Source organism: Ammospiza caudacuta, chromosome 1 (assembly GCF_027887145.1).
Source record: "Ammospiza caudacuta isolate bAmmCau1 chromosome 1, bAmmCau1.pri, whole genome shotgun sequence".
Taxonomy (NCBI): domain Eukaryota; kingdom Metazoa; phylum Chordata; class Aves; order Passeriformes; family Passerellidae; genus Ammospiza; species Ammospiza caudacuta.
Genome location: NC_080593.1, coordinates 84,998,413 through 85,142,591, shown reverse-complemented (window position 1 = coordinate 85,142,591; position 144,179 = coordinate 84,998,413). Strand labels below are relative to the sequence as shown.

The following is a 144,179-nucleotide window of genomic DNA, read 5'->3' as shown; positions in this document are numbered from 1 at the left end:
CATCCTAGATCACTACAGATAACAAGAAAGCAGAATCTAAAGCACAAAATCATAAAGAAGAGAGGAGAAACAAAGAGTTACTAAGCTATTAGGGAGAAAGGCTAAGTTTGCCAGCATCTGAAGCTTTTCAGGCTAACAAAAGGAAAAGGATTTTTCAGCAATTTTGAAGTGTCCAGATCTTTTGAAATCAACAAGTTAGACATCTAAATACTTATACTGGCCCACAGGTTTAACCAGCCTTTTATGGAAGAGCAAGTGAGAATTAAGATTAATAATTCACTCAATGGGGCAGCCACGGTAGTGATGGGGAGCTGTGATGATTTCACAATCACAGGGTCCCAGGCCATGTCAGTGTGGTAGCAAGGTATGACTTTGCTTCTCACTACCTTGTAAGCGAACCCACCCATTTTTAACAACCATTTTTTCATAGCAAATACCTGTTTCTTAAGTCTGCCAAGATCAATTGAGAAACTCCATACAGTTTTCTTTTGGGAACTGATAACTTTTATGCTCATGGGCCTCTTTGAAAAAAAAAAAAAAAAAAGACATTAATTAAAAAAAAAGACTTTTTGAAAAAAACAAAGACATTTATTAAAAAAATAAGTCATCTTCCCAACACATAACAATACAATGCTCCAGAAAAATTCTAAAACCTCAAAAGGACTTCAGATTATCATGACAATAATGTAGTGGGATCCAACCCTAACTGTTTCTGTATTTTAAAGTCAATAGAATATAATGTGTAACATTTAATTGTTCTTTAACTACATAAATGCAATTATGATTTTCCCAGTAATTTTTCCGAACAAGCTGAAAAATATACCTTATACCTACCCATGCATTCCTGCAATTACTGATGGGGCTGTTGATGGAAGATTAGAATTTGCTGGGTGAGTTGCTGACCAATGAACCCTGCCAGAATATCCAAGAATATCTGGAGTGCTAAAGGAAATAGTTAAAAGGGGAATGGGATAGAGAAAGGGTAAATTAAATGACTATAGGCTTGACATGTGACTTATAGATGAGTTCTAAAATGGATAAGGTTTATCAAAGATGGATGGGGTAAAATCTCTTAATAATAAAATGAGAAGTGCTTAGAATGAATAAACTGTCATAGCTTCTTTAAAGTCAGGGAAACAACTTTATAATGATCTTGCTGATGATCTGGGCTCAAATCTCTGGTTAGACATTATAAAGTTGAGCTCTTTAAAGAATTCTTTTTTCTTCAATCTTTAGGTTTAGTATCTGTATAATATTCATGATTAGAAGCAACATTTAATCACAAAGAAGAAATGAAATCACAGAGTTGGCATAGACCACAAAAAGCAAGGACATATTCTTTTAAAATGTGATACAGATTTAGCTCATATTTAGTTTCCAGCTTCAAATATTAAATTTACATAACAGATTTCAAGTCAACAGGTGTGATTTCTCATGGGCTAAAACATAAATGATTTCCCAAATTATTCTAAGGTTCTCTAAATTTTCCTTAAGAATTTATTAAGGTGCAGTAGTAACAACACTGCTTAGATACCAACTTAAATTCTAGTGTGAGTGAACCACTGAACTGAGACAATATGCACCACATCTTGGAAAATGAAAGCCTTTGTTAATTCTGATGCTGTTTTAATGTGTGGAGTAAAAAAACTCTACTTATCTGAAGCAGTACAAAGAAATTTTGATAACAGTTGTTGCAAGATGAAGCAGAGATGCACAAAATTAAAGAAAAAATAGGTAATATGAATTCAGATAAACCATGAGTATTAGAAATAAAACAATATAAAGCCTCAATATAGTACCTTTCTTTGCAACTCAAAGTTTTTCAGAGAGTATAATTGATATTGTTCTGTATTGACATCTCAAAGTAGGACATTGTTGGACTATACAATTAAACATAGGACACACATATGCATATACATCCAGACTGCCCATACCCATGGAAGTAAAGGCTTACAACAAGCTATTTCATCAGCTGACTCAACTAAATATTTGGGATTATACACCTCACCTCTGTTAGTCATTTGTGGGTCTTCACACTATGTAGCACTGATAGCAGTGCTTCCTTTCAAATAATTTCTCAAGTATTCTTCATCTTCCCTGAAATCTGTGTAAAAACAAACAATTTCTTTAATTATTAAGTGCATAGAGTTACTAGTATCATGCATGTATTACTAGTATCATGCAGTTGATGAGTTCCTTCTCTACAAATATGTTCAGCACAGGATGCAAAAATGGACACATGTGAGAGATACAGTTTATCAGACTTTGTTTATCTCTGATTTTCGCAGTGGGAAACCTAGCTCTGAAATTCCTCACCAGAACAGCAGAGGTAATGACAAAAAACTGTATCTACCTACCAGGGTTATAACACAGTACTCTGTATTTGGCATGGGAGCATTGGGGGTATCTGTTGTACTCCTTGCACCCCTAGTTAGCAGAAGGACCACCTAATTATCTATTTCAGTTTGGAGTAACCTTGCACTAGCCCATATCTTCATATGCTGCTACACTCCCTGTGCCATGCTCCAGTCTATGATTCACCAGAGAGGATGGCTTTGTAGAAGCAGTACAGAGGTTGTGGAGCACTTGGGAAGCTGTTGCCTATAGGGAATCACTGAATAGTTGGCTGGGCAAGGAACAAATTTGCTCTCTGTCTTGACAGCAGCTGTGCAGGGGCAACAAGTGGCTTGAAAACGTCTTACAGTAGTAGAACATGTTTTCAGAATTGGCCAAAATGGGTTGCATTCAAATTTGCTTTTTCATGTCAAAGTAGACAACTGTTAGTTTAAATGCACATTACGTGACTGTAGAAAATTTTTTCTGTATATCAGGATCCCACCAAGGGACACAATGGATATTGGGTTGTTGTGACTGTAAGCACACAAATTCATCCAAAACTGAAAATCTATCTGAAGGAATATGTACCACTCTGAAGGAATCAGTCAAACTATGAACCCAGTTTTATTACCGTGGTAATAGGCTATGTAGCAAGATATGTCTGCCACATGTCATGAAATTCCAGTGATTTCCTTGGAAGTGTATGGGGGTCACAAAGAGAAGTAGATGACAACAAGAAGTCCTGTAGTAGCTTCCAGCATTTTATGAGCCTGTTTGAAGTTAAATAATATAATATAATAATTATACTGTTATATTATCATAATTTTACATATTATATTAACTATATACTTTAATATTATATAAAATACTTTTTATATTTTATATGCTAATATTTCCATATTAATATATTAATTGCATTATTATGCAGTTATATTATTATAATTATAATAATATAATTGTAACTATATAACTGTGAGGAATCTGATTGATAAAATCTTCTCACCTTTGAAACTTGCAAAAGTAAAAGATAAAAGCATCATAAATGGGCAAATGTGACCCAAAAGTCAATCTGAGAAATGACCCAAGGTGAAGACTTGTTCTAGACTGTCTGTTAGAAACAACTGACAGAAGCTGGTACATTCATAATATGTGGGATGAATGTGGATCTGTAAAAGAAGAGAGCTGAACAGAGAGAGGCTAAAGGTAGCAGGAAAGTAAGCAAGGTTACACTACAGCAAAGCAGCTGCTCTCCTGGGAACCTGCAGAGAAGATGCAAAACTGTGCTGCGGTTATGTAGGTGATAAAGCAGAAGAAACTGAGGTTAAAAAAGTACCCCTTTGTGTTTTTGTTTTTTTGGATCATGCCGTCTAGCTCTTGTGCACTTTCTCTGATGAGCTGCTAACCTATTGCTGCTGCTGAAGAAAACAACTAAGTGCCAGCCTACCACTGGGCAACACACAAAACTCCTCTGTGGTTGTGCTGCCGTCATCAAGCTTTCTTTCTGTAACCATGACATCTTTCTTGTTCATAACTTCCTTGTTATCATCCTAGCAGCTCTTAGTCAACGGTAACAAATATATAGTGCTGACAGTTGAATATGTGCAGGCATTAAGATTTTTCAAGTGAATTGTAGTGATTCTGGCGGCCTCTGCGTTGGTGTGCTTCTGCTTTTTATGTCCATAGAATCATGGAATCACTAAGGTTGGAAAGGACCTCTAAGATCATCAAGTTCACTGTTAACTCAGGACTGCCAAGCCCACCCTAAACCATGTCCCCAAGTGCCACATCTACATATGTTTCAAATGTCTTCAGGGATGATGGCTCCTTCACTTCCCTGGGCAGCCATATTTTCTTGTCCTGTTGCTGGTTACCTGGGAGAAGATACTGACCCCCTACCTGGCTTTTGGGTAGTTGTAGAGAGGGATAAGGTTCCCCCTGAGCCTCCTTTTCTCCAGGTTAAACAAACCCGGCTCCCTCAGCTGCTTCTCATAAGACTTGGTGTTCCAGAGCCTTCACCAGCTCCATTGCCCTTCTCTGGACATGCTGCAGCACCTCAGTGTCCTCATTTAGTGAAGGGCCCAGAAATGGACAGTGGATTTGAAGTGCAGCTTTACCATCTTGGGATGTCTTTGTAGATTTTTATTTCCTGGCAATGATCAGGAAGATCAAGATGGATTTGATTTAGTAGGCCCTCCATACTGATATTTTAGAGCTATTTGATACCCCTTAAGGTCTCTGAGATAATTTTCTGTAACACAGGACTCACAGGGGATACATATTGTTCAGAAGCAGCAGCTGGAAGTGATGGTCTATAGAGCCTCCAGGGTATTGGATGCCCAGGTTTGCCATGTAAATTCCACATCACCTGTTTGTATGCGAGTAAAATATAGATTTTCCCCAAATAATCTGTAATTCCTGAAAACCTTGGATCTAGCACTTCAGTTTGAGCAATGGAGGTATCCCAGCTCTTTGTGGAAAAATTCTACCTAGTGGGATACCCAGCAGATTCTTACCTTAACACTTACAAGCAAAGAGTTCCTAACATCCTTCTTTTCCTTATAAACACCCCTGTAAAAATGCAATAGAACTAAATCATCATATGAAGTCATTATACTTCTTTTGGTTTTTGCTACTATAGAATAGGCCTCTCAAATCTCACTCACAGTATATAAAGCTGTATAACAATTGGTTTCCACCTCAAATTCTCTTCCAAATGTAACACATTTGTGCCCTTCTACATCCTTTTTGCCTCTGTGATATTATTTGCCAAACAGAACAACCTGTGGTAAAAATGTCTCAGGCATGATCCTGTGTCAGGAAATTCATACACTCCTTTGTGTTGTGAAAGAACATATCTAAGATTACTTGTGAAGACAAAACAAAGTGCTTTAATGCAGAGCAGAGAATAGGACTGACAGCATTCTGGGTTTCATTTCACACTCATCTCCCTCAGCCATCAAAGCACGATAGGGAATGGGTACTTAAAAATGGGTTTGGGGCTCCTGAAAAGATAAAAACATCAAATGGCAACTCCCCCAAATATTTTGAATCATGTTGGACTGGAAAACTTTGTTCCTACAATTTCAAACAATTTTATTCTGATTTCAAAATTTTCAGTCCCCCTTTGTAGTATGGGGCAATATTTTTCAGACACAACAAAGCATTTCAAGGCAGCAATAAAACCTCATTTGGAAAAGGCCAAAGTAGGATATTTCAACACACACTTGCCTCCACAGTCCCCTGAATGAGTCAAACTGGAGAACTACTAAAGAGGCATGTATGGTAGACAAGCTGTCAGTTTCTGAAGAAAGAATACTTTGTGAGAAAGCTCCACAGCAGCCCTTGGAAATGACTGTGCAAGGTGCAGGACAGCAGAGGGTCCTGTTCCCAGCTAATTGAGGCCTGTGGGGTTTCTGATAACTTTAATTTCCAAGGGATACATGCACATAGACAGTTGGAAAATGACTACACTGAAGAAATATGCAAAGTCACTACAGATGTACTGATGTGATAGTAGCATTTTGCTCAATGTGCTTGAGAAACCATGAATAAAGCGTAGTTTCAGAGAATATCTTTGTGCAAGAACTGCAGGATTGAAACACTTAGGACTTTGTCTTCCTAGCAACTGCATGTTTCCCATTTCAATCAAATGCTTTTGATCAGATCCTGTTGTCTTCCTCACACACACAACGCCTCTGGCACTGGACAGGTCACTTCAGCCTTGTCAATCTGTACCTGTCAAAAACCATTATCGTAACCTCTTTTACCAGCGTTCTAGCAATGCATTAGCTGATGTTTCAAAAGCACTGCTGTGTAACTAACCCTTGGTGAGAATGCACATGCATTGTGTAAGCACTGCCCTCTACCGTGGATTAGGAGAGCTGAGGAATGAGTAGAAAGTTTTGAAAAGATGATGACTGCCCCATTTTTTACTTAATTGAGGAGGCAGAGGCTTGTACTGTGGAACAAGAAAACATTATCACTGTCCGACATGCTTCTGTCAAATGCCAAGAGCAGATTCCAGTAGGCACAGCAGTGAATCAGGAAGTTGTTGTAACACCAAAGACACACTAAAGAGAGAAGCACAAGTCAGATACAGGAAATAAACCTGGATTGATATGAACTGTTGCTGTGCATGCTGGAACGCACTAAATGTGCTACACTATTACTACATTAAGTTCTGCCAGCTCACTGAAGGGTAAGGGAGCTCTAACAATACCAGGGAGAAGAGTTATCTGTGCCTGTCAGGCCAGAGCCCAGCCCCTGAATGCTGCAGAGGAAATCCCCATCACCAAAGCGTGGGAGGCTTTTTTCCATTGACCCTTAAAACACCTGCAGAATCTAAAATACCACATAGAGCATAACCTTGTTTCAGTAGCTGACTGGGGAAGAAGTCGACGAAGGAAAAATGCTGGTGGCCAGGGGTGAAGTAGAATTATACAAAATAAAATATGCATATAAATATTTTTAAGAAGAAAAGAACAGCAGATGATTATGTTGGAAACCCACATGATCCAATAAAAGCAGTTTATCTACAATTTTCAAAATTGTTGAGTTCAAAATGCACTTCTAAATAAGAAAGACAGTATTTCAAAGTAGTTGTTTATAAAAAGAAACAATTATTTGGGTCATTAGTTATTTTCACTTTTCAATAACATGGCACCTCTGAAAAGTGCTTAGAGAATTTATCAGTCTGAGCCTTCCTGGAAGTCACTGTAGCTCTGCTGCAAAATTTCCTCTGAAAACACAATGTTTTTCCAGTATTTGGGCTGTCCTCCTCTTCCTTGGTGCCTATGTGGGTTGGAGCAGCAGTTAGACACAGGAGATCAGATTGTGGTGTTTGTGGCCAGATTTTCGCAGGAGCTTAGTGATCAACGTGCACCCAGAATGTGAGCTCTATCAGAATTCTGGTTTTCATGTGTGGTTGCTGAACTATTTTTGAAAGCCTGGCTAGCTGCACAAAACATACCCATTTAGCACTCAGTTGCTTACCTAGCTAATATATGGGTAGTTATGTGACATATAATGCCAAATGCTGTATTCATCTTGCACAAATAAATTAATATTATAAGGGAATTATTAACAATCAAACTACTAAGAAACAAAGCAAAAATAACCAAGGAAAACAGACAGAATTAATTCAGAGTTTAATGTTTTGTAAAAGAAATTCTAGAGGCCTCAGCTCTGCAAAATATGTGAACAGATTTTCAATCCTATCCCTGTTCAAGAAATCTTGTTAAGCAGATACCTTTAATTCACTGATTCCAATGGAACTTACACTTCGTGGGTTTGAAAAAACAAGAATGCAAATACAAGAGAGTTTACAGTTGGCAGACAAGTAGAGAGGGTAAGGAAAAAATGAAGAAAAAGAAAGCATGCATTAAAAAAATGGTGCATTTCAAAGTACCACAAAAGCCACTTGAGCCACCGGGAAACTGTTATCTAGTATACCTAAAAAATCACATAAGCAACATACATTGAAAATAGAAAAATATCAATGTATTCAGCTTGAAACCTCATTAATTGTTGGGATAAAAAGATAAAGTTTCAAGCCTACACCACATGTGTTCTGACAACATAGCCTACTCAAGCGCTGGGTTGTACAATAGGCTTATAAATTTTATAAAAAATTTTATGAGGCCTCTTGGTGAAAGAGGACTCCATCAGAGAGAGATTTTCAGAATGCTCTCCCACAACAGCTTCCTAATTTTTTGACTGTCACTTTCAAAAAAATAACCTATTTCTATGTTACCCTTGACAAAGATATGGTAGAAGATTCCAGTTTTCAGGCATACATTGCAGCATATCTGGGGATGAAAAAGAGCAACAAGTTCATTTCAAAGCAAATTCAGGACTGCATATACAAACCATGAATATTAAGAATGATGCTACATTCCAGGGCTGAAACAGACATCAAGAGACTATGCCATTCATGATTTCCCCCAAAGACAGGTTTTAATAAAGCCTGGAAAAGAAACAGAAGAACTGCATTATGATCCAGGATTTTTGGTCACATGCAAAGATGAAGAGTCTGACCCAAAGAGCACATCCATAACTCTCTCTGGGCCATTTTCACTGATTATTTTAGACTGCCACCAGATTACCCACACACTTATTAATAAGTTCATATTCATAAATTTAGCAGTTGTAGATGAATTACAACATTTATGACATGGCTTTTTACACGTGCTGCAAGCTCCCACAGTTATTCCATATCTGAACAACTGAGAAAAGCTGGATGACACATGATTATGATTCCTGAATTTTCATTTTTATTTCAGCCTAATTTTTAAGAAGTATGACCATCACTTTGTCCTAATTAATATTATATGAAACCAAGTTTGAGCAAAGAAATATTTTAAAAGCCTAAATATGAGAGTTCAGTTTAAAAAACAGTATGTTTGGGCTCAGGATATGTGAAGCCTTTTTCCTAACTGTGCTACAGATTCCCAATGGGAACTTGGTGAATGACCTTATCACATTGCACCTGGATTTACATCTGTAAGACTTCCAAGTTGCATGGTAAGGACTTTACAATATAATCTAGAGTGCTGGATATATGCACAGCAGCTCTTCACAACACTGATCTTGTATTAGGGGCTTTTAGGCTCAACTACAGCTCAGGTTAAGACTTTTATCTTTTTTCTAATTCCTTAAGAAAAAAGAAAAACAGAAGATGGTTTCCTGTTCTGCCAAAAGGAAGAGAGGGTGGGTGCAAGGCTACCAGAAAAAACATGCCCAGGTTCACCACTCTTCCTGTTTGTCTCTGCAGCTACATGACAGATGCCTCTTAGTGACTTTCAGCTTTGCTTATAATTTGAATGGCAACCACTTTCTTGCATGGTTTGGGGAAGAACAGTGTCTCACTCTGGAGTAATGCCCGGGCACTGATGCTGTTGCCCAACTGCTGCAAGCAGGAAGTGCTGCTGCTACTCTGTGAGAGTGAAAGTGACTATTTACCAAGAGAGCTTTACACTTTGTATTTACGAGTCATATTTAGACTTCTCAATTCAAAGTATATATCTGACTTTTCAAGGATTTTGGTTGAGTTTAACAGCCCCTACACAGGTTTCCAAAATTACTGGTGAACACATGAAGTGAGAAAAACAAATTATAGGCAAAGTTTATGCCTTCTGACTTCCTTCTTTCTTCTGCTCAAAATCATAGCAATCTTTATGTCTAACAGTCATGGATGGATAACAAGTGTGAAAAACTTCCATTTTCCAGATGGAATTGAGTTTATTATGACTGGGTTTTTTTGAGCTTTGAGATGTCACAATCCTTTAAATCTCAGAGATCTTGGGCTCCCTGTTGCCAGAAATCAATGAAAACAGAAAAATGAGATGCAAGATTCCAGAGAAGGCAATATAGAATCACTTGCTCAGACTTACAAATCCTCCATGTGATGCAAATAGTCCCAGATAGGATGTCTGCCTGCAACAGAGTGCACACATCTGCTTCTCTTCTTCAAAGTTCCACCATAACAGCAGTACAACCTAGCAGAACTGAAGGTTAACAACTCTATAACATCACCACAACCCAGACAGCACTATGCTGTATTTTGAATGTGCTGTATTTTAAAAGCACAGCCATTTCTCAATAACCATTTTAAACTGCTTTTGTCATAATTCAAGCAGAAAAGTTAGATGTAGGCTGTGAGAAACCAGATGACTTGTGCAGAAGGTGAGATAAAATAACCAGAATGGTGCATTATGTCATAAAAACTTGGGATTAATAGTCTTGTTTGCAGTAATATGGATCAAATGTTACCTTATAATCTTACAATAATTAGCACCTCATTTTACCTGTGAATCTGCTGCTGTATGAAGAATGATGTGCTGTTCCCCACACAGGTAACAGCATGTGATGCACTGCAAAAGGATATACATTCACCCTGAAACAGATGTAAGAAACAATAAATGAACAGATCCAAGCTGTAGCTCAAAAATTCCAGCTACTCACAGGGCAGCTCCCAAGAAGTAGGAGTGTTTAGCACATGGCCTGATGTGAGTAATACCCAGCATCAAGTCTTTCCTTCAGAACACGGAGGGCAATATTTCTACAGCTTCTGACCCTCTGCTTTACCCAGTGAAGTATCTTTTCTGTACTTTCCTCACAAATGTGAGCTGGGGAAGACCATTTTAAGGACACATAGGAAAGGCTGATGCAAAGAGAAATCCTGTTTAAATTAAAAAAAAAAAAAGTCTAGTTTCTCTTTTGTTTTATTATTTTAATTCTTATCATTAAGCTGCTATTTTGCCATATCTCAAAAGTTTGCAAATAAGCACTTAATATCAGCTCAAGCTACTAAAGACAGGTTTAGGAATGGCTTAAAGTGAAAACCTTCAAAGTTAATGATCTAGCTAAAAATATAGTTTTCCAATAGCACTCAGGGAGCTTTTGAACACTCAAAGACCATCTAGTGACTAAAGTTAACAATCACACACTTTTGACATGGCAATATTCAAATCATATTACTCATCAAACATGCAACAGACCATTATACTAAAGAATTTTGGAGACATTTGAAGTATGAAAGTATGGCACAGTTTCTAAATAAATATGTTTCCATTTTTTTCACCCAAGATCAGATTTTTACCAGTTTTTCCCTTTTCCCAAATAACAAGAATGCAAGAGGCAATGTCAAAATCATGCTAAGAAGTGAAACACAGTGTGCAGTGCTTGTGTAGTGAGGTTTGGAAGTTTGAACATGGTTAAGTAGGACTAAGTCTACATCAGCATTGCCTTCAAAATTTACTGCAGCAATACAGCAGATAGAAAGTAAATCAAAGGCATGTACATTATTCATAAGACAGCTGTTGGAGGCAGCTGAACCATACGCTGCATGCTCCAAAATTCTAGTTATTTATTAAAATGGTCCACAAGAAAAGAACACAGAGATGAATGGCCCTGTGTGCTTGGCATATCCCAAGATGAAAGCAATCATCTGCTGAACTTGCAGCACATAAAGACTGACAGCTCTAATGCATATGTTCAGAGAGGCTTGGGGGAAAATGGAAATAAGATAGAAATGTGTGATCTCTTGTCTTTTTGGCTATTCCTATCATCAGACTGGGCTACTCTTACAAAGTGGACATACAGATTCTGAGTTCTAGTTTATAGGTAAAAAGTTGGAGATACCCACAAGCAAAGGAGACTCAGCATACACTCTCCTCTGCCACCAGAAAATGCCTTAAGTTCAAATAACATAGTCCAGCTACAATTCTTGTGTCAGAAAACGAGAGAGGGACTGCTTGGGCTTAATCAAAAATGGCAAAAGTTGAAACAACCCAGGGACACTGCACTTACATATACAAAGGGATTTGACAGGTTTAAGAGCTTTGGCTTTCACTTTTAAATACAAAATGGATCAATCACTTTTTTTTTTCACCAGACAGAACATTCTGATGGAATATTTATGAGGTCCCAAAAGACAGGTGGTGACAAGTCAAAGTTTTGCTCTTGAAATAATACAGTGCTCATTTGAATTTGGTAAAAGACTGTGGCAAATATTTAGTTTGGCATATATGCTAAATGAACCAGATCAGCAGGAAGAATCTTATCTTTTAACCTCTGCTGATATTAGGGCTTCAGTAAATTTCATAGGACAGTATAAGCAAGTTGTCTTTAAAATTTAACTACTTCCCTTCTAGCAACACTTATTTCACTGAGTTCTTGAGAACACAGGACAATTTAACATCAGGTCTGAATTTCTTTCTTGGTCTGTCCCTGCAACCAACTCTCACCATCCACAACTATATTCCCTTGAAAGAGCATCATTCAAGAAACCATGATAGCATTATTTATCTATCATCTATCTATCTATCTGTCTATCTATCTATCTATCTATCTATCTATCTATCTATCTATCTATGCTTTTATTCCATCCTGCTGAGGTACCTGTCTTTCCCACTGTATGCCTGACTCTGCCCAGAAACTCACCTATCCATTGAGTTTGCCTGAGCAAACCTTCTGGCTCATAGTCTGGAAGGGAGACATATTCTTATTTTTCTATCATAGTTTGACCAACTTTTCTTTATTTGTCTCAACTTAGCTCTTATTTGACCCCTTTTAAGACTTCTGTGACCTTTTCTTGGACTCATCTAAAATGCTTCAGTCTAAGATAGATTTGAATAGATGAAATACAGAGTAAATAAAAGACACCAATGTAGAAGTGATAGTTTTGGACAGACAGCAAAAACTCCCTTGAGTTAGTGCGTGGGTATGATTACCATGGTGTTTTCATAGATGTCATCTCTTAATGCAAACATCAGATGTAGGAAATCATTACAATCATTCCCTTTACATGTTTCTTCTGTTCTGCTTTTTATATTTAACTCTCTCACAGGAGAAGCATGCAGAAAATATTTTTTGATACAGTCATTAACTGAATATCTAATTTCTCTAGTTGCAGAATGCTGCTGAATTTAGTCTGCTGAGATAATTAACTGTCCACAGACTTCGTAAAAGGACTGTTCAGACAACTCCAAGATTCACAAAACCTGAAATTTACAAACCACCAGATATCTGTGGAGAGGTAAAAGATCTTGTTTGGAATCTGTCCCAGAAGCCTCCGACAACCTAAAATCATAATTACGTGCTTCTTGTATGCAACATTAGCAAATTAATCTGACTTAACAGTTTCTTCAGGCGGCAATCAGAATCAATTTTAAGTATGAATTTTAGTTTTATTAAAAGTAATAATTGTTACAGTTAATAATCACACATAAACCAACTTAATGTGAGATTTGTTAAGGTAGATAATTCGTATCAACCAATTTTTCATCAATATCCTTGTACTCTGTTTTGACATTCTGCATGCATGTCTTCTGTATCAATTTACAGGGAGGGCAGGGAAAAAATATGAAACATGAAATAATGTGAGGCAGTTACTGGCATGTAGTGGTGACCATTGTGTGCACTTGGGATTATTTCTACATGAAAATATTTTTGTGGGTTTATGTGTATGTCCTACACAAAATTTAGGCTCCCTTTCATTAGCACACCTAAACAAAGTTACAAAGAAATTGTTCACTGACTTGGCTTATTTTACGTTTGGGATTGTATCTTCTTTTTGTGAAATACTGGGAAACAGGATCATCCAACGTCTGCCCTGTTGATTTTGGAGGCTGTATTTTGGAAGAAAACATATTATCCCAAGGAACTCCTTTGTAAGCCCTAGATCAACAAATTTTTTAAAAAGTAGAGAAGAAGTTCCCATATAATCATTAATGAATGACACTGGTAGATAGATATAAGGACTGTGTGATGTAGATGTAGAAAGTAACAAAAGTATAGACTTCTTTTTCAATGGGAAGTGAAAAGCTGGGGATTATATGCTGCTTGCTAGGGAACAAGTAGTTACTGCACAGGATTTTTCATTGGATTGTCATCTTCAAAATAGTGTCACTCCCTAAGTGAAAGAGGTAGCATCTCCTCCAATAAGCTTACAGTGGTGAAGGGATTTATTTTTCTGAACTTGAATAATCAGTAAAGGGAGAGGAGACATAAGTAGAGACTGGATACCAGGCACATCGTGCTCCTGACAGGTGCTGAAGACAGATGTACAGCATGCCCTTTTGGAAACTACAGTTTCTCTTCACTGTCTACAGGGGAAGTGGAGATAAAAGGCAAAGACTGGATACAAACTTCTAGATAACTAAAGTTCATAGATGAATCCTATGCTAAATGCCATTAAACAACAGAAATTCTGATTGCTAGAAAATTTTTTATAGTCTTGTATATTCTGCTACCTAAAAGTGCTTAGTAGCACCTTATAAGATAAAAAAATGAAGTAAAAACAAAATCAAAAACTGTTTTAAAAAGAAAGAGTAGTATTTGACTTGTAGACACTGTGCATTGTTTTTGACCCTTGTATTTTAAAATTAGGAATATTAACTTTAGTAGGCTCAGCAACAGTTAATGCCAAATAAAAGACTTTCAAATTACTTTTCCAGATTCTTTCATTTGATTCTTTGGTAGATTATTCTATTTCTCTTTATATACAAATACTAAAGATATTACCATTACTTCTTGTCTCTCTTTTAGTCTTTTGAAAGAAGAGGCTACAAATGACTCCCTGAAAACTACTTGTAACTAAGCATAAACCTCACCAGTTTATATTGGAGAGAACATGTGTGGCAAAATAAGCAACAGAAAAAATCCTAAGTTGTTTAATTAACAACAAATTATTCTGCTATTGGGCAAGGAAGAACAAATGCAAAGTGAAATATATGAACTGTAAGCATGATAAATAATCTAACCCTTAGTGAAACAACAATTGTTTTATTCAATGGCACTCAGCCTTAAAAAGATTATTTCAAGTTTTTTACATTATTTCCAAATGACCTATTAACTTATTAGGCAGTATGATATTACACATTTTCATTGTTTTATGGGTATTTAATAGCACAGATATTTTTGAATATGCTGTAGGACATTTTTCACAGAATCAAAAAATAAACTGACTTGGAAGGGACCCTCAAGGATCATCAAGTCCAATTCCTGGCCCTGTACAGGACCATACCCAAGAGTCACACCATATGCCTGAGAGCATTGTCCAAATACTTCTTGAAGTCCCTAAGGCTGGTGCTGTGACCACTGTCCTGGGGCCTGTTCCAGTGCCCCAACACCCTCTGGGAGAAAAACCTTTGTCTAATATCCAACCTAATATCCCCTGACTCAGCTTTAGGCCATTGCCTCAGATCCTGTCACTGCTCACCACAGAGAAGAGAGCAGTGTCTTCCCCTCCTCTTCCCCTTATGAGGAAGCTGTAACTGCAATGAGATCTCCCCTCAGTCTCCTCCAGGCTGAACAGACCAAGTGACCTCAGCTGCTCTGCACAAGGCTTCCCCTCCAGACCCTTCACCATCTTTGCTGCCCTCCTTTGGATACTCTCTAACAGTTTCATTTCTTTTTTATATTGTGGCTCCCAAAACCCCCAGCACTCAAGGGGAGGTCACCACTGTGCAGAGCAGAGCAGAGCTGAGTGGGACAATCCCCTCCCTTGCCTGGCTGTGATGCTGTCCCTGATGCCCCCCAGGACACACCTGGCCCTCCTGGCTGCCAGGGCACTGCTGGCTCATGTTCAGCCTGCCATCAACCAGGACCGCCAGTTTCCTTTCCATGGCACTGCTTTCCAGCGTCTCATTCCCCAGTCTGTTCATACAACCAGAGTGCAGATTCCATCACTTCCCCTTGTTGAACTTAATTTGGCTGGTCATTGTCTGGACATCTCATTTGTCAAGGTCTGAAAGTTTGTAAATAGTTCACTTGTTGTTTTTCAAGTTGCACATTTCTTTTCACTTTACTTTGCAATTTTTTTGTTTCTGATTAGACTTTCTTCTTTCTATTTCTACAGGCAGTCAGAACTTTTAACTTACTAAGTACCTAAATACTGCCTAAAGTAATTTTCTATCAATATTTGAAATGGAAAAGAGGCTAGAATCCTGCCTTGAGATACCTCTCAGTCAATGTGATGATTACTTCTCTAGAGTAATGATTACTGTGGAGAAAATGCTTACTGCTTCAGCAGAGGAACTACTGAGTTCCCTATACAAAGGCCACAGGGAAATTAATATAATGTGACCACAAATATTTCAGTAAGTTCTGCATTAAATTCTCCAACTGAGCCTCTTAAAGATACAGTAGAAGAAAAATAATATTTTCTCATGGATAAATAATTGGTTAGAAGATCACAAATAGAAGGAAAGGATAAATAATCAGTTTTCTAGGTGGGGAGAGATCACTGGTAGAGAGACCTCAAGATAACCCATCTGGGCCTATAACATTTTTGCCTAACATATTCACAAATTAGCTGTAAGTAGGGAGCTGGAATGTAAGTGATGTGCTCAAAAAACAAATGTATATATTCATGAAGACAAATCTTTGAATCCATGACTATTAACTAAAACACACAATCTCCTGGTCGTCAATCCCTGCTCAACAAATCATCTCATGATAGCAAAACATTTGGAGGAAGGATGATGACTTTATCAAATATCCACAGTCTTGGATAAAATGCTGGACTACATGGGCTTTTGGAGAAATCAAAAAATCTAGTTGCAGCATGAGTAAACTACTTATATCTTTTAAAAATGGTTACTACCAAGTCTATAAGTTAACTATAGTATTTCCTATTTCTCATTTCCCAGCTTTGAAGAAAACTGTGTCTTCAGATGCATTAGCTTCCAGCAGGGGCAAGAAATCATCTCTGCTCTTTACCAGACTTGTCAGATAACCTGGTTCATTCTGCAATCCCCATAACCTCTGTGTTAAGGCCTACAAATAGAACAATATCTACAAACTGGGCGGGGGGAATTAATCACCAGGTCTTCAGTACAAATACACCTGCATGGCTAAATTCTGAGGTCATCCTCCTCCTAACCACTGCAAAGAAAAATTGAGACCACAGAGAAAAGGGTAGAAAATTCTGTTGTCGTATGAGTGAGAGAAGGGGACTCCACAGGCAACCACTATTAAGGCCTGGTCTTTTGGCACAGAGCACCTCCCCTGCATGGAATACATGGAGAATAGCTCCTCAGCTGTTGTCCTTTCTCTGATTCTTCAGTCTTAGAGCAACCTTCTTCTCACACTTGCTTTGCTATTACAGAACTTCACAGAGTTTGCTTTGCTCAGCAGATGCAGAAGTCTGCTGGAGAAGTTCAAAGTTGTGGACTGCCAAAGCCACAGTGCTACATCTTCTCTCAATAGAGAACTGTCTGCTGCAGATGTTTTATATACCACAGCTCATCTGTCTCAAAGGCTGCTTCTCTCTCTTTTTTTTATGTTCATCCCAGACACAGTGGAGAAAGTGACTGTAGAATTTGCTTACAAAATGCCTGACTGAACTCTCTTTCAGCACAACTTCCCCAAATGACTTAGCTGTGGAATGTCTTGGGACTGGTATCTAGAAGGGTAAGCAACGTACATCACATGCCTGAGGGCTGGTAGTTGGGGTCTGAATCATACAGCTAAAATCTGGAATTTGTTTATGCAGTCACATTAAAAATAGTACCTAAAACCCCATCTACTTTTTATATTAATATTTACACATTTGAAGTTAATATCTCAGCATCACAAAAAAAACTTGTAAATGCATATTAGGTTTGGAAGAGCACTTACACCATTTCCTTAAGAAATTTATGCTGCACTATATCTGTTTCAAGGTTTGTCCCTGAGTTGTTTGACTTTTCCTGACGACTTCAGCAGGGTCAGCATTTTAGTCTAACAGTGACCTTTCCTGAACAAAATAACATCAGAAAGCCACCAGTTTCTATCTGCTTCCTGGAACTACTGTCCATTTCAGAGCACTTTCTCGACTGTAACCCAGATTACTGACTTGATGTCACTCAGTTTCAGGTTTGTCTGTGTTCATTTCAGGTGTGTCTCTATGGGCCAGAGTATGTCTCTCTCTGCCTGCTTTTCTTTGCACTGGAAAAATTATTGGGCAGATAAATTGCTTATCTCAAATCTTCCTTCCTCTTCACTTTTCCAGAGGCTTGCAGAGAAAAACAGCTGAACATTTTTGACTGATTTCTGTGGTCTAATTTTCATATGTAAATGAAGAAAACAGTAAATGAAAAATAAGAGTGAAAATTACATGGTATGGGAAAAAAAAGAAAGGAAAATTATGTAGTTTATTTTTTATCCCTTGTGGTTTCTTAGGTTCCTTACAGTTCTTTTATATGGCTGTATTAAGCAAAGTTTGTACAGAAACTGGGAACCAAAACCACTGCCAGAATTTATGGTACTTGGAGACTTTTTGATTGCAATAATGTGCATAAAGTATTGTTAACTGTGCAGTAACTGCACTATTTTCTAGCAAAATGGAACTAGGAGTTTATTTACATTTTGCCACCATGTTCTAAGAAATGCCTCTCCTCATCTATGAGCATGTAGCATGGCATACCATAAAATTTTGTTCTAGCCTTAATGAGCATTTCTCTATGAAAGTCCCTGAAATTAGCTTCAAACATATTGCTTATTGTTAATTATGTCCATCCTTACAAGTCCTGGGCTGGTATTTCTGCTTTCTACTATTTTTGTCAAAAAATTCTGAAACCATCAAGCCAATTTTATTTTATGTTATAAGGAGTGAATTTCCATTTTGGTGCTACAGTCACTACAAAATAATCAGACTCAAATTTATCTCTAAGACAATGATATAAAACAAGAGGGTGATGTGGTACTTTGACCAATATGTAATGGTAGTCTTTAAAAACTACTGTTCTCTGATCAGCCAGACACTGGAACAGATCTCTAAATGTGCTGCACTGCAACTTGTCAGGAAATACTAAAATACACAGAAATATCCAGGGGATTTCCTAACTTTGGAGTCATTTGAGTTTCTTAGTTTGCATTAAAGTGGGTGTTCATTAGAACTGTGATAAATAATTTCACATTTTACATAAATAGATTTTTAAAAAAAACAGTAATTACCCTTGAAGTTGTTTTGTTTTTGTTTTTTTTTTTTTAGCATTAGAATTCTCATTATAATTTGCTGACTGGTACCTCTTGGCTACAGCAGGAATAATGAATCATAAAAACACTTTACTGCAATTGTTACATTCAGTTTCACAATGTAAGAATGCTCCTTTAGTATTGTTCCTTAAACATAAGATTGTTCCTTTAGGACACTGGGGAATGGAGTTCTGAAACTCATTTTATTTATTTGTTAAGCACCACCAGTTTCTTCAGTGATTAAAAAAACAGTTTACCTCTGAGTCATACCCTGGACTTCCCCCTTCTGTGCTGGCTGGTTTCCTCCAGGAGGTCTCCATGGTCAGGCTGGGCTCTCTCACCTGTGCTGGGGACACTGGGGAGGTTCCCTATCACTGTAGTTTGCCAGGGATTCGAATGCTCTTCCAACACTGGGCTGCTGTTCAGCATCTGCTGCTGGACTCACAAAACCTGAGCGGGGATCTGCTAAAGGCACAACATCCTGGTGTGGAAATAAAGGGTATTTGCCCCTACTGGAGGGGTGCATAGATAGAATTTAAGGAAATAAGTACTGTTCTCTCTTCAGAGATGGCAAAACTGCGATTGCTCTCAAGATCCCTCATAACAGACATACACATCTCCTTCAACTTGGTTACCCTTGGTGATCATCTTGTGAACTGGTTCAACTGGCAAGGAAGTTGAGGACTTTCCAAAGGCACTTTTCTGCCATTCAGGTCCATCAGACAACAGTCATTCTCTTCTGTTTTCCTAGTGTGCAGTAAACTTAAAAGATGCAACTTGCTCCTGTCTCTCCAAGATTCTGAAGTCCCAGCCAATAAATCACAGTAAAAGCAGAGGCCATTATCCAGAAAAAACAGTGTATAGAAGAGCATGGCAGTGTTCAAGTACTGGATTCTTTACTGAATTCTCTGAAAAGAGATTTATCAAGTATGGTACAGAAAGAACTGGGCCATTGAGTGCTTAGCTTTTTTTCTGTTGCTTGGTAATGATGGAAATCACCTCTTAGTGAAATTTCTCCTGGTGTGAAACTTGGTTCATGCCTACCACTGTAATGCAGTCCTTCAAGGGGACACACATAACAAATTGTAGTGACAGCAGAGAATGTTTTATATGCAGTGTGGGCACTGTAAGCCAACACACTGAAAACACAGAATTCTGTCTGATACATCCCATGTCCACTTTCCATCATAATTCTACATTTACCTGAGTGAAAAAAAAACTTCCAAAATTTGACTTCTACCAGTAACAAGCCTTTAAATGCCATACTGGTGTCTATATTTACTGACTCTTAGCAATTTCCATATCAAATATTATTAGTTTCACACTAAAAATTACATTCAGTGGTACAGATTGATTTTATCCTCCCCATCTTCTTACTTCCTCCTGGAAAGCTTTAGAAAGAGACAGCTTTCTAAAGCTTTCTAAAGAGAAAGCTTTAGAAAGAGAAGAGGTAAAGACATCGGACCTAGGTAAGGCACAGAATGGTAGACATCACAAGGATGGCTCTTGTTTTGTTGCATTCATCTTGTAGAATGAAATGCAATTTAAGCTGTCTTGGATTTTATTGACAGGGATTCTATCCTATTTATCCTGGTAAGGGAATTTGCCAAGGAAGGCTGAATTACCTCTATTGTCAACACTGTGAAGTGATCCATGCCTAAAGAAGCACGTGGATGAACTGGTTTTGTGTCCAAACTAGTCCTCTCTGCTACATCTGCCTTTTACTTTGCTTCAGGATTCCTGTGGATTATTCTTGATTCTTTGATATAAAGAACTGCTTTCATTCTCTGGAAAAGTAACAATACACCAAATCTTCCACTAAAATGACATTTTTCTGTCAGACATTATTTGCTCCCCACAGAATTCCTTGTGTCTCTCCCCTCTTTTCCTTGCCTCCATCTTTCAGAAAATTCCTTCTCTCCTGCAGCACAGATTCTAAATACTAAAATGCCACCGGAGAATGCAAATGCCCTTGGATTCCAGACAATTTGTCTTTTTGTAGCAGTGCAATGAAGACAGAGCAGTAGAGCTATGGATGCCCACAACAATGTTTACTTTAGCACTCTAGTTCTTTAGCTCTGCAGCCAGGACTTCCCTGTGTCCTAGGGTGACGCTTGGTGCTTATATCCCCTTTCGTGTGTTCTGTTTATGCTGGATATTATGTTCTGTGCCTTCAAGACTGGCTCTGAAGAGTGAATGGTTTGGTTTGGTTTTGCTATCAGCTGCTCCCCCACAGCTGACAGGGCACAGACAGGGCAGTACACAGTGCTGCTTTTGCTTTTTGCTTTGCTCTTGCTCTTGCTTCTGCTTTGCTTCTGGTCATTAGTTAGTTTAGCTAAGCAGTCCAAATTTTTCCTGGACTGTTTCTCCTTTCCCTTTTTTTGGACCTACTCGAACCTGCTCGGGACTGGGACTGGGAACACCGAGGGTTTGCACCCTGTGGCTGCAGCAGCTGCCCCAGCGCTGGAGGGACTGAGAATAGAGTGACCACCCCCAAGAGAGACTTTCTGAATTTGTAATCTTTTTCAGAGCAGTGAAAGAGTGATGTCATCTGGTATTGTTCATTTTGTGTGCTGGGGGGTGCTGTGCCTGTTAAATAAACAGGTCCTTTCCACTTCTCTCCAAGGAATCCTTCCCGAACCGGTTGGGGGGAGGGGCCGTGTGGGTTTGCTTTCTGAAGGGGCCCTCTTTTGGAGGTTTTCTCCCAAATTTGCCCTAAACCAGGACACCCTGGTTTATATTATTTTAAGAAAGAGCTGCCGGGAGCGCAGTTCCCTGTGCCCCTGGCCGGGAGCAGCCCGCGCCGCCGCAATCCTGGCTGCTCCAGAGGAGCTGTCCCTGGAGCGGGGACGGCTTGGGACAAGTTAACCAAACCCAGCTGCGGAACGATTTCGGATGGCACCGCGGCAGCAGCAGCAGCAGATGTTTCCCTGGGCTTTGAGGATGTGAAAGCCTCTGCTCCGCTCCCCTCCCTTCCCTGCTTTCGCCAGAGGTGAGGGCGGAGCTCGCGCTGCGGCCGGGAAAGCCGCACGGCCGCCCCCGCCCGGCGCTGCAGGGTAGGGAAGGACGGTGGGCCTGGCCTGAGGGGCCGGCCGGGGCGCGGGGCCGCCTCCGGCCCACCCCTGCTCCTTCACCTCCTCCTCCTCTTCCTCCTGCCCACCCTCCTGCCGGCAACCCACGCAACCTGTTCCAGCACCTGACAGCCCTTTCAGTGAAGGCATTTTTCCTGTCATCCCATCTGAACCTCCTCTGGTGCAGCTTGAGGCCATTTCCTCTGGTCCTGTCGCTGTTCCTTGGGAGCACCCCTCGGTAGCCTTGCAGTTTAAAGGCTTTACCCATCTACGCTCACGCAGGAGTTTTGAACTTCCTTTTCCTGTATGAATTTGCAGATGGATGCAGGTGTAGCCGTGATATTTTCTGAAAAATCCTTTCCTTAGGATTTTTTTCTCCTGAGAAGCTGGAGGCCTCAGGAACAAAATGTAAACAATGGTTATCTGCTGCTGTGGGATGCAACAGGTGCATCTGTGATTGGTCTCATAGAGTTGTTTCTAATTAATGGCCAATCACAGTCAGCTGGCTCGGACTCTCTGCCCAAGACACAAGCCTTTGTTATTCATTCTTTCTTTTTCTATTCTTAGCTAGCCTTCTGATGAAATCCTTGCTTCTATTCTTTTAGTATAGTTTTAGTATAATATATATAATAAAATAATAAATCAAGCCTTCTGAAACATGGAGTCAGATCCGCATCTCTTCCCTCATCCTCGGACCCCTGTGAACACTGTCATGTGCAGGAAAGCTAAAGGATTATTTAATTTGATTCCTTTCCCCTGCAAAAATGAGCAGAGTGCTGGAGAGAGGGGTATTTCACCTTCCCATGTGCCAAAGAAGTTGCATGCCCGGGTGGGGGTAACAGTCTCTGCTTCCTAGTGAGGTTTGGAAATTCAAACACAGTAAATTGCTTAAGCTTTCTGGTAGTATTAAACTAGGTTATTTAATTGGTGTACATATGTGCTGGATCTTATTCTATAGTCTGGTTGTGATCAAAGATGAAATTCAATGTTCTACTTTCTGAAAATAAAGGGAAACCCACAAACAGCATTTTAGTACATAGTCACTAAAACATCAGAGTATTTATACTGTCTTCGGTTTGAGTAGGCATGAATGACATTGACTGCTCCAGAAAAGACATTTCCATATTATTGCACCAAAGTGTTATTAGTACAATCTGAGTTTCAGACTAATGTAAAGAACATGAGACTTTTAACTTTAGTTTGTTTATTTGTTGGGGTTTTTGTTTGATTTTTTTGTTTGTTTTGTTTTGTTTTCCCCTATGGTTTTTTGTTTGTTTGTTTTGGTTTTTTTGTTTTGGTTTTTTTTGGGGGGGGGGGGGGGTTGGGTTTTATTTAACTTACTAATGTTGACAGTTTTGGCATTATATTTTACCCTAACAGAATAATTAAACTTCTTGAGGACAATGTAGAGTGTGTTTCTTCAAGTGTATTAATTACATTTGAGTTTTCTGAGACATCTAAAGGAAGTTTTGGTTTTACTGGACAGATTCTGCATTTTTAACTTTGGCATGCTATATGATAAAGAAGTTTCTTTTTGAACTTAGGAAACACATGAGTGGTGTATTTGTCAAAAAGAAAATATAGAGATCCACTTGCAAAATATAAAACAGCTTATATCTTGTAGGCTTTTTGTCTAAAGGGTTACACTTAGATGAGACCGATTAGAAACTGAAATTATTTCTCCTGTATGAGTTTAAAATGACAAGTAATAGTAATGGTAATATTTCTGCACAGCACTTAGCATGAATAGGCAATTTAGAAATGCCAGCTGTCATTAAAATACTTGGATCTAGAAAACCAATCTTGACTATTAGCATGATTGAGAAAAAGAATTTAAGTAAATAGAATTGCTATTAATACAATCTTTTGAGACAGAGATCTCTTTACTAAAACTATCTCAAAATATAATTACTTTAAAAAAAAACTTTTGGCAGTTACCATGACTTAAATATTTTTCTATTACTTTATAGAATGTTAATTTCTGAATACATGAATTAAAACAATGCCAATTGAACACTATAATATAATAATACATCAATTTATTAATCAATAAATTGACTGTTTATTTAAGGCTCATTCTAAACTGTTTCCTGCCAATGAAGGTTCAGATTAAATTTAATTTTCTGATAAATTATTGTGAATATACTTGATTTTGCAACTCTAATGCTGATTTTAAGGTGGAAAGATTCAGAAAACATATTTTATGAAATATTAGGCATAGGAATAATGTTAATTTGGTCTAATATATCCTGGTTCCTCCTTTGGACAAGAATTGGGAAGAGAGCCTTGTTTACCTGAAGCTGTTGTAATTTATTCCTCAGGGTGGAGCAGGAAGGTTTGTTTTCCTGTGTGGGAACAATCCACATACTGTTTCTCATCTTGGATTGAGACTCCTCCAACATGCAAAACCCCTTAGAAATACAAGAGCTCAATTTCTCTGTTTCAGTAGTGTCTGTACTGCTGCCCAAGTAGATTTAAAATGCATTGAACAGGATGTTAGCATTTTTCACTTGAATTTAACTCACTGCAGGCTCTTTTGGCCTGTTTCCATGTCATAAATTGGTAGCAAAGCTGTTGAATTAAGTCAGTCTGATTTTAAAGTTGAGCAAGGAATCCTCAAACAACAGGTACTTTATATGTCAAAAGTACCTTTTGAGGGCATGGTCATATAAATCTGGGAGGTTTGAACTGCCCTGGACTTGGGGTGAATTGCCCCAAACTTCTATGTGTCTGATCACTATGTAAACTGTGTTTCTTCATATATGTTCTTCTGCAAAAGGAACTGCTGTTCATACTTTTTATAATGCCTGTAAAAAGCACAAGCCATTGAGGAATCAGACCCTATATATTTCTAGTGTATTTGGCTGATTAAGACACTTAATTAAGGAGTTAATTCAGAAATTCATTTATTTTTTTTTCTCAGAGAGTACTGAAACAGAAGATTTTTCCTGCTGCTTGCTAAGGATGGGTTCAGACAGAAGAGATGGAATAATATATTTAATTACTTTAAAATGGGGTTAAAGCAGTTCCCTTGTGCTTCATTTTCTGTGGCTCTTTCTGTGGGACTTAATGAGTTCTTGATACTTTATTTTTTCCCTATGGAATGGGAGTCTTTAACCTGGGCACATTCACTCTTTAAACAGAGAGAAGGAATGGGAAAATAATTTGTACTAGACACTGCTGCAGCAAGTGCCATTTCAATTCCAAAGGAATTCCAGTAAGAAATCTAAATAAAAGTTTAAAAAAAAAAATTTGAAAGACTGTCTCAAATGTGAGGAAAGGAGTGTTTGAGAGTTGGAATTCATTTGTGGACAGGAAGATTTGCAGAGTGAAATGGCTGCTATGCGAGTGAAATGTGTGTGCACATGAAAGAGAATTTAAGCTGATTTTCTCACAATATAGCATGCAATGCCATTGGAGATGCAATCCAGAAGTTCTACAGTGTCTTCCTTGGGTAACTACATTGCTTTCACTTTTTCTGGTCCTTTTAAAATAAACAGTTCAAGAGCTCCATCTCTGGGTTTAAGGTGTTACTGTAAAAAAAGATTTCTTTTTGTATTAATTACTACCTAAACCTCCTACAAGTTATGTAATATACATCTTCACATATCTTGTCAGTTTGCAGTGCTTAACATTTCTAGATACATTTATTCCATTGCAATTTGATCAACTTTGAACACTCTCTTTTTAATATTATTGTTTTCAGTTTTTCTTTCATTAACTCACTTGCTTTTGGTGGATTATTTTTTCAATTATGATACATAAATCAATTTGACATTTCATAAAATATTTATGGACCATGACAGAAAATAGTGGCAGATGGAATTTTAAAACAGGCTGTTTTTCAGGTAGGCTTTGTTATTTGTTAGGAATTAGTATGCTTTTATTAAAATGAGAACATATGCTGATTTTTGTCAATGAGGAATATGTTCAAGTTCTTTTGGGAGCAGAATTTTAATGAAACAATAATTTTGTTTCTGCCAGTGCAGCAGGGTTCTAAAAGACTTAAATATTACAGTGAAAAAAAATTTAATCAATTTTATTTTTCAATAAAAAGCCTCTAATATTCCATGAGGTCTTTGGGGAAAATAAAATTATTAGAAAATTAGAATTTTGCTCCTCAAACAAAGTTGTGAGACTGGTACATAACAAAAACATATTGTGAAGTAAATTAAACTGTTAATCACAGAAATCCACCACCTGTGAGATACTCTTATCAGTATCTTCTGTCTGGTTTTTTTTCCCTCTCAAGTGAAGTTTTATTTCTTCCTACTTTCTAGCTATCTTCAGTGGCATACTTTGCTGACATTCTGACATGACAACTACAGGTAGTTCTTTTAACTTACCCTGTTTGTTTCATCCTTAGAGCCAGAGAATTTGCCTTGCTTCTGTTTTCCATAACAACACTGTAGAGAAGTACAATTGCAATTTTTGTAATAGAAGGGGTGACTTGATGGTTACCCATTATTGCTTAAATTATTGTTTAAATCAAGATAAATCAAACCCAAGTTGTGATTTGACCTCATATTTCTTCTTGTCCCCAGCAAATATCTCAATCTGTAACCAGTTCATGTGACTATTTATTGTTGCTATTAGTTTTTGACTACTGAATCTAAGTTAACAACAAGCACCAATCTGGTGTCACATAACTATTTACCTGCCTTCTTAAAATAATGGCAAATATGTTCAGTATTTTATTGTTGCCTTTTATTTTTGAGAGGTTCTCCTCCATTGTTATTTATTTTCTTTTCCAGATTTTTCCAAATGCATTAAAAATCACAATGCCTTAACTCCCTGTCACTGACATTTTTTCCAAGCAGAAGGTGGAGACAAAGAACACAAAATGCTGAGAGGCTGAAAGCTGTCCTTATCTTCCTGCTGGCTCCAGTTCTGTCCCTCAGAAAACTCAGTCAGAGAACCTCAGATCTGACCTGTACTGAAATGCCGCCTGAACAAAATGTCAGTTTTCTTCCAGAAACCTTGAGCATCGTGCAAATCCCTGCAATCTTTATGAACATTTTTAATTATATTTAAAATAAATGCAAATTACAGCAGAAATAAAATACCTTATGTTTCATCTCCTGAAGAAATTAAGAAGGTCACAGTCATGACAGAACCCAAGTTGATTGCTTCATTGAGGGGTGGTGTATAAATGGATTGACTTGCTGCCTGAGGGTATTGGAACAAGGCAGCTGAATTTTATCCATGTTTTGGACAGTGCTTTTTCCCCTTTTCCTCATTATGAACAGTCTTCATTTAAAATGTGACAGGTCTTTCTTAAAACATGAATATATTTAAAACAAAATTTAATCTTAAGTGTTATTTAGAATAAGGGTGATTTTTTGATATTAGGCCTTTGGCATTGTTTTTTGTTGCTGCAATGAGTCATGGTTGCAAAGATACTAAGCAGACATTAACTGAATTGAAGAAAACAACTATTAAAAAGTTTAGATTAACCTAAAATATGCTGATCATTTTTTCTTATAAATTAGGTAGTTATATTATTGTCATTGTTCTCTCTTCCAAGTTCAACTCTTAAAGAGTTTCTAAGTGTGGCACCAAGACAAAACAGCTTAAAAATAGTGGGATAGGTTTTATTTCCACTGTTTTTCTTTAAATATAAAGTAACAAATTCAGTAAGAATATTTTTAAAAGAAAAGGCTCTTGTTTATCAAATCCCTTTTTACTGAGTGGTTTTAAATTATTTTAAGTGTTTTGATTAATTGCAATTCTGAACTGACTGATGTATGCTTATTAGGTCATCCAACAGAATATAACTATTTTTTAAATATTCCTTTGGATTCATGCTCATAATTTTAATGAAACCAAGATAATTATTTTCTGTGATTGTTGTAACACTAACAACCTTCTCTCCACTCTTCCACTTGTCTGTAGGACTGCTTCAAAATACTGCTTTTTTCCTACAGTAGGTATTCTGACTTCATCTAACTTGTGATGTTCACAGAACCTGAAGCCTGAAGTTTATGTTATATTCTAAAATAAAAAAAAGGAAGAGTTAAGAATGTATTGCTTTCTAAGTTGCATGTATCTAACTTCAGAATACAAAGTTACCACTTTATTTTTTCATTAAACAAAAGTTACTGGAAAATCTGACAGTTAATTTTTTCTTTAAACAAAACAATTACTGGAAAATCTGACAGTTAATTTTTTCTTTAAAGGTGAAACAATTCTGGGAAATAACTTAAAGATTTCTTTTATTAATTTGTGATATTATTTAATGTTCAATAATGACTCTTAGTGGTGTAAAGGTTTGCCCTATTAGTGTATTTTTTGTCTCTTCTGACTTTAATACCTGTAAACATGACTACTACTTGAATGGCTCAGTGAAATTTGGAAGTTAAAAGGTAAGATGTAAATGTTTTATACCAACTCTGTTTCTAAACAATTTAATATTAAGAAAGAATATTTTCACTATATCTGGAATGGACCATTGTGAGTATTATAGGCTTGGCTCCAGTGTTCTTTTGAGATCCAGGGCAGCATCTTTATTTTACAGTGTTTTTTTCTTTTTCCCCCAAAAAATTTGGTTAAATACAATCCTGTGCTTTTTAAGTCCTCTAATTTAAAAATACCTGACATCAATGGTTTTTGTTTGGAACACTGTCTAATCTAAGATAAATATTTTTATGATGGAGAATATATGAACAAGTAAGAAAAATAGAAAAGAACTTTTAATTAAAGAGTAAGACTTTATTTTGAAAGGAAAAATAAAAGGTTGCAGTTATTTCTTTCAGCCTTCATTTTCTATCAGATGCCCTTCTGTATCCTATGATACATGCTTTCAAAACTGTCTTGGAAATTTACAGTGATGATAATGACATGATAATTTTGTTACTTATGGATATGTAGGGCTTTTTTCCCATTGCTCCAAGAGAGAACAAAGTGACTTTGAGGAAATAAAAAAAATGTGAAGAGGGAAACGTGCAACATATAAAATTTTGCCCCAATAAACTAATAATAAACCTGCTGGTTGGTAAACTTTGAGAAAAAGTATTAATGATTTTTGCATTGGAAAATGACTAATCAGATTGGCAAATGCATTAACATGTGGAATTCCTAGTAGTTTTCATGCCTCAAGGTTAAAAATGGACATCTGTAAATGGCAGTTTTTTTCCATGATAAGGTATTGCACAGTTGGAAATGTATAGTATGCTGTTTTCTGCATTATAAGGAACAGTAAAAAATCTGAGTATTAGCTAGAATGGCCTCCTGATCTTAAGAATATCAAAATTCTTTTTCAGAAAGATGCCTCTAATGATGTCATTGAATAATCTAGTATGGCATGACAACACCATGTCATTCTTTCTACATGGAATATGTTGGGTTACTTGAATATTTGTGGTATTTCTCAAAAAATAAGGAGATTGCTTAGAGATCATCACTGGCTCATCAACAATATCTTTTGAAGTCTGAGCAGGGAACCCAAGTTCTGCTTTTTTTTTTTCCTTCTATGCATGTCTCAATTACCCTTTAGTGTAATTTCATTTCTTACAAAGAATAAGAAGAATGTTATGATTAAATTATAAGCCTGTTTAATCTCTTATTAATTTTACAATTTAGAATGTGAACCATTAATCCTTTTACAAGGCAAATCCTATCCTATTTGCTTTCCTCTTAGTCTATACTAGCATCTATCAGAACTCTGTCCTTGGTCTGATATTTTCCTATTACACAATCTGAAAAAACATCTATATCATAGTTGTTATTCATTCTTAATCCTCTACATGATGACCTGCATGGTAGAGCATCTCTCATTTATGTAATTTTTATCTAATACTGCCCTGTGTTTTTGCTCTCAATCTGATGATGGACTTTGTCTTCTGAATTTTTAGCATTCTTTCCTCAAAATGGTTTTGTTTATATTTAAGGCTGTGGGCAATGTCCTTGTAGTTGAAGCTGCCAATCTCCCTTTGGATGCACACACTCTGGTTTTCTGAGTGCCCTGCACTGTGACTGAGATATTTTGATGCCCAGTCTGCGATGCATGACAGACACAGCCAGGAGTGTTGTCATGTGTCTAAGTACTGAACCTTATCTGATCTGACAGAAGAAAACCTCTGATTCACAATTAACAAAAATTGCCCATTTCACTCCTCTGCCTTCTGTTTACTCAAACTGAAGTTTCATCTGGGTAGAACAGAAAACCATGGAGACCTCAGACTTCTTCCAGTTGACAGGGTTAAATCCCTTAGGGCAGATTGCTTGAGTAGTATCCCAAGTTGCTATGCCAACCTTGTTTCAGCAGCAAAAAAACCCCTATGGTGGCAGGGATTCTTGGCTTTGTGGCAACTTCAGGTGTACTGCAGTCAGCAGCAGGAGGGCAAAAACCACTTCAGTAAGAGAAGAAAACTTATGATTCCCTGATTTAACTTTGCATGGGGATGAGTTAGGTTTGGGAAAAAGTATTTGTTAAAAATGCTAATCAAAGGACTTCAGCTTCAGCCACCACAGCTTGGTAAATACCATGGAGACACTCCTTACTTTAGAGCTTTGATAGATTTTTTTTTTAACTATTTAAAGAAAATATAAACAGACAAAAATCTATTTAAACTTTCTAGCTCATTAAATGTTTGCTATGTAAAAAGAAGAATTTGATCATTTGGCCTCCTTTAACAATGGGTGTAATCCTCTACATAGTAAAAAGTATCTGGGTTTTTGTGTGACTGCTGAGACTTCTAATACCTGTCATAGCAAGTCTCCATTACAGTAAGAAATTAGGATTCATAAACTTTGCTTGATACATAATTTTATTTTCAGTGTGGTTGTAGGAAAGGAAAAATGGAAATGATGAATTATGAATCAAGTTTTAGGAAAGAGTAATAAAATACCTCTTCTTGGGATGCTTTAAAATAAATAAATGCAATTGTTTAAGCATAACATCAGCAGGAAGAGAGCCTATCCTTCATTGCACTGTCAGAGTTAGAAAAATCAGCTTCTCTTTCACACACATTAGCTCTTGAAACATACACTCCCTAAGAAGGTGTGTTTTGCCCTAAAAGGTGTGTTCTGTCCAGCTACATGCATTCTAACATCATGACTACAATAAAAGCCCACAAAGTGCAATAAACACTTTCCTTTCAGTAGCATTAAAAGCCAGTTGTTTTTTGAACAAGCAGCTTTGTTCACATATTGTTCCAATCCTTGTATAGAGTTATGAAAAATTAAATACTGCACGAAATTTAATTTAAAATCACTAAAACTTTAAAATTAGCAAACCATTTATCTTCAGCTGGCATAGTGGCTCTTTTGTACTGAGATCTGGAAATTGTACTTTGAAGTTTTTGAGCAGCTGTTGGGCTTGCTGAGAATAAGAGGTTTTTAAAATATACTTTGAATGGAGGGAAAAAACTCTTCAAAATAATTGCTTCTTAAGTTCAGGATCTTAGAGTTTTACTGTATTAACCAGAATTTTTGATCTTCTAAGTAGCCCAAATAGAACAAAGAAAAAGATAATGTTTCAATTTTTATTTCCAAATGCAAACATTGGAATGGGCCTGTTCCAGTTGGGTGAAAATGAACATAGGAATTTAGATTTACAGGAAAGCGACTGCTTTTCATACACATCACCCCCTAATATATGCATGGAAGGAATATATGTGTGGCAAGATTGTGAATGTCCTTTCACACTGAAAAAAAGAGCATCCTAGTATTTTTTTAAAACAAAGCAAATGAATAACTGAGAAATCAAACTCCTGCAGTCAGCCTCTCAAGTACAAGCTAAACCCCAGACATTCCAAAACCTTCTATTGCTAAACAAAACAGTTCTTCTGTAGATAGGATACAAAAGAGAATTAAAAAAAAAAAAATGAAACAGTTTACAGAAGATGGGTCTATCCTAATAAATTGTACATGAGTTATTTCCTGATAAGACTGTAAGAGTCCTACCAATCAGAGTGTATTTCATCCCTAAGAAGCTTTTCAGTTAACTCAAGTTTATTATATATGTACATAAGTACATATATATATATATATATATACACACATATAAGTTTTATATATACATGTGTTACTATATATGCTACCTTTTGTTTCTGTACATGAATGATTAATCACTGAATTTGGACATCTTTATATATTATTTAAATTTGAGCATGCACAATAGTTTAATCTGAATTTATGGTTTGGATTGATAGCTGTTTCTAAATGTCTAAAAATTCTAATTCTGAAAAGCCCATCAGCGTGATTCTGTTGTCATTTAATTTTGTTCTTATTGTATAATTTCAAAATACAAAAGTTGATCTACCATAAAACTTGTCTGAATAAGAGATGGGGTGAATGGATGGGGAGTAACTTCATTTTTTATCTGAAAGAACTGGAAGAAGAATCATTCTGTTGGCTTTAAATTGAGTAAACACATAAACTAAAAATAGGAACATTTTCTTCAAATAAAATTATACACATAAACCTTGCTTGATACATCATTCATACTTGTTCAGTGGGATTTAGAATACATAACAGAGTTCTCACAGAAGCAGCTCTGCTTTGCATCCTTCTAATTCCAGAGGGTCCTGGGAAATGGTCTAGCTCCCGCTCTATCATTAATTTAAAAAAGAATTTCAGTTTTAAAACATGCCAATTTCCACCAGCTCCAGGGAATCTCTGAATTTTCATTTGGTCCATGGTGCATGTGAAAAGTGTCCTGTGTAGTACAGACATATTCACAGAATCACAGGGTCACAGAATAACCTCAGCTGGAAGGAAGCCACGAGGATCACCGAGTCCAGCTTCTGGCCCTGCACAGCACCATTCCCAGGAATGACACCATGTGCCTGAGAGCACTGTCCAAATATTTCTCGAGCTCTGTCATGCCTGATGCTGTGACCACTTCCCTGGGGAGCCTGTTCCAGTGCCTGACCATTCTCCAGGTAAAGAGCCTTTTCCTGACATCTACAGCAAATGAGAGGCTACATGTAATCCCAAAATCTGCAAGACAGGTTTACCTAAGAGAACTGCCAGAGGTCCATTTCTAGTTCTGTTTTTCTGTCTCTTACAGTGGCATATAAAGGATTGCTAGGGGGAAATGTAACAACAGACCAAAAATGAAATAAAATTTTCATAGTGTTGACTCTTGCTCTTGGCAGTCTGCAGTTTAGAGATACCCTGAACCAAAGTCAGTGACATTAGTTTCTGACATTACTTTTATAATTTTTAACTGCTTTTAAAACAAAACTCTAACAAAAACAAAAACAAAAACCAACCAAACAAATCAACCTAATTATATAATAATAATAAAAAAAGAAACCAACAAAAGAAACTCCCTCACCATTCGAGTATGTATAATATTAAAAATCAGTGGGTTTGGTTTGCTTTAAACTTATTTTCAATGGGTACCCCTCTTTTCTATAGCACAACAAGTGCTGAAAAAATGTTTCCTTTACTCCCTTCCTCATTTAGTTTTACAGTTAACAGCATCACAGAATGAACTCGGTTGGAACTAACCCTCAAGAGTCACCAAGTGCAACTCCTGGTTCTGCACAGCACCATCTCCAAGAGTCATGCCATGTTCCCAAGAGCGTTGCCAAATGCTTCTTGAACTCTCTCAGGCTGGGGCTGTGACCACTTCCCAACAGGGGAGCCTGTTCCAGTGCCCAACTATCCTCTGGGAGAAGAACTTTTCTCCAATATCCAATCTAAACTTCCCCAGACTCAACCTCAGAACATTCCCTCAGGTCCTGTCACTGGTCACCACAATGCACTGCTGACTCATGTTCAACTTTAAATCAAACATATTGATCAATATTTAATCAATTTTCACATCACAAACCTGCTCACTTGTCCTACTGAACCTACTGCAGAGAAATAACATGAAAAAAATGCTAAATTTTAGGGAAGGGTGGATACCTTAGTCACTTTAAAAAATTTGCTTTAAAAATAACTGAATGTGAACACAAATTCAGCAGAGTAGGCAGTATTCATTTAGATAATCCCATGGAATAAGGCATTTTAGATCTGGTTTCCTTTATAGAACTAGAGGGAAAAAACCACATAAATCAACAATATAACAGGCTCATAATTACATGATACGAAAGGAGATCCCTTACACTCAGACATACCATTAAAATAATTAACGGTTCCCATGCAGAAATTCTGGTTTTTTCTGGTATATGAAGCACTCACTGTTCTAGGTAGGATAAAAATTCTACAATAAAGTCAGGGATTCAGTCCATCAGAAGAATAATTTACTTTTACATTGCTGCTGATGTGCATTGAAAAAATATTTCTGATTTCTTCACTGGATTTCTAAGCTTTGTCTTTTGCAGACTTCTTGCCATTTTTGCAGTTCAGTAACATGTTATAAATATAGCAAATCTGTCCTTGATACATCTTAAAGGTGTTCCAGCTATCAGTCAACTAACAGTATTCTTGCTTTTGGCCCACACAGGACAGTTGTGTATGTCAAAGATCAGAACTACATGTAGTTCTTAAATCTGTGCAGTTTTTCTGACAATGTGAATCTATCTCAGCTGTTGCAGCACACAAGAGAAAATGATGTCTAGCTCACAGGCTAAAAACCAAATCAGCATCCAAAAAATGAAGGACACTGCACCATTATTGTAAGAGCCTAGGCAAATGTGGAATCCCAAACCATTCTTGCCAAATAACTTGCATTTTCTTTTTAATAGTGCTCCTTTTTACTAGCACTTCAATTTTTTTTTAAAACACAGTCATATATATAAAAAAATAATTAAAAGCTTAGTTTCTTCTGGAACAAAATTGTTGTATATCCTCCTGCAAAGTACTTGAAGAGATGCATTCAATTGTGTTATTTTTATTCCTCAATATCTTTCTTAAAATCACAAACCAAGAGAACCAGCAGGTGTCTACATGTTGTTTTGAATAGGAGTGTGACTTTGAAGTGAATTGCTTGATTGTACCCACTTACCACATTTTGTTTGGATCATTGTCTGGTTTCTTGAGTGCACAAACTGGAATCATTTTGGATGAAGCTTATTGAAAAGGTTTGCTTCAAAAATATGTGGTCAGCCTGTAAAACCAGATTAGGACTGGTCTGAAGTAAAAGCCCTAAGATATGTGTGATACAGATATTTAATTGATTCTTTTTTTCTCAGTCTAAAAATACACAGCTTTTGCACCATGCTAACTGTCTGAGCTTATGTTGTCTACATAAAAGGTCTGAATTATTTAGATTGTTAAAACTCTTGGGAGGAGTTTGGTCTGAATATGGAAACAAAATATTTTTTTCTCAAAATATTTTATGAAAGTGATAATTTTACCTTGAAATCTATTACAACTGAGTCCAATAAAATCTAATATAAGCTTTTTCAACAGCAAGATGGGCCACATATCATTATTATTATACCTTTGTTACTGCCTGAAGACTTTTGAGGAAAGGATGCAACAAGTGTCATCAAGTGACCCACATGCATGGTCAGTGCTCAACCCAGACCTTTAACAGTGCTTCTCTTTCAAATTAAAAACTCAGTTAAGGAGCCATGCTCATGATCTGTCCTTTGAAGAAGAGCCTGCTTCCTCTCTGCCTTGAGCTAGGGAGATGTGTTAAGACTTTGGCCTCCATGACAATGAATAGCTTTCCATTCAGAAGGATTATTTTACAATATTAAACACATTTCTTATTTTGGCATAGAAATACAATTTTTGAAAGTCCATTGTGCAGTACTTGCTTAACATAAACTTCCTGTCTTCCTCACTTTGAGGTTTACTGCATGTTAAACACCAGCAGCTAGCTTGTAAAGCAGTTCTGAACACTGAAAGGTTGCTAGTCTGTTTTACTTTATACTACAGATGTATAAAGAGACTATTTACACACTTTGTCCTTTATTCCAGTAATTTTTTTGAGTAGAGTCTGCATTTTTCCCATTATTTATAAACAGCAGTGAAACCTGATAGAACCCTCATAATAAACTACATGGCTTATATTGTGTTGTCAGTCTAGGTAAGTGGGATTGTCTTGCCTTGAAGAAGTTTTACTTTTTAAAATATGTCTTGCTAATTTAAAATAAATGGGCTTATTCAGAATTTAATATGCAGAGATAGGAACATTCTGTTTCTCTGGGAAATAGTTTTTAATATTAGTCACTACCAGGCAGTTCATTTAATGCCATTTACACAGCCTTAAGTGAAGCTCAGTGGCTGAGAAACTTATGATACAGCTCTTGACTAAAAAAAGAAAAAAACCCCATTAAATGTAACAAACTGAATAGGCAGTAATCCTTAATAACATTAAAATACCATAATTTTAAATAGTTACTCTTTAGAAGATTAATTTTAGCACAGCCACATGAATTCATTTCACACATGTTAATGCCTTGATTATTATCTGATTGTGTTTTTAAAGAACATATAATTTAATGATGTAATACTTGTAGCTTTTTTTTCCTGCTCTGATTAAATTTTCTTCTGTGGGCAGGTAAAAAAGTCTCTTATAAAATGAAATACTGTAAAGGCAACATTCTTTATTAATCACTAGCTCTTATTTTCTTCTTTAAAGGATATTGTATTCCTGGGGAGAGGTAGGGAAGAGCTCGTGTTGCCCTCAGCAGGAACTACATCTGTTCTTTAATTCACAATGCATACCAGTGCTCATTTAGAAACACAGTACAGCCCAATAACTTCAGTTAACCTCTGAGGAAGTTTAAAATTTGGTCATGTAGCCTTCTTTCAGAATAATCATGATTTTAGCATCTTGACAGAACAGGATAGGAAAAGGTTTATTTGAAGCAGTTTTGACAGAAATGTTACAGTTTACATATATACAAAAAAATCTGAAATATGCAGCAGCATACTTCAAAGAGGGGTTCTAATAAGCTGCCTTAATTTGGTATTATGTTTTAGTGTTCTGTTTCTCCTTTTAGCTGATTTGTTTTCTATTCCTTTTTTCTTCCTTTACACCCCTTTTTATTTTTGTGACTGTATCCACACATGGTACCTCTTCTTCATTTCCTTATTTCCTTATTTCTATTTAGCAATGTGTTGGTCTTCAGCTTTGGATAAGTAGAATTATAATGAAATAACTAGAAAAATGTACATGGTACATTGGATTATTTGTGAAAGATGCTCAGTATGCATTTAGCTTCACAGTAAATGTGAAATAGCCAATCAATCCATAAAAGCAAATTTCTTACCTATACAGAAACAGTTTCAGTTGCTCACAGAGAAGGAATTCCTGTTCATTTCTTAGTTCATCTAGTAGTTAATCTTCTTGCTCTCTGGGAAAGAGGATTCAGTTTTTGCACCTCTGAAAGTACTTTTGTGATAGTTGACTAAAAACATGTACTAAAACTGGCCAAAATATGTGAGATGAAATATTGTGCCACATACTAAAGTTTATTTTGCATGTTTCTTAACCTTAGAGTTCATATTCCTTATTCTCTTACTGTAATCTTCTGTTAGTTTAAAAACCATAAAAGAAAAATAACAATATTAAAGAGTAAGACTTACTTATGGATGTAAACAAGAATGTTGAATTGTAAAAATCTCTTTAGCATTTCCAACTGGCCCAGCATATGCTATTTTATAATTTAAAATTCTGTATGTATTCAAAATAAGTTTAGTTTATACATTGAGGATTTAAACTGGAAATTTTATTTTCAAATATACAAATACTTGTCTTTTTTTGATTTTATATTTGTTCCTCATCATCTTCCACATTTTTTCTTGAAGCTTATTCTGACTCTAAAATTTACCATGAGTTCATAGCCTGGTATCAAACAGCCCTCTGCAGCAGTTCCCATAACACTTCTGAGGAAGTATTGCTTCTGATACTAAAGAAAGTAGTTTCTGAACGTTGTGAGTGGCCATTAATTAAAGTCAACTTGCCATCATATAAAAATGCAGAGAGCAGGTCTACAGCACCTTACATATTCAAGTCAAAATCTGCCTTACTTTAAAAACATGATTAGAATTATTAACAGTATTTACTGCTTACATGCAGAAAATACTATGAAGATTTAATAATAAAGATTTAACAAAAAAGTTTCTCAATTGTAAAAGTATATCCAGGTATTGAATGTGAAATTCATGTCAATTGCAAAAGGATAGTTGATCTAATCAAAAGTGCATATTTGACATTATTTCAAATAGCTTTAGAACTTCTTATAGCTGTGGATAGATGAAGATGTTTCTAATTTTGTATCATAGACCATTATAATGTCCCTTGTAACACAGGAAGGAAAGTGATACAGTGCATTCTTTAACTGCCCTGAGAGCCTTCATCCAGCCATGTACAGCAGGTGCATAAATCACTCCATGGATGCACCTTGGTCTTTATAAACAGCTTCCCAATGATAGACTAAGGCTGCATGTCTGATTTTCAAGAATTTAGTTGAATTAAATGAACCTAAATAGTTTCCCCTCTTGAAGTGGCACCGGTCAAAGAGAGAGATGTTATAATTTTACATTTCTTTAAAACAAAAGGAGCTTAAAGAAGACTTGGATAAAACTGAGTTGTCAGAAATATTGAGTTGGCTTGATTTATGGCAAGTGATTAAGTGTCCTGGGAATATGTCACCAAATTTCAGGATATTTAAGGATTCTTAATGAGTGTGATTGTGTATTCTAATAATTATAAAACTTTATATTTGATATCCGGGTATTTAGATGTTTGAGTTTATACATAAATGAAAACACTTCAGTGTCTTAGTTATTAATTCGCCTTTGATAGTATTGTTAAAAATACATTTTTGCTTCAACATGAATTTGCTTTTATAAAATACTTTCATTAACAGATTTTCACCGAAGGCTTTAAGTGTAGAAGTCAGAAATCTCAGTGCCATGTCAATCCAAAAGAGATTTTTTTCCCTGAGATTTTTTCTAAAACCCTTCATTCTAAACACTGAAGCCACATGAAAAAAAAGAAAAAAGAAATTTCATTTATGCTTTTAGTTCTGAAGGAACCTGTAACAGAGTTCCAATGTAAAATCAGTTCATTGAAGTGTTTGTTAGTAAAAGAGATATCTAACCCCCAAGGAGGTGCTACTTAAAATTGTTGAACTGAATGTACATTAGAACATCTGCAGTATTTTCTTGGACTTACTGTTTCTAATTATTTTGGTTCTAAAAAGGCCATTGTTTCCCTATATTGCATAAGATTAGTCACTATGTATCAAGGTTTGCAATTTGAAAAGATCTCTTTCTGAACAAAGTGCACCAATTATGCTTCACTTTTTTTTCATTAAAGCATTGAAATCTTTAGTCTGTTGTGTTTCTCTGAAAACTGTATTTGTAGTGATGTACTTGAAAAATCTGCTTCCTCTCATAGGTAGTTAGTTAATTCTAAGGCTTTTGAGACTACATAAATAAGATCTGGCCAATGTGTAGGCTTTACAGAATATTGGAATGTTAGTAGGAGAAAGTCTTCAGTGAGAGACTTTGATGAATGTAAACTTTGATATGAGCCAGTCATAAACCACATGGCCAGCTTCAAGTCTTAGGAAGCATTTCTTGATTTCTATTTAGCATTTGGTATTTCAGAATAACTTCTGTGACAGAGATAGGTAAAGCTTATAATACAGAGTTAAATTCAAATGCTAACAGTTTATCTCATTCTTAATATGGCAGCTTACTCTAATATCGGTCCTGGAGAGCAGTCCAGCAGCTTAGTTAATAATTCCCCAGGTCTTGACCACAACATGTTGGTACTAGCCAGCTGATAAGGAGTGTGGGGCCACGAAATGGATTACTAAAATGTAATTATGCTTCTTCTTCAGTCTGTTCTTGAAATCTCCCTTTGTTCCTATGTGTCAGCGACATTCCAGGGAGAATATAAAGGGTTGAGTGCAGGAGGCTCAAGAACTGATATGTTTGTGTAGGGGGCTGGAGCAGTGAAAGTCTTTAAAAGCTCTAGATATTAACCTGATTGATTGCTCTTGAGGGAAAACTCGAGTCCATAACAGAAACAGCCAGGAGCTGGAACTGTTATGGTTCCTGTATGACTGCCTTATAGAGCTGAATCTTCATAGAACCACAACAGCAGGGAAGCTGAGAGGGAATAGTTTATTTTTTAAATCAATTCTGATTATATAAATCTGGGCAGAGGTCAAAATTATACAGTCCCTTGCCATTAGAATTTGCAAAAAAATGACAGTTCCCCTGAAATACTTAAGTATACTGAAAATTAGGTGTGGATGTGTGATATTTATTAGAGGGGTAGATTTCCTAAATACTTGCATCAAAGCTGACTAGAATCTTAAACAAGTAAATAAAAAAAATTATTTCATTGACTTGGTTCTTCTATAATCAGATTATGTTTTGTTACAGTTGCCTCCTTAGACAGCGAAAAGAAATCAGCCTGTGTCAGCAGAGTGCTTGTGATGCACCTCAGAGACTAAGCAAGGTATTGTAGATGGAAGCATAAAACAGCACCTAACATAATAAGCCACTCTCACAATAAAGAAAAACAGCACTAAAAAAGTGGAACTGCCTTTGTTTAGTAAATTAATAAATCGATAGAAAAGTCCTAGTGGATACAGAATTTTATCAGTTACAATTGCTAATATTCTATTGCCATTATGGGTAAGGCACATCACACTATCAATCTATATTAGGAGCATAAAAAGTGGCAAGCCAACCAGGAAACTTTGAAAGTGGGCTACCTTATAAATAACCAACATGCTGTTCTGCAGTGGGAGTGTCTTTCCATCACTTCAAAGTGATTTTGTTATTGATTGGGCAGAATTTTAGCTGCTTGAGGGCATTTGGCTGTTACACTGAAGAAGCAGAAGCCAGAGTCCTGCTTACCAAGTTAAGTGATAATTCAAAGGTTCTTAAGAGGGGAAAGTACAAAGGGGAAGGGAAGTATGGGGGAATAGCAAGAAAGAAGTATACTTTTGTATACATATTGTGCTTTGGGATTCCAACAGAGGGGTGAGGGAGTCTAAAATATCATTGTAGGCATTAAGCAGCTTCCACCTTGCCCACTGAAAAAAGTCTAAAAAAATCTGTAGGGAAAGCTTGCGACCAAAGTGAAACTTTTCAACAAAAAGGGATGAAGTTAAGATAGCATGAATAAATTTGTGTTTGCCAATTTGTGTGTGTACTGAGCCTTGTAAGCATTAAAAAGCCTTTTTTTTGCTTTTTCCTTTTAGCTTTTTCTCTACATAACTAGACACTTTATACAAACAAAGCACTGTGTGGATTTGCAGCACCAACAAGTTTTAATGTCACTTTTTGTCATATTGCTTTTTTTTTGTTCTGTATTCCATGTATTTTAGCCAGTTGGAAGTCATATCTTCAAATTTAACTGCTATGACTTCAAACCTTTAATATTCAAATGTAAAATAGTGTATAAAAATAGTCCAAAATTCATAAGAAAATAAAGCAATTTTAAAAACAAACATTGTTTTTGGCTAGGGAGATGGAATAGATGTGATGGAATAGAGCTCCTTTGCATTCTAACATTTATGTGATTCTGTGCTGCAGACCCTACTCTGGTTGAAATGAATGTTTTTCATATCTAGGATTGTATTTGTACAAATATTTTTTAATAAGAGCATTAGTCTTCCATGATTATATTTGATTAATTAATCATCATCATCATCAACATCATCACCATCATCATCTTAATTTAACTTGGCTTCAAGAGACTTCTGTCATTTTTCTTTATTGAAAGAAATGGCTAATAAAGATGGAAAGTATTTCTGAAATATAAGTGGACATAAACAGTAGTATTTATGCAGATGGAAAGCTCCAAGTCTACCGAGGGTGGGCTGCAGCTCTCTAATGTAGGCATGGTTGCCTCAGATGAGCTTTGAAAGTTCTATTTGTATAATTCTGAACACTTTCAAAGACATTGAACTACTTGATCAAGGTTATCTAAATTAAACCAAACATATCCAAGAATATTACTTGTCCTGTTTCCATTTAGCCACAGCCCAAAGATTCAGTGGTACATCCTTTACATCTTAATTCTAACTCTTACCTAGATGGTTTTGTCTTTTCTTGTAAAGAAAATCAAAGATTTTAAAAAAGCAGTTTGCTTCAATTTAGGCAAAACACTGTACAGGGATGTTTTCATTATGGAACTGCCTGAAGTCAGAAGGGAAATTCCTGATTTATTCCCTCCAATACACCACACTGAAGCTACCCTACAAATGGCAGGAGTTGATTGCTACCCTCCCAGGAGTACCCAGGGGATATCCATTGAATGAATGTTTTAATACATCCATACTGTTGTCTTAAGTGCCAAATTAATTTATCATTGGAAGTACTAAATGGTACAATGTTTTTTTTTTCCTCTGATTGGACTCAGTACTTTGATACTTAACTTCATAAGATTATTATGCCAGACTGTTTTGGGACAAGCCTGTCAAGGTAACAAGCACTAGATCAGGTTAGAACTTAGCTAGAACTTTAATAAGACCTTGTTGATTTAGATTTCATGCCAGACCCTAAATTTCTATGTCCTGATTCTAATTAAAAGCAATCAGATTGAGTTCAGACCTCTAAGTAGCAATGATATTTTTTTTGTAATTAGGATATAAAATCTGTAATCTGAAAAGGTATGTTTCAAGGTCTCTTGTACAATGAGACAAGCAAGATAATTATTTTTGTTCTTGAATTTATAAAGGGGATCATGGTAATGCAATGCTTTCATCTAATTACAAATTCAAATGCCCCATCCCACATCTAAGTATAATAAGGATAATAGGTACCATAATTGCTCTGTATAAATTTGCAAAATAAATCTAAATTTGAAAATCAAGCTTAGAAAAGCAGGGTTTTTTTAGGATCACTTGCTTTGCATGGACTGCACTTTTGTTTTGGGCTTTCCCTCAGAATATTTTACTCGAGACTAAGCTAATTTGCATTCTTTTTTTCTTCAAAACACAACTTTCATATTAGCTCTGGTGGCTGTTTAACATAAGTAGCAAAAAATAACACTGTTTTCTTAGCTTCCATGCTCCATTACCTCCTGCACCAGACAGAAACATCACACAGCCCTACCCCAGCATCACCCCAAGGAGCTGATTCCTGTTCAGCAGGGATTGCAGCAGACACATCTTTGGCAGAGGCTTTGGCAAGCTTTCAGATTTGAAGAACCCTAGAATCTGAAACTGCCAGTCCTGAAACCCGAGTGCTGCTACTTCCCGTGGCTGAGGATGTCCCATAGTCTGAGTGTCAGCATGCTCAAAAATACACCAGTTCCTAGGCTGACGTCTTGGTAAAATCAGGAATTTCCTTCCCCAGAATCCAAATCACATTGCTTATCATCCTCTGCTTATCATTCTACCTCAAGACAAGATATGAGCTTCAGTTATATCTGAGAGATGTATCCTCCATAAGCTTTAAAAACCTCAGTAGGCTACACAGATTCCTAAGGAAATAAAACTCTGTACTGCACATCCTCACCACTGGAAAGCAAACCTGTATCCTGCATGTCATGTTTGGTTTTAATATCCTCACACAGGGATCACTAGATTGTAACATGGTGTTTCATATGAGCTCTTACCAGTGCCTTTTACATCATTAGTTTTTTTCTCTTGGTCTACGTGTCCCAGCACACACTTCCCCTTTCCACTGTGATGGTTTGTGCCCACAGTCCTCTTTAATCAAACAAATATACAGGCCACTCTCATTCTTCTGTTTCTTCCTGCCTATTTACACACTGTCTTTATTCATGGCTTCTCACACTTTTTTTGTCAGGACTGTCCATTGGGATTTTTTCTGATAATCATGTTAGTGGAAATATTTAGTAAGCCTCTCTAAATGCAAGCTCCTGAGTAACCCGTTTAGCAATTTCTCTCTCTCATTTCCCTTTTAGGATCATTCATTTTTTAAATTTCATTCAAACATTGTCTTTTTTTGGTTAATTACATTTGCATGTGATGCCATATCAGGCGCCTTCAAATTAATTACACGTTTATCTTAATTTAAAAACCACATCAGATTGTATTTGCTTTACACTTACCTGCATGGTTTTCAGCAGTCATTCGTGAAGTCTTTACATATTACATAGGTCTGATCAGCTGGTGTGTGATTTTGTATTTTCTTATTTTTCCCTATAATGAAACTTTTATAGTACATTTCTTATCAGTCATAGGCTATCACCACAGACACACTGAAAACCTCATATTATCATCTGTGGGTCAGTCCTACTTTGGAACATGCAAACAGATGTCACTCAAGAATTTCTGAAGTATCCTAAAGTTTGAGTAGAGCATCTTTTTCTAGTCTCCATGTCTTGATAAGGACCTGAGAGAAGGAAAGAGGTTATGGAGTAGGCCCAAGAGCATGGAAAAATTAAAAAACCTATCCATAGTCTCTGCAGGTTTCATAACCAAGGGGGTTCTATTTTTACTTCTTAATACAGCAAAATGGCTTCATGTTCAGTTACACCTGTTCTCTTTCCTCTATTATTTTTAGAATATCTCTTTCCACGTGTTGTTTCAGTAGTTCTGCTCCTGCATACTGTTCTGCAGTGCTCTGTTGTGCAATGCATCATTTATTTCACACTGCATCACACAGTCTGTGCACTAAGCATGAACCCCTTTCACTTACTGCATCATCTGCCAATCCAAGTCTTTTATCAGAACTTGCATTCATCTTCTTCTCCATGCATCAGCCTTGTGTTCCTCAGTATCAAACGATATCCTGATTTGTTTTTTCACCTCTACTTTTCTACTAACATGGCAGGAAACACTGAACTATTGTCTCAACTTCTGTTTTGTATTTTAAATCTCTTTCTGAATCAGTTAAATGTGTTAGCCTGGTTAGCCATTGTGTGCTGTACCTATCCATCGAGAAATCTTTTTGGCAGAAAACAGAGGTGGTAAAACATATCAAAGTTCTGTCCATCCAGTACTAGATAAGCCTCAGGCCAAGCTTTTACTGAACAGTTTTGTAGATGCAAAGTCTTAAAGACATAGAGTTGATGATGATTAGTAATTCCATTTAGTGTTCTGCTTCTGTAAAGCAGTCTTGAATAAACAGAATTGATAAGCACAAGCATCTGAGAAATTATTTAATATAATTTTGTATTAATTTTAATGTTTTTCTACTTTTAAAATCCTGTTTTATGTTAAATAAAGAATGTTATTTTAGAAAAAAGTTAATTAAATATTTTGGCAACGTGTTTGATCCACCATTAAATTTTACATAAGATAAGCAATGGAGTCACCTTTCATGTCATCAAAACTTTTAAATATAATTTGTATGCTTTATAAATATATATTATATATATAAAAATCATGTGCAGCTGTGAGATTAATACAGTACAAAATGTCATATGTTTCTTAGGTCTTCTCTAAGGAGAAAATTTTATCTGAGATGCCATAGTAACTTAATGAAATATTTTTATTCTGCAGAGCTTGATTTCTGTGTTATTTTTAGTAGACCAGATACTGAATAGTCAGTTCTAATTTGGTTTTCTTCAGCTCTTGCTCACAGTATGGTGATTATTTTTATTGCAGACATATACTTTCCTTTTGAAAGTTCAAAAGGAAAAGCATTATTCAAAGAACATTGAAACAGTCCTAAAAATCAGAAGAAAGTGCAAAATACTATTTAGCTTATAGGATACAAGAACAGATTAGGACATGTCCATTTTGGTTTGTGATGTGGCAAGTATGTAAAATATCCTGTAAAAAGTATTTTGTTAAGATTTTTTATGCTTTCAAAGTAAATATAGAGAAACAGGGGTTTTCCATTACTGAAAAGATTGACTCAATTTAACAGTTAGAGAAAGTTTCCAGTTGCTGGGTAAGCATGCTACTGGTTCTTACTTCTGATTCCTTTCTGTTTTTCATGTTTTCTGATAGATGACAAGCAGATGACACTTCTAAGAAATAAAGTTTTTTTCCCACTCTAGGAAAAGCCCACCTTCCTACATTTAAAGAAGTTGAAAATTCTGAAGGATTTGCTAGATATGTGCCTATAATCTTCAATAAAAAGACAAGAATTATTCCTCTGGTGCACATGATGGATTTTCCAGACAGAAAGGTTGGAAAATATCTTTAGTTACCTGCAAAGCTTTCTCTTTCATGAAGCCATCTCGGTCTGTCTGTACTAATGTACAGCAATGTTCTGACATCACCTGAAGAGGACTCCTTCTCTCTCACTTTCCATAACCTCTAAAACCCCTTCCATCAACAGCAGTGGCAAAAAGTGCTTGGTGAGTTGGTAACAGCCCCTGGGGATCCAGGGAATCCTGCCAGCCTCAACAAACAAAGATAAAGTAAACCAAATACTGAAAATCCAGCTGGAGGTTTGTGCAGCAGTGACTGTGATGCCAACACTGAGGCAGAATGCAGTAACAAGGGAAATGCCAACACTGCAAAAGGGAAGAAGGCCCTAATTTTCTTTGCATACTGAATGCAAATGCTGTTAGTTAAAGGTCCATCCCAAACAAAGGCTTCCATTGCCAAATCAAGGTATGAATCAGGACAGTCATAACCAAGTAGTTCAAATCCTGCTTTTTTCTGCCAAGAGCACAATGCTGAGTTATTCTTCTGCAGTGAAGTAATTCTGTAGGTGACTGCACAGACTTTTTCAAATGGCATAACATGAGCCAAGAGAAGAAGATTTCATTCAGAACACTTGTTCTGCATCATGCATTGATTTCTAATTTGATGTATTATTTTTGCACTACTTCTTAATAACTACCAGTGTAAATTTCAGCTTTTTTTTGTCTTGTAGTACTTATACAAGGAGCTATAGAAGTGTATTTAAAATATTACTGCATATAGGCCATGTTAAAATGCAATTGATGGGCATATACCCCATAGGTAAATGGAGTAAAAAGTGAAGAAAATTATGGTTTAAGAAATGGATGATGTAGAAAATATATACAATTTTTTCACCATCAACTCAGAATGCTCAAGAAGCCTATTTCAAATAAAGATGGGCTGATGTAAGGAGTCTGTACTGTAGTTTTCAGCTCCCTGCCCATTCAGTGGTTGGTTTAGAGGATTAGAGTCAGCTCATTGTGTACGTGAAAGGTCATGAATGATGCCATGTAGCCTCTGATGCAAAAACGTCCTAAAGTCTTTCTTTCAGGGTTAATTATACCACCACTCCTGACCCATTGGTAACTTCTTCCCAAAGGATGTAACATATCCACTTGGGTCAGTCATCTGTCCAGCTTTAAGAGACCATGTTGAACACAAGGCTTCTGCTCTTACTGGAAGAAAACAGCTACATGAAGTACTGTGTTGCTTTTCCTGACACTCATCTACTTTTGTAAGACTGCTCAGAATTACTAAGTGGTTGACTCAATGCATTCCTTGTCATCATCATTCACTAAGTGCTTGTTTAGGTTGGCATTCACTAGTGGATTCCTGTTTAAAATCCTATTTGTTTTGTATTTGCAAATTGCTTAGTTTTTAATAAGTATTAAAGAGTTTATTATCTTCCTCTTCTTTTCCATGCAATTCATGTATAACAATCAGCTAGATGTGAAGGTCATTTGGGCTGGTTTTGGCTGGGGTAGAATTTATTTTCTTCACAGTGGCTATTATGGGCCTCTGTTTTAGATTTGTGCTGAAGGTTGATTATAAAGAGATGTTATTGCTGAGCAGGGCAGTAACACAGAGCCAGGGACTCTTCTGCTTCTCACACTGCCTGCTGGTGAGAAAGTTGGGGATGCTTGGGAGGGTGGGAGGAGACACAGGCAGGACAGGTGACCCCAGCTGACCAAAGGGATGTTCCAGACCATCTGACATCATGCTCAGTATATAAAGATGGGGGAAAGAAGGAAGAAGTGGGAACATCTGGAGTGAGGGTGTTTGTCATCCCAAGTAGCCTCTATGTGTGATGGGACTCTGCTCTCCTGGAGATGGCTGAACATCTGCCTGGCCATGGGAAGCAGTGAATTAACTCCTTGTTTCACTTTGCTTGTGCATGTGGCTTTTGCTTTCCCTGTTAAACTGTCTTTATCTCAACCCATGTGGTTTCCAGCTTTTACGCTTCCAATTCTCTCCCTGATCCTGCTGGTGGGGCAGTGAGCAAACAGCTGCACAGAGCTTGGTTGCTGGCTGGGCTGAAACCATGACACCATTTTCATCTCTTTGTCATATCTGGAAAAGGAGGTTCGCAGGTATTTGTTTTTTCAAGCACAAACATGGACCACAGAGGTAAATATGAGTCCTCAGAAACTCTACTCTGAAAAAAAGGACTAAAAAGAAATACTGCCCTACATCTAAGAAATAATTTCTCAATATGATGTATTATATCTTAAGATACTATACTATAAGACACCCACTAATATCCTGTTAACATGACAGGACCTGAAGCTCCAATTATATTGTATTTTGATTTGAAGGATGCCAAACTGAAAACAGTACATTTGAAAGTAACTACTGAGACTGAATTACTTGCCTTTTTTGGTTTGAATTAAGTATATATGAAGTTTTTTGTATAAAACCTAGACAGCTAAGGCCCTTGGAAGAAAATGGAAAGAATACATTTTCAGCATTCTATAGAGTTACACTGTTAACTGCTCAAACATTAGTATAAATGGCATAACTAGCAGAATATATAAAACAGCTCTTTTTATTAAATGCCATTTGAAAATAAATACCTGGGAAAGAACATTACAAAATGTTTGGCATTTAGGAAATTGAACTTACAGTCTTTTACTGTAACCCTTGGAATGACTAAAGGCCACCTATTCCTTATTCCTCTTGTGATCACCAGAATTGAACAGACCAGTGAGTTGTTACATTAGGCAGAAGCACTGCATGTCTGTGTTATCTCCATGATTTCTCACTCACAACAGCACCAAAATTAGTTAGAATTCATTTGAATTAGCAGTGGCTAACAAGAGATCATCACATACAGTATTGCTTTTGTGAAAATACAGACTTTGGTTTTGTTAAACGGAACTGTAACAAGTAATACAGCACATGGACCTTACTGAGTTGTGGATAGCAAACCAATTTGAGAATTTTCCTCTGAAATGGATGTAGCTATATAAGGAAATAGCCATCTAGGTTAAGCAGCACCGTGACATTTTTATAATTTGCATTCCTTTTTATCAGAAATGGAAAGCTCTAGTTGGCAGATGTTTTCATCAAATAAAGACATTAATAGATTTGCATCTATACTTTGAGAGAGAAAAATAAAATGCATGTATTTTTCACTGGAGTATTATACACACTGGAATATTGAATTTCTTCTCCATGCACGCATTTATGGATTTTCGCAGAGTATAGAGATAGTGGGAATTGGTCTTCCTGATAGTTGAAATTCACCTTCTTTCACAAGGTTTGCACAACCTTTAGGATTTACTGGAAAAAGCAAAGTAAATGGTTATCAATAAAGGTTTGTCTTTAATTCTGGCTACTATGAACAAAGGCACTTTACACCAGGATTTGTGAATGTTCCCTCTCATTCACCGACTGTAGTCAAGTACAGAGACTTTATTATTTCTACCTGTGGAAGAAATACTTATCTCCGTTTTAACAGTGTTTACCCGGGCGTCTGAAAAACTCTTGTTTTATGCTGATTTAGCTGAGAAAAGAATTTTTTCCTATTGCTGATAATTTAGTATTCTGTATCATTATTTCCACTTCTCTGTAACTACTGAGTGACACAATAGTTTGGAGTTTTCCTGTATTTCTTTTACAGGCATATTAAATAAATAAATAAAATGCTAGATTGTGCTTATTTTTTGCCTGCTATGGAAGGCATTTCAAGAGACTACAATTTTTCATTTTCAGTGTGGCTGAGCCTAAATATATTTTCAAAGGAAAGAGAAATCTGGGAAGGAGTGGCTGTCAAAACTGAACAAGTTATGTACTTTCTAAAGCAGTACTTACCTTAACCAAAAAGTGATGAAAATTTTGAAATCTTGGATAGTGAGGAAAATAGTCTGTGATATTCCATGCTGTCTCCCAAGTTTGAGTTTGGTTATTAATGCAGTAGGAAGTTGTATTTTTGCAAAGAGAAAATCCATGTTAACACAGGCTGTGAAGAAAACTCATTGCCTGATAAGAGGAATAAATGGAGCATTTAATTGGATTACATTAGATTCTTAAATAATGTGTGCCTTTAAAAGCCCTCTATGTATCACTGAGCTATGATAACTTTGGTATTAAAGTTATTGTCAAAAGTAACATCAAATACTTTACAAGCATGACAGTACAGTTCCCCATATGGAAACAGAACAGCTGTTTTCCAAAGTGAGGGAACCTTTCATCTTATCTTTTTCTTTCTTGTATGTATTAAAGACTTTAATTCAATGTGATTTGAAGCTGGTTTTTAATTTTGCACCTCTGGAGAGCATCCCATCCAATACTTGCTGAGTGCAAGTTCAGCCACAGCAGGCTGCTCAGGGCTGTGCCCAGTTGGAATTTGGCCATCCTCGCAGCATCCTCCAGTATTCATTCACCTTTACTGTGTGATTTTTTTTTCATTGCCAAGTAGAATTTTTTGTATTTCAATTTGTGCCCAAATACTTTTCTCATTTACTTTTCTTATCATATTCTTTGAAAATGTATGTTTGTTTTTTTTTTTTTTGTTGTTGGACACTCCTATTGTAATGCCCAGCTCATCTGTCTTTCATACTTTGTCTTTTTTCCCTTTTGCCTTTTAAATCTCACAACATAATATTTGAGTATCAGCTCTTCCATTTTTGGGGCTTAAATGAGTAGAACAGAGAATCCTACTGCACACTAACTGTGCAATTTTATAATTACTTGAAATAATCTAGAATTTAATCTCTTCAGGCACCTGCTTACACAGGTTGGAAGACAAATTCATGTATAATGCACTCCTACAGAAATGGATTGTCTTGATTTCAACTGGGAAATAAGCAGAAGCAAGTGAAGCAGAAGCAGAAATCTCATATTCATGCCAATGCAGCTACACGAGAACATCTGAGAATATTCATTATCCAAGAAACAGACCTTCAAATACAAAATTATTCATGAGTTGTTAGTGTGTCTGGAAATACAGCTTTAATAGACACAACCCACCTGCAAAGCTGAAGAATTCCTCATGTGCAGGATGCATAATCCTGTTTGCACTGAAGCAAAAACCAGCCGAGTACCTAGGCTTCAGTAGGGAAGACAATATTCTCTGGAATTTAGTTCACTGGAAATGATGCAGATGACTTTTCTCTTATTTTTTAAGGTTACACATGAACAGGTAGATTACATAACCAAAGCATAACATTTAGATTAGTACATGTGGCCACCACAGCAGTTCTGGGGTTGTTATTTTATTGCCTTGAGATTAAATTAGTTTAAAGGCAAATGGTTCCCAAATGCATTCCATAATGGCTAACTTTAAATATTTTACTTTTCCTATTTTCATTATCAACTCCAATAACAAGAAAATTTTAAACCTGTCTGTGTGAAGTGACATTATACATCAGGCTGCAAATCTCAGCTCCCTCGCTTGGCTGCCAAAGGCCCACATGCTGCTTGGTGCTGTCACTGGTTGGAGTCTGGATTTCGGGGTCTTTTGGTGTGTTTGCCTCTGTGTCTGTATGGAGTTGCTGGCAGAATCACCACAGGCTGGGATGGAATTACTCTCCCTAACAGGCAATAGGATGCTGTGGTTTAGGCTTGTGACCAAAGCAACACTGAAACACACGAGTGTTTTGGCTATTGCTGAACAGGACATGCACAGTGCCAAGGTCTTCTCTGCTTCTCACTCATCCCCTGTGAGTAGAATGGGGTAGGTTAGGGCTTGGGAGGGCTCAAAACCAGCAGGTGATCTGAACTAAGTAACCAAAGAGATGTTTCATGCCCTATAGTACTCTGATCAGCAGTGAAATGAAGAAGAATGAGGTTGAGGTTATCTTTTGCTCAGGCCACTGGCCTGCCCATGGGAGGTGGAGAGTGATTGCAATTGCCGTGCTTTTTTTGATGCTTTTTTGTTCTCTCTTTTCTCTTTTTATTTAGTTATTTTCACCTTGACCCATGAGTTTTCTTGCTTTTACTCTTCCTTTATTTTCCACCATTCCACATGGGTGGGCAGTTGGGGAGTGAGTGGCCATGTGGTGCTTAGCTCTCTATTGGGGTTCTCCCACACCACACTGTGTGGCAACTGGGCAAGACTAGTGAGATCTGCCTAGAAAGAGTCACTCAGCCCATTTCCCCATCTCAGGAATAACCAAAGAGCCCTCATGTGGTAATACTACAGGCCAAAGCTGGATGTGGCCAGTGATCTAGGCATAAAGAACGTCAAAAACTCAGAATAACTTCTACATCACTCCATAAAAAGAAAAAAAGATCTAAAAATACCTGAAGTTTGCTTCTCTAAAACAAAAAAAAAACATTATATAACTCAAAATATAACCTCTTTAAGCAACAACTCACAGTGCTGGATGTCAAGATAAACATGCCTGGGAAGTTTCACATTGCAATCGAAAGGTCCATCCTATTACTACAGTAAAAATGACATTAATATGTTGGTACCAGGACTGAAAGACAGAAAAATATTTTTGAAAAAATGCACAATAGAAAACATTTATAAAAGCTACACTAGAAACTAAGCCTTTAACTTTATACTCACTACTTCAACAAAGAGAACTGCCTAAAAGAACAGAAATTCCCCTCGGAAATGGTCGAAGGCTTCATAAGAACCTTCAGTAAAGAAGCAAAGCATTACTAGTCTGAAGTGAGAATTCCAAAAATTTACTCATTTTGGTCATACATTGAAAGACATAAACTGTGAGTTTCTCACAGTTCACTGAAAACACATATGTCTCTTAGAGTCACCACTTGGAAAGGCAATCCCACGCTGAGCTGCAAGTTCACCTTCTCTGCTCAAGTTTCATGGCTGCTTCCCAAATGGGTACTTCCACTTGAGAAGTCATTCATGGAAGACCACTGGCACTCATGGCACTCTCTCAGAGCTGTGCTGATATTTGATTTCAGCAAGCAGAAGCCCAATAGCCATGAGGCATGGGTCTGACTGGCTCAGGAGCTAGCTCTCTGTCATATGACTACTGACTCCTATGAAATGGATTGGTTGGTATACTTTATCACAAGTTTTAGACAAAACATACATCCTTTACTCCCAAATAACTCGCAGTGATAGAAATATGCTCAAAATAAGGACATGAGGTGGTAACTAGGATCCACTGAAGTCACTGGCAAAAGTTCCTCAGTGTTCAGAAGCAGCAGGAAGTCATACTTTGTATGGATGCAAAGTGCAACCAGGTTACACCATAGGAGAAATTAGCAAAGAGTAAGTGGGAATTTAAGCAATAATCTTGTGGTTTCAGACATTTATTAATCAAATCTTCCCTCCAGCAAAAGCTTAAAAGTAAAAACATACTTCTTGAGTCACTGCCTTAACAGGTATCCAAAGCAGACATATTGTTGGATTTGGTGACAAACTAAACTAAAACTGAAATGAAATTAAGCAAAGGCTGTTGGTGGCTGAAGCAGGGAGATGTAACTCACCTCCCATGCAGGCAGGGTCAGATTATGTGCTAGAAATCCTCTGGTGGATTCAAAGACAGAGTTTTAAACCTTTCACTTAAATACAGAGTGTGTACAGATTCTGTACATTCTGCCAAACAGAATATTGAACCAGGTTCCAACAAGGTGGCAAGAGCAGGGCTAGGGAATGGTGCAGCTCTCCTGTTTAAACTCAGCAATGTGGAGCCACATCAGTGAAGACTTATGTGGTTGCTGTAGCCCTCCCAAGCTGCACTTCTCCATATCCATTATGCATCACATCAATGATGCTCTGCGATTACTTACCATCACTTCCACCAGCTTGGTGATGCCGTATTATGTCACAGCCATATCTGTCCTACTGATAAATTTTATGTCTGAAATGAATATTAAGAACTGAATTCATCTGAATAAATTTTTAGCAGTAGCTATGAGAGACCAGTTTCACATTACCCACTGCTGCAAGTCATCTTGGCAGTGGATCAGAAGACAGGAGCACAAGTAAAAGTAAGATATGGAGCTGACTCACCTCTACATTACAACCTATTTATGTTCTTAAATGAACACATCTTCTCTGAAAGCCTATTCTTCTCCTCTTTTTTCCAAAATGGAGCATGTCAAGGTTTTCTCATGTGCTATCTCTTGCCTGCCCCAATAAACTCAAAATAAGCAACAGCAAAAAAACCCCAAACCCAAAACAAAACCAAAAAACACACAATAAAATCTTCATATAGCGAAACTGGAACAGAAGTGTATAGTTTTAGCAATGGCGCATGTATACAAGAGGAGAGGCAATGCTACAGTACTTCAATCTGTATTGTCTATATAAAACATTTATTTTTAAGCTCTATAATGGTATTATAGAAATACATAGAATATTTTATAGTGTATTTAAGTGTACTCACTGTGAAAATAACACATTTAAGACAGGTATTCTTATGTCCAAATGCTTTAAATATATGCACTTCTTTGCCTTGCAGTATTATGTTACTTTGAAAAACAAAATATCAGTATTTTATTCCTTGTTCCTCGCCAGAATCTTCTCATATGGATTTCCCTGGGTCATCTCAGGTGCTCACTGCTGTGGGATATTTTATAAAAACCACGAAAAGTCTGTAGATTTGTAGATTTCCTATATTTGCTTGCATTCATGTCTAGTGCACATGGCTTGCCGTTCAATCCTCCACGTGCCTTCTTCGTAAGTACAGTGACATATAGTGCACTCGTCAGTTTTCACCTCCCGGCCTGCTGGAATCACCAGGGTTTCTGCAAAGCAGTTCGGGCCTGAAAGAAGGACAGAGTTCATTATGTGGCACCAACACACACTGCAACCCAGCCCAGCACAGTGCTGGTCCTGGGCACAGAAAGCCTAAAGCAATGTGAGTAAGGCTGGGCACATGACACAAACATGGGCATCGTGCACAGGGCATAGGAGCAGCAAGGAAAACAAGGAGCTGCCTGCACAAGGGGCTGGATGTTTCTGGTATGGACTGTCCCTGCTCCCTGTGCAGGAAGATGCAATAAAACAGCTGTGACAGAGACCTGGGCACACCCTGATGGTGCAGATGAACACAGACTGAAGCTAGAGGAAATGCCAGCTGTTGATAATTCAACAGTGCTACTGTAAGCTATAGAGAGCCATTTATACATTTTATTACTTTTTTCCCACTGGAAGCAAGCATTTTACTTTCTGTAGTAATCATAGTATCACATTAGTTTATCTTCCCTTTCATGAGAAAATAGTTTATTTCCAGCAGAGTGGAATAGCTTCAGCCATTTCTGAATGAGGATACTTTTCATGTACAAAATGAAATATTCCATTTTATGTAAGTCAGTAAGTCTCCAAACACCTCTTTTCATAGTACACTGAAATAACTTCATTTCCAAGGATGAGGCAGGAAAAAAAATCCACCAGCACAAGGTTCAGGAGACCAATCTGGTTCTTTCAAAAAGCAGAAAGCTGTGAGAGCTGGATTATCTATACTTCTGTCAAAAAAGAAGTCTATTTCTGCCTTGAAAATCCACATGCACTTGCAGAGCAGCATTAAACTCTCCAACCATGCATCTATCCACTGTCATGCCCCCAGTGGAACCCGGCCTTTCCATTTAATGAGCACACACAGCAGCAGCTCAGGCACAGCCTGGCCACCTCACAGCACTTTGGCACCACTGTCATCAGGGCAGGATACACTGATCTGATACTGCTGAAATTCTTAAAGGCTATGGATGCACAAATTGTTGACTGCCAGCCTGTTTGTCATACAAATAAATATATCCCAGATGGGCTCAGCCTTCCATTGCTGAGAGTTTACTCCAAGACCTGCACCAAAGAGCAGGTCTTCTTCTTCTACAGAAATGTAGCCCACCTCCTGGGCTGTGCATTTTAAAGCACAAACCAAATACTTCACAAATCAATTTTAACAGTTACCTCATTGAGGCAGGTTATGTCTTTGTGTGCACACAACAGCCTGAGAACTAGATGCCAAATTGGCCATAAAAAAAGCCTCTCCTCATGTAAGAGTTAAATCTAGATGAGACCTGCAAAGCCTCAGAAGTTTGTTTCCCTATGCTGTACTTCTTCTTAATGCCCTTAATATTTAAGCCCCACTTTGTTTCCATAGAATCACAGACTGTAGAACCATTAAGGCTGGAAAAGACCTCTAAGGTCACTGAGTCCAGCTGTTAATCCAGCACCACTGTGTTCCACACCAAACCACATCCCCAGGAGCCACATCCACATACCTTTCCCACACTTTCATGGATAGTGATTCCACCACTTCCCTGGGTAGCCTATCCTAGTTCTGGAACTGACTGCTGACAATTATCTCCAACATGTGGCTTCTTCCACAATTCTGGGTCACTTCCTGCCCATTTGGATGCAGAAAGTGCAGCAAAATACAGCATATCTCATTTAAAATCAGCTGCTTTACTATCCTAATGGTACTATGATACTTTTGTGTTTTCAGTCCCTACATCTGTACATGCAAAGTGTCACTGAGCTGGACACACTGGAAGGAGGACTTTTGGGGTGGAAGCAATGCTCCTGGGTCCCCCTGCACACTGGGAGGTGCCCTGAGTTTCAACCAAGGTAAAGCAGAGTAAACTGTGATGTCCTTGGTGGAACATATTTGAATGCTGATCTGTACAATTCTGTTTCTCTAAAATACAGTGTTCTTCTTGCAATTAATAAAGTTTCATCCCAAAATGAGTTCACCTGCACATTACGTAAAGATACTTAAATGTTTTTCATACTGGACTGTAACAGCCCCATGATTTACAAAGCCATGTGATATAAAGAGTTAAAATATTAAAAACAGAATCTACTTTTCATGGAGAATTTGTATGAAACCTACAAGACCACTTGAAATTTAAACACTACTTAAAAGGCACCATAGGAAAACAGTGATGTCAATCCCCTGTACAGGATTTATTTTATTCTGGAAAAGCAAATGTTATAGGTTATACTTGGTTATAAAACCAACTGGGGAATGAAGTAAAAACAGTGCAACACACCTAATATAATTCACCTGGATTCAGAATGTGAATGCCTCCAGTCACAATTAGCAACACTAATGTCATGTGTGATGAGTCCTTTTTACACCAGAAAGTTATTTAAGTAAAGATTCAACAAGTAAGACCTCAACTCTTAAACTATTTTATATGGGGGTAAGTCATTGCTTTGGTAAATCTACAGAAGAACAGTAATCATTGACCTGAAAAAGGGACCTGAAAAAAATAAATGGCAGCAACAAATGTTGTTTTAGTACCATGGAAGTTTTCCTTAGAAAATTGCCCATTTTCTGCCTCTGCATTTGCACCCATCATTACTGTAAGTGCAAATCTTACATCGTACTTAAGCTGACAACAGTCAGCTGGCACCCTTGCCCTCACCTTTTTCTCTGCAATATCACACACAACATTGTGGGTAATGTTACAGGAAAGGTCATGAATGAACAGGCTGAACTGACTGGATTACTGCAACATCATGCACATAAATGTCAGTGCAATACAGTGCCCAAACAAGGGAAAATAATTCCACAACTCTTATCATTTCACCAAAGTCTCAGACTTCTAGGGAAAATAACTTTGAGCTTCACCCCTACCCTCATTCAATTTTGAAGCTGTATGAGCTTGTCCTGGCTCTTGGCTCCCTTTCCACCAGGCAGGGAATGCTCCTCCCTTTCCTCTTCCTCCAAGGAGCAGACACAGAACACAGAGTTACACGGCTGGACTGATGAGAGCAGCCTGCAGTGATGGGGTGCACATGGACAGCACTGGTGGGACCCTTGGTGAAGGGCTGCTCTGGTACTCCTGTGCCTCCAGCAGCCCTTCCCTGCCCCTGCCTGCCACACAAGCACAGAATATTCTAAATTGGAAGAGACCCACAAGAATCATCAAGTCCAGTTAAAGGGACAGCGATGATGATGCCACTAAGGATTCTCTGCCTGTCTGAAAGGACAGTAGGGAAACTGAGGAACTGAAGATTTTGAACAGACAGTGGGAAGGCCTGGAGGCACAGCAGGCACACAAAGGTTGGTTTTAAAAGTGTAAGAGTGCCTTTTCCTCAGTCTCCCTTTCAAGAGGGAGGTCCTCCTTATTCAGGGAGGACGAGCTGCCACAATGGCAAGGCACTTGCTGAAAGTACTGCTTTACTTAAAACTTAGCAGTTAATATTCATTTAGCAAGATTTTCAAAAGGTTATTTTGGTTTTTTTTTAATTTTTGAGTTTTTAAGTTTCCAAAATTACCTGACTTAGCACACAAAAAGCATTTCCAAGTAAATTGGGGCTGTTCCAATCCCACAGCAGTGGTGGGCTTTCTCACTAAATTCTGCTGCTGCAGGAGCAGTGAATTTGTTCTCCTTGGTTTACAAAGGAGGTTGCCTGCTTTCTGAGCTCCTTTTTGGCTACACCACTACTCTGCACAACTTCAGCACCTGGTACTTGCTCAGTGCAGTGCCGGCTTGTTTGCTCTGCATTGTAAACCCCCTGGCCTCAACCCCAGCTGTGTACACTTATACAGCACTAAGGCAGTCAGTGGTGCTTCACTTCTTCATAGCAGATGAAGATCTTGCTGTATCACTCTTAAATCTGGCAGAAAATTCATTATGACATATTTGTATCAATTCTGAGCGCAGCTTGAAATCTACCGCGACACTGTTTGTTTTCCTGAAGTGTACAAGTGGTGCTGTCAGACTCCTCTCGAGCCATGCCATGCTGGTATCAGCACAGATTTCTTTCCCAGGGCTAAGGCACAGTTGCTGCTACTGCAGCCATGTCTGAAAGCAGCAAGTTCAGTGCAAATCCTCAGTTCCCACACTGAGCACCAGAATGGCACGCAGCTCTTGGCTTCCCTGCCTCTGAAACAGTGAATCCTCCCTTCCAAAAGCAACATTTTTACTGAGATCTAGAAAAATAAAAAGCCAGATCTTGGTGGTTAATTCATTGAGTGATTATAAAGAGATCCTAATCTTGGAAACACTTAAAAACTAAGGAAGTTTCAAAATATTATTGGGGTAAATGCTGCTATTGTAAATTTTTTTAATAATTTCACTGGTCCTGTGGAAAGTTTCCAACTGCTTATATGCTATGCTTCAGTGTTGAAAAAGGCAACAATCTAATTAAAATGCAAATTTTTTTATCTCAGATGGAAACAGCTGATGCCAGTTCTCAGCAGAGAATGCCCAAGCCACTCACCTACAGAAGTACCTGTAACCTTGACAACCTCAGAAGTGCCTCTCTGAAATTACTCCTCCCCTCCTTCCACAAAACCACAGCTGTATGTCACAGAGCTGTTCCTGTTTCCTCTTCCTCCTGTCCTTGCTGTTGCATGGGCACATGTTCCAATCAGTTACAAAATATGAGATACAGCAATTTGGCAAATCATGATTTCATCAACAGTTTCCATCATGCGTTAAACTCCATCATGGACAAAGAAATCTGTTCAACTGCAAGTGAATGTGCTTGCCTGGAGAATAAGTCACAGCAGATTTCTGCCAATTAAAACTACAGTGACAACCTCTCTGTAATACAACACTTCAATGTAAGACTGCCTTGGGCTCTGGTTTGTACTAAACTTCCTCACAGCTGCCTCTCTAATAGCTCCTTGCAGCAGTCAGGCCACTTCCAAGGCACCTGACGGCAGTCCCATCTACCCTGACAGTTCTCTGGCATTCATCACTGGCATCATTCATTCTGGCATCATGCATGTGGTATTAGAGCACTTTGCAAATTACATAACCTCAGTATTTAGCCTACCCCTTCATTTTATTTACTCTTTTTTTTTCATTTTTTCACAGAGACAGTTCCAATGGTTACAATGTGGAAAGGGAAGTCTTACACTTTGCCCTGGAAGTGTTGGGAACCATGACAGTACACAAGAACGAGCAGTGCTGGGTGGGATCAGAGGTCCACCTGCACGAGCAGGAGGCAGAAGGAGATGCATGGGGAAGCATACAGGGACAGAGCAAGCACACATGTCCAGCTTCCAGCACCGTCTGCATTGGATATTTGGTCAATGGCTCCTCCTTACTGAGTTGGTGGAGTTAATGGATGGAGTTAACAGGTTACTTTATGATTAACCTCTCAAACATCCTGCCAAACCAAATTCCGATAAACAGAATTTGGTTGCAAGGAGGTCCACAGCTATGTGCACAGGGTAGAACCATTTTCTTTTCTTATCCATCCACTACCTCAACTCAATATTTCGAAATCCTCATAGTGGAGGAGGTGGTAACAACCACTCCCATTTCTGTCATGCTGTCATGACCTGTATCATGCTTCCTTTCCATCCCATTACCTCACCTAAGGGTTGAAGAGGCCAGCTCTGCACCATCACTGTCCTTCTGACCTCCCCAGACCTCCCCCAGTTCTGCTACCCCTTTGTGGGGCTGTGAGGATCAGACCTGTGTACCATACACAAATTGTACAGACACCATGGATCTGTACAGTAGCACAGTGATATTCCCTGTTCTGTTTTCTGTTTTCCTCCCATTTCCTGACATTTGCCTTTCTGTTGTGACCACTGATTAAAAAGTTGAGCTGACATTTTCATAAAGTTATAAATTTTACATCAGATAGAAATCTTACAGAAACAAGCATGTCATTGCACTCAAGTAAAATCTGCTGCTGCCTGTGTTATGTAAAAGTCTGGCTGTCCAGAAATGCTACTTGACAGTCTTCCATGTACAGCAGAAGTGTTTTTGTTGCTCAGTAGTTTCAGGAACATGCTGGAGAAAGCAAAGCCTCCCTCCCATCTCTCAGATATTTCTGATGTTTTGAGACTTTCTCCATTGCAGATACCAGGGAGACTAATAAAACACTGAGCTGGAAATTGCAGACAACCACCTGCCTGCATTTCAAGCTGTCTCCTGCTGCAGACGACCTGTGATGCCACAATACACAGCCAAGGACGTTTTGGAAGTTACACTGAGGAGCTAGGACAACTGAGGACCAAACCACAGGCAGATGCTGGCTATGCCTGCCTCCCAGGGCACAGGAACACAAAGTCCCTTCTCACCTGCTTAGCTGTTTGAGATGGGCTTTGAAACGTGCTAATGTGGCACGGTGAGACATTTAAATAAGGCTGCTGTGCCACAGAAAGATCTCTGAGACAGGGGCACTATCTCCCTCGTCCCTCTCAAACCTAATCACTTTCCCCAGAGATGGTATCAGTACCTGCTTTGTGTCCTTCCAATCTCTAATCTCTTCTAAGGGGTTTGTATCTCCCTGACTTGATTTTGTTTCCCTCTCACGTGGATGTGTGTGTATATATAATACATCTGTCTCCTGTGAAATGTCAGCTCAGAAGATAAAGCACAAAAAGCAGCTGGCAAAAGGAGTCTGTGACCAGGATTACAGCAGACTCTCATTCTCTCACAAAAATAAGTTCATCACCCCTGCTACTGTCATGGTTCCGACTTCTCCCAGTTCATTGAAATCTTTTTGTGATACTTGCCTCAATATCTCTGGACACAACTGAACTAACCCCAAAAGAGGGTTTTCAACAGAAGAAGGATTCAGATAAACCCAATTTAAAAGCAATTTAAGACCCTGAAAAATCATGTACTATTTCCATAGTTTATCAATGCTTTAAGATAGTGGCAGCCAGAGAACCATGGCAGATATCCTAACAGACTTCCTGTAAATGTGTGTATATATTTATGTATGACAAGGAAAAGCATAATAAAAGTATATCCATTTTGTGATATTTCCTACCTGCTATGGGAAGTAACAAAAAGGCAGTGGGTGCAATATATAACCTCCACAAAAGGATAATTTTTTTCATGCTAGACAGAGCTTTGGTGATTTTAACAATAATAAAATCCTTCCTTCCATTAGGGCCATACTTTGTTAGATGCATAGGGAAATGACAGATTGGAAGAAACAATTTAAAATAACATTTTGCCAACTAATTTAGAAGGATGTGTATAGAAGTATCTGCTGTGATTGGACAGATAGAAGAGAGCCCAAGGAAGCTCTTCTGCAACTAAATAGGGTGACCATGTCATCAGTGGCACTGCTGTGACAAAAGGTACCAAAGCTCTGGCACTTGCTGTAGCCTACGTGTGCCTGTGTGGGTGCATGGGCTTTAATCCAGAAGTTAAAGCAGCTGTAATCTACTTAAGAGTTGGGTTTTAATGTTCTGCTGATGAGACTCACAAGCCCTGTTTATGACCATGTTTCATTGTTTTTCTTTTTCATTTATCACATGTGACAGCACCATTGATGAACGTTTTATGCTGGCTCCAGTTCTAGAAATTGCAGTAGTGTCCAAAAAGATCCACAGAACATGAAACAATGCCACCACAGCCACTGGACTGATCCTTTTGACCACTGCTTCTTCCAGCTCTGATTCTCCATCACCTTGAACTTGTTGGTGATGTTAACATCCCTGGAACGACAATGCCAAATACTACCAAAATCACTGACAATGTCAGTAGTACCACTGCCAAAAAGGGCTGCACAGTTTTGCACAGATAGAAATGGCTTTAGGAAGGGAACAGTCTGCAACCTGCCACTGCTGCTGTCACCTTAGATTTTCAGGTGTATCCAGAGAGCAGCATTTCAGCTTTTTGTGTACTGAATACAAAGAAGCAAACACCACACAATCCAATACCACATGAGCAAAATAGTCCTGAAGCATAAAACGGCCAAATTAAACATGAGGTTTGACTGCCATAAAAATATACTGCATCAAACAACTTCCTTTATCAGAGGAAAATACAGAAAGACTCAAATGGGCTACTTAAAATTATTAAATTTCTTGTATAAAAGGATATTGTATTCCACTGAGGAACAGCACCAATTAGACATGAGCTGAACATTGTGGGTATCTCACAGAAAATTACATAAACACCTAGAAGCCAGCAAGCTGCATATCAATTTTAGGCTCAGCTTTCTTGCAGGTCTGTCATAACCCAGATGATCAGGAAATTAAAAACATCAGGCTTGAATGTATGGAGAAAAATCATGTCAGATACCTGGGATAACAAAAGAATCACAGAAACGCGTATGTTGGAAAAGATCTCTAAGCTCATTTGGTCCATGTGTTAACCAAGCACTGCCAGGTCTACCACTAAACCACATCCCCAAGTGGCACATCCACATGCCTAATGAATACTTTCAGGCATGGTGGCTCCACTCTTTCCTTGGCAGCCTGACCACCTTCTATAAAGAATTTTTTTAATATCCAGTCTAAATCTCCCATGACACAACTTGAGGCCACTTGCTGCTTGGGAGACATGACCTGCACCTGGCTGCAACCTCCTTCCAGGGAGTTTTAGGGAGCAATGAGGTCTCCCCTGAACCTCCTTTTCCACAGGCTAAACAACCCCGGCTCCCTCAGCTGGTCTTCATGGGAAATGCAATCCCTACATCAGCTCCACTGCTCCTCTCTGATGCTCGTAAGCGCTCTCCAGCACCTCCGTGTCCTTGTAGGGAGGGACCCAGAACTGGACACAGGATTCAAGGTGTGGCCCCAGTGCTGAGCCCTGGGAACACCAGTGTGACCAGCTGGATGTAGCTCCATTCACCACCACTTGCTGGGTCTGCTCATCTGCTCATCCAGGTTTTTTTACCAAGTGAACAGTGAAGCAGTGCAAGCCATGAGCAGCCCATTTCTACAGGAGAATGCTGTGGCAGAAACAGGAGCTCTTGGGGGCTGGCACTCCTTACCCTGCTTACCATTGTCCTGCCTGCTGGGCCCAGGCACAGCTGCAGAAAGCTGCCTGCCTGCCTGCACCCCCTTGGCTCCCTCCCTGCTTCCCCCTGCACTCCCACACCGGCCTGTGAGCCAGCCTGGGCTGAAGCCAGCCTGGAAGAGAGGAGGGTGGCTTGGTTTGGGACATGAGCTGTGGTGCAGCGCTCTGCAGAGATGCCCAGGGAGTGTGTGGGAGTAGCACTGGCCACTTGGAAATTGCTTCTGAAGCCCAGAGAGGGCACTCATGTCTAAGAAAACAAATCATTGCTAATTTTTCCCTCTGTTACAGAAACTGCAGAAGCATTTACAGGCACTGCAAGGACTGGCAGCAGTGATGGGGCAGTCTGTGGGCTGCAGTGGAGTCAAATGCCTGCCTGGCCCAGCACTTGTAGCACGGGAATTTAAAAACCCTTCTGTTGAGGTTAACGGGGCTAATCCTTCCCTTTCTTGAGCTGTTTATTCATCCCAGTGACCCTGCTGGGCTTGGCAGGATAACTGAGGGCCTGGTGAAAGATCTGCTCAGGACTAGGACATCTTCTTTGCACTGGGAAGCATCAGCTCTTCAGATTAAGCAAGCCATGTGAAATGTCTTTGTTGAAAGATTCTCAACAGGTTGTCCTAAAAACTGTTATGCAAGTTTAAAATGATTCTCCTTTTCCAAAAGCACATGATACAGGCCTCACAGATTTGCTGCAAACACTGTAACAAAAAGCACATTTTAATTAGCCAAAACACTGCAGCACTGGGGGGCTGTAGTGTCTATCAGTTAGGCTAGTTAGGTCCTGAGAAGTGGTCAGTAACTTAGGCAAAAATGCACATACAGTCAGAATTTTATATGTCCTGAAACACAGGCTAAATGCAGGATACTAATGAAGGATAAGATTTAGAGACGTATTTTGGGAAAACCTCTAAAGTTTGCAACTAAATCAAAAGCTAAAGTGGTACCAAAATATAGTATAATTCTGCTTTAGCAATGAAGCAGAATCTAAATCAGTGTATTTTTCCAGTCAGGCACTATAAATCACTGGGTATTGAGAATACAATATGTGAGGATGGCCACTGGCTACCTGCTACTACAAGGAATCATTCAATTGAACCAACAAAACATCATCAGTCAAGCATCAGCCATTTTTTTCACCACATTTTAGAATAAACACACTGAATACAGTTAAACCAGAGGTTATCTTTCTTACTGAGAATGATTTATATAAAAATCCTAAATGTATTATCATTCAAGTCCTGATAGACGGTCACGGCAGACAGTGACAACTCTCCCAATTACACAGTCCCCTTGCAAGTTTAGGTATTTTATAAAGACTTGGTTTGACTTTTTGTTGTTATTTCGTGTTTAGTACGATCATTACTGATCCTTTGGGTTTTTATTTTTGTTTTAGTTATGAACTTAGGGGCTTGCATACACAGACAGATTTCTAGCCACTCTTCACTAGAGCTGATTTGTTCTGGTTGTAGGTTTACAGATCTCCCTACCATGCCTTTCTCTAGGTAATCTGCTGCTGAACTAACACACACCAATGAGAAAAGTGTTAACACTGAAGGAGCTGCACTTTGGGATCTCAGACACCTGTGTAACCCTCTCATACAGACAAGCTGCGAGCACAGCTGACAGCTGCAGAAAAAGGAAACAGAGGTTAAGGTTCTTAAAAGCAATACAGTTTCTGCAGTAACAGAAATAAGTGGTCTGTCACATCTGAACTGCTCAGCTTTGCACTTGAGGACTTTGGCCCTGCGGCATTTTCTTGATTGTATCTGTGATTTTGTGCTTATTTTATCCATGTCTTTTGAGTTACAAAAAGAAAGTACTTAACCGAGACCAGCACAAATGTTATTTAAAGCATTAAAAAAAATCAAACAGTTCCAAAAAGGATATTCTTCAATATATACTGAAGACTGAACACCTTTTTTCCCTCTTCTACCTTTCTCATTTAGAATGTTTCCAAAAATCTTCCTCCTAAAAACAGAAAAATATTACCCCTTCTTACAGGAATAGAAATGTCAGGGATGTGTGCCAAAGAATGAACTACAACTGTCAGCATGCCATGCATTATTTTAAAATACAATGAATTCTAACAACGTCCTTTGCTGTGCATTGTTAGCTTCACTGACTGAAATAAAAAGCTGTTCTTGTGAAAAACAGGTGTAATGCATGGGAACCAGAAGAGGAAAATGAAGAACCTGTTTAGTCACAATATTAGCATATTAATTCTATAGGTGTGAAAATTTACAAAACGTACACTTGCAATTGCTAATTGTTTTAATGTCATACTATTACTGTGTGAATATACCTGTGAAAAACTGAGTTTTTAAGTTTTCCTAAGGAAAAAATTCCTTATCAGCTAGCTTTAAGATGCACCTAGGTTACTCCACAACTGAGAAAAATCACAGTATTTTAAGGAGCAAAAGAGAGGTTATGCTTTGCCCTCCATGCTACTCAATCAATAATTCCAGTTTTTTATCCCCTTTAACGATTTTCCCCTGGTGGTTATGAAACACAGCCCTGGCACAGCTTGCTTTGGAAAGACTGCATTTTGTACCTGTGGAGGAAGCCGAATTTAAAATCACAGGAAAATGTCTCTGTGAGAGCAGGCTCTTCCTGCCCCTGGTACCCCAGGCAGGGCTCCCTGAGCAGCCCTGCTCCCGTGGCTGGCCAGGATGCAGTCTGGGGCAAGTCTGGCATCAATCCCTGCTCCAGCACACAACTTCTAGCCAGACACAGTTCTGGGCATAGGCACCCAGCTTTGCCACCCAAAAACAAGGGACCTGGTCCAAGCCAGCCACCCACGGACTGCATATACAGAGGGAAAGGAAGAAGCACCTCTGGGGACACGTCCTTGTACATCCTGCAGACAGGTGCTGCCACAGCTGCTCACTAGTCTGGGCTGCAGGCTGAGCCCTGCACCAGCACACAGGCATCCTCCTCACATTTCAGCCCCATTCCTCATATGGGCTCTTGGATCACTCCCTTACCTCATCAAGGGCTTGCACAGAATACTGAGTGAGATGCTAAAAGAACACAATTTGAATGAAAGAAATGCTCAGGATAGAAAGGGGTGCATCAAATACTAGTTATTCTGTTGATCAGAAACTGTCAACAAATCAGAGCTGAAAATCTGAGACACCATGCCTGAGGAGAATTCACACACTCCACTTAGGACCACGTCTAAAGCAAACTTTTAAGAAATACAGCCAGGTATTATGCAAATCTAAAAATATGAAGTTGCAACATGAAAATCCATCACTACCTGAAGTTAATTTCCGCTAACTTCCATTTGCATCACTCTCACACAACTCATGAATCAAAAACTAGCTAACAGGGATGCTTTGGAGTAGGAAGAGTGGGAAACCAGAAGAGGGAAGGGTGATTCATTGCAAATACAAGAGATTAGGAAGCCATTGGTGTTGGAAGAAACCGAATTAGTGTGATTTCAAGCAGGAAGCAAAAAGGAAGAAGGCAGGCAGGGTGACTGGCAAAATTATTTTAAGAAATCACCTTTTTGCTGAGATGGAAGGACGTATGGCTTAAAGTGAGAGACATGAATCAGGAAAGATACGAGAACCATCTTTGTTAAATGCAAGGACTGCCTCTGTGAGTTATACAAACCCTTTCATCCAAGAGAAGTGCAGCAGCACAGAAATTTCCTGTTACTCACAGGGGCACACATAAAAGGATACACACTACCCAAAAAAAATCTTCCACATAACATCGCCCAACTTCTTCACTTTTAGAGTCTTAAACAGCATTTATTTTCCCATTTGCTGCAAAGCCAAGAGCACCATTTGATAGCGCAGTGCTCTTCTCCCATGATGATGTTAGTACAGGCTCTTTTTGTCTATTACACAGGTGTGAGAAATTGGGCAGAGCCCAGCAGAGAGCAAAACCCACTCGGAGCAGACAGATCTCTGTCTTCCTGGACATATGCCAGCTGGGCCAGGGGCCAGTGAAAGAAACACAGAGTGAGGATGACCAGCTCAATGTTCCCTTCAACATTCCTGTGGACTTGCTAAGGGGTATCAATGGATTGAATCTGCATGCTCAGCCACCAACACTAACATCACAGATGTTAGCTATTCTGGCTAGGAAAATTCAATATTTGATCCCAGTCACACAGCAGGATACGGACACCTCCAAAAAACACCAGGGCTCATGTACAGCCCTCTAGTTTTAGCCAATGCAAACTCACAGTCTAAGAAGCCAAAATTCATATAATGGAGACTGCAAAGATGTCTGCTCTTCAAAGGAGAGACAAGATATTCCCACAGTGAGGGGCTGAACTATTTAAATGCCCAACCACTAAGTCAAGGCACTAAGCCCAAGAGGAGGCAAGCACTACCAATATTACTGGGGCTCCTGTTCACAGAAGTAGCCATCAAGCTCCTGCAAAGATGCTCGGGGGAAAGAAAGAAATCAGATCAGGACTTTCATTAAATTAATAGCCCAGAAAACTCTGAAAAAAACTAAATTGGATTCCAGAAATGGCCCCCAAGATGGCCAAGTTGGCACTGGGAAGCTGGGCTGCTTCCTAGAACTTTCTTTTCCTTTTCTTTCCCTAACATGTACGACCTCTAGAGCACTTACTGAGGCAAGAAAATCAGTCTTTGTATATACAGTAATAGAATTACTGTAAACCTATTCTTAAATATTTCCACATATTATATGCTTCTTCTTGTAAAATTACCTCCAAAGGCAATTATTATGGAAATAAAAGTTCTGGAGGAAAACAGCTGGTGCTTTTATGTTTATCTGAAAGCTATGTTTGTTTTTTCCTAGGCAAAACCAAAGCATTATGAAACTGTAAATGATTCCCAAGACATTTTGAACTGATTTTTTTGAAACTCAGATTAGTGCACTAGAAAAAGAGCAATAAAATAATACAAAAGTGGTAAAACTAAAAATTAAATTTTACTTTTCTAATGAAGTTATTACTCCAGAATGTCCTACAACCAACAATTAAACACTTGGTGTATGATTACAGTGATAGCTACTCAGTCTGTCTTGGGGATATTCTTCTACTCTCTGGTGATAAAAATGATCACTGCTCACATCATAAGTGCATACACATCATAAGTGTAAAGAAGACTCGAGAAATTTGTCTGGAGTAGAAGTTATTATTTTCAAGAACCTCCCTAGAAAACAAAGCTAAATTAAAATGAGAAGCTCTTAATTACAGAGTAGATGGGAATGCCGTAAAATGTGAGATTCAGAGGTGCGGAAAGGAGATGTTTCCTGCAGAAGAACTGATGTCCTAGCAAAGGGGGAGATATCAGCCCAAGTGAAAGAAAGCAGCAGATCTTCTAATCTGCTCCCTTTTGCAAGGCAATGCTCCAGGGTTTAATTTGCAATTACTCCCTTTGCGCTTGATACCATACCCATTAATAGCACGATATGTACTTGTAAAGTCTACAACCATTACTGGATTAGTAATTTATTTTCTCATTCTTTATTCCAAGTCTATACGTAATTTATGCATGTGCAATTGAAATCCATGTATTAACATGCATAAAAAATGAATTCTGTAAGGAATCTTTGTGGAACAAAAGCTGTGGATGGGTTTTCAGGAGGGGAGAGAAAATTGGTCAGAACAGGAGGTAAATCAGCAAAGAAATCCAAACCAAAACCAAAATTCTGCAACAGTTTTTAAGGGAAATCTTGACCACAATACTGTGAATAAGACCATATAAATGCTCCAAAATAGACTAAAACACTTGGGAATGGGAACTTTCATACAGACTATGTATCATTCCAGGCACATTACAACAAGGAATAGAATGCATCAAGGAGTCTCCTTCCTCAGGCATGATTGTCATCTGATTTCTGCTGTATTAGGAACACTGCTCCAGGTAAAAACATCTAGCAGCAAGGCAAAATAATACAGCTGCAAACATGAGATTTCATGAGGGAATCACACAAACAGATCTCCTTCAAACATCTCTTCAAAATGCCAGCAATAAAACCCATGGTTAAATACATCTTCATCTTTGGCTAGTGCTGCAAACACCAGAACTGTAAAAGGATTCTGAAACTAAGTCAAAATACCCTTATCATGGTTAAATAATTGGAGTGGTAAATTTATATTTCAGATTTTAAGCCTTCTTGGCACATTAAGTAATTTTTATCCACTGGGCACAATGTCTTATCAAATGAAACACCTGTAGTTATGAGACTGATATTTCAGCAAATTATGGCATATTCATTCTTAATAATAAAAACAAAATAATCATGTTGTCAAGTAATGACTGAATACAGATGTTGACAAGCCAGAAAGGGGAAAACTCTTAAAACAGGATAAAATGGCAGCTATAATGGAAGGCAGGATGATAAACTTTGCTTTTTGGTACTTCCCCTTGTTAGTTTTCACTTCTGTTCAAAGTAGAACTCCTAAAAGCTGCACTCAGTCACTTATTTTTCCCCAATAACTAATCTGTTGTGGGTTCTTCCTGCAGATGGCAGTGCTTTTAAAAGATCATTTCTAACACAGGTTTCTGGTTAAAATACAGATTCCACTCCCAGGCTGTTAAAAGAGAGAAAAAAAGTCTAAAGGAAAGGGCCAGCCTGTGTAGCCATATCTGACCACCTTTGACTCCCATCACAGACAGAACACCTTTGGCTTTGCTCCTCATTCATTTGCTTAGTGTTTAGAGAAAGATTTCAAGAAAAGCTTCAACCCTCACCACATCTATTTTTCCCCCTTAAGGTACAGTCCTGCCCTGTGTTGTTTCCATATGTGAGCTGTGTGAAAGGATTGTAGGAACACTGTACAGGGCATTTAAGCATAAGACTTAGGAGAAGAGAGCACTTGGCCATACTGCAGTAGAGAGTAATAGGGAAGGATAAAAAAAATAGTGGAAAAATAAGAAAGTAAGGAAATGAAATAAACTGCAAGGTTCCCATGCAGAAATGTGCAAGTCTGCATATTAAGGAAACCAGGCCCAAGGCACTAAAAAGATTCCAAAAGAGGTCATGCAATATAAATGAAACTTAAAAGCACTTTCTCTTCCTCCAGCTATCATGGCATGAGAACATCACATCTAAACTAGTTTTCTCAAATGTACCCACTGCCAAGTCTTTATGTGCTGCAGCCCCCAGCATCACCCTTAGCACACTACTTTTCTTGCTACCTAAGGCCCTCACCTGCCATAAACACACAAGTACAGTCTGTAAGCAATTTTCTTACCTTTCAATAAATTTAAAAGTTGATAAAATCAAATTATGGTAAGCAAAGATCTCCAAGTTCTCATTCCATTTATGTTTCTATCTTCACCTCTAGTCTTTTTATTCCCTTCTGCTCCAGTCAGATTTACTTTGCTTCCTTTCTTGCCCTTAACTCCTCCTGATTTCTGAGACAGCTGCAGGACTCCATAATGTGCTGTGCAGCAGCACCTCTTCATGCTGCCTGTTCAAGTACAAACAGCAGACCTGACCAGAAAGGTGCCCAGCATCACATTCCCACAGACAGGCACAAGTATTCCCAGCTGTACATTCACCTCAGGAATTCCACACCCTGGTGAGCGATTTGCTTTCTCCTCATGAATGCTACAGGTTTTATTACAGAGGTGCATGTTGCATGAATTCACCCCTGTATCTCCTGCAGAACATGGATAAAAAAGCTGGTCCTGACATCTTGGCTGTCACTAACATTCTGAGGTATATTCAAGGCTGATCAAAAATACTGCACCACTTTGGTGATTTTGAACAGCTGCTCTAAGTTTACATCTCTCAGAGAAGCTTTTTTTTCCCAGCAGAAATCAAAGAGCCTTATTAAGATCCCAGCAGAAATCTAGAAAAATAATTGCTTCTTTTGTTTTTTTTTTTTTTAATGACAGGTTCAGGTTCTTGAAAATTTCCATGTTTCTGATACAGGCTAGTCATTGACTTAAATTTATAGCACTGGGGTAATACAGAGCTTCTTCATATAATTTCTCTTCAATCAGTAACATTTTCTTTTGAAGATTTTTCCAATATGTAGCACACTGAATACCTTAATAAAGTTTAAATTGTTTTTTTTCCTCCATGCAATATGCTATGTCACTTCACAGTTGTGGGGGGTCCCTTACTGTATGACTTTTTGCCCTGTAGTCATTACATAGATTGAGCTGCTAATTTAGGCATGGAATGTTGCTGACCATCTATATTTTTGCTCATTTTTTCCCTCTGCCTTTTGATAGACATTTCTAAACCATCCAAAACCTAAAGATTCCCTACAGGTTTTAAGAAAAAAAGCATTGCACATGCAACTCCAACCCAAAACTCTGATGTTTTTGGGAAACTGCTGGAAACTGCTGTCTTCATGCACCTGTGCACACACTCATATAAACTATTAACTCCAAAGTAGTTCAGTGACTTGAGGAAGACTCAAATCTCCTTTCACCAAAAGAATGAAACTGTGAGACACAGTGAATAATTATGGGCACTTGAGCACTTATAACCTATGCTTTTAGTATATTATAGATATACTTATTTTGATGTTCCCTAATTCATGCTTCTAGAATAATGGTACTTGCAGAAATCACAGGCCAAGCACACTGCAAAGCAGCACCTTTCAGAGCATTAACAGCAGCCTGTGAACTTTCAAGGAGGGGACAAACAGACACTTGTCATCTTCTAATAGAGATACCTCAAGGCTGTTTTGATACAGATTTAATGCACATAAGAAATCAAAATATATGATCAGTCAGAGCCCCAGGACCACGTGGCTAAAGCAGCCTGTCCCCCTGCAGAGCCGTGGTGCAGCATGGGCAGTGCTGATCATTCCAAGGACCAAACAAGATGCCAGAATTAGAACTAATCTACACATTCAGCCAAATAAGACCCAGGACAAATGGAGGGAAAGTGTTTCTTTTAAAGAGCTTGGGTAGAAGGATAGAACAGAACAAACTGGCTTCCCAAACTCACGGCATGAAAATTTCTGTACTTCACTAAAATGTTATATATGGCTAAGATAGCTTGAAACCTGATCAATTTCAAATAGGAACACACAGTGGTGCTTGTTATGGTAATTTCCTTATGCATTTGAAACTTTAATTTACAAAGAATATATCAAGTCAATAAAATTCTACCAAGGCTTTGTAAAGTAAGAATATATTGGAGTCACAATTAAAAGTGGCACTTTGCAAAAAGACTGCTCTCCTCCCTCCCAACATCTGTTCAATAAATAGATTAGTCTTAGATCATACACATAACTTCTGTTGTTGATTCTGTGTTTGGTTGGCACACACAGAGACACACACACTCAAATTTCTATGAAATTTAGTATTACCTGTCTGTGCAATATGAAAAGAAGCACCTATGCACATACACATAAACAGAGGAGAAGCATGGAAGGCAACTGAAGAGCAAGAACAATTGCTTAAATGAAAATTATGTAGAATAGTAATATTTATTGCTCCAGCAGAGACCTTAATCATGATACAATGCACTACTGTATAATAAAACTTGTTCTGCTATAATTCACATTCAAGCAAGAAAAAACACAGATGAGCCAAGAGAGATTTTCATTCTCATAATTTTAAACATAAGAAAGTTCTAAATTCTTTTTTTCATGGTCATGAGGAAACTCTGTGGCAAAGCAAAGGTTTCTATGAATATGTTTAGTGGTGTTCACAGCATGTGAAAAATGAGCCAGATCCATGGCTGTTATACACCAGATTAGCTCCATGGGCTTGGAAGTGTGAGCTTGAATGATCTGTATTGACAGGGCCCTGCTGACAGGGCAGAGCAGTGCTACTTTGCTGCAAAGTATTTAACTATATGATCATCAATGAGGGGTGAGAATTTAAGCGTTTTCTTTTGAAGGCAAGACATGTTTCAGCATCTAGCCAACACCTTTGCAAATGGAAATGAAGCAGAGCTGTGTCCAGCCTGAGGGAGATAAACCTACTAGGTGCAGTGATGCCTAACTGGTACAGGGAGTGCAGGACAAACACACAGCCTGGCACAGTGGGAAATGCCTCAGTTGTATTAGAAAAAAATTGTTTCTCTTGGGGAGAAACAATTGTTCTCTTGGGGAGAACAACTGGATGAGCCTTTGAAACGGATCAGGGTAAGACACATGGTGGCCATGTCTGTGATTTAAAGCATTTCCGGAACATCTTCTGAAACTGACTCAAACATGAGTCTGCCCCAGACCCAGCTTGCAAGCTCTTCAGAGACCCAGGTGTGCCAGGAATGTCCTCCAGTCCTTCCCAGTGACCAGCACTCCCGAAAGGGGAGAGCCAGAGTGGGACTCATGGCAGGCAAACAGCTGGAGGAATCTGAACTAAAGCAGGGAACCATGCAGGGGCCTCAGAGAGCTCCCTCAGGGCAAAGGGGGCTTGATGACACAGAGACTACACAACAGACCAGCTTCTGCACCCTATCATCTTTCTGCACAGCCCAGAAGAACAGGGCAGGATAAGCACCAAGCCTTCCAAACCACCCTAGTGTTGGGGGAGCATTTGGACAATTTGGAACACCCACAGAAACAAGCATGGCTTGAGGCTGACTGACCTCAGCTCTGTCCCCAGCACCTGCAGACATGATTTTCAGATAATTCTTCTAGCATCTACAGCTGACAATTCTCATCTGAGATTTTTGTCTCACTAGTATATGTTGAATTTTGAATATGTTGAATATTGCTATATGTTTCAAAATAGCAAACCTCCAGTGTCATGGTTTTATTATTAGAATAATTTTCTGCAGACCTCCCCAAACATGTACCATTTGATTTTTAAAGCAACTCCCCCACAAATTATTCCCCTCCCCCCATCAGAGCTTTACACTGCCTGCAGAAATTACATTAATTCTACAAAGACAGACAAAAGTTTAGTGGAAAAGCAGTCATCATTCAGAACTCATCACTGCTAGAGTAGCATTTCCCTCTCAGCTCCTGCTCCCTCGATAGCTGATGCAAAAAGCCACAGACGCCAAATCATTTTAGCGGCTGACTATAAACAAAAAAAAGGCCTTTGAAAATATGTATGTGTGAAGGATTAAAAGAGAAAAGTTATTTTAAGGATTAGAAGACAAATAGTAGGAAGTCTGAAACAGTGTCAAATACCTTAAGCTGCATAAATTCAGGTACTGGCCAGGGACTTTTAAAACTCGTGGGAAATTTTACCCAGCTGGAGGTGTAATTAAATACAGCTGGAGAGCACACTTAAAAAGTGCCTTAAGGACTCCTATTGGATATATGAGCTTTGCCCATCTTGCTCACAACATGGAACTTGTCCAAGCACTTTCAGGAAAACACATCCAGGGATCAGTCTGCTCCTCAGGCCCAGCTGGCACTCTTTGGTCTCACAATGTGCCAGCTTGTAACTCCTCAAATTGCTGCTCTGTGCTGATCACGCTCTCACAACAACAACAGACAAAATGAAGTTCCTTGCAATGGAAAAAACATGTGCTGAGAGCCAGTGTCCTTCAGCCTCATGCTCTTCTACCGATAGCTAGGGACTTGGCCAAAAAAGAAAGATTTTGTGTCATAAAATAAAAAAGAAAAAAAGCTGCTAGAAGTGTGTCACACATTATTGCACAGCTGCATTCTCAACAAGGTTTTCCAAACATGTGGGACACTACATAGTCACATTATAGAAGACCCAAGTTTCAGCTCGTCACAGGACATAAGTTAATGGAATATTCTTAAATAATTTGCACAGATCTGTATTCAAAGTGCAATTTCAGTTTCTGACACTACTTTGAATTAAGGTGAGATACTATTGAATAAGAATGCTGATAGCACTTTGGGAATTTACACAGATATACATACCACAGACTTTTAGCTGTCAACTTGTCAAAGACAGCTGTGGGACATGTACTGAACAATCCCAGGGCACAGATGTATGTTGGCCCTATATTTAATATCTGAGAAGATCTGAGATATTGATTTTCATGACTATTATTATTTCTTCTTATTATTTTATACTTTATTTCAGTTATTAAATTCTTTTAATCTCAACCTATAGGTTTTACCTTGTTTCTGATTCTCCTCCCCATCCCACTGGGGGCAGGGAGGGAAGGAAGTGAGCAGCTGCACGGTACTTACTTACTACCAGCTGGGGTTAAACCACAACAGAAGCAAACAGCTGCAGCTTACAGTAATAGAGGTCAAAAACGATCATCTCATCAACATTTGAAGGCTCATGAACCTGTGGGTCAAGGAAAGTTAGCTCAACTTATCTAACCACACAAAGGAGCTGCAAAACAAGTTTCTCCATGTCTTTGATGAGTTCTTCCAGCTAACCAAGGACAAAAAATCCTTCTCAAAACCCCTCTATATCACAAATTACTTTGTGCTTCACCCTACACCTAGCAGACCCAGTTCAGTCCCCGTATTAGCACATACAGTGCCTGGGCTTTTGGTAATCTAACATGTCCAGAACAGCAGTAATTTGGAACATGCAACACAAATTAACCACAAATTAATCATGTTGCTAATACACAGGCTCAAAATCCTCACAGCACTAACAGATCAAAATGCCTTTTTGGTGTGATAATCAATTAGTACACTTGCAGGCAAAGAAAACTGGGAAATCTACACAGCTGGACAAATATTTATTGGGGAATATACTCCTTTCTGTATTTGTGAGAAGTTCCTGTTCATGAACAGTGCTTCCACTGTTTTCTTGAAGGAACCAGCAATTCATGTGCCACCTCCACATCCCTAAGAGCACAATGCCTGTTACCAGTTAACACTGCTGCAAACTCCCCTGCCTAAAGGAAACCTGATTTACTATCTACTGGACCAGCAGACAGGAGAACGAAGTTGCAGCTGGAGACAGCTCCTACAAGGCAAAAACCTCCTGACAGGACCAACAAAGTACATGGATGGAGCCCAGGGCCTTTGACATTCATTTCCATCCTTTTTTACCAAATCAGTCACAGGAATCATTTAGCTCCCCTGTGGTATTTCAATGCTATCAACAGATACTTATATTAAACTTTTTCCTTTTTCTTACAATTAATTTAAGCAAGCTTGTCTCTAGCAAGCATATATATATGCTCTCTCTCTATATATATATACATATAGATGTAAGCCATCAATAAGAATGTATTTATTACTCCTAGGCTACCACTGAGAGGTAGTCATCAGGGCCAAATCAGAATCTACAAACAGGTGCAATTCAAAAGAAAATCCCAAAATTTATCACACTAGGCTGTAAGAAGCTGAAATTTCTCAGTGAAGCTCAATTACTAAAACAGATTGGGGGAGACACCTGCTCTCTTAGAAGCATGGACTGAATTATATTTTCCATGTATTATGGCAGCCTTTCAGTGGCGTTTTCTGCTCAGGGGAGCTAGGAGAGAGACCAATTAAAGCAATTACAGAATATGTACCAAGGGACATTTACTAATGGGACTAAGCTGTGATCCTGCCATTAACTTATTGTAAGCAGATGATTTTATACACAACTTGCACTCTCTCCTGGTCAATGAGATGCTGTAATTATACCTAAACCCACTACCCCTGCAGAAGTAGGGTTTTCAAGATAAAGAGTATGTCGGTGCACATATACACCTCTGTCTACACATACATATAACTAATATACTGAGTGTATTAAATAGTAAATTATTGTAGAATGTATTGTAGATACAATTATTATATACACCATCTGTATGCATTGTATAAAGTGTAAAAGGAAAGACAGTATTCTACTTAGTATTATAAATCAGGGGAAAAAACCTGCATGTATTTGGTTAAATATTCAAATATAGCTGTAAACACGAGCCTGTCAGTGACAATATTTTCTTCTTTTGTAAGATCTGGATTTCCTGTACCATGCTGCTTTAGAAACAATGAAATTTTATTTCTAACACTAAAGCAGGATACAAGTTGCAGGGATAAACACACTCTAGCTGCCTGCTAACCAGCTCCAGAAGAGGAACACCAAACTCTGTGGGAAGTGTGTTGAGGCCACTGGCTCAGCATCATTCATTTAAAGCTGTTACTGAAGAGAGCTCAGCTCTGCCAGTGCTCACCTGCCCACAGCGCAAGATGAATACTTGATCCTGGGAGTAAACAGCTTTGGTTCATCTGGCATGAAAACTCAGAGCAAAGGAAAGCACAAAAAGAATGACAAAGTCTTTGTTCTGCAAAATGAAATTTGAAACTATAGGCTTAATTGTGAATCATTGTTTTTAAAACCAAGAGTATGCTATCCAAAAAGCATGAAAACAGAGCTCAGCCTCCCTTACCAAATAAAATAAATGAGTGCACAAGCACAGATTTCTTTCTCCACACAGCTAACACACTCTTCTCTCATCCACATTCTGAGAGGTGTCTCTGTTTTGACAGTGCTGTGCTGGAACAAAAAACAACTGCACACAAGAAACAGGAGGAAAATTCAGATGAACTCTTTAAGTCTTTAGTCACTTCTCTTGAATCTTTGCCTAAAGGAGACTGCAACTGCTTTGAGAATCCTGTTCAAGAGAATAACTTAAAGGTTTGACCAAGGCTCAGAACTTGGGCTGTTGTGCCAGGAAGCCAAGGACAGCAGTGGAGTCTGATCCCCACAATGCAGTCAGATGGATTCTCCACAAAGCTCAGAAACAGGGATAAACTACTTCAGAGTATTTTTACTATTAGGCATGTAATTATGGGCAATTATTACAGAGGTGATATCTGTAGTATCACCTGTCCAGAATCACTGTCATCCCCAAAAGATAATTAAAGGAGTCTGTGTTCATCATCCACTAATTATGTTATATCCATTTTAATTCTCTCCTCCACTTTTAAGGAAGTATTTTAAAACTCTAATAATAAAATTAAGGAAAACAAAAAATTGTGCAAGTGTGACAGCATCCTGTATAGGAAAACACCAGTTTGTGGGTCCTCACCTCTGAAAGACTCAAACTATTTACTGCTGTTGGAAACACCTCAACCACAACCTCCATGTGGGGTTTGAACATAATAATGCCATTCCAAGAAAGCAGCAAGTAAAGAAATTATCACTTACAGGATTCTAATTTTGATTTATGTTTGTAATGCACCAGGAATAGGGTATGATTTAAGGGTGCCTTGCTAATGGAATTTCATATGGTGTGCATATTTCTTACAATAGTTTTTACCAAGTTGTAAAACTGAAATAATTATTTTAAACCCTTAAAATATTGACATGATGTATTTACAACCAAGTCTTAAAAATAATTGGATCGTTATCATTAAAAGCTTCTTAACTGTCTGCAACTTGAAAGCACTTGCAATGGTGGAGATATGATGTATAAAATGAGCATGTTTTTAATCTTGTTTTTAATCTCATTTTAATGCTATGTGATCTAAACAACCAAGACATCAAAGACTAGCATTTTCTAATAGTTTTTTGGGTTTTTTTTAGTTAAATGACATCCAGTTTTCCTGCACTTTCCTCTTTGTCTCATGCCTTTCAATTTTCCCATTTATTTAAAATCACATTAGACCTACAGCAAAGAACAGATGTGCAATCCTAAATGCCTGGGTACCTGATTCTCACAGTGGCAACCTCCAGTTGAGAGCAGCCAGCACCACCTCTCTCAGAGGTCACTTGACTTCAAATAAACATCATCTTCACAGCACAGGCAAATGAGCCAACACATCCTCTAATTATCAGTAATCCAAAGATGACTTGAAGAGATAATGAATGACAACTCTGATGCTCCAACTCTCTGCTGCTGCTTTTGTCCTGATTTCCACTGCTTAACAGAGCTGTTCCTGACCTTGTGAGGGCACACCTGACGAGGACACTGCCACATACTAATGTATATCCTTTAAATCACAAGGTGGCTTAGAGATGATTTGCTTCTACCCTGCTCTGTGTGAAAACAGCTTCCTGGTACCACAGAGGCTCCTTGGCAAGCACTGCTGGCTGGCTCAGCTTCCTGAGGCACTGCAGCACTCATTCCTTCAGCTGCAGCCATACGTGCAAACTCCCTGTGCAGTCACATCAGAAAATTTCTTGGTTTCTCCACTGCCAGTTGTTTGATGCTACATGAGCTCCAGAGACTGATGTTCAACCCTGTTTTGCTTGCTGGGACACCTGGAAGCCAGAAGAAGAGGTAGAAGCAATCCACATGTGAAGAGGTGAGGGGGAAGGGGTTCCTGCCCCTTTGTGGGTGAGCAAGAACTTGAAAAATCATTCATAGCCAGAAAATTGCTGGCCAAAGATATGAAAAACAGAGAGGCCTAAATGTCTTGGGGAAAACTAAGCAGCACTGCAGGTAATGGGAAACCTTGATTGCAGGAAGAGTGGAGAGACCTCTCCTCAGCCAAACCTTTCCAAGCCACCCACATCACAGCTTGGGAGACACAGGAATGCTGTGGGCAATCTCCTATGGTTGGACACAGTCCACGTCACCCATTGACAGAGAGCTCAACAGCTCAGGAGAGAGTTACACTCACAGGCTGCAGAGGGGAAAAGAGATGTGGAGAGTTCAGCACCTTGAACACTTTCAGCACTGAGAAGTACTGGGTAACAGAGCATCTTCCCACACCATGACAATGTGTGCACAAACTCACCCTCTTCTTTCTCCCGTTCTCCTTATGCTTGCACAATTATTTATTTAAGATGTGAGCTGTTCAGAAGAAGGACCATCTGCTTTCTCACCTCACATCTGCTCTTCCATTATCAAAAAACATAAAATAACCAAACCCCGTCTTTACTGTGAAGCACATGGAATATAGATACATTGGTCACTTCATGGTGGGTTTTTTCTGTGGTGTTTTTTGTCCTGTGGTGTTTATTACATGTAGCAACAAAATACTTTGTCCTAGATCAGGATCCTGTTGAAGTGCTGCTGTCTTGTTATTTTCTTCTTTGGTTTTTCGGTTTTGTTTATTTGTTTGTTTCCTTTTCTCCAGAAGTAAGGTTAGAGCACAGTGTATCCTAGTTTCTGCCTATTAGGACTGCATAACCACAACTGTGCAACACAGCCAAATCAAACTGGGTAACCCAAAGTGCTCAGCTGCTGTATCTAAATTTCTATAACCAGGACAAGACACTCACTTTGTTGCAGTTCTGCTAAATAAAATCTGTAAAATTGTTGCAATGGCAATCTGACTTCTCCTGTTCTGCGTAACTGCAAACAGCAGAAGCCCATGGGAAACATTTATAAGAGTGCACACAAATCAACACCTGCACTGTCTATTCTGAAAGCACTATAAATAGGTAATGACCTGAATGTTACCTGGCTATGGCCCCAACCAGTCAGTCTGAACGTTGGCAATTAAAACTATATCAACCCAAGAAAACTACCTGAGAAACACTACACCTCCATTCAGATATAAGTCCTTATACAAGAATGACTCTTATACTATTTTTTTTCCAAAGGAACTGGGCAATGTGGCAATATTGATGGCACTAATAAATGCCTGAGTACACATATTCTTAATAAATGGTTTGAACATGGAAGTGGAAAGTTCCCCATGTACACCTTCTTTGTGGTTTAATAAAAACAATTAAAGAAACTGAAGTCAAGGTTAAACAAACAAGTTTATTAAACTGGAACAATCATGTTTACAAGTAATAATTATTTTTAAAGGAGTCCTGAAGATTTTTCGCTTCCTTCACTGGCCAAGCTTCAAGATCAATGATTGACATCATTCTCTATTTTCTCAATACTTTCAAACCTTATGTTGGCACAGGATTATCAGTATAATGTACTGAATTGTTCTGGTCATGAGTAATAAAAACGATTGGATTTTATTCCCTCCATACTTGATATACATCCTTCAGTGCTATCCAAATCCCCTATGTTTTATGGCTATAAAAGATGACATATCAGACTGAGAACACAACCCTGTGCAAAGGATAGGCAATTGATAGTTGAAGTAATGATAAGTGTGGGGAGTATGACATTAGGAACTATATTAATGAAAATAACATACTCCTTATAAGAAACGTGCATTTAGACTGTATACTGGTAAAAGCAGGGATTTTGTTTTTATTCTCCATTCAAATGCTCATGGATTTAGAAACTGTGGTGCTATTGCCAATACAAGCCAACTACAAATATAGTGAAAGTCTCCCCAAGACTAGAAGTGTCTCTGAGCAAGAGACATTTCTGACAGTGTGGTGTGAGGAAGGAGGCATTGAGACGCTGAGATACATTGCTTGATCTGGTAGAGAAATCTGTGCTAGAAATCCTTTCTGAGTTATGCAAGTAAACATAAAACCACCCAAAAGCAGCTGAGAGGGAGTAATTTTATCCACCATTGCCAAAAAAGTCACATGAGCTACAGGTGCCACCAGACATCAGAAATGCTCATTTCAGAACTTCCTGTTTGAAATGGGTGGCACGTCCTTAAAATGAAAAAGGAAGAAAAAGCAAACAATTCCCCAAACCTGAAATAATTTTTTTTAGCCAATGCCAGCTTTGATGGCTACAAACAGAACTGGGCATCGTGGACTCCCCTCAGCCAACATAGCATAGGGATATCATGGACTCATACTGGATGAGATGCCCTTGGGGTCCCATTCTGAGTTTTTCATGTTCAGGATGCTTGCCCAAGACACTGAAAATCTGGGAGTCCTAAAATACCTAACAAAGGATATGATATTGACCTTAGAACAAAGGGATATTTCTCCTCTTTGCCACACTCTCTTTAAAAACCCAAAACAATTTACTTGTAATTTTTTTACTTGCAAAAGATGAAATGCAGCATGGAAACCTGCAGCATGGAAAATCTGCCCACAAAGAAAAGCATCATGTCTGTTCACCCAGAAAAAAACAACTCAGAAGTGAAATCATTCAATCTTTCCTTAAGTTCCTCTGTTGTTCACAATTAGTTTTAAGGTCATGATAAATCTATTATGACCAAAGGCAATAACTAATTAAAAAAATCAAATTACCAACAAAAAAACCCAATCAATTTCTTGAATACCCCAGTGCTTCTATTGACTACAGATCTCTATCACCACATTCCCTTTTTAAAATAAACACTTAGCTGTGCAAATGTCCTGCTATGTTTCATACATAAAAAATAGTAATAATTAAAAAATCTCCTGCCAAAGTAACAGAACTGTGGTTTGATGAAAGCCACGCTGCCAGACTTACAAAATCTCAATAATCTCAACAGTATAATGGCTGCTTAGCTCCTATGATGCTGGGAGGAAAGTTTTAAGATGGTGATGGATGACTTTGTGGAAGATGATTAAAACAATTTAATAAATCTGGGGCTGGTGCAGGAGAGTTTCAGGGAAGACAGAGACACATGCACCACACAGTTTGTGCCCATCTGCCTTGCAGGGTTATGGTCAGCAAGCAGATGCAGGCTGGGTGTGTGTAGAATATATGGCCACCACAGCTCTGCTTTCCATGCCTCCCACTCCCTAATTCTTCACTGGACAAACGTTTTGACCCTAAGTATTTTCTTCTCCTCCAAAGATAACAAGATAAATCAGACTACAATAAAAGCACTTCTTGCCTACCTCACTGTGGGGGATAAAATCTTTTTCTTAAGTGTGTGTCTTTAATTCATCTTCTCCCATCTTCTTCCACTCCTTCTCTCTTTCTTCCTCTTCATCCTTCTCTCTCATTTTTAACTCATTCCCATACCTTCCATCTCCTTTCCTTAAATCACTGAAGTAATATTTGAACTGAGATGCTGGCAGAATTAAAGACCAGCTTAGATGACCAAGAAATATCCACACCAGACAGGTGCACCAGAACAAATTTATCAGGAAAGGAAAAATTACCACTTTGTTTCATATCCCAGGCTTTTTCTGAGCTTTATTCCAAACAAATGAACAAAATGGTTTTTTGTTTAAATATTTCACATTTCAATGATGATATCAGAGAAAGTGCCCACATTTTCACTGCAACACCAGAAGAAAGGAGTTTACTCTCTTTACAACTCTGCATGTGTACAAGGACATAACAAGGGCTAGCACAATCTTGTTTGAAATTGTTCTAGACAGAGGTGGGGAAAAGAAAAAAAAGAAAGCAAGCTTTCCCTTCCTTATTTCATATTTTCAAATCTCCTCATATCAGCATGTTCTCCTCATATCAATGTGGGTTTTTTATCCTTTTCTCATTCCTGTGCACATAATCTTTATCACAGTTTGGCACAGCTTTGCTCTGTGCCTCTGCAAATAGGTATAGCTCATTCCAGTGGGCAAATGGCCAGTGACAGAATTGAAGCTGCAAATCTCATGGCTACAGACCTATCTCAATCCCACCAGCAATCTCTAAGCTGACAGAGAAAATACACAGACTGCACACCGGTTTCTGGTTAAACAAAGAAAATTGGATTTTTATCAGTTTCACTGTCACCTTCTACATAGCACTGTTTTGTCAAGAGCCACTAATGAAAGAGATTAGCAGCAGACGAAGAATACACAGTTTTTACTGAATTCATAGATTTATCTAAAACATTTTCCAGCCAGAATTGTATTACATTCTTTTCAGAGCTAAAATAGGATTATAAAGCATGGAAATGAATGTCTTAAAATATATATCCATATTATTGCCTATGACTGAGAAGCTTCATTAATAAAAATGTCTCTGCAGATTTCAGGTTTGTGCATAGTCTTGGTGAAGGCTTAAATAAAGTGACAGTACATGTCAGCAATCTGTATTCCTTTCAGCTGGCATTTTGAATGGATGCCCCAGGAAAGAACAGAGGGATTTAGTAGCTCATAGGCTAAGACATAACCCAGGAGTTAATATGCAATTTCCTTTTCCATCCATGTCTCATGTGCACATGACCAATGGCGTGGTACTTGGCCCACCAAAATTTTTCTCCAAACTAGTTCTGTGTGTTACAGAGGCACTGTGTGGCTAAACTGCACTGGAGATGGCTGGGGTGACTACATACTGTGCTTGTGGAGGTCTTCACAAACACTCAAAATAGACAATGGTAGCTGTAAGATGATGCAGCTGGAGGACCTGGAGGTCTTCTTGAAACGCCCACCTAATCGCTCAGTGGTACAAGAAGAAAGGAAGAAACTTCTGAAAAACTGAAGAGAAATTCTGAACCAACACACAGCTTTTAACTGAGACCAATAAAAGAATGTGCTAAAAAATATAAATTATGGGATGAAAACACAAATCCCAATAGCAGAGCAGTAGAGCAAACTCTCCCCATAAAACTGGAGAGGGAAACTCTTTTCCACAGTCACATGTAAGGCTACCCCAGGCAAGGCAGCTCCCAGCAGACACCTTCCCGTGCATCCAAGGATTCAGAGCTGACTAAATAACGAGGTAACCACATAATTAACTACATAATTTCTTTGTGCACACAAACTGCAGGAAACTTGTGTGCCTCAAGCGTACTCACCAGATGGGATAATTAGGCTCAGACAGATCACTGACCTTGCTAATAAAAATAACCCAGAAATAGAGATTGACTGAAGAAATCTGTGTCATGTTACCAAACTCCTAAACAGTCCATGGAAAGCCATCTATACTGACTCACCCAGTACCTTGGTGCTCCTACAGGTGCATCTTGTGAGGGCACAAATCACTTGGTTTGGGGCATTCTGAAGTATTCCTTGAATTTTCTTTACGGAAAACAGGCACTGAGATTTCACTACTCAGTTGTCCTTCTATGAAAATGATGTAAGCCCATATATATGCATTTATGCTAAGCTAGTCTCTCTATAATTATCACTGAAGCTGGTTTCTCACACTAAAACAATTTTGGAGAACTGAAGTCTTTCAAACATCACAAAATGCAAATGCCATTTAACCTTCCATAAATGGAAGGCTGGCACCCATTTAAATAACATCATTTTATCTGGAATTAGAAATGTAAATATTATCAAATAATCCGATGTTAGAAAATAAATTCATTATTTTAGAGTTTCAAAGGCCATATGAGACGCCATGCTCTCCCTGAAATCAGGGAGGTTTCCATCCTTTCTGTTTTTCCATCCCTGATGTGTACCACAAGCCATGTTGATGAATAACCACATTCACACAAGGCTACTCTGTTATTTTCCAGGCATTGTCACTTCATGTAATTCTCTTCCATGTCCTAAACCAGAAAGGATTAGACACAGTGCCAATTATTGCTAAGCACAATCTGCTACGAACAAAGCACACACCGCAATCCCAAAGACAAGCAACTCTGCAAGTTCACAGGCAGAAGATAACTGCAATTCCTCAAGAGGCTCCAAACTCCCATGGAGATTAGGCCTGGCTCAGTGAGCTGCAGCAACTGGCAGCATCTTTTCTTGTACATCCATGGCCTGACATTCTCAGGCAGCCAAAAATTTAATGTATCCAGAAGCTTTCTATGAACACAGCCAGGCAGCTCCACTGGGCCAGGCACTGGATGCCCTGGCACAGATGGATCCATATTGCTATTTGAGACTTAGATCTATGTGATTTCCACAAGGAAAAACTAGGCATCAAGGGCTAGTCCTCATTTTATTAAAACACATATATTCCAAAAACCAAACTAACTAAATATTCTAATTCAACTCAGAGCAATACCTGCCTTTTACAAACAGGGCTTCTTTAGGTGGAGTATTCAGAGGAGATTGAAGGAACCTACACTAAAGTTTAGAGGCAGGGCTTTGGTGAGACAGTTTTAGGTCTCTGATTTCACACAAGATGCGCTCATACACATGGACATCACTTCCTATATATACTTCTTTATAGGAGCAACCTGTGTAATGCAAAAAACTGAATCGCAACAGCATTGTAACAGTATCTGTACATTTAACTTCTGATCCCAACCCCTGACTGAAAATTATGTTAACAGCTATTCAATTCAAACTCTGCTAAAAAACTAACCCACACATTTGAAAAGGAACACAGGTATTTAATTATAAAGTAGGCAGGTAAGCAGGGAGAGGAAAAGAGAAGATAGTAAGTCAAATAATCTTGTTACTTACCTCAAAAGCAGCAGTCACTCCATCATAACAAGAGATAACAAGAATGTATGAAATGACTCAACCCAACTCCTTATTTTATTCATTTCATTCAAGTCCCACCTGTGTCACAACCACTCACAGCTCGAATCTACAGACAATTCACTATGTGCTAAGAATAGATTTGATCTTAAAATTAATGCTGACCTCTAGTGACAACTGATGGGAATTTACCTTTCTATGGGCCTGCCCATTTGGGAATACATCTTTGGGCTTCTCTGTAATTACAGAGCTTGCTCCAACTCACAGCTACAGCCACTGCAAGGAATGTGCAGCCAAGGAGAAACCCTGAACTCACATTTATTACAGTCTCAGGTGAATTAAAGGTGATTCACCACAGTCTGTAGAAATGTTATGATTTAATCCAAACCTCTGATTTCACTTATTAAAAAGAGGAAGCGGCAACAAAATACAAACACTAGATTTTGAGCCTCACAACTGTAACAAATGCATTACAGAATCAGCTGCACACAACTAATGACAGACAACTGCCCACATCTTCAGGCAGACAAGCAAAATGTCATCTTTCATCTCTAGGACCATAATAACAAGGCAACCTCTTGTCCTCTAGAACTCTACAGCAAAAGCAGGCCTGCAGCTTAAGCAATACTCCTGCAGCTTTCTCTGCAAAACAAGGGTGTGATGGGCCCCTGGGGCAGGCATTTCCCCTGCACACCCACTGCAACATAGTCCAGATAGATGGGTACTGAGGTTACAAGTCACCAACCTCCTGATCTCATGAAAGCAGGGAGGAAATGACAGCAGCCACTCCAGAATTCAGCCTGGAGTGAATGAATGCTTCCAGTGATGGAGCATCAACAACATCAGCATGATAAAAAATTATTCTTTATATCATGTCTAAATCTATCTTCTAGTTTAAAACAATTACCCCTCGTCCTATGACAAGAGACCTAACCAGAAAGTTTGCCCCAGTGTCTGGGAGGCAAAGTAAAAGGGTGATGCCTGTGCACCACTGTAAGCAATTAGCTTGAGAGGGCTTCCAAAGTGGGAAATGTTTCCATCAAGTATGGTGACTGATGACCCTTGTACCATGTGTTTGTGTGTATATACACATCTGTGTACACACACACACACATAGAAAGAATGTATTTAGCCAGGAGGCTGGAAATCTGCCAGCTGGACCTCAGGCAGTGAGAACCACCTTTGGAGGTGATCCTAGCTTAGGGTAAATTTAAGTGGGTTTTTGTTATCTGAATCTATAATGTTCCCTTTTGCATTGTCCAGATGTTGTAACTCATGTATATACCATTTACATGGACATGACTGGCATCAGGGGGGATTTTCACATTCTGTCAACCGTCCACCCCAGATATTTGTCTCTGGCAGAGTCCTCAAAACCAGAGTAAAGAAATCTTCTGCCATCCTAAAAGCTTGCTTAAAGGACAGTTAAAGTTTCCAGACTGTGCCTGCACTTAGCTGATAACACAGGGATTTTTATGGAAGCAGCTTCTGGTGCACAGCCATGGCCAGGTGACAGCACAGACAGCAGCACAGCCAGGGAGAGAGCCCCAGGGCCCTGAGGAAGCGTGCACCACAACAGAGCGTGGAGCCAAAGACTAATCAGTCATACCTAGGCACAAACCCATGTATATCAAGATAATTGACTTGACTCTTCAGTCACTCTGACTGGAAAGAATCAGCTGTCACAACAAACTTAACTTCAGAAGACTGGAGATTAAACACTCAGCTGATGTGAAATTAAAAAGTCCACTCATACTGACAAATACATCACCTTCTCATAATGAAGACTGCACAATGGTTAAAACATCTCTGCTGAACAAGCTGTGGGCAAGAAAATCCAAGGAAGTGTTTATTTTTCAGCACCACAGGCATATAAACTGTACACTTGACATACACCTGCTTGCCAGCAAGCCAGGCAGCCTTTGCCAGCAAACCTGGATCTTCCTTTCCCCAGCACTTGGACTTGGTGATTCTTCCAATGTCTTAACAGCTTATCTAGTCACAGCAAAACACAACAGTCATGTGGGAAGGAAAGCAAACCTTATTTAAACACACTGAAATCAAACTCCAGCTTGCAAATTTAATGTCTAGGCTACAAAGTAGGTAAATGAAGCTTTCTCATGTATGCCAGTCGCATGTAGGAGTGCTTAAGGATGTACATATATAATTAGACTTAATTATCTAAGAGAGTTGGCAGGGAAGAGTGGAGGGGAGAGAGAAAGAGGGGGCAGGGGCTTAATAATGGATACAGAATTACCTCTAAGTTGTCATAATCATCACCTAGCTTAGACATCAGCACAAAGTGGTCTTAATCCTTCACTCATGTTAGTGGCTGTCAAAGCTCCATCTAATCCATTCATTAACAAAATATCAGGTTAGCAACTGCTGTGGCCAGAAGATAATTAGTTTTCATTGTGGGGTGGCACATTCTGGATCACACTGATATAATAACTTCATAAACTGCTATAATTTATTTGCTTCTGAGCCCATTTTTTCCCATTAGTTCTTCAGCAGATTGTATTAAACACGCAGTAACTATAAATACAGAGTCCTGTGACCAATCTCAAAAGTCTTAGCCTGGACAGCTATTACACAAGCAGTTCATGGGTGAGTTGCCTTTAGGTCATTCAAAGAAAGGCTGATAGAATAGCTGAGAGCAGACCATGCCACAAAGGCATCCTCATTAGGTCCCATCTCCATCAGCTACAAGTACTGAGTAAGGTGCTACTGTGGCCCAGCACACAACACAAGGATTGTTCAATGGTTGGGCAGGAAAAGGACTGCTGCTGTTTTAATTTCTCCTCATTAGCTCTGTGCTCTGCCTTCACAAGGAAGTACCCGTCCAACATGGGGTTGGCTGGGCTAAAGTCAAGATAGCCCAACTCTTTTTCTTCTTTTTCAAAGTAACTTAAAAACAAAAAAAGGCAGTTCAAAAAGAAAATTGTGAGATGTGGACAGTAGAAAACAGTGTTATATTTCTGTTCAAGTGAAAATGAAAAGGTTTCTGGGAGGCTTTACAGCACGCCACCCCAGCCAGTTTTATGGTAGCTAGGTTAAGGTATTTTATTCCTTCTATCAAAGACATGATCTTTATTCTAATTCTAGGAAACTGTGTTTCAGCACTATCTTCTGCAGTGAGTTTATGGGTTAATTACATGGTGCTTGAACGACCTCATGTACAATGTCTTTCTGTTTTCTTGCTTCTCCCTTGACTTGTGAGCACAGGGAAGATTTTCATTGGTACTGTCCCTCTCCCCTGGTACCACACTTTATCACATGATTTTTAATTAATGCGCTATCACTACTAGAGGCCTCATCTGTTCTCACAGGGGAATATACAGGGGAATTTCTTGCTGCTCTTCTCTACTTCTGCAACCTCTTCTTGCTGAGTGCTCAGGAAACATGGAAGATTATACAAAGCAGGTGGGGGGAACCAGTCTTCAAATAATAGTGTACTTCTAATACATGCAAGCTTTCTTAATAAAGCCTGACAGATGCTTACATACAATATTTCCCACTGATATGTAAATAAAACCACTTCGCAGAAATCTTAACAAAAGGTCATCAAAATACTTAAGCAATTTCTCTCATTCCTTAACATAGGGTTTTGCTGAATTTCATTTACCACTGTGCTGCCTTTCTGTTTGGCTTCATGAGGTATTATTAGTGGTCACTACTCCGACTAGTCCTACAGGACTTGTTATTTGTGTATCTCCCCCAAAATTGTCCAGCTAAACCAGTGATCTCCCTTTTGAATTCAGAATGTTTGAGAAGGTATTAGCAGGAAGAAAAGGAATGGGAACCATTTTGGAGCACAACAAGCTACTTTTTCTGGAAAAAGCAATTAACATCACACTTCAAACTACCTCTGAGAAAGGAAAGAACACTACAAGTATTTTAAACACAGGAGGCCCAAATGCAGTTATTTGGATAGGCATCTTCTTTATTCAGTGCTATTCACCAAATAGTATTTTGAATCCTGCTACAATGCAGTGCTTGTTCTCTTCTTCTTGCCACTGTTCCATCTGATCAACTCCACTTGAAAAGAAAAAAAAATTTTAAATTAAATAAAATGTTGGGTAAGCACACAGTGAAGACATCTTTTCCATGGGTAATAAAGAGTGTGTAACTTGCTACTTCCAAGTATTTCAAAGAAAGTTGGTCAGCAACCAATGTGCAATAGTGAGAAGAAATGATGCAGGAGAAAAAGCACTTAATGCCTACAAGACTGTAAGGTAAGTAGAATTTATGCATGCGGTTCTTTAATGGGCCCCTATCCAAGGGCTAGCAGCACAGAAGTAACCAAACAGAGCTGAAGACTCAGCAAAAGAACAGGGCATTTAGGAGAAAGTGATGTTTACCAGTAGGAAGTCATTCCTCTAATGAAAATTTAACAAGCACTAGTGTAGGCAGAAAAAAAAAATTACTGTTTCCCTAAACGAAAATAGCAATCAAAGTTTTTGATTGCTTATCAGCTTTGAAATGCTAATCATTATGGTAAATGTGTTGGTGAAGGTAAGGAATTACTTAAAGTGTGCTATTTTCTTTTTTTATTTTTTTTTTTTAATCACTGCTGCTCTACAGCTGCACATGCTCAAGGAAACAAAACTGTATGGATAATTACCCCTATGGAAGCAATCTAAAGGTTCATGAAGTAAAAGCTCCTTCCACCTTAAAGATCAAGGCTTTAAATTAGAAAAGTACTTAAGTCTCTAGCTGACAAAGGTGTTTGACCTGCTGGGCAAAGGTAATCGCCAGGGCCTTAATTCAGGACTCCCGGAGCACACAACACGGGGGAGATCCCCACTGAAGTACTTTGAAACAGTAAGAGGCTACTTAGAGCAACAAGGAAAACAAGCACTGCAATTTTACAAATATTAATAAAAAATAAGATAAGCTTTTAGCCTTTTCCCTAAGAACTCCTCATTCCTTTTCCTTCAGCACCCTTTTTCAAACACTGGCAGAGGTGTCCCAGTTAGCCCCTGGTCAAGCTCATGTCAGGAAAGGAAACAAGTTTTCCTGTTGATCAGATCTTGACTTCATTTACAAATAGAGTTTCATCAGGATTAGAAGAAAACTTCTGAGACTTCTGTCATGCCATGGTAAGATCTTCAACAAACTCAAAAGAAAGAGGAGTTATGTCGAGTTAAGACAAACCTGGCATTAGCAACCCTGCACTGTGTGGAAAGCTCACAATTGCAAAGCTCAACCACAGAAAAGCAAAGTGGTAAGGAAATAAAATCTAATGAAATCAGATAATTCCCTGTTTCCGTCAACCAGTAAGTCACTTGGATCAATTCACATCTGTCTTAATGCCTAAATCTCAACCTTCTATGAAAAAATAAGCACAGAAAATTACATTGCACTTAGAACTATAGGAGACTTTGATTATATTGTTAATCATCAGAGGGCAAGTGTTATATGAGAGAGATATACCAACATACCACAGCACTTTAATGTAAGCCTCCTTTTCTCCTCAAAGCCAAGCAAACTCTTGGACGCCTCATTGAACATAATGAAATACCAATGAAAAAAATGCAAAAGAACATAAAGCAAAATGTACAACGTGTGTATTTTTCTTCACTGCTCCTTTTGATCGCATCACAAAATACTAATCAGCCCTGTAGACCTATTACTGTAGCACCTGGCTAGGTAATAGCTTCTATTTACGAACAGGATTATCTGCAGGAACACAACTAAGAGCTCACATGGGCAGTACAGTGGCTCAGCTGACCCTGGATAATGAATTAACCTGGGGTAACTCCATCTGGGTTAAGACAAGGTTTCAGAATCTAAGAGCTCACAATTAAATCAAATAGTGTAGTGTTCTATTCATAGGGAATATTACCCCAAGGATGTTGCATACAGCAAGATGCACACAAGTGTTTCAGACCTTGGAGGCCTACATGCCCCCCAAATGTTTGCCACAATTTCAGCTAATGACACATACAAAATAAAAATAGACGTCCAATAGCAGAATGGGGGAGCAAAATTAGCAGTGGGAATATTTTCTCTAATGAAAAGAATATAAAGAAATACTGGATGTAGGAGACAAGGCAACTCCATTAATGTTTGTTTTCTTTGAACAGCAAAGAACTAATGCTGGGGGCAGTGTATGGAGCAACGGGAGCCCACAATGTGAGATCTGGGATCTATTTTCTCTTTTTACACCTTACCTATCTCCAGGTGTGTGGAAATAAAGCTGCAATATAAACTCAGAAAATTCTTACATGAAGAACTTAATAATACAAAACAAACAAGCAAATAAAACCCCAAAGCAATTGATGACTTTATTTTGGGGAGCATGGGCTAGCTGTTCTGCTAGAAACCAAGCAAATGCCCAAATGTGGCTCAATGTACCAGAGAAAGTGTCAGGAAACACAAATCAAGCAGGAGCACACTGTTTACTCCAATGCTCTGATGGGTACTGGCGCAAAGGCACTTTCCTGTCTGAACCCTAACCAGCATCCAGAACTACACAGGATAGCAGATAGTGAAATTGCCATGACAAGCACTGTAAACGACATCAGATACATGAAAATCTCTAGAAAATGTTCTCCTCCCATCCCAGGATTTCAGTGTATGTTCTTTTTCTATCAGCACAGTAAGCACGTGCATTTTTCGGGTCCTGAGGCTGGCACAAAACACACTTTCAGAAGCCAGGCAGCTGTGACACATGGAAGTTCTGAGCACCATGGGGAACTTGCAGCTTGTTTCCCACACTCACGTGGGATCACCACCACTAAACAACAGTTTGGGGCATATTATCATTGGCTTTAGCTTCAACTTACAGTAAAATGACAAGCAGATGTCACAAAAGTGGACTGATACAGCAGAATTTAGCTTTGATATATGACTTAAACCTGCAGTATCAAGTAAGAGGAAAAAAAAACCTGAATGCTTTTCAGGCTCACTGTAACGGCCTGTAAAGAAAAAATATTGCAAAGTGAGTTCTGAAAACTTTATGGGATAGGCTGCTTTTATAGTTTAATAGGCTCTTCTACATCCTTCTACTTAAGTATAAAGTACCACATTAAATACCAAGGTTAGTATAATTTCTGATTGTCCTCATGTATCTGAGCAAAATGATGGGATATTATATACTCAGGGGAGTTACAGCTGCCTCTTGACAGCAGAACTGCCAACTGAGAGCATTCTGGCCTCTGGAAGGGAAAAAAATGCACACAATATTTATTTGCAATAAATACATACAGACTATATAAACCTATTTATCCTTGTAACTGATCTAGGTTCAGTATTTGGATACTTATGCTATATCTTCAGACAGACCCTTTTCATGGTCTGATGGGTTTCTATACTTAGGAAAACTTGTATACCCTGGAAGTCAACACAACTTGTACACTAAATAAACACCCCTGGAGGCAGAAATAACACAGCTACCTGTCCTTAGCCAGCTGAACACAAGCGATGCCAACAATGGATCCTATGTCCACGTGCACATGGATGTGAGGTGGAAACAACAAGGCCTCTGGGGTTTTGGCATAAGGTTTTGCTCAGCCCACTTTGCAGTCCTCATCCACGTGCATTTAAACACGTGCTTTGGATCTAAAATATGGCACAAGAATGAAATTCTGTGATTTCTGCAGGAAGCACACATGGCCTATGCAGCCACCAGCTTTCCCACAGTAGAGAGAGAAAGTGAGTGGAGAGATGAAATTAGTTTAAAGGAATTCCTTGAATTAAGACAACACAGACCAAATCTCCTCCTCTCAACTTCATCAACAGCAGAAACCGAGAATAAAAACTACTGCAACTAGTTTACCAACTTCACCTACCAAATTTGGAAGCCACTTTAAACACCCAATGCAGACTAAAGGAAGCAACACTGTTGTTTTCAATACATGGCTGCCAAAATATCTGCTAGTTTTTCAACCTACCCGCGTAATCTCTAGGCAATTTTAATCAGATACAGCTGTTCATGCAACTTAAATAGTGTTTTTCTCCCTGAAACATTCATTCCCCCAGAACATTAATATTTCTTGGTTAGGAGTCCCATATTATAAATAATTTTGTGAAATATGCTCTATTAAAGTGGACAGTCCATGCAGAAGTTTTTGCTAAGCAATTTATGCATACAGAAACATGGAGCAAATGTAACCCTGCATACACAAGCATTCAAACACATCAAGTTAGAAGGGAACAAATCACATTGGTGCATACTGTCTGGGTAGAACTGGGATTAGTTTAAAATGATTTCTTGTTCATTAGGTTATTACTTTTAACATACATCCCATTTAAAAAAAATACTGTTTCAGTATTATCAACTAGAACTTACAATCACTTTATGGTACCTATATCTTACATCTAGAAGAGGCCACCATAACCACCTGATTTGATCCCACCTTATAATGTAGACTGAAGAAACCACTCTCAGGCGTTAAAACTTCTGGATCTCATTTGCTATATATAAATTAGTTGCCAAAGCATGACTGAAAAAGGTATTTAAAGTGACAATAGAAAAAGGAAGGGAGGACAATCAAAAGCATGGATTACTTAAATTTTACAGCAGTTACATTCCTGATTTTTGCAATAGTCCTGCCTTGACCCCTACTTGGACACCGGCATGATGATACTTTCTTCATTGCTGAGATTAAGGCATGTAGAGTCAAGGTCATATCATATTTTATTTAAACACACTGCAGAAGAACATTAAATTTTACAGGTCAGATTCACCATGGTCCTTGAGCAAAGCTGGGGCTGCAGGGCAGAGCAAACAGCCAGCTCACGTGAGAGCTGCCAAGGTGCAACTTCCCTTCATGGGCCCAGAATAAACATCCTCCCCTTTCCTATGGCAAGCCAGGTCTCTCAGGCCAATGCAGCCTCTCTCCACCTGGATCTCAGAGGGATGACATCAGTACTGCATCAACCAGCACCATTGTTTAACAGACCTGGGTCCTGAGGTGAGACAAAGCCCTGTTTTACCAACAGTAGCAAAAGGAGACAGCAGCTCTGCCAGCTGTTACCAGGATTTTGCTGCCTTGAGAGCTCCTTCTCTCAGATGGAGGTCCCCACTTGCCATTCAGAAGCACTTTTAAGTCACCTTGGGCCTAAACACTGCAATTGTATGGAAAGGTACTAAAGTTTCAGTGAGTCAGCCTCAGCACAGGGATACAAAACCATCACCACACAACCTCCCTGGCCACACTAGCAGCACCTCACTAGCAGCAATCATTTCAACCAAATGATGCATGTATTTCACCCATAACTATGAACACAATCATTTCAACCAAATGATGCATGTATTTCACCCATAACTATGAACACAAAAATCAAATTAGGTCCTGAAATGACCTAAGGCACCTGAAAGGACTGCAATCAGTGAAGCCTCCCTATTGCACAGCCAGTAAGAATAGACATCTCCTGCAAATGTTACAGCCCTGAGAACACACTTGACCCTCCAGGCATCAATGTTTTCATTTTTGACTGTACAGCTATGAGCCTTTGCCAAAAGGAGAAGCTCAGCTCTCCCTGCTGTAGACAGAGAAACAACACTGACACGCAGATAGATGAATGCTAGGAGGGCAACAGGATCCACTTCATTTTATCTGGGGCAATCTTTCAGCCATATAATGAAATAAAAATCTCTTGGGGACCTTAGATCAAAATGTTTTTTGGTCTAGCAACCACGATTCCCCCTCAGGCACCACGTGGGTTATGGGTTTAATCTCATCTTCCTGCAAGCACACCATCAGGAGCAGGGCCACCCTTGACTCCATCAGCTGCTCTTTGGCTGCAGGCTTAGGCCAAGCAGAATTCAGCTGTGCATGTCTACTAGGGCTCTAATGCTGGGAATACAAGTGGAACACACAACCAGGGTAATCTAGAGAAAGATAATTCACCACCAGTACTACCCCCCACCCCACCCCAAATGCATCAGTGACAAGTACTCAGACTTTTCCCAATGGAAGAGTGACTGTATGCCCATTATCTTTACCCTTGACTCTGCACAAACTGTAGAAATTTCTGTACCTGAATCTAAGGTTATTGATATCACTGTGAACAGAGATGTCTTCCACAAAAGTAACCACAATGCTAATACTGTATAGCCGGATGGAGATCTGAACTGGGCACCTGTTACTTAATGTAACTTTCTGAAGTCGGATTTAACTTTCTGGATTTTTTTCTTGTGGCTGGTGCTGATGGTTACGAAAAGCATAAAGCTTAACATGTAATCCACATGAGAAGGAAGCCTCTCCTCCATCCCTCACACTGTCCTCACACTGTTTCCTTTCAGGGAATTTATATAAGATAAACACAAAACAGCTCCCTCAGTTGTAGTGACTTGAGACACAGAAAGCAGGAAAATTCCCCTAATCCAAAGATCTCACTGAGGTGTTATCATTTGTCTCTTCTATATACTACTTTTCAGAGCAAATGTTCTTTTATAGCACTCCCTGTCCCTGCCCACAAAGAAGATACTATCTTCAGCTATGAAAGTATCCAGGTTTCTTTTTGAAAGTCAGGATGTGATATAGAATATTATTAAATACTACACATACAACTACTCTTTAATTCCACAAGTTTTCCATTCACCACTGCTTGCACCCAAAGCAAGTCTGTAGCTCCACATGTGCAGTTGTGTAAGCCCAATGTGCAGTTACACATATGCCTCTCCTCGTAAGGGCTGCCAGCAAATTTGTGAAAATAGAGAAGCCAACTACATGCCTGCCTTCCTACAAGAGAAGGCACAGGGTCTCACACCTGTCAATGTACTGAATTCATTAATTTCTAATAACCACAGGCTTTCACTGGATCTCCTCCACACTTCTAATTGGGCATTTTGGGCATTCTTACCAGTGACAGAGGCAGTCACTCAGCTCTCACTGTTGGGTCACTGCCAGCAATCTTCCACCAGGCAAGCTGGGAAGGTGTTATATGTTAAGAAGTGGCAGGAAAGGCAGGGAAATCAGTTTGACTGTGTGCATTTTCAACACATCAATGCTAGTAAATGTAAAGGATCCAAATGCTAGTAAAGCATATACCAGTGCTAGTAAAGTAGAGAATCCAAACTTCACCTCCCACCCCTTCTTGTTCACTGCACGTCCTGATGGCAGATACCTCACTTGGATGCTTTCTATGGCTCCACCCTTCCCACCATTCAGGTTAAAGGCTGAGCTCCCTGTACATCACCCTGAGCCCTTTTGTGTCACTAACACGATGTCATTGATGTCATCGCTGCAACAATCAACCCTGAAGCACAACACAATGATTGTTTCTCCAACCCACATTCACAGCACATTTGTTCCACCAGGCTTGAAAATGAGAGGATGAGGCAGGCTAGGCTTTCCTGCTCAGTAGGTTTTTGCTCCAGTCTAATTAAAAACATTGAGCAATTCACTGAAGTTCCTAGAGAACTGCACCGGTACCACACTTTAAGCTCGAAAAGCAAGCAGTCCTTTTTTTTTAAATGCACTCCCCCAGTGGAGAGGGTTCCTCAGAAGTTTCTTTGTGATATTATACTGAAACTGCTGATCCAGAAAAGCTGAGCTGCTTCTGAGCTATCTTGGTCTTGTTGTTATTGCTAATGGTTTTCTTCTTCATCTGAAAGCTAACAAGGAAAGCCACTGCTGGTTCTCTGACATGCAGAGAAGTGACAGTACAGCTGACTAGAAACAGGCAGCTGTGGTCACCTTGGTCTGAAACTGGGTCAGAGATGCCAGCTCATAGTTATATGGGAGAAATACTCATGTAATATTGGGGATTCAGATGCTGAGGACAAGATCATCCTTTTCTTGCTGGTAGAACTCAGGTAATACAGCTTTACCAGCTCTGAAAAGGCAGCTTCCTCACAACAAAAGGCATCTTTCATGTATAGTTTCCTCATTTCTGGGAAAAGTGTCAGGGAACCTGTGTGAACAGCCAAGCCAAATCCTGCACTGCTACACTACCTTAATCCAAAAGAGAGCCATCAATGGGAGATTGCCACTACTGTGCATTATGTTGCTGCTTGTGAGAGAATGTGCGCTGATGGAAGGTCAGCCCAGCTCCAAACACTGTTAAGACCACTGGACAAGCTCAATGAGAAAGACTACAGACTCTAAACATACTCTGCTTGTAACTCCATCCCTGATACTGAAAACAGACTTTGTGCCAGCTAAAGTCCCTTTGACCTGGGGAACTGCAGCAGAGCATGTCATGCACAATGTCAGTGACATTCATGCCATCAAACAAGTGCTAAAGGATCCTTCAGACTAGCTGGCTATGACATCACCAGCTTCCAAACTCAGACTTTCTCAGGAACTGTCCCTAAATGCCTTGAAAAATGCCTGTCCTCATCTCCAAAAAGAAGAGTGCCCTTAAGCTCTACAGCCAAGAATAAATTCCTTCAGGGTTGTAACAACCAATTAAGGGATATGAAGCAATTACTTTTATATCCATACAAATGAAACTCCTCCAATGCAATTAACAATCTCTTATCATCTACTGTTGAATTTGTGGAAACCATATGCTGTACACTCTCTCCTCCCCCAACTTTCCCACAATTTTAAGCAGTTTGTTTTAGCAAATGTAATGAAACCTACCTATTCAAGAGAAATAATAGATGTGTGAACATTATCTGAGTATTTTTAAATGTCCTTTTTAATTTTAAATATAATTTCATTTGAGATTTTGCAGCTTTCATTTCTATTAATAAATTATCATTCCTTCTTTATAAGTGATGAGCTAGTATGTCATGTAATTTCTTTCATCTAAATAGACTAAGACTTTGATCTAATACAAGCTCTTGCTGGGAATAGAGAGACTTTCTGTCCAATTTAGTTACAAAAAAATATTCAATTAAACTTGGGAGTTTAATTCATTTAGGTATGAAAATTAGATGAACTCAATAAGGTACGTTTGATTTGCCTTAAGGAAAGAAAAATGGAAAAAAAAGGAGAAGAATATCTGAAAGGGAAACAAATATGAATGGAGAACAAAAGCAGCTATTCCTGCTCATGTTGCAAGGTGGATAATATGAAGAGTCTGAGTTCCATTTTGTGTGCCTAGATAAAACACAACCACAACAAGGTCGTGCAAATTATATACACAAGAGATACACCAACAGCTGGCATTAACATCCATGTAGGTGATAACTGAGTCCACCACAATCAAGGGAGGTCTGATTCCTCACAACAGGATTACACCATCCACACACAACTTCATCTCCATTCAAGGAAAAAGACAAGTATCTGACTCCTTTTTCAAAGGCAGAACAGGGCACCATGGATCTTCTCTGTGGCAGAGGAGCTTTGCAGGCACCACTCACCATTTTTGCAGATGGGGCAGCACTGGTCGGGCTCGTACACGGGATCCACGCACTCGGTCTGGGGACAGGCTGACACCGTGCACAGCACTTCGCCATTGGCCTCACAGCGACACCTCTCGCACGGAGAAACCTGAAACACAAACCCAGGCACCCTCAGCTCTGCCACTTAATGCTCTCCTGGAGTGTGCAGTGCTCCCCTCTCATCTGCAATGTTCTTTCCTTCATGCCTTTCTCCCTCTCCACTCTAAAACAAATGGGTTTTGTGGCCTAAATAATGCAGAGAGCAAGACTGGGCTCCTGCAATGTTATAGAACCACAGCAGGAAAAGGTTCCAAAACAAAACAGGTTCTTGTCTGAACCTACATACAAAATGGGAAAGTCAAGAGGGATGTTGAAAACAACAACAGTCAAGACTTTTAATACAAATTAAAAATTACCTCACCGAACTTCTAATGAAGATGAAGTCTGCCTGAACTATGAAAATGAACTTCATGAAAATTAAGCTCATAATCTCGTTTAGTTCTATTAGAGGTTCAAAAATAATTTGGAGAAAAAAAAATGTATTTTAAGAAGAAAAGTTTTGCTAAATGAAGTTTGAAAATTCTTTTAATGGAAATCCTTACTGTAATTTTTTCAGGTTTGAAAGTATTTTGGTAGCAGAAAGTTAACATTTTATTGAAATTTCTATTTTTCAAAGAGAAGTCAAGAAAAAACCCCATCCTTTTGAATTCAGGTATTTCCCATAGGTTAATTGGTTTTGGACAATTCTTCTAATAATTGTAACTTTCTGAAAGAAAGTTGAAATTCAAAGAAAGGGGTGAAGGAAAATACAGGTAATCCTTTATACCTAGCAAAATGTTACTGAGTTTGAAGAACTCTTACAGAATAGGAATACCCTGAGATAGTTACTTGAAAGACCTACTTCAAAGATTAATTCCCAACAAAAGAGTAGCAAGACTCTCTTTAGTAAAAAATGGACTTTGAAATGTCTGCATCTGCCACATGTACAATTCCAGCTGTCCTCCTCACCATTCCTGACCAGGCACATCTCACCTGCACTGCTGATATCCTCATACCACACAAGATGGAGGGAAGCAAGGATGTGAAGAGCAACAAATGCTATACTGTAAATCTCATTGCTGCACTCCAAAAAACCACATGGGTACCCATGATGATGAAAATGCAGCTGAACGTTATTATTAGTGAGCCTCTAAATCTAAAATCTGTGCAGATTACTGATTTACTTAAGGAGGACATTGTTCTTTTTATGGAATGTTTTTCATTCCAGATTCCAGCTGATGCAGACAATCCCTCATTTCACTTCTCCAATAAGAGAAGAAAAAACGAAAATCTAAAGAAGAAAATAATTATTCACATTGAAGAATCACCCAGATGTCTAACTTGCAGATCATCTGCTTCTTCTCCCTATTTTTCAGGCAGCCTATCACATTTTTTTCCTGAAATCCATTCTCTGCTTGCTTGCCTCTCACATCCTTCTCACTTCCAAAGTTCAAACATGCTGCTGCTTGCAAAGCATCATCTCCAACTAAATGCTCATTCATGCTTTGCTACTTCCCTTCCCACCTGCCAAGGCTGTTATTCGCTTATGCACTCAGATATCTCTCACGCCCTTCCCTCTGCTTAGAAAGCCTAAATAGGGTCTCCTGCTGTGTTGCTTTCTGCTTTTATTATTATTATTTATTTCAGGTTTCCTTTGCTGGCTACTCACTTTGCATTTTCTCTTTGCTTTACACTCTACCAACGACAACACCACACATATGTTTAGGAAATCCCACACGGAGGCTGACAGTCCAGTGCAGAAGATCTTTATTGCAGACTTTGGGACAACTTTGTCCTGTAATTGTTTTTACATTCATTTCCAGAGGTGGAGTGTCAGCACATGAGGAGGTTTCTGATCCAATGCTCAGAGTTGAAAGGCTCAGGTATTTCAAGTAATCACTTGAACCACATGTGAAGTTTTGAGTGTCAGCAAACCCGAGCTCCTAAGTATTAAGTCAATAAGAAGAATCCCTCCTTCTAGAGTTATACCTAGAAACAACACTTACTAAATTATAAAAACATGGCTTTTAAGGAGGATTGATTTTTAAAATATTAGTTTTAATATAAAAATTTTATGCAATATAATAATCCTACAATACAATAATCGTACTTGAAAAAATACCAGCACTCGGTTCCAAAGATCAGGATGAACAAGGCAAATCTACAGCTTTAAATCAAATTTTACACTTTTTGCCATGACTTGGAAAAGATGCAAATTTGCCAGCTATCAAAGCTGAATGAGATCAGTAGTTACTGCAACAGGCATTGATTAGTCCAGGACACTGCTTAGTAGCTGTGTCATTCAATATTGGAAGTGGTATAAAAACTAGAGTATCTGATGACAGTCAGGAAACAAGGCAAGAAGTTATTTGTAAAAACTCTCCTCTGTAAAATTTAAGTATATTCTAATTATATAGGTTTACTAGATTTCCAAATTTGACAAAGGCTGAAATTCTCAGAATAATAAGTCATGTACTATTGGTTGAGAAACAAAACTGATCTAATTCTTATTCTAATAATGATGATTCCTGATACACATTTCTGTCCTATACAGCACACACACATGAAGACTACATCTTTTGTCAACAAAGTGTACTGTTAATGTGATACTGCAGTAATGAAGACACTTCTAGTGTAATAGATCATAGGATTTCAGAGTAATATTTACAATACACCCTTGTTAAGTACTGACATCTGTACAACCCACCAACCTGAGTAATGGCAGCAGGAAGGAGGGTCTCCACGAGGTTATTTCTACAAAGCTCTTTTCAGGCATGCAAGTAAACCACAGTGGCTGCTAAAATGGTATCAGTGTCAGCCATTGTCTGTTCATCCTTGGACTAAACAATAGCACATTGCTTTTTACTGATCATCAGGATACAGCAGGAACTGTAGAAATCCCCCACTTTCTGCACCTTAAAGGCAGCTTAATACTTGGAGACATAATTATCACTAGAGAGAGTGACAATAAGACAGTCTCTGTATGTAACAGCAGCTAAATAAATCAGAATGAAAAGCCACATTTGGTCCTTCATTTCCCCTCTGTACTCATGCAGCACAAGCACATTCCCTGCAGGGCAGTTCCCAGTGGCAGTCATTGCAAGGAGCATCCCTCTTGTTCCTGTGGGGAATGACCAGCCCAGCAGCACTCACACTCACCACTTCTGACATAACCAGGCTGGACTGGAAATAATATCAATCTCTCTCTGATAACTAATGATACCACATCTCCATGGTCTACAGATGAAGCTGTTAACTCTGTAGCAGCAGCAGTTCTACCTATGAAAAAACTGCAGGAAGACAACAAGAGGCAACAGAAGTCTCGTGTATTCACCAGGCAGCCATAAAACCTGCAGAAAATAGACTACAGATGGCAAAAAAACCCTAGCTCTTTAGAATTGTTTAAAGGGAAGTTTATGAGCAGAGGTATAGGAGTTGCAGGCACTGTAAAAGAGCAAATGCACTACTGTGTAAACTGCTTGTAAATTGCTACATTTTCCACTGGTAGGGTGTGAAGAAAGCTGTAGCTTAATAAGGGTAGTAGGTCTATTCAGAAGCTTAAGGTAAATTGTCATAATTAAGAAGTGACAAATCATTTGTAGTCCAAAGTTATTTGAGCTTCCCCTACCAAATGTCCAACTTTATTACAAGCCAAATAGACATCAAAACAAAACCAACATAAAGCTGGATTAATAACAGATATACAATCTACATTTGGTTCCTTAAGCCTTAAAAACACCTAAATTTAAAAAAAAAAGAAAACCAGTCATAATCCCAAATTTCTTATCTTTAGTGCTGGAATTTTTACTAATATTTTCTTGCCACTGACATAACCCAGGAGAACATGAATGGGGTTACACTGACAATAATAAACATACCAGCCATGCTTTTACTCCTCTGTGCCTTCAAAATACCACTGATCTTTCAAAACTTGAGTTTGTTGACTTCCAGATTTCCAAGTAACTTACCCACAAAACAAATACCACTTGTGGTAGCAAGGAAATTGTAAAAGACACAAAGCAACAGGTTTCAAAATTATAGGTCTTTTCCAAAACATTGCACTTCTGAAGACAGTTCCTCATTCTCTTAAGACTTTATACATCAGCCTTCATTTTCAAATTTTACTTGGAAGATTTCATTTTCAAATTTTACTTGAAAATTTGAAATTTACTGGACCACGTGTTTTAGAAATTTTCAGCTTCAGAGCACAACTTTAACAGCCATTACATTTCACCAAATAAAGATTTTGCTACCAGTTCCACTAATATGGATGTTGTGATCACACTGCTATTCTGCCCCACAGTACCCACAGGTGACCAGAGTGGTGCTGATGGAAACATCTTTATGAGACTCCATCCTTTCCCTACACTCAAGCTGTGTGTTGTGCTGACATCCACGTCCTTTTTGAAAACACAAAAATGCATGCATACATGCACACGCAAGCAAAGCCTGAAGGATGGACTGCAAACCAAAGAAGAAACACATGAAACCTCAAATTCCCTGGCACACTCAGCTGCTGGCTCCAGTCAGGGCAATTCTTTGCCATGCCAAACCATATAGGAGTTTTATATAGCAGACTCACAAACTTGCATGCATAATTACACATCTATACATAAATGTTTGTAAGAAAAATGTCACTTAAATGTTAGGAGGTCACCTTTTTCTTCCTTCAGTGATGTCTGGTACTCTTTGCCACAAATAGTAGGAGCAGACGCAGAGAAAAATCACATCACTATCCATTTATAACTCCTTCCCTGACCTTAATCAAGAGATTGCATGGTCAGCTTAAGACCATCAAGTTTAAACTCACAAAATCACCTTTGAAACTGCTGCTTGCATTCTGCAATTGCTTCCACTGAGCAGCAGCAACCTGACTACATCTGTACCTTGTGTTGCCAGACAACTCCACTGATTGCAGTGGCCTGGGCAAACAGCTGCACTTACAGCTTGTGCTCACAATATTGGAGCCAACACTGAATCTCAACTAAAAAACAAGGTTCTCACATAGGAAAATAATCAGGCTGCACTTCCACTGCCTAATTGCATCCATAGCTTTCCTTGCTTGTACTGAGAAGACATCCCTTCTCACTTGTGTTTCCATAGCCAGGTAAAACAAAGCAGAAGTGTTTCTTTAGAGGAAGATATGAAGCCAAGGGCTAAAAGCTGAATCAAATGAAAAAGCTGGAAACCAAATTCTTTTCAGGACATTTCTATAAATGTCTCTGTTCAACACTTTTTTTACCAAGGCTGTCAGTCATATTCAAATGTGCAAGGGAACATTGAGGTTCTACACTTACTACATATTTAACACAGTATTTTAGGCTTGCTTTACAGCCATTACTACCACACCACTACAGAAAAAGGCTAAGAAATGGAACTCTGCAGAAGAGAGTGAATGAAAAGCAGGGAGAAGCCTTTAAAACACAAACCTATGGAGTAGGTGTGGAGAAGCTTCATCTTTTGGCCACTCCTCAAGAATTAAGTTTGTTGGGAAAGAAAGGATCTCAAACGCCCTCTCTGAAAAGCTCACACCAACTAGCTGCTGTTAAGGTAGCTGCTCCCTCTGAAGTAGAAAACTTCATCCTGAAATTGAATGTAACCTTTGAGGATTACATGGAAATAGGGAGGATGTTACAATGTTTTCTGCCATACCTTGCAATTCATCAGTGCTCTGCCCATTATTGCCTAAGGAGAGCAAATGACAATGCTCTTTCTTATTATGGAGAAAGTAACTCTGATCTTTTATTTTCTCTTAAACTGAAGAACATGGAAAGACATTATGAAGCAAAACTAAGTTTTCAGGAATGTGCAAACACCAGAGAGCAAAGGTGACAGCTTACTTTCAGCCTTTAAAAATTCACTTTCTATTTCTCCACCCTGAGAGGGGCTCAGCTTCCAGAACCTTGAATTATATTTCATACTCCCCTCAATACATTCAGCATGAAATTCTCCAGTGTATTCAGAAATGGGTTTTGGAACAGCCCTGTATCTAACAGTCACTCACAGGAAATTTCACAAACCAATCTCAGAGCCTGCTCACAGGTCTCAACCACAATAAAATACTAAATGGAAAAAGACAACGTAAACAACCAGAAAACTGCCCCCAACTCCAAAACTTTGGAGTGCATTGTAACATCCTGCATTTTCAATGATAACAACCTTGCATAATAATGCTAAAAAGACCCCAGTCTGAAAGGATTTCCCTGAACATGAAGCTTTTCAAGTCCTTTCTTTAGGTATCACTGCAATCAAGACTGCAAACTATGCTGTTATTAAAAAGAAGACCTATAGTCATTCACAGAAAGCAAACATTAGGCAATCTTGGCAGCACTGCCTAAATAGTTAATAAGGAAAAAGAAATGACTGTTCAAAAAGAAGGGATCATCACAAACATTACTAGGAATAGAGGTCAGCCCACAAAACCCTGCTTGATCCTGCAAGACAGAAGTTTAACAGTTAATAGTTAAATAAAGAAACAAACATATTGCTGAAAATTTTCACAAAATCCAAAACACCACGGAGCAGCATCCTTCCAAGTAGCATTTTTTACTGTAAATACCAAAGGAATTAATAAAGATCAGCACCTTCACTTAAAAATGTTAGAGTACCATAGAGCAAGAAAGGTCATGTTTAAGGGGAATGTTTTACAGGACTGCAGAAGTAATATTAACACAAAAATGTGAAGAGGACGGGGAGACACAGAACACTCCCTGAGAAAACAGTTAAAGACCATAACACCACTTTGAACAAGAGAAAAACCCACAAAAAGACTTTTGGCTTCGTTCCTTACCATGAACTCCTCTAGGGTCTGGTAGGTTTTCCCTCGGAACTCGCAGTAGTTCTTCCTCTCCTTGCACTGCGGGCAGCACTGCGTGGTGTCCACATGGATGCAGCGAGGGTGGAGCCTGGGGCACTCGGGCTGGATACATAGCGGGCCCTCCTCGGTGCAGAGGCAGGGGCAGGCCGAGGGGCCCGGCGCGAACTTCTCGCCGATGGCGTAGACGAAGCCGCTCTCGTCCACGCAGCCCTTGCCGCGGTAGTCCGGGTACGCGTACTCCTCCGGGGGCTCGGCAGTGGCGCTCGCAACAGAGGCTGGCAGAGAGGAATCTTCAGCCACCTGAGGTTCCTCGGGAGCAGCATCCCTCTGCTCTTGCACTTGAATGCTCGCCGATTTACTGCTTGTCCCCTGGCTGCTCCAAGCCTGCTTTTGCTTAGTCCAAGACTCCTTGTTCGAGTAGTTCCTGTTTCCTTTGCTCTTCCAGTCCCTGCCACCCTCCTCCCTCCCGCTCCTGCCGATCTCATTCATTTTCCCTGGACCCGTCTGGCTGTCCCTTGCAGACGTGTGATCTCTCTTTTCCTGGCTCGTCTTTATCTCCTGTTTATCTTGAGCCTTGGCCAGTTTTTGTACGGGAACGGTGGAGCTACAGAGGGCAACCATGAGGCAGCAGGTTACGAGAAGAGAACTAGAGAAAGCTCCAATTGCCATTGCAGTAGAGCTGGGCATCACCTACTGCATCCCACAGGGGACACTGCATTCACATCGGAGGGAAGCGCTTCGTAAAGCCACAGTCCCTAGGAAAAGAAGGATTAGGAATACTTCAGCTTCTGCACTTCTTCCCCCCCCCGCACCCCGCCTCGCCTCCACCGATGCAACATCTCAAACAATATGCAACCTGCCTCGGTAGTTTATGCAAAAGGCAAACAGCCTGCTGCTGCATCCCTCCTCCTCCTCCCCCGCTCTGCCAACTCTTATAAATAGCAGGGCTCTGGACACGGACCGGGCGTCTTCGGCTCCGAGAGAGCACCGCGCACAACTCCGGGAATCCGCGCTGGCAAAGGCAGGGGCAGGCAAAACTCAGAGCGCTTGGGGGGTTATTTTTAACTTTCAAATGACAACATGTGAAGAGGACGGACGCCCGACGGATTAAATGGAACTCCCCAAAGTCCAGCAGGGTCCGGAATAGAAATTACCTAGCTCAGTGCTATTCACTGTCTGCACACACGATGATTTTTATTAACATCTTATTCAGTCCGAAGTACGCTGGTTTGGGTTCTGTTTAAATACCTACCAGCGAGCACGTTTCTGTAACAGACAACTAAAACCAAGCACACCAAAGCGAGCAAAGACAAACTACCTCCTTTCCGAACTACCCGAACCAGCACACAACACCACCTCTTCCTCGCCCGTGTTCGAAAGACAAGGTAGAACCGCTCCGAGTTTCCGCAGCCAAGGCTCATTTAACCCACATCCTCCAGGAGTTAGGCAGCGCTCCCGGCTCCTCTCCCTGAAACACTGCACGCCAAATCGGGAAAAAAAAACAAAAAAAAAAACAAAAAAAAAAAAAAAACAAAAAAAAAAACAAACCAAAACAAAAAAAAAAAAAAACCAAAAAACCCAAACCAAAATACGTACACTATTCCGGCCACGACAAGCAATGCCGGTGCAGCCTCCCAGCACGACCCCACCTCCGCGGTACCGCTCCCCAAAGCCATTTAGAAGCCTCTCTCTCTCTAGCCGCCCGCCTGGCCGGCCCTCGGCGATGGCATCGTGGGCACCGCGCTCCGCCCGCCCGACACCGCTGCAGGGGAGCCGGGGCTCCGCGCCGCCCGCCCAAACTTTCCGGAGGGCCGGGCAGCGCCGCCCGACCCCTCCCGGTGCAGCTGTGAGGGAGCCGGGCCAGCCCCTTCCCCAGCCCGTCCGGCTCCCCCGTGGCCCGGCGCCTCCGTGCCCCCCTCTCTCCCCCGTACCTGCGCTGGCGCCGCGCTCAGTCCCGGCGGCGGCTCGGCCCGGCTCCGCTCTGCCCGCGCCCGGCTCCCATCTCGGGGCCGCGGGCGGCCGGGGCGGCCGGGGCGGCTTGTTGCTGCCCGCTCGGCTCCGCAGAGCTGCCGAGCCCGCAGCGCGGCGCGGCGGCCGCAGGCGGTGCGGCCCCGCCGCCCCGGGGACGGGCTCCGCCGCGGGCCCGCCGCTCTCACATGGCGGCCGGGCGCCCCGGGGCCGGCGGGCAGGACGGGCGCTCCCTGCCGCGCTCCCTGCCGCTCTCCGCGCCGCGGGTGCGGGCGGGCGCAGGGCGGGGACGCGGAGCCCGCCGGGGGGCGGCAGAGCAGCGGCCCTGCCCGGCCCTGCCGCCGCCGGGGTGTGCGGGGCGGGGGCAGCCCCAGCCAGCTGTGCCGCAGGGCCGCGCTCCAGGAGGGAGAGCGGGGCAAGGCGGGCACGCTGGGCGCCGGCCCCCGAAACTTTTGGCGGTGTTGGGGGCGTCGGTTCGGGACGCGAGCTGCGCGCTGCCGCCCCGTGCGGCTTTGGGCGCTCTCCCCGCGGAGAGCGGGACGCGGCCCCGCTGCCGGACACACCTGCGGACCCGCGCCGGGCACGGGCAGCGTTTATTCAGTGTGCCCGCCTGATGCTGCCCGCACCGCAGCATCGCGCGCTGCTGTGCCTCAGCGCTCCCCTGCCAGCCTGCCCTAGCAGCGAAGTGGTCGGTGGTTTACTAGTTGAAATGCCTACTTGTGGTTTTGCATGGCTAATGGACAGTTCTGAAGTTAAATATAGATGCGTTTTTCTCCTTTATACTTTTTTGATACAAAAAGAAAAAAAAGGACAGTGTGGTCTGTTATGAAATGACTGCTGCAGGAGTGTTGGGACAGAAATACACAAGAAAAGCTAGAGTTACTTTTGTTCAGGATCTAAGCAAGGGCTTGGAGTCCAAAAGGTTATTTATTTATGTAGTTATTTATTTTTAAGCTGCATTAGATGACATATCGGTATAATCTTCTTTTCTGAATTTTGTTTTACAGATGTTCCAGAGCAGTCCCAGCTGCACTAACCCTCTGCCACAGTAGCACTTCAACATCCACTATGCCCTTCTCGTGACCATGGCTGTATTTTGCAACATATTTGGCACCGTATCTGAAATTTTTAGGCTAGGTATAATTTTCAGGTTTGTTTTGTTTTGGTTGGTTTTTTTCCCCATTGAAATGGTATCACTCCAATATCGGTACTCAAGAGGGCAATGAAAATCTGCTGGGTACTAATGTTTCATAGTTAAATACCTTCACGAGCACCTGTTAATTGTGAGAACCCAAATACCTAAATTGCTCCCCAGGAGGATGCAGGTACTAAACTCTTTTGGCTGCTGGGTTGTTGCTATTAAAAAGTATTGACTTCTGTCTAATTTTAAAAAATATTTCTCTTGAAATCACATCATGTCTTCCAGTCAGATGTTCACCAACTAAATAATTCTCAGAAACTTTAAAAATACAAGACATCAGTTTTGAAGGATATGAAGGAGTTAAGTTTTTCCATAGTTTGCGCTAATAAAATGAAATTCCATATTGCTAGGGGATTTCTAGACAAATTCCTAAGGAGTTAAGATTGACTTTTCTCATTAACTGACTGCTAATAATCGAGTACTTCCTTTCAAACTACCATCTCATTACCTCTGAGTAAAGAATTTAATCTTTGCCATGTCTAAACCTAAAATATTTTATGCCTTATGTAGTTTAAATCCTGACCTGGGGTGAGCAACCAGTACACTCCATTGCTGATGGCAGAGGAGCAACTTAAAATGATGGACCTACCTTTGAGTTCAAAAGTTGTGAGCACTGCTGTTCAGCAGCAGCTGCTTGTGGCTAGAGCAAGGCAGAAGAAAATAAGGGCCTTGGGAAGGCAATGTTATGTCTGTGGTAAAGAGCAGAGAGAAGCCAATTTATGGTTCTGACATTTCCATGTGTTCCCAGGTGAAACTCTGGAACAAAATCTGAGATCTTCAGCATGCAGGGCGCTCCTTGTAGGAGCTCTCCCTCTCCCACCCCTGGTTACATAGAACAAGGATCATCAGCTGGAGCTGATGGTTCAAGACACTGCTTTGCAGCAAGAAGGGCAAAGGCTCAGAGCACTTTTGTAACAGCAAACTGCAGCTCATCCTCGCCTACTGGGCAAAGTAAGAAGTAAACACCCTCCTTTATTCTTTGAAAGGATTTCTCATTGGACTTCAGTCTCTATTTAGACAGATTTTTAGGTATATTAAGTGATTAGTTGTATCTGACATTATGACCCTTGCAGAATTGACACCTGACCACTTCATTAATGTCATAGGATCAAATTGCAATATGTTACAGTCCAAATGTAGGTAGCAGATATGTAAGAAATGTTTGGTGTTTTCTTCAGTGAAGTGAAGTCTGAACTAGGAGAGAGAATAATGAAAATCTGTCATCTGAAGGCTGCTTCTAACAATATTTTTAATGAGATATTTTATATTGTGTGCTGTACCATGTAAGGTCCTGGAGACTGAAATTCTGTTTATTCACAGAAAAAATTCAGCATAAAAATACAGCTCCAAGTTTCTCTCCTCTGATGCCCCCCATGTCAACTGTAGCAAGGACAACTCTGTATCTGGATGAGGATCAAATTCTGCTTCATATTCAAGAATTTTCTCTGGGTCTTGTCTGCATGATGAAAACTTCCTATTAGCTTATTATTTAAATGAGAGCTGTCAGGTGCACAAAACAGTTCTCTCTGTTTTAGCTTAGTTTTACTAAGAATTAGCCTCATTTTATAGGATGTAGTTTAATGGAAAGCAAAAGGGAAGTTGGAAGTTGAAATAATAATTGTTCTGGCAAGGAATAAGTTGACCATCTCCATTAGACCAGAGTCAAGACAGTGAAAGTGGACATCCATGCTGAAGATAGCTGGCTATTAGTCAAAAATACTTAATTAAACATCTACTCATACAGGTTAGGGGGACTGAAACTTTGATTAATTTTTTTAAAGAGTGACCTTTGCATGAACAACAAGAATTGAAGTGTTGGATCTTTTGCCAAGTTAAAATTGGTTCTCTGACTGGGTAATTACAACATAAACTCAAAACCTTGCAGCTAGGCAGGCATGATCTAGACATCTAAGAGCACTGAGGGCAACCACTTTTAGCCTAATATATGGATAAAATCTGGGATATGCACACTGGGGTCAGTGTAGACATGCAACCCTGCACTCCAGGGGCTCACCTGAAGCATCCAAGTCCCTGTGTTTTCCCAGGGACTATTTTATTGAAGGAAGTGTCACCTGCCTCCAGTGAGGAGACAGGGAGAGAAAAGAGGAGGAAGCTCCATGGGACCCTGGAAACTGGGCAGGGGGAGCAGAAAAGGAGCCCCGGTGCAATTGGGGAGTGGGTGTGGGTGTTGGAAAACCCCACAGAACAGCGAGGTTGGCTTTGGGGACAGCTGTGGGGCAGCACAGGCCGTGCTGGGGGGAGCAGTGCTGCAGCAGCTGTGTGCTGCAGTGCCCGTGTCGGTGCAGCAGCTCTGAAACTCTGGAAGGTGAGAGGGGAGGAGATGTCCCCAGAGCCTGACTCTTCTGGGAAAAGGGATGGTTGTGCCTTTTTATTTTGCTTTGTTTCATTATTCTTCCTAAAAGGAAGAGAGTTGTTATACAAAAAGGTATTTTTTATTGTGGTGCTAAAGTGGCGGTTGTTCAGGCAGGTTGAAATCACAGCCTTGAAAAGGTGGCAATTTGTGCAATAGCATTAGTCCAGCCATATAAAATAAGGCCTTCAAATAGCAGTCAATCTGAAGACAGAAAGAGAGTGAGACAAAGCTGAAGTACATATTACTCTAACAAATCATGTGTATTTGAAAGGCTCAATTATAAATAAGCAGTTTAAACAACTCTTAAAAAATAAATAAAGAAAAGCAAGCTTTCATAACTATCTTTAAAGTAGGTTAGCTTTCATCTTTTCATTTTTATTTATTGTTTTCTCTATGCCACTTGTCAAAGTACTCCAGACACATTCCTGTTCATTCTTTTTTTCACTTTTCTGATGCTTCTTTAGTTCTGATAAGTAATTATTGAAGTAGTATTACACAGTATTGCACAAGTTGTATTAAAATTGTCTTCATTAATTTTTCACAAATATTGATATGTTATAATATTCTTTTTTCTGCTTTGTGTTCATCAAAACTTAAACCCCCCCCTGTCATTTAGAGTGTAGGATTTTCAATTCTCTCCTACATTTCTGTAAGTCACAGTTTGCATGCTGGGAAATAAATAATTAATTTTTTGTTTAAGTTTTACTTATACCTGTGATACCAAAAAAAAAAAAAAAAAGCTCTGTAGACCAAGGGGAGATTTGAACTTTAGAAGTCATAGGTTTAGAAAACATATTTTAAACAAGATTTTTGCTGCTACTGGTTTATGTTCTATGAACTCCCCTTTAGCTTATGATTTATCTCATTGTTAGGAAAAATATAAATCTAATGCTGTGCTGGTTTTGACGGGGGTGAAGTTAATTTGCTTCACAGTAGGTGGTTTTGATTTCTACTGAAAACTGTTGATAGTTCAGGGAAGCTTTCATTGTAGCTGGGCAGTGCTTGCCCAGAGCCAAGACCTTTTCTGGCTCTCACCCCACCCCACCAGCAAGGAGGCCGGGAGGGGACACAGCCAGATCAGCTGATCCCAGCTGACCCCATACCCTGCTAAATGGCATCATGGCTAGGGTGGAAAGCTGGGGGAAGAATAATGAAGAGTGATGAAGAATAAATCGGGGGTGATGGTGTTTGTCTTCCCAAGTCAGCGCTACGTGTGATTGAGCCATGCTTCCATGGGGGTGGCTGAACACCTGCCTGCCCATGGGAAGGGGTGAATGAATTCCTTGTTTTGCTTTGCCTATGTGTGCTGCTTTTGCTTTGCCTATTGAACTGTCTTTGTCTCAGCCCATGAATTCTATCACTTTTCAAATTCTCCTCACCACCCCACCAGTGAGTGAAGAAGCGACTGCGTGGGGCCGAGATTATATCTGGAGTTAAGCCATGACAATTAGAAATAAAAACTTAATGTAAAATATCCTAATGAAAGTTATCTATAACGGAAGCTTGTTTCAAAATGTTGGAAAGAAGACTGGTTTTGTTTAAAAAAATCTCTAAAAATCTATCTTTGAAAATACCAATTTCTCTGCCCTGCAAGCTGTGCAGAGATTTTGATGCACTTATTTTGCCTTAGAGGGAAATAGAGGTTGCCTTTTTGTATATGAGATGTCTACACGTTCCACTACTTTTAATAATCTATTTTCACATGACTGTTGCATCTCTAATAGAGATTTTGGCAATATAGACTTGAGAAAAGTGTTATTACCATGTTAATCATAATAGTTATGTAATATTTAAAATTGCATAGTGAAACCTTTGGAGAGCAAGGAGGATTCAATTCAGAACTTGTGCATATGGGCTAATTCTGAGGAAAAAATAATTTTCTATTTAACATGCAGTGTTTTGTGCTTGTAATTACAGAACATAAGAAACATTGCTGAATGCATTTTGATGTCCCTATTTTTACCATCATTTCAGTAGCCTAGGGTAAATGGACGTTAATCATGGCTCAGAAGATTTTTTTTGTATTTATGTGTTCTTGCTCAAAGAGGGATAGAATATTTTTGCATGTATGTACACATAGGCATGCACAAAGTAATATGAAACATTTAAATACACAATATTTTGTATAAAGAAATCTTAATACTTTGCCTTGTTCTTCTATTTTGCAAAGCCAAAGGATGGACTACCATTGTTTTTAGTTTTTACATTGTCATTGTTTCGGAAAAGTGAGAAAAGTGTTTCTTAGGCTTGTGTATAGGTTTCTTCACAGATAATCTAAAATTTAGCTAAAATTACAGAGCATTCTTACTTTCCCCTTTATTATTTATGATTAAATTATTGGTTTATTTATTTTTAATATATTAAGTTTCTCTAGACATTTTTGTTCACAGTAAAGTTCTTCAATAAAGGAATATCAGCTTTCAAAAGGTTTATAAAAAAAAATTGATTCCTGTATTGTTCCACATTTTAAGTTAATAGATCTCATCCTTCCATTGTTCTTTAGTATTATTGGAGAAAAAACAACCCCCTAAAATCAAAAACCCAGCTTTGTTCTCTCTCCAGTTCTCTCAGGATTTCTTGACTTTTATTGTATTAAACATTGACCTAAATTTAATGAACAAATGGAATTGGAAAAAAAAAAACCAAAACCCCAACTTATGTACCTTGCAGGAAGATAGGGCAAAATAGAAGTTATTATTGACAAAATTGATTTAGCATTGTAACTCACACTAATATTTATTTCCATTCTCTAACTTTATTTGGAACTTCTGTAACATAAATGTTACTGTTTAGTAATTGTTTTCTGTTGAACTATTTGAAAAATAACATAGGTGTTTTCTGAAATATGTATGTAAGTAAAATAAAAATGTGTTTAATCAAATTGTTCTTATTTAAATACTATGTTAATATTGTTAGTGTAGAGTAAAACCATCTATTATAGGGTTGTTAGTTGTAAACTATTGTCTCCTACCAAGATAAATCCTTAAAAATAATGAAATTGTTTCCTATATCAAGAACTGGAAAGATAAGGAAGTCACAGTATCTATGCAAAAGCCTCCTTTCTCTCCACAGTTTGTAGGATTAGAATGCAACCTACAGGCACTTGATCCTGTAGTATTAAAAAAAAAAAAATCCAAAACAGTCTGCAGACTCAGAGAACCATCATGGAGCTTGATATTCTCCAAAATTTACCAAGCATAAACCCCTACACACAAAGGCCTCAGCGATATGCTTTCCAGAGGTCATCTTCAAAATTTTCCTATTCTTTGCCCTCTTGTTTTTTCATTATTGCTATCCAGTTTGTAAAAATTGAAGCTTTTGCAATGACACTTGATGCATAATGCATACACGTTATCCTACTGCCCTGTCGCAGACATCTTTTCATGAAAAATCCTTCTTTAGGATTTTTCCTTCTGAGGAGCTGAGAGGCCTCAGAAACAAAATGTAAACAATGGTTATATGCTGCTGTGGAATGCATCAGGTGGATTTTTGATTGGCACATCTTGGATGTTTATAATTAATGGCCAATCAAGGCCCAGATGTCTCAGACACAGTCTGAGACAGCTGCCTTTTGTTATCATTCCTGTCTATTCTATTCTTAGCCGAGCTAGCCTTCTGAGATTAAACTTTTCCTTCTATTCTTTTCAGTATATTTTAGTGTAATGTATATCATAAAATAATGAATCAAGCCTTCTGAACATGGAGTCAACATTCTCGTCTCTTCCCTCACCTGAAAACCCCTGTGAACACCATCACAATGCCCTCCTTTTTTTTTTTTTTTTTTGAACCTGCTCTCTAAGCTCAACCAAACTTGAAGAAGGAATTGCATTCTCAAAGTTTCAGCAAAAGAGGTGAATTGATACTAAAGAGCAACATTACACTGATTGTTCCCAAAGATGTGCATTGTTAGGCCCACCAGTGACAGGAGATGATACCCATGGAAGTGCCCAAGACACATTAGGTATGCTGAGTTTGTACCTTGGATGCTGGAGTTAATGGATTTAAAGTTACCAAACTATAACAAAATTCTGCTAATTGCTGTGTTCAAATGCTTTTGCTTTCCTGTCATTATCCTTCTCTAAATTACTATAGAAGTACCTGTGTCCCTTAGCAAGTTGCTGTGATATGGCACCAGGAGACCAATGGATTATTTTGTTGCTCTTCCTAAATTACAGGCCCAATGAAGCCTTTAAATTAATACATATGCATTTGATAATGTCAGCATTTAAAAACCTGGGTAAATTATGATTTTGAAAGTTTCATGAATTGCAGATTCCCAAGTGTTCTGTCCTTAGATCTAATTACTGGAGATGATTACATTCAGGACCTTCTGAAATCACAGGGGCTGGTGATACAGTTTTCTCTCTAATGAGAGAAGCTACATGTCTTAAAATTCATGATTTAGGCTTCAAGCTGACAGAGTAGAGCAAAAAAAAGTCAGAGAAGACAATATTTGGTCTAGAACTTGAATTAGGAAACAGACAAACATAAGGCATATTAATTGTTGTTTGCACTAAGGACTGAGATACTCCAGATGGAAACTGGGTGTCCATATATAGGCACTGCACAAATACTAAAAAAATTGGTTGGGACCCCTAGAACAGTACATGCTTCAGTGACCAAGAAGGAAGGAAAAGGACAGAAATGACGGGCCTGAAGTCATACAGCAGGTATGGGCTGAGAAGTTTATATAAACTCCTGCTTCTCTCTCATCTTCTCTTTCCATTTTACCTTTACCACTCCATGTTGCCTCTCTTCCCTAGTAGAATATTGACTGCACTGCTGCACAGCTGGTGCACTACATCCCTTATATATGTATAAAGGTTTAGCTCCTTTGTGCAAAAATCTTGGTGCTTTGTTTGGTTGTTACCACCAGGCCTTGATGTACTGATGTCCTTAGGTCAAGTGTAGCAAGGAGGGTACTCCAGCACCATGGTACAAACTTTAATATTAAATTAATGGAGGTATTCTGTAATTGCATAATAAATGCAAGCTTTTAGTGCTGGTTGAATTTACTATTTGTTGGAAGAAGACAACAGGGAAAAACATAATGTCCCTTGCTACTTACAGTACTGCTTGAAAGTTATTACAGATAGGACTTGGTAAGTGACTGACTTTTCAGATTAGGTCCTTGCCAATCAGTAAAGACACTGACAGTCTAGATGGTCACAAAAACTCCCCTGTGACACACTAGTGACAGTGAATCACGCACCAAAACCAGATAGAACCACAAGTTTCTTCCATCCCTCACCTGAGGCTATTTAACCCCACAGTCCTACCTTCCCTAACCACCAGGCTGCTAGCAATTAATTACTCACTTAATACTGCTCTGCTTTAAATAGTTTGCTGGAGGAAGACTGACCAAGCCTCAGTCATCCGCACTGTCAAGGCAACCAACTTCAGCATGAAAAGGTGAGCAAACCTCATTTAATGCCCATCTGTAGCTCTGCTCAGAGTTTAGATGGATTCAACACGTCATCCTAAAGCTCTTTTCCAAACTTAGTATTTCTGTGATTCTTTGTGTTTTCTTCTAATAATTCTTACCCTAATCAGAAAATATTCGGTAGGCGTGACCCAAATAAATTTTCATGTGAACAGGCCTTGTGCTCTAATTTGTCAGTCCCTTTGGTGTTGCTTGTTCTTCAGCTTGGTTTTGGAGCAGAAGCCACAGACCAAGAACTGACAAAAAAGTTTGGCTTAAAAAAAAAAAGAAGTTGAATCTTGCTCTAGGATTAAAATGGCTGTTGGAGAAATATAAGGATATTAAATCAGCCATGAATTGATTTGCCTGAATCAACCATCCGTAACTTGGTAATCCTCACAGCATTAAACTCTTGCCTTTAAAGGCTTTCAGAATGCATTCTTCCTTCCTCCATTATTAAAATTCATGCAGATTTAACACTGTTACTGATTTCTAAAGCAGATTCAGACTGCTGACCCAATGCAGTAATTCCATACAAAGCTATACCTCAGCTTCTGCCTAAGATCAGCAGCAGCAGTAACAGAAGAGAAGGAAGATCAATGCATGTGGTACCTTCAGGACTCAGGAAGGATTTGACTGGCTAGGACTTTTGTCAGGCCAAGCAAATAGCTACCAAACCAAGGAGCCTGATTGTCAAAGATTCTCAGCCCGCTGGGCAGCAGCCTGCTCTGAAGAATCATGGAATCAAAGAACAGCCTCACCTTGGAAGGGACCTTAAAGATCATCTAGTTCCAACACCCCTGCTGGAATGTGCTGTGTTCCAACACTCTGAGCAGGGACATCTGTCCCAGAGAAAACAAAACAATAAAATATCACAGTTTTCTTTTATTTCACTGTAAGCTAAAATATTTTTGCCATTCCTACATTTAAAAATAATCTCAAAAGTCCATGTAAAAAATACTTCCAAAACGTTTTTGCTTAATAGTAGTCTAACTGATATCATATGCTAATTTTGCAAGTAGTCCAGGTGTATAACTTGGCACATGACAGAAAAAACACTCAAGATATAAATAGTGGAAAACAATATGTCCATAACCTCTTGAGAAATCAGAAGTAGTGTGGCAATTAGTTTTACAGAAGAAACAAATAAATGTCCAGGGCTTCTGAAAATCTAGTCTTTAGCATGCCCTATAAGCACTGCCTTGTTTGTTGATTCAGTTTCTAGCCACCATTGAGCCCCCATCATCGTTGTCCCCAAAACAGCTATCTGCTGAGAAAGTAATCTAGGTGTTGACATTGAGATAAACTTTGTTTTGCTAGCTGTTTGATTTCTGAAATTTAGGTTCATTTTGCTTCATGTCATCTTTTGCCTTTCTTTTCTTCCACTTAAGTCCTTTTTCCCTGATAGATTCAAGAACAGGTGTTTATGTGCACATATACAGTTTTCTTTTACTGCTGGAATTAATTCTATGTATTTCATTAAAAAAAGTAATTTTTGTTTGACACCAGTAACTACTACATAAAGATCATACAAGGAACTAGGAGCCCCGGTTATTCCTGAGTGCTAAAGCTGTCATACTATTCGTATTACGCCTGACAGTCCATTGGAGTTCTCATTTCCCTCCTGTATCTTTTGGAATCAATTACTTCCAGTTGTGAGGTTGTTTTGTTTTGGGGTTTATTTGATTGGTTGGTTGGTTTTTTTAAATTAAGGAGAGCAACAATCGATATGGGTTGAAGCCACAAAAGGAGATGCTCTTGCCATTACTCCATCAAACTCTAGCTCGGGCCTTTGGAGAGATCCTTACATAGCAGCTTGCAGCCACCCCAAGCAGTCATATTTCTCCCTGTAAATTAAATTTCTTTAAAAAGTCTCATTTTATCCTGAGGCTGAAATTCTGTTCCAGTAAATTCTGATCTACAGAGACATCTACTTCTCATTGAAGTTGATGAGAGCTGCAGGTGACCAGTGCCTCTATAGCTCAGACCCTTAGGCTGGATTTCTCCCAGAGTACGAATATGTTATTAATAAGAGCTAGCTATCTTTGGCTGAAAGCCTGGTGAAAAACACTTTTGTGCTTTAAACAGGAGTGAGATGGTTGATTATGGCACAAACTCTCAACTCTCCTGGAAAGTTTTTGCCTGAGTTTATTTTAAAAAAATTTTTTTTCAAGCCAAGCCTTAAATAAGAGGTAAACATAAGAGCAGGCTCCCAGAACTTTTCTACTTTTTGGTTAAACAGAACAGAATGAGATAAACGGGAAAAAAACAACCTTCTTCTATTGCCAATGCTTTTTTTTTTTTCATTTGGGATTAATTTTTCTTTAGAAAGATAGAGGTTATAACTGATTTTGGAAAAAGAAAATATCAAGCACACCTGAGGTTTTAAACAAACAGTTCTTGCCGTTAAACAAATCCACAGTGATTTGTAGATAGAAGAAAAATCCCTGAAGCAGAGGCAAAAAATCCAGTAGTAGTTCACTGGATCTGTATCTAGGCTCTTGCTTTGGTACTAATGGGATTTCTTTGATATGTTGACTCAGGCTTTTGATAGAGGCAAGATTTAGTGTGAAAATGTTCACAGCTTCCTTTGCTGCCTTAGTTCATATGTTTGGTTTCCAAGTTTGGTGTTTACATTGCTTTTTAGAGTCTGCCTTGCTCAGCTCACATCTGTAATTTAATTTCTCTGGTTTTTTGGGCTGCAGTGCTCAGAGAAAAAGAGAAAAGAGAAAATGACTCTGTTTTGCTATGTACCTGACAGAGATGAATTTGCCAGTAAGTCGGGTTCAAATTAAAGAATAACTTTTTCCCCTTATTCTTAGCAACTCAAGATTGCTGAACACCCCATATGATGAAAGAAAATGCATGGGTAGCTGTTAGTCTTTTCACTTGCTAGCTGGCATCTGGACAATCAAGGGCTCTTGAATTGTTAGAAATGTTTTGTTGTTTGTTTGTTGATGGTACATGGGTCCCCCAATTCTCCTTCTTCTTAAAAAGAGGTTTCAGTAGGTGATTTGGGGAGAAATCTGCTTCAGATTATGCACTAAGTTCTTGCCTAGGGGGGAGAAATTGAGTGTTGTGCTGGTGTGGGGTACCCTCAATCCCCAGGGTTAATTGATACAATTGCTGGAAAGGGTTGTCAAAGGCAAACAGTCAATGACATCTAGCCTGCAGGAGCCTGATGACAAGCCTCAGGTCAGATCTCTCAGCACAGATACATGCCACATTTTGTCAGTTGCATTGACACTGCATCATGGTGGGAAAGAAGCAGCAATAAAGGCAAAGCTGGAACATCACAACTTGGACTCTTTTGTACTCAGAATAGAACTAGTAAAAAGAAATAATTAATTATTTTACCTCAAGTCATCTAAGAGGAGTTTGAAAAATAGACCTGAAAATGTCATCCCAGAATTGTATACTTTAAGCGTTAAAACTAAACAAAATCCCACAAGCCCCAAAAAAACCAAAACAAAAAATCCTCTGCCTTCCTCTGATCTTTTCTCTCCCTGGACAGGAAAATAAAGGATGTCTCAACTCAGCCTGTAGAATTGCTCTGGCGATGCAGCAAGTGGCCTGCCTGAGAGAAAGGCAGGGAAGTGAGAAGAGAGCAGAGGACCAGAGGCCAGGCTGAACTGGGAGGGTTGGGCTGGAACATCATCACACTCTATTTGCAAAATCCTTTGATTTTTGACAAGTTTGTGAATTCAGATAAAAGTATGGTTAGAAAGTTTAATGAAGTAGCCCAATCTTCTGGTTTACTGTGTCTATTTAAAGTTTTCTTTGAGACCATCACACCGTGAAAGGCAGAATATGGAAGGATATGTTCAGGAGGGGAGAATACATCTGAGAATAATTTCTGTGGTGTTTCTGGATGGCTGATGTATAAAAAATAAAGTGATTTTGAATTCTTTTTAAGAAGTAGGAACTTGGATTGTGATCAAATTAAATAATTCATATTAAATTTTGTTTGATGGTGAAGAGCTACATAGCATTCCAGAATATCTGGTTTTCATTCTCAAAAGCCACAATTCAGTAACACTCTCAGTGCTGCATTTTCATACTGTCCAAACCTATGATTTATAGATATCAACATTCTCTCTCCCTATCAAGAATTATTTACTTAAGTGTGGAGAGAGAAATTTATTAATAAAAGTTCACCTAATGGGACTGACTCACTTGCAATTTGTGTGGACAGTAAAGAATAAACATGAAGATTTCGTGCATTGTGTGCAATTGCCATAACCCTTGAGTGAAAGTTATTTTAGCACCACCCAAATACCTTCTGATGAAAATCCCAGTGAAGCAGCTACAATTCCATGGTTGCATTCAGTCTGACTCAATCAATCAGAACCATTTGACAAAATATCTCATTAAAAACTCTTCATCGAGCAGAATGCAGAACTCTATTGCAAGACTATCATTTGTGGCAGAAAAGAATTTCCTCATTTTCTTGCTCAAGATAGACTTTTTCTCCTTCACTGGGTGTTTGAGTGTAATTCTGTAATTCTGATTTTATTCAACTGCTTCACCAGATCTACTCCTGTGTGTATATAAAGTAAGAATAGAATGAAACTTCTCATCTTTCCCATTTTATGCCATACACCCTTCTCCTGCACAGTGTCCCAAATGTAGGTACAACCCAAGAGTGTGTGCATGTTCTTGGTACTGACCATAACAGGGTAGCCCCACAAAAAATAATATATTTTAGTTTTGCAGTAGAAATGGAAGCCTAGGCATCTTTTGAAAGAAACTGCATCAGAAGCTCTTGGAGGAAATGAGGCCATAACAGAGAAGCTAATTTAATTTTTTTTTGTGTGTGTTCACTGTGGAAGAAATTTTTTTACAGGGGCGCATCAGAGGTTGTATCTCAAACAAATCCTCGTTTCAGAACAAAGTTGATATGAAGTACAGCAACCATTTTTCATTCAGCCACGAGTTTTAGCCTAATACTGAACTTTAACAGCAATGTGCAGTTTCTCACATCAGCCTTCATATCAGAAGACTGTAATGCTAACTCTAAGGGTTGCATGGAGTCCCAGGGATATCACTTACCAGAAAAGCCTGACATGATGTGAAAATCTGTAGAAGAAAATCTGAAGAATGTACTGGCTAAACCAATACTGAAGAACAAAAATAGTAGACATATAAGAAAAATAATACACTACAGACAGCAGTCAAGTCAGATCTTTATGCCTCATAAATCTGTTTGCATTGTTTGAGGAAGCTGAGAAGGGTGTAGATGAATATTATACTAATCTACAGGGGTGAAGGCTTTAAAAGTCTTTTCCAAAAGACTTGAATTGACATGGGTAAAAAGGAAGGCATTCTCATGAACTAGTAATGGACTAAAACACAGGACAAAAATAAAAAGAAGGCACAAATAAAGCATTAGTTTTCAAAATGGAAAGAAATAGATATTTATGCTGGGGTATCTTCACTCTATGCATTCAAAAGTGATCTAGAAAGTGATTGGATACAAAGAAAGTGGTGTGAAGGATAAAAAGAGAAGCTGATTGAAAATCATTGCAGAAGGTTCCTTATAATAAAAAGGATTACAAATAAAGAACAGAATAAATTCTGTTTTAGTAAAGGAAGGCAATGAGGAGAAAAAAATTCCAGAAGATCCCTAATGATGAGCTGTAAAGCAGCTGCTACCACTCAGGGAAAGGATTTTGGACTTATAATTGATAGATCTAAGACAATATCAGGTTGATGCTAATCAAACAGGGACTAGGGTGTTAGACATCCTCTTGAAAAGTGTAGAGAACTTCCAAACAGGCAGTTTTGATTCTCATCATCTCCTAGTGAATGTTGGTGACTGAGAAAAGGAGAAGAAAAGTGTGACAAGCAGGAACCCTCTGCTCGACCAACAAGGAGAACCTCTACATACCAACACTCCTCAACTTATAAAAGACACAACTCTATGAAAACATGATAGTCAGGAAAGACATAAAGAAGTTGAATATAGAAGGGTGATTCAATTTTTCCATAATATCAGAGTTATAAAGAAGCAAATGAACATATATTTTTACCATACTTTCCATATTGAACAGTGACATTGATTGTCAAAAGATCTTGCTGATGGAAATGGGTTCAGGAAACAAACTCTCTTGGACAGATGCACAACTATGAAGTGTGCTGGCTCTACTGTACCCTTGTTGCTAACTGCTGTCCCCTTTCAGAGGGAAAATTCCCAACTTTGGAGTTTTAATCTAGCACACAACAGCTGGTCTTGAAAGTTTTTAATGCACTGTCCAGGAGTTGTGCATCTTCATCTCCTTGATGAAGGAGATCAAAAAGCTCAAGAATTATATCTCCTTCAGAATATCAAGAATTATTCTACATGTTTTGAACTTTTTACCGCAAAAGTACCTGTTTCCTTTGAAGTTAATCTTATGTTCAGAGTGATGGGAGACTTGTGGTTTCAATCAAATTTCTGGCAAAATGCAGTACTTCACCTCCAATTTTCTTCAATATATGGTCTTGTCATATTTCCTATGATCAATGATTTTAGGATTGTCTCAGACAGGCTTACAGTGTTCAGCCATGTAGTAATGTCTGTCATTGTGCTGAGAGAAAAGGGTGAAAACTGAAAGATTTGTCAAGGAGCAGAGAATAGTTTCATTCAAAGTGACCTTGTAGCTGGGGAGACTAAAAATATCAGCATGGGAAAACTCCATTTATTATGCCTGGTGTTGTCTGGTTTTAGAAGAAGAATTCCCATGGAGAGGTAACAACAACACACTCTCCGACATGCCCAAAGCCTTTTGTTCCAGTGAGGCAGGCAGTGAACCCCACAGCGTTGTTGGTGAGGTCACCAGATAAATCTACTCTTTGCATTTCAGCTGTGGTTTGGGGGTTGCCCTTGGTTACCTGGATGTGTCCATTCACACATTTTGCAATTTTTCTAACCATTTTTGAAAGCTAGACTACTGCTTCTGACCAACTTTGGCCTAGCTAAATCTGGATAGATGTCCCAGAAGAAGAATGATATGCCTTTTAGGACTGGTTTTCCTAAATATAGGAAAGAAAAACTCCCAAAGTGGAATGGAACAAAATAATAGAGTTAAAATATTAAAGTCAGGAGACTTTGATAATACAGAGTCATTGCATATTAAAATTCCATACTGAGATGCAATCAATATATATTAAATGTGTTACATAAGTTATAATTGGCCACTCAATCAAGACAATGATAAAGACTGTGTAGTGCTGAAAACAATTACATATACTCTAAGTATAGAATATTCAATGGTAATAGAACTCACTTATCGTCATTGGTAATTATTTGGATATATTTTAAAAGAAAAAGTGATGAAGATACTTAAATTTTTGATGTTACAAGGGTTTTATATTAGACTATTTGTTGGAACAATAAGAATTTACAAAGGCAAAATTTAATCCCAAGCAACAAAGAACCTGGTAATTTTGTATCTGACAATGATTCACCTTGTTACCATAGTTAAAAAACCAAAATATTCCCTACATAACATTTAGATTCAAATAAGGGAACTACATAAAAAGCTATGAAACAGGAAAGGATAAAATAATTTTTGCTGTCAGAGATAAAATAATTTTTGTTCTAACTGTTTAGAGACCCCTTTTTGATGGGCCAGACTAAGTCAAGATTACCTCTCAAGAGGAAATTGTCCTCTAGAAGGACAAGGAAAAGATGGTATGCTTGTAATAGCAAGGTAAAGGAGGTTAACAGAATTAGTAAATTCTTCAGTGTCTGAAAATGTGTTCAAATTGAGGGAATATGAAACTGATGGTATAAATATAGAACTTCAATAAAATATGAAATAAATTCTGTGCAACACAGAATGTTTTATAGGGATATATTAACAAAATATATTTATACAATATACATACACAGAGGTGATACAAAATATGAAAATTCAAAACCATCATGTTAAATGTAAACCTTGAACAGGACAGGCAGGCCAAAAAATTATTTTTGAGGAACACTTGAGAAAACAATTCAAATTTCCAAGGATGTTTTTCAAAACATTAGAAAAAAGAAAACTATTAAAATGCCAAACAGAAAATGAGATACAATGGCAGTAGTTAGGGGGCAAATGACCTTAGGTAGATTTCTGTGCCAGAATCCTTCTTTACAGGATGCTAATTTGTGAAACCATCGCCCAAACTGAAGCATCAGCAAAACAGCCTTTGAAACAAATATCTAAAATTCTTTAAAAGAATTAATTCAGAACAGTCCTAAGAATTCCAATTCCATGAATTCTAAAAGAATTTAAATGTGAAATTGCTAGAAGTTAAGTACTGTGTTCATGTACCACTTATGTTTGTCTTGCTGTCAGAGAAATAGGAGATATTTTAGAATGCCAGTTACATATTTTTTAAAAGTTATCCAAAAGTACTTATGGATCATCCCTTTTGTTATTTAAATTATGTGAGGTCTTAATGCATGTATGGATATTTGCAAACAGTTATGTTCTAATGAGGAATAAATCGTGCCTCACAAATTTCTTAAAATTAAAAAAAAAAATCATGGAAATATTGCAAAGAACAATCTAGCTAGTGAAGTAGACTAAATTTCAGTTTTCCATAAAAACTTAGACAAATTTCTTTACCAGAAGGTGTTAAAAAATAAAGCGTGGTGCAGGAGAAATATCTGCTTGTGTAGAGGAAATTAGCTAAAAGGCAGGAAGCAACATAGATAGACAGGAGTGGAAGCATTCCCTAGGGCCAACTAATTTCTCTTTTTCATCATAATATGAGACATTTGGAGAAGAGGTGAAAAAAGAAGTGACAAAATTTCATTTAATGTGACAAGCAACATTAAAACAAAGAGCAAACAACTGATGGACTCATTTCAGGGTATATTATCACATAAGAGACTCCTGTGGCACTGTTGGTAGGTATTCAAAATCTACTCTACAAATCTCACTGGCAGTGAAAAGAAAAAAAAAGAGAAATATTAGGAACTGTTAGGAAGAAAGAGAAAACAAAGAGACACCATCATTATGACATAGGATAAATTCATATGTCATAATGTCATATGGTACCTCAAATGTCACTATGGTACAAGAAGTGCCTATAAAGATAAACATAAGAGTGAGAATGTTTTTAGAGTTATTGAATTCTTTATATTTCAGATAAAATAAATACCAAAGGCCACAACAGTTTAACATAGAAATTACTTTTGGGCACAGGGAGCAAGAGGAAGGAGAAATCTGTTGGATAATCTAGGCAAATCAGAGGACTGGGCAATCAGCAACCAGATTTAATAAGGGTAAATGTGAATTCTGCACCTGGCATGGGACAACCCTGGATGAATGTACAGGCTGGGGAATGAGGCGCTGGAAAGCAGTGCCATGGAAAGGGACCTGGGGGTCCTGGTTGATGAAATGTTGAACGTGAGCCAGCAGTGCCCTGGCAGCCAGGAGAGCCAGGAGTGTCCTGGGGGGCATCAGGGACAGCATCACAGCCAGGCAAGGGAGGGGATTGTCCTGCTCTGCTCTGAGCTGGGGCGGCCCCACCTCGAGTGCTGGGGGCAGGTTTGGGTGCCACAATATAAAAAAGGCATTAAACTGTTGGAGAATGTCCAAAGGAGGGCTATGAGAATGGTGAAAGGCCTGGAGAGGAAGATGAGTGAGGAGTGGCTGAGGTCGCTTGGTCTGTTCAGCCTCGAGAGAAGGAGATTGAGGGGAGACCCCACTGCACTCTACCTTGTGAGGGGAAGAGGAGGGACAGGCACTGATCTCTTCTCTGTGGTGACCAGCGACAGCACCTGAGGGAATGGCCTGAAGCTGTGCCAGGGGAGGTTAAGGTTGGATGTTAGACAAATTTTCTTCACTTGGAATATGGCTGGACACTGGATCAGGCTCCCAGGGGAAGTGGTCACAGCTTGAAAGAGTTCAAGAAGCATTTGAACAGCACACTCAGGCACCTGGAGTGATTATTGGGGTGTCCTGTGCAGGGCCAGGAGTTGGACTTCAATCATCCTTTCAACTCATCTTATTCTGTGATTTTGTGATTCTGTGATTCTGTGGTTCTGTGGTTCTGTGAACTGCAAAAATAACTAAGGAAGGAGTTAGGGGAATAATTTTTCAGTAATTGTTGTGCTATAGGAAGTAGGGATACCAAATGAAAAGTAAACAAGTTTAAAGCAAAAACAAACCCACTGATTTTTAATATTATACATACTTAAATTATGGTTTTCTGTTTTGCTTTATTTTTTTTTTTTTAAATCAGAGCATTGTCTTTAAAGAACAGTTAAAAATTATAGAAGTAATGTCAGAGACTATTAAATAGGGTAGTCCTGATGCAACCTCTGGTTCAGGGTGTCTCTAAACTGCAGACTGCCAAGAGCAAGAGTCAACACCATGAAAACTTTATTCCATTTTTGGCCTGTTTTTACATTTTCCCCCTAGCAATCCTTTATGTGCTACTCTGAGAGATAGAAAAACAAAACTAGAAATGGACCTCTGGCAGTTCTCTTAGGTAAACCTGTCTTGCAGATTTTGGGATTACATGTAGCCTCTCATTTGCTGCAGAGATTTGTTTTTAAATTTTATTTATAAGACATATTCTTCAGTTTTCATGGATTCAATGCAGCTGGCTGCCAGTTTATTTTAAAATAAAAAAAAGAACAACAGAAGTATCTTGATATTTCTTTCTTCTCACAACTTTGAATTTCTGGATTTTACTCATGTTTTTGTTACAAAATGATAGCTCTAGACTATTGTTCCCTAAAAGGACTCTGGCAACTTGTATTAAATAGTTTTAATTCCCTCTAACTACTCCCCATAGCCCAAACCATTTTCTGAGATCCTAGGAAACATCATTTCTTTCCTCATTGATTTTTTCTTTACTATAAAACAAAGCATTGATTTTCTTCCTTCTGTCTTGTGTTTCTAATGGTACGTAAATTAACAGGGTTCATTTGTATGCCACCTTACCAGGACTCCTTGTCAGACCAGCATCACCAATAATAGAATGTAGGACCCTCCACTTAATCAGCCACCTGATAAATGCTGCACCAGTTGACAAGAACAATGGTTGGATTTGGTCTTCCTCTACGCCCTTGAGCAAGACACTTAATCCAGCCTGCCCTTTAATTCTATGTGTACAGCATAGGGAAACTCTTTATTTATGCCATAAATGTTTGAAGATGATTCAGACCCATCAGTGAATGTTACATGGGCTCAAATGCCTCTCACAGAGGCAGAACACACCATCCCATTATTTGGATTCAGAAGGATGAACATATCACAGTTTCACCTGTACAACCTCTCTCGTCGCTGCAGTAATCAATACGTTCTTGAAGCTGTACTATTCATCCTCTCTTGCTGAAAAGTCTTCTACTTGCAGGTGCTGTTCAGCATCACTAAATAAAATTTGATTTTACAGAATAGGCAGGATTCTTAAACTCAAAAAGAATTTGTTGCCACTTTCTCTGATTCTTATTAATTTCTTGCTGTTTCCTTGCTGTTTAACAGCTGCTAAACAGACCAAAATTGCCATTTTGCCTTATTAGATATACTCATGTTTTATTATATAATCATGGCCTCTTTGCTTAACATTTCTGTGACTCCCCAATACAAACCAATGCTTAACTAGGCTTCATTTATTTGCTCCGTTATCTTTATCCTGAGCATGCTGGGGGTTTTTGAAGAGCTTTTTCTTTGTTTTGGTTTGGCACCTTTTTTTGTCCCCTTCCTTAATTTACAGTAACACTGATGTATCCAGATGCAGAGAAAGCCAAAAGGACACAAATGTGAAGGGTTTTGAAACAGTTGTGAAGACTATCCATGGCTCAGGCATTTGGCAATAAAATAAGGGTGTTTTATATCTCAGGACAGTGCTCCTCAAACAAACAAGTCAGAACTGAGAGGTGGAAGAAACATTTCCAATAAACAAACTTCTGTTCCTGCCAATGCACACCCTGCCAAAAGAAAACATCTGCAGAGCTGGATTTGCCCCCAGCCAGTGCTTAGAATCTGAATGAAGACCTAGTGTTATAGCATTCATTCATTCAGCACAACTCAAAGCCACATGGGAAGTGCATGAAGAAATGAAATCTGTTGACCGTGGCATTGGAGCTCTCCCCTTTAAAAGAGTAGTTTCTGTGCTGAGGGAAGACCGGTGTAGAACTACACGGTCTAGTTATAACAGCACTTGGAAATACATTGGCAAACAGGACTTCTGTCAAGCACCACTGGCCTGAAAATGTTCCTAAGCAAAATGCCAGGACCAGATTTTACAGACAAGTCTCCAGTAAATAACTTAAAATTATCTGTTCTTAGAGTTAAATATTTCTAGAGCTGCATTTTCCTTATGCTTATGTTGTGCAATACTGACTAAGGCTGAAGTTCCTAAGCCTAAGAGTGAGAAGAGACTCCTATTCCTATGGATGAGATGTGAAGATAATTAAATACTCTATGAGATAGAAGAAAGTTTATTATTATTTTTCTGTCATTAAATTATGTATCAATTCAAAATTAAAATGTTAAAGTGAATATAAGTAAAGTAAACCACATAGAAGAAATCAATGCTAAAAGTAAACTGAACCATTCATGCAAATTTGCAACACGATGACTAGCTTGTTTTAAAGACAACTTTGCCAGTAAAACTGAGCATCAGGAGAAGTGAGTACTACACAGCAGAGAAATACAGTGTAAGTGAATCACTCATACTTGTCAGAATTTGCTGATTCTCTGAATGTCTTCTGAGCCTGAAATGTGTTCTTAAAGAAATGAAAAGAAGTCTTCAAAGCTGCACTCTGATTGACAGACAGCACATTATCTTTTTTTTTCCAAGCAATAAACAAAAGACTTAGAGCTCACTAGCCACAAGTACTTATTAAACAGCTTATTAAAAAAGGCAGGCCTAAAAGTGAAAGAATCTCACACACAAATGTTCCAGAGAGATGTGTGATCTTCAGCAGTACCTGCCAAAGGAGGTGGGCAGCGTGGAGTGAAATTCTTTTCAGAATGAGAACAATTCCATTGGAAAACTATTTATTTATTCAATTGCTTATGCTTGATACTGAACAGGGAAACTTTTACAGACATCTTAATTTTTCAAGAGTTGATTCAAGCAGATGAAAAAACCCTATTGATAAATTGTTGTGAAAGAGGTTGGTGATTTCCCTCATAGTAATTAAAATTAATTAAAATTAAATAAACCACCATTCACATGAACCATCACTGACATTAACTGGCATCCCTAATTATATTGCTAGTAAAGCCAGTAGGAATCCAAATGGCACTAAAAGCTGAAAAATGTTCCCATTTTGTGTACCTCAGCCAGTAGAACAGGAGGAGAGCCATGTAGGCATGTTGATCTGTTATGCAGTTTGAAAGGATTTTTCCATATTAGTCTGAAATGTTGTACAAAGATAAATTCCTAGCAATATTTAATTAAAGGGAAACCATATATGACAGCTCTGTTAATGGTTCATGAAGCACCTCTTACAAGTGGCTCTGCTGTGTGTAAGCCTGAGGTTTCCAAGTGTTTGTAGCTACACAGAAAGAAGCTGTGTTGATGAAAATCTCTCAGCTATGACTAGTGAAGCTGTTTGAAAACATACCACCTTGTGCCCACAATGAACAAAGATTTTTACCTGCTCACTGCAGCAAATTAAACACATTGCAGGATGGCAGTGTACAATCTAGATAGATAGTTGGGGATGTAATATTAAAATAACAGAGGAAAAAAAGCAGATGAGTGAAGAAAGGTATATTCAACAGGTCAGCAAGCTTACCTAAGGAAGTCTCAGTCCTGGGAGTGGAGACAGTTCAGACTAAATAATCTCCTCTGATCTCTCCCCAGCAAGAAGAGTTTTTCCCCTTTCATTTATATGGATAAACAACGCACAATCACAACTTCAGTCTGGTTAAAATTGAAAACAGTCAATTCATGTGAAATGAATGAAGTCCACTTGCAACAAACTTCCTGGGCTAAAGGGAGAGAATGATGTAACAGAGAGAAAGGATCAGATTAACATGGTAGAACTTTGTAATAAAAGCAAAGAAGCTAGCAGCTGGAGAGCCAGGCTGTGAAAAAGGGAAGGATCAACACTTTCTCATCTGAAGAGAAAAAAAAAAGGAAAAGAAAAAAAAAGAGGTTACATAACACACTGCAGCAGCTTTGATTTTTTCCTCTTCCTGGCCAGAAAATCCCTATGGGGAGGAAAAAAAATCATAGTGAGCTTCATCCTGCTGTCCACAGGTAGGCAGAACAACAGGGCTCTGAAACTGAGATCAGGTCATTAAAATAGGGCATGAAGACTTGTGCATTTCTCTCTGCCTTGGAGGCTGCACAACTCAGAGAGCACTAGGAATGTTTAAACTCCAGTCATCTCCCTGGAGTTGTCCCATGTAAAACAGATTCACTCTAAAACTCTGTAGTCTTTTATACCTGTCTCTCAGGTCCTACAATTAACATTTTCAAATTTAAGTTTGCGTGAAATACTCAAACAACAACTCCGTGACTGCTGTCTGCTGGGCATGGTCAGAATTGCTCCCCTGTTGTTATTGGCAGGGATATTTGAACATCTTCATACCTTTTTCACTTTGATTTTGTGTAAAGGGGTCAAAGCAAAGCTGTGGATTAGCATGGGAGCTCTAACAGAATGGTGTCTCCTTGAATTAGGTGGAGTGCATGTATTTGCATTAATGTTCAGTATAAAAGGCACATGTCTTGCTATGTGAATGTGTTTGCAAAATCAAATAATTTCCATCTGACTGACAAACTCTATCCCAAAGAAAGTGCTCTGAATAATCCATTACATAAAAGGAAACAAAAGTGCAGCATAAAAAAAGTGATGTATTAAGCCTTATTCATTTAAGAGACATTGGAACGAGAGCAGACGTCTAACACTCTAGCTTTATACCTAGTCAAAGGCATTTGTGCTTTACTGGCAGTAAACAATTCCAGGATGCTTTTGAAATGTCATTGATCTTGCTTTGTACTCCTCAGAACTGCAGCTGTCTTTTACTGCCTAGCTGGTGCTGGGTGCTTGACTTCATTCACTGACATTTTCATTTCAGGTGCCCACCTTGTGAGTTCACTGGGTAGGAACTGTGCAGATATCATGCATGGAACAGCAAGTTGGAGCCATTCACCAGCAAGTTGTGAAGCAGACTAACAAAATACTATTTTCCTTCAATACTCAGACTAAAAAATTGCATAATGGCGGGGTGAATCCTTTATTGAGCTTTAGTTTAACAACAATAGATTTTACAATACAGTGCTTCCTGCTTCTGATAGCCTTAGAAGTCTCTGGGGAAATGCTTTTACCCTGATGTTTGTAATGTGTCCTCAGTCAGGAAGTTCAGAAGAAAAGAAGCAATTAAATAATTACCAAAGTTAACCAAACTAGACAATAATTTTATTATTTATAATTATTTGCAGGCTTCTACTCACTTAATAAAGTATGCAACAGCTTAGGGCTGTTTTGGGGATTAGGCTAGGGATTTTTAATTGATGGCCTGATCTGGACCTGTCACAGCAAACAGCAAAGCTGCCCTTCATTCACTTTTTCAGTGCATAAAGACACTAAATAATATCCTTTTCTTTACTTGCTAAAATTCCCAGCTATCAAGTAGAAAATCCCTAGAGTTTGAATAATTTATCTATACTTCTTGCATTTTCAAGGCCAAAAATCCACAATTTCAGCAACTGGTGGGCAAAAGGCGGAAGAGGAAGTATTTTCTTTTGATAAAAAAAAAAAAATAAAAGCTCTTTTTGAGCAGCATCACAGACAAATCATGGCTTGAAGCCCAACCCTCATAAAGGTGAACATTTTTATTTTTGCAGAAGACCAATTTTTGACTTGAGAATTAGGGGTTTGTGAGAATTGCTTGCTAATGGTGCGCAACAGATCAATACAGACCCTTCTGCAGCATGTTTTGAAAGCATATGGCTTCCAAAAAGATGACGACAGAGTTTAGTACCCAAATCCAAGTGCTGTCTTCCCCAATGGAATCTCCAACTCCTTCAGCTTTCTTTGAAGGTACCCTTCCTGTGCTAGACACATATGTGTGACTTGCCTGTGTTTAGTGCTGCTCCTCTCCTCGTTACAGCTGACACAGCCTAAGACTCAGAGGGGGATGTTCCAAAGCCGTATGCTCATTTCCTGAAAACTCAGTGAAATGCAAGAACTCGGGGATTGTGTGTGTGAACCAAAACATTGTTGCTCTTCTCCCCATGCCCCCAAAAATCCCAAACAGCCCAGCACTTCAGGCTATATGTAGCATTTGAGTTGGCACCATAATCGTGTTTGGCAAGATTCCTATGGATGCTACTTAAAATAAAATTGGAAAAAAAGCACAACCTCAGCAGGCAAAGTTTTACACACAGCCTGGTTGCACAATCTGCCATAGAGGAACATGTACCCTGAAGAAATTTTTATATATTTATTCACTTTCAAATTGTCTTCCTTTCTGAAATAGATATTAACCCTGCATAATCTTGTTCTCTACAGAGAAGTGAATCTAGATTTCTTTTACATCAAAACCCCCCAAATTTGCCACACAAATCTTGCAGAAAGAGGGCAAAGGGGGACTTTCTTTGTGGAAAAAATTGCTCTCTAATGTCTAGCCAAAGGTTTGTTAAGCGGAAGCACTGACAAATTATTTTCCTTGTCACCAGGGCTCGGAAGTCATTAAGGGAGAAGAGGTTTCTACCTTTTCTTTCTCTGCTGGGCAGAGGGCAGACAGGAAGCTGTGCTTCCTTCATCAGTACTGCTCTGTGGTGTAGTTAACACAGCTTTTGGTAGAGACTGCATCTCCCTTTCTCTGCACTTGCAGGACAGCCTGGCTGCAGTGTGAGCCAGAGGCATAAATCTTTCCTCTGGTGCCATCAGAGCAAGTTTATCAGATTTGCTCTTCCAGGAATTCCAGTTTGTCTTTATATTTTTAGTCTGTCTGTGGTAGGCTACAAAACTAAGCAGTCTGGTCAGCATCTCCTTGATGTGAGGAGTGGGAGGGTGCGAGGGATATCCTTGTGTGGCTTGTGGACTTGGACTAGAGGAGCAGAAAAAAGCACTGCTTAGCTCCTGGCTCTCAGCACAGCAAAGAGTGTGCACGAGGAAACCAGAGGACATCCATTTCCATGAATGCATGCAAAAATCCCTGTGTTCAGTAAACAAAAAGCACTGTGAAAAGCAGAGTCTTGACTTTTTGATATAAGGAAAGGAAAAATAGAATTAATCTTTAAAATTGTGTGTGTATGTATATATATATATATGTGTTTCTAATGCATGTGTTCATAATATTTTTGTATATAGACATCTCTATTATATGTGCAGATTTTAATGGAAATATTAACAATCTGCACATATAAAAGATATTTCTAAATACATAAATATTATGGACACATGCATTAGAGACATATATATACATATATATGTGTGTATATATATATATACAATTTTATATATACACACAATTTTAAAGATTAATTATGAAGATGTTTCATTTCTTTAGACATACTAATCCTTCTTTCTCTAATGAGTACTTCTGTGCAGGGGAAAGTTTTAAATAATGCAAATGGATAAATATGTCCCAATTCCAAACAAACGCAAGACTTGGAAATTATTCTATTCAAAGCTAGGCATGTTGTAGCTGCATTTATGTATGTAGATTGGCATCTGTGTAATCTCTTTTAGAAAAAATTGACTGTGATTGTTCCTATATTCCATCATCTATTACAAGAACAGTGAGATGACATTTTAGGTGGTGAAAGAAAGCACAGTTACATTTATCCACTGATAAAATGTATGTTAGCAAATGTCTTTCAGAACTTCCCAGTCATGATTTCTCTAAAATCCAGAAGTTTGTTTAAATTTCCTAGAGATGACTGAGCTCCTGTGGTTCTTCAGCCTGTGCTCTCAGACTTCGCAGGGAATTAGAATAAAGGATTTCTGTCTCAGCAGCTGCAAGCTCAGAGCAGACGTGTATGTATCCCAACTTTGTCCAGCAGTGTTCAGTGCATGAATCACAGAACCACGGAACCATTAAGGTTGGGAAAGACCTCTAAGATCACTGAGTCCAATTATTAACCCAGCACTGCTGTGTTCACCACTAAACCCTGTTGCCAAGTGTCACATCCACAAGTGTTTTGAACACTATTCCAGTGCATGACCACCCTTTCAGGGGACAAATTTTTCCTTCTATCTAATCAAAACCTCCTTTAGTGTAACTCGAGGCCATGTCCTAAACCTTGACCAAAGCATTCTTTTGGCTTTCCCTGCCTTTCCCCTTCCACAGATTCTCGCAGCTTCTCTAATGATTCCCAGTCAACAAGGAATCTTAGCTCTGCATCCATGGAAGAAAGTTTCCCCGCATGGGACTTTTCTACCTAGGAAACATGGCTACCTGATATTTCTAGAAATGGCTTCACATCAGACAGCCCACAGCGTAGAATATGTCACTGCAGAGGTGTGTACCATGGGACTAAGGGAGGTCTAAGTTGAGACTTTAAAATGCTGATCATTTAGCTAGTCCTGCCTGGTGACAGCAGGGCAGCAATTTTGCAAGTGTTCAAAAAATGAAGAAAAGGACATTTGTGGATGTTTGGTCCATAACTGTCTCTGGGGCGATCTGGCAAGGAACACAGAGCTATCAGTTATATTTACCTTGTTTCTTCATTTTGTGATTGAAATTTTATGACCAAATGGTTGATTCTGATTAGCAACTGTCTGTAATAAAAAAGATACCAGTGTTAATTGAGGGCACTGCTCTGCTAGATCACCTGGAAGAACCTGCTTAGAGCTCATCATACCTATGGCAGTAATCAGTAGTCTTTAGATAGTCTCTAATGACTATTGACAGAATGAATACAAAGAGGAGACAAATTCAAGCACAATAACCTATTAATTTTCAAGGGCTGCAGTATTATCAAGACCTTTAAGTGAATGACAATAAATAGGTCTAACTGATAACTCCAAATATATCACACTTTATTTATTTAGAGGCTGAGGTGCTTTATATGCGGACGCTCAAAGGGAAACAACACTACAGAGCAAACCCAAGGTGATGAGTTGCTGCAGGATGCAGTGCCTAAGGCTGCCAGGGCTGGGTCATTCTGATCTTTGTGCACAAGCCTCAGCTCTTGGGCTGTGCAGCTTGGATGCTCTGAGCTGCACGAGCTCTTGCTCTACCATCCCCATCCTTCTTCAAATAACCCCACCTTGTCCCCTCTCTTTTCACTCCTCCTGAACTGGAAGTGAGCTGCACCACACTGTACCTATACCATAGCAGAGAAAAATTCCTTCACTTGGGCGTAGCCTGCAAGGAATGAGGGAAGGAAGGAGATTTTATCCTGATGATCTGTGAACCAGGGAAGCAAGCCAAGGTTTAGAGCAACAGCTGTCATAGCTGACCTGCCAGCCCAGAGCAGCCATCTGTGACTGACCAGCTGCCACATGCCCTGAGAACATGATCACAAAAACATGCTTCCCTACTTTTTCTGTACTGTATCTTTTGCTATTGTGTCTGTTTTGTCAAATGTGAGAAAATTATCTCTGTTCTCACAGCATTCAACTTGAAAAGTCAATAACACAGCCTTCTTTCTAGCTTTATTTTACAGCCTAGGAGACTGTCTGGCAGCCTCTTTGTGCCAAAGGGGCTTGCATAAGCACCAGTAGCTCGTCTTGCATTACTACTCAGCTCCAGTTTCAGAATTAAATGTGACTTGATTTTGGTTTTGCCTTTCTTGTGTGTGTACTTTAAATAGTTCCAAAAGGCAATGTGTGTTTTATAGCCTCTTCTGGTAGAAAAAGTAAATTGAAAAAAATTATACTCAAAGGCTGAACCTTGCTGATTAATATTTTAGGAAAAAACAAGATTTCACAATTTTAGCTCCTTACATCTTGTTTCTTCTTTTAAATTAATTCCTGATTAGTTTCTACAGTATCAAGGAATTGTCTGTTATGGGAGATGAAGTTTCTACTTGCAGAAACACAGGAAATAGTTATATGAAAAATAAACACTACCACTTACCAGAAAAACTTTAGCAGCCATTAATGCCTTCTTCCATCTTTGCAGTTTGGGTTTCAGGAGGTAAACATCTACTTGCCATATCATTTTCCTTTTGTCTTGTCTGATGATATCTGCTATCATGTCTCCACCAACAGGTAATTCCTGCACAGCTGCTCAGGAAAGGAGATTTGCTCTACAAAGCTCACTGCACTGGAATAAAGCAGATGCAAATCCATGGTATATCCTGTGTGTGGATAAGAAAGGTATGAGATCAAGCACATAAAGAAAGGTCCATAGAGAGCTACTGATGAAAGGCAGAGAGCTTTTCCTGCTTACCTTTAGGCAATTAATCAGTGCATTCAGCTGGCCTCTTTGTGCTCTCCAGGACCTCAATAGTCTGGCCTCCAGGTCTCAGGTGCCTTCAGGCCAAACTGCCTCCAGCCCCTAGGCTAGTCCAAAACTCATTGTTCCTTCATTCTTTAGTAGCCAGTTAGGGAACACTGTCCTTGAATATTGGGACAAAAGGACAGTGGTGTTGCATGGCGTTGCACGTTATTGCACGGAGGTGTCAGCTTCATGTAAGTTCTCATTTAGGGATAGAAGAACCAGTGCAGGAGATACTGCTGGGAGTGTATTTCCTGCCAAAAATGGGATCCTTGTTTTGCACATCTTGTATATACCCAACTGTCATGGGAGGAATTGTGGGTAGAAACCTCAGGCAAATGAAATTTTTTTCTTTACACTCAGCATTTCCCTTTCCAGTATCAGAGAATGCTGTTATTGCCTTGTCTTTGGAGAGTCAGTTTTTCTGGAGTTTTAGGTGAGTTCTGGACCCACACAGGGGGATATGCTGAAGCTCCATAGCACATCACTTTATTTAATGGATTTTCTTTCCTACCCCTCCCTTTTTTCTTAATAAGCAAACATAGCTTATAAAATGTGAAGGACTAATATTAATGTAAGCTATGGGGATTAATACAACTACAGTTCATGAAAATTCCTTTCAGTTTTTCTTGTTAATGGGTGCATATTCAGTGCTTGTGTGGTCCTATGAAGAAAACGTTCTATGCAAGCAAAAGAAAATGGAAGGGACTTGGCAGATGCCCTGCTCCTCTCCAACGGTGCCAGCCCCTCTCCTGCTGCTGGTGGCCATGCTCACAAGGCAGTGCCATGGCACACAGAGGGGATGGCAGATGTGGCAGACATGAGCATCATTCCCCACCCTCAGAGGGGCTGCCCTGTACAGTCTCATCCTCATTTGTCTCCACTGAGCTCCTTTACTCCATCAACCAATGCTAGATGTTTAAGAAGTCAAAGGCCTGCAGTATTATCAATATGGAAAAGCCCATAGCACTTTCACAAGAGTTCTTCTTGCCTGGAGAAATGTTTTATGGCTAACAGAGGCCAGAGACTGGATTCCTTACAAATGTAGCCCTCTTGCAGTAAGACTGCTGCAGATTTTATGTTTTGCAATCATAGTTAAATGGAAATAGAGATCCAGACAGAATCTATATCTGAAACTTTTATTTGCTCTAATATAATTATAGTCTCCTTTTACCCCCAATATTTTCATACGGCCTGTAGCAAACCAATGAAATAGCTATAAAATGACAACATTTTACCATATGCTCTGGTATGTTTGTCAGATAGGAGACCAAACCCATCCTAGTCTGGTTTTAAGATCTGGATTTTAGATCTTTTGAACTAGAGTTGCCCCAGAAGAGTGTTTCCCATACTGACATCTGAAAACAGCTCCACTAACAGGAGTTCACCTGTCAGTTATGTCATGTCAATTTTGGTCCAAGCAGATTTGGCTGATCCTGATTAGTTTTTATTATAGGATTCATTAGTTACTTGATAATAATTTTCACAACAAGGAAAAAAAGTTACAGTGTATTAATTCCATTATTAATGAAGGTTTTGACCCAAGCTTTAGGAGAATTCATTAGTCATTATTTATGTTGCGTATCTTTTCCTGTTTATTGCAAATAAAGTATTTCTAGAGGAGCGTGGTGACTCAGAGAGGTCCTGCTTCTGGTTCATCTTAATTGTCATTCTTCCATAATCCCATGTGTTTTCTCTGATATACCTTAAACGAGACAGTTTGCACTTTGCACCACAAAGTCGCCAGAGAGTCTAGTCAGGCTATTTTTCAAACTCCAATGTTTATGCATTTCAAAAGAGAGTGAATTAAAATAAAAAATAAAAATAATTATTTTGATAAAGCCTTAATAGAAAGCTAAAAAAATGCAAAACAAATGAGATGTGGCAGAAATGAATTATTAAACCTCTCAAGCTGAAAAGTTAGTCAGCTAGGATGTGGGGGACATGGTTTCAAATAGCTGCTTATTTTATTTTCCTAGTGACTGTTCATATTAAAGCAGTAATAGAAATGGCACTGGAGGTTCATTAATAAGACATCTGAGAGGGTGAAAGCTCACATTCAAGTCCCTATTTTTAAACTATAAATTGCTTTTTCCTTTTGTTCCACAGATTTAATTAAAACAAAACTATTTCCTATAAGTTGCAATTGTTATTTGGAATTGTTACTCCAAATTAACTGAAAATATTGAAATAGGTAGCCTATATCTCCATCTTTTTTAAAATGTGCGCCTGAGCATTTGGATTGTTTATTGTACATATTTTTAACATGTATAACTGTATCTGGGCCCAATATCAGTGCTGGCTCCACCAATGTAGGAGGGCCATAACCAATTTCTTTTCTCTTGCAGTTTTGATACAAACTTAATAACTTTAAAGTTCTGGGAACACTGAGGATAAGAGACACTGTATTATATTTACAGTAATTGCATTGCAAGTGTTTGCTGAAAATCCGAGAATTCAGCATATCACCAAGGTAGAATATATAAGGAAAAAATATGGTCACCATAATCTAGATAATAAAATAAATGTGTTCTGACAAGAGGAATGGCCCATGGCACTATGCTTGTTAGAAATACCAGCTAAAGAATGACCCAGCTAAAGCCATTTGCAAAGCCTCTGAATACAAGCAATCAAATTGTTGAAAAGTGAAAATAGAAATATGCCTGGAAGTGTGCTTAGCATTTTTATAGGATTTAATCAAGGTATAAACATTTAACAGAGAAGGTTTCTTCATAAATACTGCATAATACTTTCATACAAATATTATGCTATTTTCTCAGATATCATGTTCTACATATTTTATCTTCACAGCCTTCAGTAGCTACTGTTATTCCAAATCATACTGTTTTCCTCTGTGGGAATGCACTAATACGATTTTCTTCTTCTTGCCTGAGAGTCATGATTGTAACACTGGTAATTTCAGGAAACTGTGAATACACTTTATGCACCAAAATTAGATGTATGTTTATGTAATAACCAAGACATACTATTTTATCACTGCACAAAATCACAGTCTTCACTCAATATTACAGTCTGAGGATTCTGTCAAACTGAATGTATATGCATTTCTGTAATTTTCTTTTGATATAAATTCAGGCCTGTACTCTTCTGACAACAATTTCTAGATGCGTATAAATTTTAGAAGAAGTCCATAGCTATAGAAGAATATGAGAACCCTAAGGAAGACCTAGACATGTATTAAAATGAGATTAACATGTTCCAGCATATATACTATTTATTAGGCAGCTGTATAGCAAAGGCTTTAATTGATCTGTTCAGAAATAGAATAGAATGTGAGAGTGAGCTGGGACACTTGTCTCTCTGGCTCAGGTGCAAGGCTTCGTTTACATTTTATTTAATGCAGAGGCATTCTCTTGTAGCTTCATAAATAACCCATATTACACATATTCTTTCCCTCCTTTGTTAATTATTACAGTTTTGAGGCTGCCTTCTGTGCCTGAAGTTTTTCGCTTTGGAGTTCACGGCGCCCCTGTTCCCTTGTGCTGGGATTATGCTGTTTCACTGTGCAGCTGTGATGAGCAGAACTATTAATAGCTGTCTCCCTCATGCTGCACTTGCTGGGAACTTGTGAGCAGCCAGAAGAGATGCAGCGCTACGTGTCCTTCTGCTACGGCCTTTTATCTTCCCTCTGTACTCAGCAGACTTGATTACACACACTGCAAAGCACATTTACTCTGCTCTTCCCCATGCCTGGTGGGCCCTCACAAGAAGAGGCATGCCATTCAGAAGAGCACCTGTGAGAATTCAAAGCTCTGGCCGCATGTTTAGTTGCCATGCCTAGTGGTATCAAACTGCTTTGTTTACAAAAGAATTATTTGCTTTTTCTTGCTTGCAACCAGGGCTGCTTCCAAGCACATTCAGAGCTGGCAGCAAGCTCTCAGAAGAGGCCAAACGTGCAGGATCTTCTTCTCCACAGTGGTCATGCACCCTACAAAGCGGGAGTGACTGCTACTTTGCTCAGATAAGGGACAGAAGCAGGATGGGGAATAAGATGGCAGCCTCACTCCAGAGCTTCCCAGCAGCAATCACAACCTGTCTCCTACTCTCATGCTGTCAGGAAACACAGAAGGCTCATCTGCTCTGGAGTTACCCCAAACCTGATTGTCCTGAGCAGTCTTGGCCTGCTGCCATAGGAGCCACCCAACCTTGGCCATCCCACCCAGCCCACGCTCTTCCCGCTCAGGTTATGGTTGAATCTGTTCTGCAGCTACAACCCCATGTTGCCTACCTGCCTAAAAACACCTGAACCATATCTGCTGCTGACCGAGGACCCTCTGGGTCTTCCCTCTTGGTTGTGCCAACTCTGACTTCACAGGCCAATGTGCACACATAGAGAAACTTGCTGAAATCCACCTTTTTTTTTCAGCCGTTTTGTTCAAAGAATAAGGATGTGGTTAAGCTCTTGCTAATTAACCTACTGGGAGTATCAGAATTCAGTTAACCATCCATTCCTCTCAAGATCTTTTTGTTGCAAAGCAGACATTCGACTATAGGTCACCTGATAGGAGAACAGGTGATTTTTGAAAATGGTACTGAGGGATGGGTGACCTTTATCTTGCTCTCAGTAGGAGAGATACCTCCCTTTTGCAGTCTTCTTGCCTCACATGTAGCTGCATAACAGGGAAATGGATTCACCAGTTTGCCTCCTAAAGTGGGGGAATTACATGGAAAAAGTTGCTAGAGGCTGTATAATCCTGGAGGTAGGACAGACAGCAGGAGCAGAATGTGGAGATGGCCCTCCCTTAATGGGGTATAGCAGGCCTAAACTGGAGAGTGGGAAAACCTCTGGTTTTCTCAACATGCTGAGCTGGTGCATTGAAGGAATAACTTTGCAAGATTATTTTCATGAGCATTTGAATAACAAAGCCCTCTTTGAAATAGAAGAAAAAATAAATCCATGACGGCATAGAGACCGAAAAACAAGGATGTAGAGAGAAGAGTTTCCCTTCAGCCATTTTAAGTCCTTTCCATGGTTATCTGTCAGCTGTGATTCCCTTGTTTTTCATATGTCCTCACCACCCATTTTACTATTTATTTATTTATTTTGTTGGTTTGTTTGCAAAGAGGTAGGGAGCATCCTGAAACTCAGGAAACACTTAGCTGAGGAATGCCAGGGAACAAGAGACCAGACCCTCAATTTTCTAGGAAAGTATGCCATGCTTTGAAGAAGCCAGGTGTGCATAGCAGCCCCATTCAGCAGCCTCATTGACATGCTTCTCTTTTTTTTTTCTCCTTTTTTTCACAGACAAGACAGACAAGTTCCACATTCAATAGCTGACTTTAAAGCTCTGGGTTTTTTGTGCTTCATTCTCTAAGGGATGCAGCAAGAGCACCTGAGGAGTGACTTTTGATGAGCAAGTAGGGAACGTGAGCTTTGACAGTAGCCATCATGGTCAGGGTAAGGACTTGGCAGACAAAGTCTTTCATCTGTCTCAAGCCAAAGCATCACTTCCCACACACACTGAGACCTGAAGTACAAGTTTTTTGTCCTTTCTCAAGTGAACCTGAGCATGCAGCCTGCTGCTGCTATAGCAGGAATAATGGTGCCAGGAAAGAGAGTTTACAAATCATCTTTTGATAAATTCAAAGTCCCACACCATGCACCAAGACATGGACAGAAATTGTTAAACCCAGGTCTCAATGCAGGCAGTAAATGATTCCTTGTTTTTGACTCATAAATATGAAAAACGAGGCACCAGTGAATCTAACCTAACCAGACACCTTTTATAACTTATTTTGAATTAATATCTTTCTATCCTTCCCCTCCTCTTCAAGTTAGATTCTTACTGCAGTTCATTTACAAGTTTCAGTGTATGATAAATGTGATTAGCTTCAGGAAAAGAGCTGATGCTTCTCAATGAAGACTATACTTCACTTTGGGGAGAAAATGGGAGCTTGTATGTGGGATTGTGGTGGAATATTCAGGGATGGTTTCAAGACTCTTTATAAGTTTTTTCCACTTCTTATTCAAAGCTTTTCTTTTCACAGGGGTAATATTCAATTAGGAAACTCCTGTGGAGCAGAGGGGGAAACCAGCAGGCAAGGAGTCAAAATCTTTGCAATCAGCACTGATAAAGGGCTGTTATTTTGACAAATGGGATAAAAATAAAAAGCATAAAAGGCTGCAGCAGGAGGCCTGAAACAGACGCTGCGAGGATGTGTTTGCCATGGTAAGCCATGCATGATTGTTGGAGGTGATATTCTTTGATTTGTTACTGCCTTTTATCTTATTAGCAGTTTCTGTAGTTTGAAATGTGTTAATCAGAGCAGTGCTCTGTGCATGTAATGCTTTCAAGGGTTTGACTGCAGCATTCTGTATCATTTCACAGGCCTTCTATGTTGAAAGAGTGACAAATGGCTCAGTGGTTTGTGTTTTGATGTCTGCTCTGGTCTAAAAGAGCATAAAAACCGGGTACAGGAGGCTCAGTTCAGCACATATTGACCGATGTTTCCTGGGTCACATCTT

General features: G+C 39.0%; 2 protein-coding genes across 4 annotated transcripts; both read right to left on the bottom strand.

Moving 5' to 3' along the window:
* Positions 1–830: 830 nt before the first annotated feature.
* Positions 831–22,137, bottom strand: SPMIP7 (sperm microtubule inner protein 7). Its single transcript, XM_058804147.1, is given in 9 exon segments — positions 831–942; positions 11,010–11,114; positions 11,650–11,688; positions 12,851–12,918; positions 13,377–13,515; positions 19,140–19,305; positions 19,308–19,355; positions 19,358–19,434; positions 21,995–22,137. Coding segments are annotated over 9 exon segments (897 nt in total).
* A 31,979-nt stretch (positions 22,138–54,116) lies between these two features.
* Positions 54,117–108,417, bottom strand: VWC2 (von Willebrand factor C domain containing 2). 3 transcript variants are annotated; one of them, XM_058814064.1, is made up of 4 exons: positions 108,320–108,417; positions 106,362–107,143; positions 99,512–99,641; positions 54,117–54,505 (listed from the first exon to the last, which is right to left on the bottom strand). In XM_058814064.1, the coding sequence occupies exons 2-4, from the start codon at positions 107,073–107,075 to the stop codon at positions 54,354–54,356; spliced, it is 996 nt and encodes a 331-aa protein (XP_058670047.1). In that variant the 5' UTR covers positions 107,076–107,143; positions 108,320–108,417; the 3' UTR covers positions 54,117–54,353. The 3 variants fall into 3 exon arrangements, with proteins under 3 accessions (XP_058670047.1, XP_058670065.1, XP_058670056.1); XM_058814082.1 differs by lacking the exon at positions 108,320–108,417 and adding an exon at positions 107,985–108,214; XM_058814073.1 differs by lacking the exon at positions 108,320–108,417 and adding an exon at positions 107,707–107,810.
* Between the last annotated feature and the right edge of the window lie 35,762 nt (positions 108,418–144,179).

Coding starts and splice junctions, on each gene's coding strand:
- VWC2 (XM_058814064.1), bottom strand. CDS start 107,075: ATGCCCAGCTCTACTGCAATGGCAATTGGAGCTTTCTCTAGTTCTCTT. Junction 99,642..106,361: donor AGACCCTAGAGGAGTTCATG/GTAAGGAACGAA, acceptor TTTGTGTTTCAG/GTTTCTCCGTGCGAGAGGTG. Junction 54,506..99,511: donor CTGCCCCATCTGCAAAAATG/GTGAGTGGTGCC, acceptor TCCTTCTTTCAG/GCCCGAACTGCTTTGCAGAA.